The 141,824-nt window shown below is 38.3% G+C and overlaps 2 protein-coding genes across 2 annotated transcripts; both read right to left on the bottom strand.

The window, feature by feature from the left end:
- Nucleotides 1–20,247: 20,247 nt before the first annotated feature.
- LOC306860819 (leucine-rich repeat-containing G-protein coupled receptor 6-like) lies at nt 20,248–110,148 on the bottom strand. The gene is made up of 18 exons (XM_079402762.1): nt 109,739–110,148; nt 68,803–68,874; nt 47,073–47,144; nt 45,113–45,184; nt 41,260–41,475; nt 40,343–40,414; nt 35,993–36,061; nt 35,216–35,287; nt 31,298–31,369; nt 30,670–30,738; nt 29,932–30,003; nt 28,712–28,777; nt 28,387–28,458; nt 27,804–27,875; nt 26,988–27,113; nt 26,019–26,173; nt 24,072–24,152; nt 20,248–23,248 (listed from the first exon to the last, which is right to left on the bottom strand). The coding sequence occupies exons 1-18, from the start codon at nt 109,930–109,932 to the stop codon at nt 21,999–22,001; spliced, it is 2,874 nt and encodes a 957-aa protein (XP_079258888.1). The 5' UTR covers nt 109,933–110,148; the 3' UTR covers nt 20,248–21,998.
- Nucleotides 110,149–132,347: 22,199 nt separating this feature from the next.
- Nucleotides 132,348–134,586, bottom strand: LOC306860536 (ubiquitin-conjugating enzyme E2 T). The gene is made up of 7 exons (XM_079402265.1): nt 134,263–134,586; nt 133,959–134,076; nt 133,803–133,872; nt 133,572–133,677; nt 133,268–133,366; nt 132,737–132,820; nt 132,348–132,590 (listed from the first exon to the last, which is right to left on the bottom strand). Exons 1-7 carry the CDS (start codon nt 134,347–134,349, stop codon nt 132,471–132,473), a joined length of 684 nt encoding a protein of 227 aa, XP_079258391.1. The 5' UTR covers nt 134,350–134,586; the 3' UTR covers nt 132,348–132,470.
- Between the last annotated feature and the right edge of the window lie 7,238 nt (nt 134,587–141,824).

The raw sequence follows: 141,824 nt of genomic DNA, 5'->3' as shown, positions 1-141,824 counted from the left end.
GTCAAAAATAAAACAATTTCAAGGCCACAGTGAATTTAAAGTCCAGGAATAACTGAAGGACATGAATATGAGATTTATTGCAAATAGAAGTTAATAAGAGAGCAGAAAATAATAACACTGAATAAAATGGCTAGCTAAAATGGTAGAAATAAATGCAATGGTTTTATTCAATGATTTCAGTCAGATATTATTTATCATAACAATCTAAATCAATTAATTTTTATCAACATTTATATGGAATGTAACTTTTTACAGTGTTTAAAATTAATGTTGAAATGAATGTTACAAATATAAACATAATTATCTATGACCTTAAATATCTGATCACCATATCACAAACCAAGTTGCAGATGCAGAAATATGACACTTAATTTCCTTCTGAAAAATGTTTTAATGAATAAAACACATTTAAAAAAAATATATTTCTGGCCCCCCTTTGACTTTTTATTGTATGGACAAAAACAAACAATATACCTTCTCAGAAGAAAGATATGATGTGAAAGGGATTAAATGATAACATGATTGGTGTAAATAAATTAAGAAGTACAAGCAAAGATCAGCGTATGACTGTCTTTTACAAAAGTACACTAAACTTAAAAATCATTACTGTCACTTTTCAAAAAACACTATGTAGGCAGTGTATACGCTAATTTGAAAACGCATCTTGTTCTGACAGTTTTGGCCTTCCATAAGATGGTGTTGTGTCCAGTAAAAACAAAGATTTTTGAAAATGCTTGTTTAAGTTTGAAAACAGTTTTTGCGTTGAAGTGTGGATCGTGAAAACAGATGTATTTGAAAATGATGAAGCATGCTTCGTCATATTGTACGTAAGTTTATACCAGTATTGTGTCTTTTTCACTTTGACACTGTTGCTAAAGATGTGTTACTTTATACATTTTTCATTTCACAGCCCTGCACAGATGACAGAAAATTAATTTACAATTACTGTCCTGCGCCAAAACATGAGAGACCAAACATGAGCACGACGTGTGAATGTTGAGATATTTTGCTAAATAAAAGGATCTTGCCAAAAGAAAAGTGTAAGATCTTTATTACGTCTCTTCTATCTGTATCATCTCAGTGAGTTTTAATGAGGTTTTACACATACACAGTAAGGTTTCTCAGTGTGAATGAGAAACTTCTGGAAAACACTTGAAAATAGTGTGTTTTCAAATGTATCCGCACTTACATTTCTCTTCAAATAAAACAATAGATCATCATGCGAGAGGGCATACATCTAAGAAAATCCCTTGTTTATAGACATTTCACTTCAGTGAGGTAAAAGGTCATCCTCATTCTAACTGGCATCTGCTATGCCAACGAAGGGGAAATTTCTGTGCTGTTTTTTATTAAATCACAGACAATAGAATGACAAGGTCTTGAACTGTTAGTCGTGAGAAGTGATTAGCAATGAAATCGCAGGCTAGAGCGACAGCTGGGAAAATACATCTGGCTCTCTGGCTTTGCCTTGTCAGATAAAGTCCACCATCTGGAATATGGCGGTTTTTATGAACTAGCTCACCGCTCAGTTGAGCCTAACCTCCACTGAGTTATCAAACTGTCCCAAGCGAGTGTTTACTCTGTAAACAGGCATCTGAAATCCCTTTGCAACATTCGTCCTGTGAGAATCCCACAACCATTCACTCGTTTGTGGACATTTGTTCTGAATTAGTTTTTGTGTACAGGACACATGCAGGCCCAGAATGATATCTGACATAATGTGAACCCTTAATAGGAATTTACTGTGTGAATTTTCCAGATTTTCCCTGCCAGAAAGTTCAGTTTCATTTTTTGTTATCCGAAGTGACGTTGATTATTCAGACTTGAAGACTCTGAAACAAGCTGTCATCAGAAGCATAGCCTCTGGTTATAAGCAATGCTTGGATTGCATCATTTACGCATAATTGTTTTAATGTCTTTGCCAAGTTTTTGCTTTGTTTTAAATCCTAGTAACCGCTGAGGTGTGAAACTGGATTTTTGGAATGTCGAAGTATTGAATTGAACATTACAAACAGATGCCTTTTTAACCCTTGCCGCCTTCTTAACGACGAGCCAAGAAAAACAAGACATAAACAATAATACCAACAATGACGCAACTGGTTCTACAAGGGAGAGCTGTAAACCAGACGAGCTCGTTTGGAAAACCCCTGGCTCAAAGAATATCTGGCAGTTGTGTTTTCTTGCACCTGCTGCTGATTAGTGATGTTAAGAGACAAAAGAGAGAGATAGTTGCAGGTGTAGTTTTCAGAGACACGAGAGTGCAGATTCTTATCATATTAATATTTCACTTTATTCCTACTACATGCATAATTAATAAAGGCAAATGAGACAGGCTTCATACTGATAATAGTCAACAACAAGGAGGGTCCCAGCTTAACAGGTAACGTTCTCAGAACCCTGGCCAATGTTCCGTCAAGGTTCTCTCAAATTTACAAACTATCATTAATAGAATCTTCGTTGTGAACGTTAATATGGTTCTCAAAAAGTTAGCACAAAAACATTATACATACATCTATCATGGAACATTTTTATGAAATATTTCAGTTGGAAATCTCACTTATTTTTTAAACATGACACTAAAAATGCTGGGTTGTTTCAACCCAACTTTGGGTCAAATATGGACTAACCCAGCTTTTGGGTTAAAAAATGTATGTAAAAATTTAACCCACGATCATGTGGAACATTCCCTGTTTTCTCAAACATTCACATAACTAACAAAAAGCAAGAAAAACTTTACATTTTGAATGTTCAGAGAACACACGATTCATGAAATAATTTAAAATGTTCTCTCAATTATCAACACAATCTCAAAACTACACACCAACAAACCTCAAACCCATCCATCCATCTTCTTCCGCTTATCCGGGGCCGGGTCGCGGGGGCAGCAGTCTAAGCAGAGATGCCCAGACTTCCCTCTCCCTAGACACTTCCTCCAGCTCTTCCGGGGGGACACAGAGGCGTTCCCAGGCCAGCCGGGAGACATAGTCTCTCCAGCATGTCCTAGGTCTTCCCCGGGGTCTCCTCCCAGTGGGACGCGCCCGGAACACCTTCCTCAAACCTCAAACGTCCAGGTTGAAATCAAATATTTTTAATCAAAAACATACAGTGCATTCAGAAAGTATTAAGACCCCCTTCCCTTTTTTCAATTTTGTTATGTTACAGCTGTCAGGATCATGGACTGTTTTTATTGTGTTTTTGCTCCCCATGTGTTCCTTGACCCAGTATCTCCCTCGTGTTAATTGTTCATTTGATTCCAGGTGTCTCTCCTTAGTTCCTTGATTGTCCTGTCTTTAAAAGCCCCAGTCCATTCAATTAGTTTATTGGTCCTCGAGTGTCTTCCCTGCAACCCTGTTGGATATGTAAGACTTTAGTTTTGTGAATTCTCCGTGTTTCCTCATCTCCTCACTCATGGCTTCCTTGACTCCTTGTGACAGTGAGTTCACACCAGAGGCGACTTGCGCGATTAAATCGTGCTATTCGCGCGTAGTTGGACGCTTAAACAGTTTGAGTTTACTCGCTTCATTCGCTCGTGAAATTCACTTCACAACAGACACGAATTAGCGTCATGGGAGGAAATTCTGCCAGGAGGCTCCAGTCTCGTTGCGAAATGGCGACATGGATTTTGTTGAAAGAGTAGTTGCACTTTATGTGCTATGGAAAACTGGACGCGTGTATTTCAGCCGAGAATGTAGTTGTTTAAAACTCAAATCTGCAGTTTATTTATAAAAACAGCGCCTATTTGAAAATGTGCTTCGCCGATTTCGGAGCTGTGAGCTCCAGGCGATCACCGGGCGCTCGTGCTCATGTATCTCGAAGAGAGGAGCATAACCTCGGCTAGTCCTTCTGACATTTGCTGCTGGCTCTGATGTCTCTGCAGTGGATAAACATAAAATATAATTTGTTTTGGGTAAATCTAACAGGTAATCTTTGGTCTATGGTACAGCTCCGGGTATCCACATACAGCCACAATGATTTTGTCCTCTATTGTGGTTTCAGATTTTTGCCTCCGCTGGTAATCATGTCACTACTAGAGCAAGCTCCTGATTGGTTAGCGCGGTGCGAATATCCGCCAAAATTCAGATTTTTCAACTTGCGTGATTCACGCGAATCACTCGTTATGCGCGTCATTCGCGCCGCCTCATTTGCACGGATCGCGCCACAGGATGTCTATTCGCGTCTTTGCATTTACTTAACATGTAAATCACTCGCGCATAGCGCTTCTTTCGTGTCTGGTGTGAACGCACCATGAGTCTACTCGCTTCATTCGCGCTGAAATTCACTTCACAACAGACGTGAATTCGCGTCATGGGAGGAGCTTCTGCCAGGCGGCTCCAGTCTCATTGGGAAATGGCGACATGGATTTTGTTGAGAGGGTAGTTGCACTTTATGTGCTATGGAAACACTGGACGCATGTATTTCAGCCGAGAATGTAGTTGTTTAAAACTCAAATCTGCGGTTTATTTATAAAAGCAGCGCCTATTTGAAAATGTGCTTCGCCGATTTCGGAGCTGTGAGCTCCAGGCGATCACCGGGCGCTCGTGCTCATGTATCCCGAAGAGAGGAGCATAACCTCAGCTAGTCCTTCTGACATTTGCTGCTGGCTCTGATGTCTCTGTAGTGGATAAACATAAGATATAATTCGTTTTGGGTAAATCCTAACAGGTAATCTTTGGTCTATCGTATAGCTCCGGGTATCCACATGCAGGACGTTGATTTTGTCCTCTATTGTTGTTTAGGATTTCTGCCTCCGCTCCTAATCACGTCACTACTAGAGCAAGCTCCTGATTGGTTAACGCGGCTCGAACATCCAAAGTTCAGATTTTTTCAACTTTGTTATGCGCATCAAACGCCCGAAACACTCAATTCGCGCGGATCGTGCCGCAGGATGTCTATAGGCATTGACTTAACATGTAAATCACTCGCGCTTAACGCTTCATTCGCGCCTGGTGTGCACAGAATATTGTCAACACTGTTCTGTTACTTCTGAATAAAACAGCTTAAAAACGGAAAGGTTCTAGCATATATTTCTTAACTAAAACCCACAGCTTCACTGTGAAGATAAAATTAATTCACACACGCAGTCACACTCTCACTAATGCATTCATATAAATGTAATCTTTACTGTGCTATTATCTGTATGTGATTTAGAATGGGTCGTTATATTTCTCACAGATTTCTGCTCAAAGACAAAAAACTGATAAAAATTAGCTGTTATAGGAGCAATAGCCATGTGGGCAGAGCTGTGTCATATGCCATAGGTGTGCACAAGGTGTTTGAGTCTCAGCTCCAGGTTCAGGCTTATTTGTTCATTGATGACATCATCAGCGACTAGTCGACTTCGACTCGACTTTCATCACATAAATGTCGACTTTAAAAATTGTGTAGTTTTTCAACCCCTAGTCTTCACCGAGGAAAGGATTTAGTTTGGCCACACCGCCATAAAGCCCAGATCGTTGGAGTGTTGCAGTGATGTTTGTATTTCTGTAGGTTTCCCCCATCTGCATATACGATCATGGAGCTCAACTAGAGTGACCATCAGATTCTTGCTCACCAGTCTAGACAAGACCCTTCTCCATAAATTGCTCAGTTTGGCTGGGCGACCAGCTCTTGGAAGAGTCCTGGTTGTGCTAAACTTCTTCCATTTGAGAATTATGGAAGCCACTGTGCTCTTGGGAACCTTCAGTGCAGCAGAATTTTTTTTTTTTGTAGCCTTCCCCAGATCTGTAGCTTGATACAATCCTGTCTCTGAAATCTGCATTCAGTTCCTTTGACCTCATGGCTTGATTTTCGCTCTGATAGGTGTTGCCTTTCCAAATCATGTCCAATCAATTCAATTTTACCAAAGGTGAAGTCCAATCAAGGTGTAGCAACACCTCAGCAATGATGAAGACAAATGGGAGGCACCTGAGCTAAATTTCAAGTTTTGTTGCAAAGTGTCAGAAAGGAAAAATCAAAACAGAGTGGGGGAGTGGAGGGTGGGGGGAGCCAAGTGGAAGCCAGGAGCAGGAGGAGCCAGATGTTGGTCAAGAGACCAGGGCAGCCCCAGGGCGGAGTCGTGGGAGGGAGGAGCCATGGTGGAGAAGGCCTTGACGACACCCTGGGGATGACTGACGGAGACAGAGCCGATGGAAGAGGAGCCCAGGATGGAGATGGAGAATTGCAGAGCCATGGTGACACCGAGGATCCAGAGGGCCAAGGCGGACCTGTCGACTCAGGCGACCGAGGCGGGGATCCGGAAGACCGCGTTGGAGCCAGAGCGACAGAGGACCAAGGTGGAGCCGGAGGGAAGAGTCTGACAGAGCCAGAGGGACGGAGTGATGAGGCAAAGTCAGAGGAGTGGAGTCCCGAGGCAGTGGATGGTCGACAACTGACCAAGGCAGAGCCGGAGGGACGAGGGAGCCTGGTGGAGCCATTTGGAGGACAGGCCAAGGTGGAGATGAGGGAACTAGGTGCCAAGGCGGAGCCGTTGGATCGAAGGACCGAGGTGGAGTCCAGGACTCAGAGGCTGGAGGTGGAGACAGGGGATCCTCACGCCTAGGCAGAGCTGGAGATTAGACCAGGTGCGTGAGCCAACAACACCATATATTGCCGTGGGTTCTGTCACGGGTTGGTGATATACAAATGCACAGTGACGATGGAGATCAACAGAAAAGTCTTTTAATTAGATAAATCCAGGAGACAAGGCAAGTAAACCAACTTAACAAAGACGAAAACAGACCACTAAGGTAGAACTGAGGGTTTATAAACATGAACCAAACAAAGGGAGCTAAAGGGATAATTAACAAGACACCAGATGAACAATATAACTAATTAAACAGACTGGGGAAAACTAGGTCACCGGGGAAACACAGAGACAAAAACCACATACATGTAACATACTATACTATACATACTATATTGCCAAAAGTATTGGGTCACCCCCTCTAATGAACAGGTTTGACTACTTTAGTAATTTCCATGAGTATAAATCTTAATGTTTAAGCATATAATGATATTCTAGGGAATCTGTGTGCTTCTAATTTTATTGCAACAGTTTGGACAGGGCCTTTTTCTAGTCCATCATTACAGTGCCTCTGTGTATAAGGCAAGGTTAAAAAAAATAACATTCAGTCAGTGTGGAAGAAATTGACAGGTCTGCATAAAGCAAAGTCCTAATCTCCGCTGAACACCTCTGGTGTTACTTTAAATGCAAACCTTGAACCGAAAACTCATCACACACCAATGATTTGTACATACACTATAAGGATAAAAGTATTGGGACACCCCCTTCTTTAGAACAGAAGTCACTTCCAAAACTGTGGCAACAAAGATGGAAGCATAATTCATGTATTTAAAAACTGTATTTCCATCTCTGTTGCCACAGTTTTGAAAGTGTCTAAAATGACAGTACCCTTATGTACAAGTCATTGGTGTTTGGTGATGAGTTTTTGGCTCAAGTTCTGCATTTAAAGTAACACGAGGTGTTCAGCAGAGATTAGGACTTTGCTTTATGCAGACCTTTCAAGTTCTTCCACACTGACTGAATCAATCATTTCTTTTTTTAACCTTGCCTTATACACAGAGGCACTGTAATGATGGACTAGAAAAGGGCCCTGTCCAAACTGTGGTTATAAAATTAAAAACACACAATTCCCTAGAATAAATATCATTATATGCTTAAACATTAAGATTTGTACTCATGGAAATAAATGACTAAAGTAGTCAAACTTGTTCATTAGAGGGGGTGACCCAATACTTTTGGCTATATATATATATATATAAGTAATATTTTGTAGTAGTTTATTTTGTAATTTTTTTTTTTTTGTAGAATTGTATATAACTGTATACAATTTCTAATTTATTTATAACTGTTTGCCAGTTCCCTGAATGAATCACCATCTCTATATATCTTAGTTTGTTTGTAACAAAGAATAAATAATTCTTGAATAAAATCATTACCCTCTGAATGAATGGACAATCGGTCAATCAGTCAGTTGATTTAGGTATAGGCAAAGTTATGTGTCGTTTACTGTTGTTTTAAGTGTTTTTAGATGTGGTGGTAGTGTTCTTGTTGGATAGAGAACTGCTTTCAGAATGCAACTGACCTTGACCGGAATAAGGAAAGTGTTTTCTAAAAAATAACTGCAATCTTCTATTAATAGTTAGACTAGTCTAACCAACTGGGAATGGACTAATGATGTAATGTGTCATCATTAGGGAATGGTTTTATTTTTGTTAACGATTTAAGATACACACTATTTACTACAGTATTGTTGAAAATGTACAATAGTTTGAAATAAAATGTAGATTATACTACATTAGGAATTATATTATAGTGCATTATATTGAAATAAATACATTACATTAATGAGATGTATTGTGTTATTGGCAACTACCCAATTTGTAACAATTGAAAGCAATTACAATTTGAAATCGTAATTTTTAGGGTTTATATATTTTGTTGTATTTTTTTCTTCTTATTTTGCTTTTAATGTTTAAGCTCAATGTTTGTAACAAGTAAATACATGTTTACTGTTGTGAAGCTAAAGGAGAGTAATTTTTATTTTAATAATTTTTGATAATTTAATTTTATTAAACTTTTTTTTTTTTTTTTTATTGTTATCGTGTTACATTTATTTCTAACATAGCTTTTTTTGAAGTGTATTTGAGCTAGATAAATATATATTTTGTCTTGTTTTTCATAAGTGGTGTCTGTTTGACTGTAGTTGTGTACTCCAGCATGCAAATATATCCTTTATCTCTCTGATATACAAACAGGTCTTCATGGATCTGTACTGTATGTTGTGTACGTCTGGTGGTGGCATTTCACAGCTCTTAGCTGCTCGGAAATCTTAAGGGTAATTGAATCATTGTCAGCACAGTGCAGGTGTACTTAACAGTTTATAAAGAATCCCCAACCGAATTCACACATAGCAAACTTTAAGCAAATTAGCTACATGCAGATAGAGGTTTGCTGGGAATTTCCCCTAAAGGCCCATAGGCATGATGTTATGGACAGTTTCAAGCACTGAACAAATAGAGCCGTGTATAAACAAACCCAAATTTGGGGGACTGAGTATGAATTCGCAAAACTGTGGACTTGTTTATATTTATCTAAAAAATGGATTATTGATTTAGAAACATCAGTTTCTGTGTCTGTCAAAATATCACAAAGAAAAGGTTACTGACGATTGTACTTCCACCTCAATCAATCTACAAAACCTGCAAATTATACTTTCCCTCCTGGTAAATGCATTAAATAAAGTTATACACATGATCCTTCAGGAATCATTTGAATATGCTGATAATATAACTATATTATGTTTCATTAAAAACAATTGTGCTGCTTAATATTTCGTGGAAACATACTTTTTTCAGATGAATAGAAAGTTCAAATGAACAGAATTTGTTGGAAATATATATTTTTTTTAATATTATGAATGTTTACTCTTGCTTTTGAACAGTTCAGCACATCACTATTTAAATTTCATAATCTTATATTATAAAATAAAATAATCAGTCAATATATGAAAGCCTAAAACTGAATAAAGCCTAAACTAAATGGGTGGTTTGCAGTAAGTGTATGATTCATTTGAAAGCAGCTGTATAGTCAAATGCTTATCAATAATTGCGTATAACCATAACTGCTGATTAATCACAATCTGCACACGCAGAAAAACAGTTTCACGAATGTCTACAATAAAGCTGGGAAAACCCTTCCCTTCCAATGCCCAATTCATCTGAGTGCTATTGATTCTTGCAGCATTATGGCACTTGTGCTGATCTATGACACTTAAAAGACAATAACTCCACTGTACTGACAACTCACCTGTCATAAAAGTTGATGATATGAGACAAATTAGTGCAATTGTGGATATAATTTGAAACCCCATCTTTTCCTTAATGTTTGACCACTGCAAACTATGAGGTTACAGTGTAGTGTGATACATTGCATTCCTTATCCAAAAATGATTTAGGACTAGGAATGTTGGTGATCAAACACGAAGCCCTACGGATCCAGTACGGATCCCATGGGACACAACTTTCCCAGCCCGTACCCAAAGGCAATAAACCTCTCTAGACAAACAAAGCCCATTTTATCTGTAGCTCGGTGGAACATACATACGATATGAGAAAAGAAAGATAAGATATGAGAGAAGACCTTCCAGCGTCTCATGCAGGACGAGCTTGAAACCACAGATATATATAAAAAGACCCACGGTACGAGGTGTGAAGAAACACACACACACAGATACGGGCTTTGTTATGAAACTGTACTGTAGTCCCTCTGGTTATACATACTCTCATTCTCCATCTGCTGTTAGCAATCATTTGTTCATTATTTGTCAACCTAGTGATGAACAGGAGCAAACCCCTTCTAGGAGAGTAAAGACATATTGGCAATAATACAGTATTTCCCATGAATTGCTCATTTATGTAGTTTCTTTCAAGATCTTTAAAACATGTTAAAAAAAAAAAAAACAGGCGGTTTTCAATGTTTTAACTAATAGATCGTCTCACCTCAAAATCAAACCATTGTAGGGTCCAATCTTTGAGCCTTGTTAAATACAGAACCTAAGGGGTCAAAGTTATATGCTGATGCAAAAAGCATATTTCTCAACTGGCGGCCACTAAAAGTAGCCATGTATTCTGACTTTTGAAAGCAACATATATTCTACTAGTGAGTTGTGACATGTGTTAAGTAGATCTACCCTTGAGATGAATGGGAATAATAATGAGTACCCTTCTTCAGGAATTACACACATGACTGAGACCGACATGCTATCAAGTCCTTCAAACTATAGTATTTTACTCTGCCACAAGAGGGAGCAACATGTGAAAGACACAAATAATATGGCTTCTAACCTTTTTTTATTATTCACAATATCAGAATGAAACAAACAAACACCAGAACAAGAACACAAGAGCATAAAGACACATGAACATATGGGGGATAAAACAACAAATTAAAAGTAATAAATAAAAACAACAAATTAAATAAATTAAATAACTAAATAAATTGTATACAGTCATACACAGTTATACAAATATTTTACAACCACAAAAGTTATAACTTGTTTATTTTTTCTTTTATAATATTGGATGTTCTTAAGGCTTTTTGATAAGAGAAGATTATTTGAGGTGATGAGTAAAGCAAGAGTAAATCAGAGGAGAAAACTTTACTATTAGGTTTAAAGTTAAGGCATCGCGCTTTGTGAATGTGGAATCTTCCCATCATACAAATAAAATCCAGGGTGGCTTCTAACCTGACCTGGTGAAGACTGAAAGACGTCCATGATAAATTGACCTTCATCTTGCTTTCTTCCTTCACTGAAACAAAATGATTTGATAGGATGTGAGAAAGTAGGCTAGTATTCACAGTCTAAGTCACCATTCACTTTTCACCATTCATCTGTTTTTCAGCTGTCACAAAAGGTTGGCGTTTCCCCGAAAAACTTCACATTTTGCAAGCCAACACAATACCTATGATGGAAATAATATGAAGTGGTAGGAAAAACTTTATTAAAGTTTATCAAAATAAAAAAAAGTTACCACGAAATTCAGACCCCCCCATTTTGATGTTGTTTAAAACCTGGGACTCTCTTTTCGAGAACATATTTTTGTACTTTATACTATAGAAGTTAGGGCTGTGAATCTTTGGGTAGACAGCGAATCGATTCGATTCACGATTCATAGGTTTTCGATTCAAGAATGATTTTCGCAAATTCAGAATGATTCGATTCAAGACGATTCACAATTAAATTCGATTTGGTTCGGTTAACGATTTAATTCTGCATTCTTTAAGTGCAGTCACAGGATTATTTAAATGCTTCTCCTAAATTCTTTAAATGCTTAGTCAGGGAGCAAATTACACAGCAGCTTTTATGGAGTTGGAGAGAAAAAAAACACTTTTGTCCATTGTTAGATGCGATACTATGGCATGACATGGCATATGTAGAAATTTATGTAAGCCAAGATTTAAAAAAAGAGCGTTAAAAGTATTATTTATAGGCTAACATTCTGTCACACCAGGGACGTAGCCATAATTTCAGAAGTGACAGAAATGTCAAATACAATAATTTTATGTATTTTTTTTTTTACAAGAAATAATTTTCTTATCTCTTTCTTTGAATTTGCTATGATAAATCAAATACACTGCTGGACAATAAATCATTTGTAATCTATTTTTTTTTTTTTTCATATTTTATGATTGCTTTATATACTACAAACAATAGTTGAAAATATATAATTTAGTACAGTACAGAAACTATAAAGTATGTCAATTAGCACTGCATCATTCATAAACTGTTAATTGTGTTTATTGTCTTAACGTTTCATCAGATCATTCTGCTTTTTATTCAGCTTATAGCTGCAGATGCCTTTGTCCATATTAGGCATTTCCTGGCACCTCTGAAGTTCTATGAGCGCGAGATCACTTCTCTTTCAGTATGAAAACTTCTTTGTCTCATTTTCATATATAAAATGCTATAGTATTTAAAGGGGTCATCGGATACAAAATTCACTTTTCAAGTTGTTTGAACATAAATGTGTGTGTACACATCCATCCTATAATGATAAAAATCCACCCAGTGTGTTTTTTTTAATCCCCTTTCTCAAATCAAGCTATTCTGAGATTCCTGTCAGAATGATTTAGTTCTGTACAGACCCCTCCCACAATAGTTGATTGACAAGCTGTCTTACCTTAGACCCGCCCTGAGTGAGCTGTGAGCTGTCTGCCTCCGGTGCAAGGGACGACAAGATGTCTCTGATTAAGCGATTGAAGTGTTTAGTTGTTGGATGTAATAATGAATATAGCAGTCGTCAGTTACTCCCGACATCTGAGCCGCTGAAGATACGGAGGATTAACGTTACTTTCGCTTTGAAGTGAATTCGCCGATCCCCGATCTACATAAATGCATCTATGTTCGTCTGAATCATTTGTGATCCAGCTTTATCTACAGAGAAGTGAGTTTAAGGGTTTTTATGAATCTTTGCAAATCGCCTTTCCTAATAATGTGCTAGTTAGCCAGTTTCGCGGCTGAAGTTTAGTATGCTCCATAGAAATATATACCTAGATTCCTCATTATGGACTGTTTCTATGGGCCGCGATTTGTAAGCCATCTGCAATTTTTGGAACGGTCTGCGAATCTTTGAGCACATTGACTGTGTCCGTCTACAACAGCAAGTTATACGCTTGTATATCTTTGAATATTCATTGATTATTATGGTGAATGTGAGATGGCTGACGCGTCAATGTATGTGGAGCGGTCGAATAGGGAATGTACACACATCTATGGTCTGCGAGAGGGGCAGAGTCAGCAGAGTGCACTAGGATTTAAAGAAACATGGACTAGATCAGCGTGCTGAAAAAAGAGCTGATTTTGACAGGTTTAAAAAGGTGTTTTTTACACTACCATTGAGATTTTTTTAACCAAAGTATGTTATAGACTTTTCATTAAGACCCTAAATAATCATATCAACTTGGGCATCCGATCACCCCTTTAACTTTTCCTCTCCATTGGCAAATGATGATTCTGAAAGAAAACGCGCCCGATGTCTGTTTGCCATACCAATGAACGCTAGTTTCATGCATCTGATTAACAGATAAAGCTCGTGCTCTTATTTCAAGGTTGTTGTTAATGCTGTGGTTATTTTAACAGTTTCCTTCGTACATTCGGTTCAATGGCATTGCTAAAACACATTTATCATTAAATGGAACTGTGCGTATACTTTAGACACTTACATATTTCTTCTGTCCATAAATGCGCAGCCTTCGACTGCTCAGGTATACGGTATGACAGAGAGACATTGAAAAAATACAGAAAAGTAAAACTACTTTACTTTAGCAGTACTGGCCACAAGTAGGCTACTGAGGAGAGAGCACACATCGGCTGCTCAAAAAATGTGTCCGTTAGATGAACGGAGCTCGAGCTTAATACTGTCAGGCGGTAAATAGTGGAGCGCATGAAGGAGAAATGTGAGGGCATGATCAAAGCTCCGTCTCCATTAATCCATGCAATTTAACGATTCACGATTGAAAAATCCATGTTTCAAGATCAATGCATATGCATCTTCAGGGGTTGTAATCACAGCTCTGACTGAAATTCTGTGACGTCAAGACTGTAATGTGACTGGTTATTAAGACACGGGTGATCCAAGTTGATCCAAACAAAAAAAAAGTCGATTTAATACTTATTTAAAGGGACCATTTGAGAGCAGAATGTAAAATTATGGTAGATTTTATAAATGGTAAACGATGTTACAGGTATTTGAGGTAGGTAAATCAATTCAGTGGGGGCTTTTAGAATATATTACTGTATTTGTTATTATAACTGTAAATCAACGGATTGACGCCGCCTACGTTTTTACGCAGTTTTTTTTATTTTTACATGGTCCCTTATTGTGGCAAAGGCAAGTGCACAATTTAGGCATTATACTGCTACTATAATAAGTGTTGCCTGTTTTTGACTAGATGTTTATGTTAAATATACTTGTATTTTAGTTATATAATCATAAACATATGTGTGCTATTGCTATCTGTTGTAAGTCTGTCGCTCCCAGTTAGCACGGCCAGAAGAGAGTGTATATCGAAACTAAATCATGCTAAAGCCTTTAACCCTCAACCTAATTCAGCATAAAATTAAAAGGTACCTGTACTGTATGACTTCACACTGAATTAAAACATAGTAGGCTATCTGGACCTTGCCTTGCTTCATAGTCCAACATTTGCCAAGTAGGTACACAGTTATTAATTTTACTCCTATTTTCCTGTATTGAATAGAAATTTACGTATTAAATATAAGTTTAGCCGAAGAACTGACAGAAATTTCTAAGTCTTCTTTGAATTGATTGGACTAGAAACTGGAGTTTTGTTTATAAAGTATTTTTTTGGTTTAGGTCAATCAATAGTTTGGTGTTGCTTACTTTGGAATGTTCTTAAATAAAATTGGTTTTGTTGTGTGCATAGAAATGCTGTCTAACAAAGTGGGCAAACAGCTGGGTCACCCCACATATTCTTTAACTGGATGGCTGGTGTCCAAGTTCTTTAAATGGCACAATCAGATTTTGGAGGAGAATGCAGTGAGATTGTGCAACATACAACCCAATGACAAGGTGCTGGAGCTCGGTCACGGGCCGGGCTTCGGTCTGCAAGCGGCAGTGCAGCTCCTCACGGGTCCGGAGGGAAAACTGCTCGGGGTGGATTACTCTCAATACATGCATGAGATGGCCAGAAAGCGCATGAAGGAGCAGATCTCAAGAGGAAAGGCTGTGCTGTATTACAGTGATTTGGTGGCCATGCCGATAGAGGAAAACACGGTTGACAAGGTGTTTCACTGCAACTGTTATTACTTCTGGCCGGATCTGAAAGCAGGATCGAGAGCGATTCACAGAGTGATGAAACCAGGTGAGATCGCGAGAACTTGAGTGATTCAATAACGTTTTTAAATCAATATAAAGAAACATTTAAAAGAATACAGTGCCTCATTTACATTTTGCACACTTCACTATATCTCAACAAATGAAATATGTGCTCTCATTATTTTCATCTGAACATAAACATTTGTGAAATTATTCAATCTGAATAGTTCTGAGTTTAAATGGCGGGTGATTTGCGGGCAGTTCATTTTTATTTGTAAATACATGTTTAGTTTTTCATATTTGTTACATATTTTAAGTGAAAGTTCAAACATAGTAGGCTGTGAGTGCATGATTTTATTTATATTGTGCGGTATTAAATAAGCAGATGTTTCGATTTTCTTTTTCTCTTGATAATAATGGAGGATGTATCGCTATCCTGTAGCCTACATACTCATAACTCTTCTAAATATGTTAACATTTAGTAGTAAATTCACATTGTTCTTAAGAGAGGCATATTTGCCCATCTTAACCTAAATGTATCACAAAATAAACATGCAGGCTGCAGCATTTTATGAGTAAACGTATCTGTGGGTGGGATAGATGTGATCAGTTGTCTCAAATGCAGTCATGTAGAAATTAATTAATTGGATGGAATAAAGATGTTATAACATAAGTATAGAAACCTTTTTTGATAAGCTAATGTATGACTAATCCACATTTTATGTGATATAGTATGTGATCATTGCTTTTTTCCCCTTTGAAAATAAGTCTTTTAAAGAATCCTCATCACATTAATTAAAGAATTAAAGAAAACTCATCACATTTCAAGCTATTTTTGCCACTGCTGTGAAATAAAGTCCTGTGTAATGTAATATGATATGCCCTTCCACACTTGTTATGATTGAATCTGAATTAAAGATAAATACAACAAGAGTAAAATTGCCAATGACTGACATTATACACTATAGCCCCTTTTCCACCGCAGGAACTTTACCCAGGAACTAGGGACTTTGGGCCGGTACTCGGTGTGTTTCCACCGCAGGAACCAGGATCTAAATAAAGTTTCAAGTACAAATTTGCCCCTCGGAAAGTACCTGCTCTTGAGGTAGTACTTTTTCAAAGGTCCAGTACTTTCGGGGACGGGACTTGGGCGCTGAGCATTCTGATTGGTTGAGTTCACACAGCACTGTATTTCAACCACCATATTCGCATAATTTAAAAAAAATAAAATATTACTGTTATTGTGTCATGAAATGTAGTTTTAAAAGTATTTCAGGCGAGAATATAGTTGTTTAAAACTCAAATATGCGGTTTATTTATAAAAACAGCGCATATAGGAAATTTAAACCACAAAAAAAAAAAAATTCAGGGGACATTCTGGGGACCTTTTATTGTTAGCTGGGAAGAAAGCGCTCTGTGCTCCCTATAATAATTATAAAACTGTCATTAATTTCAGTTTATCGAGATAAAACTTAAGATCTAGACTGCACAATGAATCTCTTATTTACATCATGTTACACTTATAATGAGAGACTCCTGGGGCCTGTTTCATAAAACAAGTTTACCAAATAAACCAGGCTTATTTCAAAAGTATACGAACCCGTGTACTTTGAATGGGGATTGATAGGGAGGGCAGATGACAGACCCGCGGCGACGTCACTGTCGAAACCAATGATAGGTGGCGACGTGACGGCGGCGTATGTAAGAAATTTAGCAAAAATATACATGTACTAAGTACGTCTGAACTAGGTACGTCGCCTTACAAGACGCCTGATATGTACGTCGCTTCAAATTAACTTTAAAGTTTGCAATAGTAGATGTATTTGTTATAGGCTATTGCTTTTACTTATTTCCTAACAAGTCTTAATAGTGAATAATAATTATAAGTTTATTTCATTTTAGATAACGTTTCTTTTTGGCTGTTACATTGGTGTAGTAGCGCAAACAACGTTAATTCTTACTATTAAAGGTGTTCTTTTTTTACTAGGACGCTGTAGTCAACATTAAATGACGTGGAGCGCACATTATTCAAAGGAAATATACTTCGGCTGTATAACATTTTGAACTTCATGAAACTATAACATGTTGTAATAAAAAAAAATGAAAGGTTCCTTACAACAGTCTCAGATGTTATATATTATTGAAGCCTTTGAGTTCATAAATATGCTATCATGTCAGTATATACAACCCTTCACTTGTGAATAGCAGATGATAAGTGAGTATTAGAAGGAAGGACTCTAAGGCCCGGTTAGACCAGGGGTGCCCAAACTTGGTCCTGGAGAGGGCCGGTGTGTCCTGCAGAGTTTAGCTCCAACTTGCCTCAACACACCTGCCGGGCAGTTTCTAGCATGCCTAGCAAGAGCTTGATTAGCTGCTTCAGGGGTGTCTTATTGGGGTTGTAGCTAAACTCTGCAGGACACCGGCCCTCCAGGACCAATTTTGGGCACCCCTGGGTAAAACCAAGCCAGGATTAGACCATAGTTCAATTAGGACATTTAAGTAATTTTTATAAATGTGCCTTAGAGAAAAACAGTATGGTGTGCATTGAGATAATTCAAATACACTGATATATTTTAAGATCCGTCAGAGCAAGATTATTTAAATTGAAACAGCTCAGACTTACATTTTAGTCTGGGACTAGTCTTAAGCCTTGTCTGTGAAACCATGGGAATATTGGCTAAAATGTCTAAACTAAATTTTTGACTGGGTTTATGAATAAATCTTTGACTGGGTTTGGACAGTACTTCCTTTTTAGTCTAACCAAAGAATGATGCTGGTATTGTGTCATCAGGTGTGTTAAATAAGGGAGACATGCAAAATGTGCATAACGGGGTCCCCATAACCAAAATATTCTATGAATTTTATTCTTAATATTTTTAGCTAGTATTGTGATAACCCAAAACTTCAAATAAGTTGTTTAGTGATGATGAATTTAAAATATTACAGACAACTTCTCACAACATACAATAACAAAAAGCAATGCCAATTTATCATCATTTATCATTATTGTACTTTATTCCTGAAAATGAGCAAGCAGTACAAACAGTGGCTTGAAATGATGACAATTACAAAAATAGGCAACAAGACTAAAAATAAATAAACATTGCACTGGAAAAGAGACACAATAAAGTGGAAAAATATGCGCTGTATTCTAAATGTTAATGGTTTCAGAAGTTTTCAAAATTTTAGTGAAATAATCCATTGTGTTTATCCTATAGGCCAAAAGTCATATTTTTAAAGGACATGGAAAAGTTTTGCGTCTCCATACATTTTTATGTTCTAAAGAATAAATAAATAATAAAAAACATGTTTGGAACAACAAAGATCCCTGTTCCTTTAACACTTTGGTACTGTTCATTTTCAATTAATAAAAAAGGTAAATTCAGGGTTTCCGCCAGGTCTTGACCAGATCTTGTGCCACGCGAAATTACAACGTGTGGATATTTCTTGTCGAGGTGAAAATGTGTCTCGCGATATCAGCATAGTTTGTAGCTAAACATTTGACAAAGCTTGCATTATTTAATTCTGAATTGTACCGTTATCTGTTTGTTTCCAATAACGTGCATTGTGTTTAACTTTTACGTGGAGCATCTCTCTGCCACTCTGCGTATGCTAAGAGTTATATGATAAATTAATTATAAAGTTCATCTGTGGACGAAAGGTGCGCTGTTGAAAACATTTATAACAAATATTGTAACGCCAACACAAAATATTACATCAATATATTTCTAAATACGCAACCTGTCGCAATCACTGGGCTGCTACATACGTACTTAGGTTTGTACAGATGTATATTTATTTATGTATTTTAACAGTGTTGTTCAATGAAATCATATGATTACTCACTTTTGATGTTTTATTTAATGGTCTTCTTTGCCACCTCTGTAGTACAAATTTATTTCTTAAATACTGATTTAATTTGATTGGTAACTTATTCTTAATCTACTTCGTATTCTGTTGTTTTAATTAGAAATGTTAAAAAGCTTATATATACAGGTGCATCTCAATAAATTAGAATGTCATGGAAAAGTTCATTTATTTCAGTAATTCAACTCAAATTGTGTATTAAATAAATTCAATGCACACAGACTGAAGTAGTTTAAGTCTTTGGTTCTTTTAATTGTGATGATTTAGGCTCACATTTAACAAAAACCCACCAAATCTCAACAAATTAGAATACTTCATAAGACCAATAAAAAATAAACATTTTAGTGAATTGTTGTCCTTCTGGAACGTATGCTCATTTACTGTATATGTACTCAATACTTGGTAGGGGCTCCTAACTCTGATTGTATTGGTCTGAAAGAAGAAAGTCATATACATCTAGGATGGCTTGAGGGTGAGTAAATCATGGGGGAATTTTAATTTTGGGGTGAACTTAAGTGTCCTGTTATTGCTTTAACTTTACTCTTAAAATTAAGTGTCTGACATACTTTCCAGTCCTCAGATTTTAAACACAACAAACCAATATGTAGAGAGGAGAGAAGGCCAAGAAATGGACGGCTGACCATGGAATCCAGAAGAACAAGGTACAATGCATTCTTTTCATGACTGCCTGTTTAGCAATGGCTGTCTAGCAAAGTCCAGCAATACATACACTGTCGTCACACACATCACACACCGGGGGGAGCCAGTGCCCTTCTATTCTCAGTTTCACTTCTCTCTTGTGTTTGAAGAGTGTTGTGGACACAGATGAAAAGATAGTTCTTAAGAATAAAAATATGAAAACAAGAGAGGCACTGGAGGCACTTCACAGCAACCCAAGAAAATCTTACAACATTTAAATGATATTGATCTCATTTTATACAGTTTATTTATTGTTGATGAAAATGTAGACGTACCTTTGAATATTTATACATTCATATCTCCCTGAATTGTTCAGTAGTCTTCAAGACATACATTTATGAAACTAATAACTTTATTAAATCATTCTTTATCACATGTATACAGAAATATGAAAATATTTACATCCAGAATAGTGTCTGTTGTACAAAGATCTTAAAATTTCAATATAAAAATTACATTTTAATATACATTTAATAGAAAAAGAATAGAAATCAATAAGGATGAAAAGGTATAGCATGCTAGATCAGAGGTAGTTATATTTTACAATACAATAGCTAGCTTTATTACAATCTAATCAAATCGCACGTAGTTCTTTTTAATCTTCAGTTTATAGCATCAACATGTGCGATATATTTCATGTTTTGCTCTACCTTAATCATGTGGACTTGACAATGAAAAAAACTAAAAACTGACATTGTGAATCTCAAACATAGGCTATGCAAGTACATGAATGCAAATGCGTCTAGCTGTGCGAGCTTGAATTTAATGCAGTGTTTAATTTTGTATTGTGTTGCATTACAAATTATTACAAAAACATGTTTTAAATTTGATTTAGTGTGTTTTAATTTTTTATATATATTGCATTCTCAGTTAGTCAGGTGGATTATGGTAAGCATTAGCATAATGTCTTGTATAGTGCATTTTTGCTTCTGTCATGGTGGAGCAACAGTTATTAATTAGTTAAAATTAGCTGTCAACATGTTTATAGCCAACTACCTGAATTAACGGCACAAACACTTGAAGATATCTCTGTGACCCTTCAAAGTTTTGCATGCTGAATATATACATATACATACATGCATGAACAGCTTGCAGAGCATTGACCAAGCTTTCTATGTACTTGCAGAGAGTATGTTTATGGCAATATGTTTTAGCACCTGTTGGCATGATATTTTGTTGTTGTTGTTTTACAAGACACTAAATATTATTTGACAATATACATAGATATTTACCTCCTCATACATTTCCTTTTTTTTTTTTTTTTTGCGCAAGTAAGCAAGTGATGACTTGCAAATAATTAACACGACTTTGATATATACACACTTGGAAATGAATGCATAAACGTTTGTGTAAATAAGAATTGAGCTTTTTCGTAGAGACATTTTTTCACATTGAAATATTTAGATGCATAACTCCTTGTACATCAGCAAACATCCCTGTGATATTTTCTAATTAAAGGAATGTTCCAGGTTCAAAACAATGAAATGTAGTGCTCATGAGATGTGAGACCACTGCTGAATGTGCACTCATTTCTGGTTATTGATTACCAACGTAAATTATGCCATTAGATTTGTCTTTGTGTTTTGTAGACACATTGTGAATTTGAATTGTTATGCAGGTGCAGTACTTCACCTCGTAGACTTACATTGTATGTACATAACGCATGATTTATTAATTGTTTTGCTTGTTTAAAAAGAGGGTTGAGTCAAAAAATAAATTATTTTCAGTGAAAATTAACAATATTCCATGCATGGAGATGATATTAAACCCAGAACACTCATTTGAACCTAATTACACAAACAAGTTACAAAATAAATAAATGTGGATTTGTTTTTTTAAACATTTTAAGATGGTTGCTTAAATTACTTAATGGCCCACAGGATTATGTCACAAAATGTGTTTAGGCTTTTCTTTCCTTTTTATTTTCCCTTTAAGAATGCCATGTAGCAGTTGGGACAGGATGGTTATACATAGTCCCAAAATACAGTTCATTGTTCATTAGCTCTGAAGGTTTTAGGGGTCAGTTCATGACGTGGCCTCACGACTTCTCATGCTCAAAAGGTCCTTAAAAACTTTAGAGTTTAGGAGAAGACTTAAGAATGAGTTGAGAGATGCGTGGAGTGGTAGACTCCAGAGAAGGAGGTTCCATTATGAGTGTCCAGTCCACTGCTCCTAAGGTGCTCCTGCTCTTTGACAATGAGTCCTGGTGTTGACCTGACCAGGTTCTCTGCGACGTTATCCCTCTCTGTTGAGGGTTCCATCTGCATCTGGCATGGGATGAGAGGCACTGAGGGTGGGCAAGAAAACCTGGTGACTGTCTCTGGGTTTGGTGCTGATGAACTCTCGAATGCTGCATCTGCTTCAGCAGCAAAGGACACCAAGGCTTGAGTGGAGTCATATGAGCTTTTCTCCGTGTCAACAGAGACAAAGGAATCCAGGTTGCGGTCATGATGGAGGTGAGCTCTGCTCAAAAGCAGACGTGCATCTTCACGGAAGTGCGGATTGAAGAGAAGGTAGAGCAAGGGATTGATGCATGCAGGAAGAGGCAGAAGCACCAGGACGACTGATTTGACAACTTCCTCGCTCACAGGAAAGAGTCCCAGAAAGGAGGAGAAGGTGAGGAAGGCCACGGGGCAATAGAGCAGGCAGTTGGTGAAGATGAGCCAGGCTACATGCTTGATCATGGCACAATCCCAAATACTATCGAAATCACCCTTCATCAGGTCCCAGTACAGTTTGATGTAAGTTCCGGTGATCACCAGGAAACACAGGGAGTTCATCATTATCAGAGCAACCATGAAACCCAATGTGGAAGGTTCGCCATCCGGCAGTGGTGATGGCATGCAGAGCGGAGTTGCCCTGTACTCTCCGACTCCAATTAGCGGTAAAGCGGCGACTGTCAACGAAAGTGCAAAGCACACCACTGCGGCGGCTCGCACGCTTCCCAGAGAGGGTGACTTTCCATAGGCTCGAGCACACGACACGGACACGCTACACTGCACTGCAGCCAAGGTCAGGAAGAGTATGGAGCCCTCAGAGGCTAGAACTGAAAGAAAGCCTGTTGTTTGGCATCCTGCTCCCATTTCCCATTGAGCGCCGTGCAGGGCGAACTCTCCAAATGTCCGGGCATCAACCAGTGCCAGGGTGCCAGTGCACAGGCCCGTAAGCAGGTTGGCGCCACTGATGGTGCCAATGATGAACTTAACAGGGGAGAGATAGCTGGGGGATGCAAAGACTGTCATGAGGAGAAGGCTGTTTCCCATCAGCGAGACGAAAGAGATGAGCCACATGCCAAGCCGTACCACCCAACTGTCAAACAGGTTATCGCACGGTTTAAATGGACCTGAAGGGGTGAAATGATAAATTAGAATTTAAGCAGAATGAAAACATCACCTTGAAGCCTATTCACACCAAGACTGAATTTCCATACGGATCCTATGCACAACAAAATGTTACACAAAATTCTGTGTAAACCATTTTTTTAATAGTTTTAACAAATTTAGAATTTTTACAAATTAATTACACATCAAATTGTTATACTTTTTTCGTGAGACCTAATGCATCTTTATCAGCATCTTTGCACCACGTCAGAAAACTTGTACTGCAAGAGTCTGCCATTTGTTTTATTGCTTATTTATGAATATTTGTTTTAAATATAATTAAAAAAATTTTTTTTTTTTTTTCAGAAAATGGCAGAAATTCGGGATAGTAAATGGTCTTGGTGCAATAAATTGTTTACGCCTCATTTTCCTTGCGATAAAATAAAATATTTTGTTCTCTTTGTGTTTTTCAATACAAAAAAATGACACTTTAGTTAGTCCTATTAAAATGCAAAAAGAACAGTGACCCATCAAAAAATCTAACCAGAGGAACTGTTGTATAAGTATTAGGTCATAGCTGAAACCAGCTTTCATTCTTTGTTAATTATTTATTTATTTTTTTAATCTGTGTTTCTGGAAACTGCAACACTTAATCAAATAAAGCTAGGCTTAAGTGTCGGTGGGGATTTGGAGAAGCATGCAAAGTTTTGGTGTAAAAAACTATTTGCAAATATGTCTTTCTTTAAAATGCTTGTTGTTCAGTTTGTACTTGATGTGAACAGGCCTTTATAGTCTTGATGGCAAACGTTTAAGCTTGAGTTCAGATCTGCTGCTGGATGAATTTACCTGGGATGGGGGTACACTGTATGCTGGTTTGTAGTTTGGACTCTTCAATAGCTAACTGGAATTCCTCTAAGTCAAGGTCATCTGCAAGTGAACACATGAAAAGCATGAGGCACCTTAGGTTTGTGCATGTACGCCAGTATGATGAAACTCAGTGTTCTTCAAGATGGCATGATGCACTCAGTCTGGCAGAAGATAAATCACCATGTTATGGACATCTAGTCTGCTGGAACGGATTAATTTATCTAAGGGCTTTAGCGCCACTCAACACCGTACACATCTCAGTTGCAACTTTCCATTTCTCCTTCAGCTTGCAATCAATCATCAAGCTTTGTTCACGTTCTGGGTTTGTTATTTTCCGATAACCCAAATGGTATGTTTTGGACCTTGAATTGTTAATGTTTATCTAATGTCCCATGGAGTGTAATTACAGAGAGCTCCTTTCAAGTCTGAAACCTGATCAGATCGCATCAAGGAATGCATGGAGAAAAGACACATTTTATTTCATCTGTCAAATACCTGCGGTTACTGTAAGGCCCTGACATGTTTCTACTGTGCTAATTAAAGATGAAGAGACTGGCAGATAGAACAGAGCAGATAAAAATAGACACACATACACACACTCTGTGGAAAACTGCTACAAGTGGTGCTTTTATGTTCCTTTCATATGAGGAACATGTTTGTGTAGGGCCAGTGTTTTCATTTTTGGCTACAGGGGCTCTGATAAAAGGTTTACTGTACAAACTTGAGTGACTTGCTACAAAACAGTATTGCAGTTTGGAAACTTGTCCCGATAATTTCAACCTAACCAACTGGTTTCTTCTAGCTGTTTGCATGTCTGTTCACATGGTAAAAAAAACATCTCAAGAAGTCTACCTGTTCTGTTCAGTGCAATAGTATTTACATAGGGATTCTCAAATTCTGGCCCAATTTCATGCAGAGTTTTGCTTCAACTCTAATCAAAATGAAATCATAGCTCTTGCTTTGATTGTCAAACACTGATCATTCTGCGCAGCACCGGTTTAAGTCGAACACTCCTAAGCTCTTTAGGATAACATAAAATTGATAGGCAAGTGAGTTTGGTCAAGGTTGGCGCTAAACTATGTAGGAAAGTGGACCTCGAGGGTCAGGACTGAGAAACCCTTATTTACATGGTACTCCAAGTCACACCATCAGTCCAGTGTTTAGATAAGCGGTGTCCAAACTGGAGGGCCGGTGTCCAACTTGCCTAAACAAACCTGCCTGGAAGTTTCTAGTATGCCTAGTAAGACTATGATTAGGTGGTTCAGGTGTTTATTTGGGCTTGGAGCTAAACTCTATAGAAGAGTGGCCCGCCAGGAGTAGGACTGGACTGGACTCCCCTGGTTTAGATCATTAGCTGCTTTTCCACTGTCGGGCCAGTGCTTTTGGTTCCCCAAAGCAGGTCCTGGAGTACCACACAAACTCTGCACGTTTTATGTGAAACACACCTGATTCAACTCATCAGCTAGTTAGTAGAGACTTCAACCCTGAAATGGTTGTGCCAGATGAGCGAGACATGCCAAATATGTACTGTTGGGGGTACTCAGAGCCTACAGTGTTTGGGGTACTCGGGGGGCCAGAGAAGAACTAGCCTCCAACGGAGCCTTGTTTCTCCCAAGGTTTTTTTTTCTCCATTTCAGTTACTGATGGAGTTTTGGTTCCCTGCCACTGTTGCCCTTGGCTTGCTTAGTTGGGGACACTTAATTTCTGGCAATATAATACAGTGTGGAAGAAAGTAACAATAAATAATGTGCAGGTGACCAAACTTTTGGCAGGTAACAGTACTCCAAAGAATACCTTGCTATTACTTTGGTAAGTTAATTGCAATTGTAATATGAAAAATGATAAAGCAACCTTTTTCTTTACAGTTACAAAATTGTATAATGTTTCCAGATCTGTAGGATGGCCTAGTGAAGTTGTAGGACTTACAGTTGTTGTCGGTGTGAATGGGGAACAGGGACAGAGCTTTCTTCTGGAGATCTTCCTCTTCACTGCCCATCTGTCCTTCCCACTGGGTGGCTGCTTTGTAGCTGTTGCAGGCTCCAAAAACGCAGCATTGATAAGCATATGGCATCTCAATGACCCTGTTTCAACAATAGTGACACCATATATAAAATGTTGTTTATATCGGCTGTTTCTTCAGTTGTGCCAAAAGGAGTTTGAACATTAAAAATAAGTGTATATTGCATCAGTTTGAGGAAATATGAAAACTATAAAAGATCCCATTTCAGAGGAAGAAATCAGAGAAAGAATGATTCATCAATCTGCAAATGATGCATGAAGTAAACTAGCAATACATCTAACCACAAGGACTATTTTATATGTGTTTGGGTCACAGTTGACACCGTGATTCTCTTTCATTTGCTTTTGCTTAATCAGTTGCTTTTGGGAAACGGTAATACTTGAAATCTCCCATTTTTCGAGGTGCTAATCAAAGCACGCAAGTACTTAAGATAGTCCTTAAAAGTTTTGGAGTGTCTCCAAAGCTTTTAGCAGTTGATGAATCGGGACCGATTATTTACAACAGCCTCTCTATATTGCGAATATTGAGGTATCTTGAAATAATCTTTCCACTTGTCATATGACTTGCTTTGAGCCAGATATTCTAGGAAACTTAACAAACAGAAACCGTTTATTCGTACCAATGAACAGAATGTTCCTTGAGCAACATATTATCTTGAAACTGTCAATTCTATAAACAGTTGAATGTTTCTCTGAAAACAAAGCAAAACCTTAATTTGTTTTTGAGCTATTCAAGGCATTTGTGTTGTGGGAATTAATAACCACATACGCTTGTGAACTTTCTTTGATGGTTTAACATGAAAGTGTTTTAATCTGTTGTTGTGCGGGATGGCGGAGTTGATTGATTTTTGGGGTTATTGGTTACCACAAATGTACCTTATGTTGGGGAGGTCTTCTTCTCTGAAGGAACGCGAGAGTGCCATGTTTCCTTTCAGTTTAAGATGAGTGAGACTTGTTAGCCCAGTGAGCGGGAGACTGCTCAATCGGTTCCCAGTGAGATCTCTGGATGGAGGTAAAAGATCAGCAAGTGTAAAAAAAAACTTGCAGATGGAGCTACAATTGAAGTATCTACTTAAGCCGGCAGGGATTGTAGGATTAAAATTATTTACTGTTGTAATCAACAGCATGCCATAGATGCTGTAGATGGAGCTGTACTTGTATTGAGCCCAGAGCTGTCAACAAATACTACTGGTTTTGACTTCTTTACCAGTGATTTGACTTTTCTGTGGATGTTGTTTGCTAGTGATTTTTCACAAGGAAAACTAGAGGTTTATAACTGTTGCAGTATCTACTCGGGGTATGACGCTCTACTCATTCACCGCTGCACACATTTATCAGCCACACTCTGTCACTTTTTATCAGTCTTCCTCATTCATTCATCACATTCTTCACCTAATGCTGCTTGCATTTAATCGCCTGTGACTGACGACGCACGTCTTCACCGCTGTGCTGAGCTTTTAACCGTGATTACAACCACAGTCTTTTCACTTTAAGCCAATGATGACAGAAACTCCAAAGTGTGCATCATGGAATCTCTTTGTTTGTGTTAATGGGATGGTTGTGCCAAGTCACAGTCTAATAACAGTTTTTGTACGACTACACAGACATCTAGATTCTGAGGTGTGTAATCTTCATCTTCAGTGCTAAATCCAATGATATGCACTGCCACTGATTTGCATAAATTATACTTACAGTTTAATAAGTGACTGAAGAGAGGAAAAGGCATCAGGGTGGATGGTGTTGATCCTGTTCCAGCTTAGATCCCTGTAATGAGAAATCATTTACTCACCTGTGCATCTGTCATTTCTTATTTTCTCAGAAAAACATAAATGTTTTTGCTCATAGATCTTGACATTTTATTATTCTCAAGATCTGATATCTAAAAACAGTCTTGCGCTCAAAATTCTTTTAACAATAATCATTATTTAAAATTTTAGCATGTGATTTTCTACCTATTGGTTGTGCAAGATGTTTACGGTTAATTTTTGTAGAATGTCTTGGCCTCCAGGGGGAAGTATTGGTGAGTCGATACTTCTTTTTTCTTTTCTTTTTTTTTTTTTTTTCCTATGCTTCAATTTAAAACTGTGTGCATGCCCTTGCCACAATATCAATATTCCCCAAAGTTCTATATATACAGTAGAAATTGTTCACTCAAATTGTTCTGCTAATAATTTGTATTGAAAATGTGTATTAAATTAGAAAAAATACAAAATAGAGGCTTTTTTCAATGTAACACTTACAGCCAGCAGAAGATGAGCGTGTGTACAGTACTCACAGTGAACGCAGAGAGCTGAGCTGTTGGAATGTGTTCATCTCAATCTGTTTGATCAGATTGTGCTGCAGGCCTCTGCCGAGTCAAAACAAAAGAACTGGTTTTACTGCATCACACACACACTATGGCAGACATCATGAACACACTTGAAAGCTTCCCAAATATGGACATTGATGGATTGCTACAGTAATGACTGTCATTTGTCAAGTACTATGTGGGTTATTTAGGGCTCTTAGAGTTATCATAGATATGTTAGTGATATTACTCTATTCCCGTTTCACTAGAGAGAGAGAGAGAGAGAGAGAGAGAGAGAGATGTCCCAACTCACATCTCCTGAAGAGAGGCACAGTGGTAGAAACTCGGCAGCTCTTCGATGACATTGTGCGACAGCTCCCTGAAACAAAACACATAAAGACTGTATTATGCATGCCAGGCCAAGGCCAGTAGTTGGCCATATCACTTTTTTTTTTTTTAAAGAAACACTATTTGTCTGCATACATACCTATAGACTGAACATGTAATACACATGCACAAAAAGTCACAGTTTTCACAAATTCATGTTTTTATAGTTTACGTGGAGACAATAGCAATAGGGTAAATTTCAAAAACTTGCAATGCATTGTCAGGCCCCCAAAACAACGTTATCGTGTAAATGAACTGCCAAAATCTTCTCATTCTTAGTAGAAACGTTTTTTTGTGTGAGAAAAACCCTTAGAATAATTGTTCTGTGCCAAGTGTACTTTTTTTTTTTTCACACAACAATCATTATTTTAGCAGTTCTGACACTTTGTAATACAAAAAGTACAGACTTACACTATAAGCCTCAATGATAATGCTAAGCATTTCCAATTAAGTCCCAATTGAGTCCTTTATAGAGCTATCTAATTGAATGTATAATGACCAGCTTCTTTAGTTCAAGTTAGCATGATCTCTTGACGGTTACAATTCTCCCATTTTTCTACAAATGCACCATCTCTCCCTTATACTGTTTCTGAATAAACATGTAAACATTGCTTAATGTTATGTATTGAAGTGTATATGCAAGAAGAAACCCTGGAGGGAGAAGAAGCAAATATATAGAGAGAATGGCATGTTAAGCAGCTACTTTGCCCAGAGGTCTAATTCTTCATTTGGACAGTTACATAACGTTTCACTCTTCCTGCAGGGGTTTCTCTAACTGAACTTGCCCACCTTTAAGTGTTTGCTCTTATCCATCTTAAACAATGATTAAAGCAAAGCAAAATATAAAAAAATGCTTGATCTAAAAATGATTTTTAAACTTTTAAATTGTTTGCATAAGCATGGCTCAACTGATGAAAATGATCACATTGCTCTCTTTGTAAAGTTGGCAAAATATCTGCCTGCTGATGTGTTTTGAAGTTCATGTTAAAAGAGGCTTTTAGGAACTCCTTGAAAGTTTGGCTTCATCAAATCCCTCAGGATGAATTTGAACTCGCTTTGCCAGCTCGGATCTTTAGGAATCATTTAGATATGCGCTTCCGAATGTGTTTGTGTGTTGCAGGTGCGTATTTGTGTTTGGAAACTCACAGCACTCTTAATTTAGGCAGCAGGTGGCAGAGATCATATGGCAGGCCGGTCAGTCCAGCTCGGGTCAGCGTACTGGGAGAAATCAAAGAGAAGAGTTTGCACTGAATGTGTGCGTGCGCCAAACAGGAGACAAAAAACAGAATGTGCATGCACTGCAAAAGATTAAGAAAAATTAAGAAATTTTGCTAATGTGAATAGAGTATTGAAGATTCTCAAAATACATCTCATTTTAAGGATATCCAGACATATTTTTTTTATTGGAAATAAGACAAATCTTATTAAAACTGATACAAAATTTCAATGCTTTCAGACCTGTAGGTAAATACAAGGCGCAATGTAGTTTTTTTTTCTCAAAAAATGTAGCAAAGATGTAATGATTTCCCTTAAAATTGTTCAACTCAACAATGACGTGAGATTGGTGCACAACCAAAACCCGTTTGAAAAGCCTTCTCCTTTAACTCTAATGAAAGGTTTAACTCCCCTTTAGGATCAGTAATTATATACAGGGCTTTTTATTAACTGATCATTCACTAATAAACTTAAGTGTTCGGTTCAGTATGCCTTTGCCCTGCATCATTTTTGACCTTGTACGAAACTCTCTGACATGGTGAGTTCAGTAAAAGCATCTCTATTTTGTCAACGGTTATTCCTTTGTCCTCATCGGTGGGAAGAACTTCTGGAAGTCTCTTAACTGAAACTGATCCTGCGTGAAATGGGGACATTTGATCTCAGACTCACAGAACTTGCAGGCTGGTGGTTCCTTTCAAATCTGGAAACTCTCGGATCTCAGTGGCCCCGTTCAAAGAGCTAAAACGAGATTAGATAACTCATTAGTGAGGATCGTTCTGCTAATGAAGATGTCATCCAGCAAAACCACAGGGATGTCTACTGTTACCGTACCCACTTAGCTCTCCATCATCTAGAGGCAATATTATTCCACTTTATTCCATCATTTGTATTACACTCACAAGTACAACACTACCCAAAATCAACAACAGAAGACTTCATATCACAATAATGAAGGCTGAATAAACTCTCACAGCATTCTTATGCACTGTCTGTGTAACTGGAGAGAGATAAATTACTTTATTAGTTTTTTGAAAAGCTAAATCTCATATTTTGGCATTTATGAGGTTATAATTGAATCGTGCTGTTTTTGGAGACAAATTACTAGTTTAATGTTTACTTATAAGAGACGTGATGGCAAGAGGTGAGCAAGATTACAGTATTCATCAAAATGAAAGCAATGATGAAATGGAAATTATACACATTTGCCAACTGGTACTTTAAAGGTGCCTTATCGGAAGCCAAACTGCTCTGTTTAATCATGTGTATGCTATCATTTCACACATAGACTTGTACTTACAGCGTGTGTAACTTTGGCAAGAACTGAAATGCTGATCCGCCAACAAACTGAATGGGATTTTCGTAGAAATTACTGAATAGAGAAGAAAAATACATATTTTGTTAGAAACTGCATAGATCATTCTAAGTGAGTGCCTGCTCCATTTTACAAGAATATTTGCATTCTTTCAGGAAAGATTGTATTTAAGCGTTAATAAATGACAAATTAAATTCTAAATAATAAAACCCAATATGCTGTATGCTGAGAAATAACTATTTGTTGTACTGTACAGTAACAGGGTTGACAGTTTTACAATTCATTTAGCTACCGAGATTTTTTAGTGTAATATTGTTATTTCTTCAAACTATTTCAAACTAAAAAAAAATCAGTTTTTTGCTATTCAAAATCTTGGTAACAGGGCTGAAATGTAAAACCAACTAAAATTGGTAACAGGGTTGACATAAACAGATCACTTTTTTTCACCATATTTAAACAGAGGTAATATAGACAAAATAGAGTAAATTTTGCCTTTATCTCTCCTCTTTTTAATTAAAATAATTGTATGCCAACTCTGTTACTATCTGTCACGTTCCCTCTCGGGACACAAGGAGCGAGGAGACGTAGGAGTTCCAATAATCACATTTATTGGAGAGACACACACAATGAGACGAGGAGCTTGGGGAGAGACGAACATCAATGACGTTTATGACGATAAGACCGGACACAGGGGCTAGGAAACACAGGGCTTATAAACACAGGGAAATAAGGAACAGGTGTGGACTAATCAAACACAGGGCTAGAGACTAATTAAACTAATGAAGACAAACGAGGACAGGAACAGGAAGGCCAAATATGGGCACGGGAGGAGGGGAAACACAAGACAAGGACTGACATTACGCCCCCCTCCGGAAGGCGTGTCCTCACGCCTAACACCATCCAATGGGGAGGGGGGGTGGGCGCTCTGGAGGCCTCCAGGGCGGTGCCCGTTCCAGGGGCCATGGCGGGTCAGGGGACTCGGGAAGCCATGGCGGGTCAGGGGACTCGGGAGGCCAGGGCGGGTCAGGGGACTCGGGAGGCCAGGGCGGGTCAGGGGACTCGGGAGGCCAGGGCGGGTCAGGGGACTCGCGAGGCCAGGGCGGGTCAGGGGACTCGGGAAGCCACGGCCTATTTTTTTCGGGTCGTGTGGCCTTGGCCCTTGGCCCGGCCACACAGGCTGTGACCCTCTTACCCCCCCCCAAAATTTTCTTGGGGAAGCTCCCCCCTGGGAGCCACAGAGGAGCGGACTCTGTCGGGCGCTCTTGCAGCGCGGACTCTGTCGGGCGCTCTTGCAGCGCGGACCCTGTCGGGCGCTCTTGCAGCGCGGACCCTGTCGGGCGCTCTTGCAGCGCGGACCCTGTCGGGCGCTCTTGCAGCGCGGACCCTGTCGGGCGCTCTTGCAGCGCGGACTCTGTCGGGCGCTCTTGCAGCGCGGGGCTGGACGGAACCAGCGGGAACTCAGGAGGGCACGTGCGTGGAGCCGGCACGGGAGGGCACGTGCATGGAGCCGGCACGGGAGGGCACGTGCGTGGAGCCGGCACTGGAGGGCACGTGCGTGGAGCCGGCACTGGAGGGCACGTGCGTGGAGCCCGCACTGGAGGGCACGTGCGTGGAGCCCGCACTGGAGGGCACGTGCGTGGAGCCGGCACTGGAGGGCGCTCGGGAAGCGCGGACACTTGGGGGCGCTCGGGAGGCGCGGGGCTGGATGGAACCAGCGGAGACGAAGGAGAGCCGGACGGAACCAGCGGGAACTCAGGAGGGCTGGACGGAACCAGCGGGAACTCAGGAGGGCTGGACGGCACCAGCGGGAACTCAGGAGGGCTGGACGGCACCAGCGGGAACTCAGGAGGGCTGGACGGCACCAGCGGGAACTCAGGAGGGCTGGACGGCACCAGCGGGAACTCAGGAGGGCTGGACGGCACCAGCGGGAACTCAGGAGGGCTGGACGGAACCAGCGGGAACTCAGGAGGGCTGGACGGAACCAGCGGGAACTCAGGAGGGCGCTCTTGAAGCGCGGGGTTGCGGGGGTGCTCTGGGCTGAGGACAGCAGCAGTGCTGGGAAGAGTTGGGTGGCCGGAACATTTGGCAGGGTATGTGGAGGGTCCTGGCGAGCGGTGAGCTGGTGAGGCCGGGTTGTTCTCGGGTTGGGTTGGACGAAGATCGGTTTGACATTCTTCGACTTCGAAATCAATGCCATGTACATTGAGGACATAATTTATCAGCCCGATAAGGGAAAAACTGGACGTGGGGATATCGCAGCTGATGACATCTTTGTCCAACCCAAACCGAAAACACACACCGAGCGAGGCGTCAATCCAGCTCACCTCGTTGGAAAGCTCAAGAAACTCCTCAACATACTCTACCAACTCCCGACCATCCTGCCGCAGACACCAAAGCCTGTCTTCAGCCATAGTGTTGTTGTGGGTCCGGTCTTCTGTCACGTTCCCTCTCGGGACACAAGGAGCGAGGAGACGTAGGAGTTCCAATAATCACATTTATTGGAGAGACACACACAATGAGACGAGGAGCTTGGGGAGAGACGAACATCAATGACGTTTATGACGATAAGACCGGACACAGGGGCTAGGAAACACAGGGCTTATAAACACAGGGAAATAAGGAACAGGTGTGGACTAATCAAACACAGGGCTAGGGACTAATTAAACTAATGAAGACAAACGAGGACAGGAACAGGAAGGCCAAATATGGGCACGGGAGGAGGGGAAACACAAGACAAGGACTGACACTATCATAACTATCACATATTTATTTATTTTTTTTAAATACGATTTTGTTCATTAGATTGAATGACGTCTTTCGGATGAGTCGTTAAACCGAGGTACTGACTCTCTGTGGTCATTAAAAATCCCATGACACTCATCGTAAAGAGTAGGGGTGTAACCCTGGTGTCCTGGCCAAATTCCCGCCACTGGCCCTTGTCAATCATGGCCTCCTAATAATCCCTATCTACTTGATTGGCTTCATTACTCTCTTCTCTCCACCTGTATCTGGTGTGTGGTGAGCGCACTGGTGCCGTAGTACTGTGGCTGCCGTCGCATCATCCAAGTGGATGCTGCACACTGGTGGTGGTTGAGGAGAGACCCCGCCCCCCCCCCCCCCCCCCCCCACACACATGATTGTAAAGTGCTTTGGGTGTACAGCAATACACAATAAAGCTCTATATAAATGCATAATTCATTCATTCATCTTTTGACATACGTTTATGTCCATTTTTTTCCAATAAAAAAATTTATTTTCTTTATTTTCTAACATATTTTCTAATAGGTGTAGAGTGTGAAAAATGTTATTTTATTATTATTTTAATTCTATGGAATAGTACATTACTTTAATAATAGGTAGTTATGTTGGTAACATGATTGACATGTGAACTGGAAACATTAAAAAAAAACATTAAAAAAAAGGTTTAAAAATATTTTAAACACATTGCCAATGAAAATCTAATAATAAAGACAAACATAGACAAAATAAAACTAATTTTGCTTTCTCTCTTTCTATTGTTAAAAATATCCAATGCCAGCCTTTTTACAATCATAATTTTTGCTAAAAAATTTAAAATTCAATACATAAAATTACACCCTTTACATATGTCCATTTTGTTGAATACAACTTAATACATTTGCTACTACAGGGAGAACAAATACATTTTTAAATAAAACTGCATTTTGTTGATGTGTTATTTACACATACCATTTGCACATATTTAAACTTGTAAAAGAGGGCAAAAAAGGCACCCGTTTGTAAAACGACCCAAATATTTGTCACACATTTCCTGGTCCATTGGCTGAGATAAACTGACTTTTATAATGTCTTTCTATCACACAGTGAGGCATGTTTAGTCAACAGAGGAGCTCTTTACTGTCGTTGCTGAGACAAGATACTCACATGGTCTGCAGAAGTGGGTTCCCCACAAATGCTCTCTCAGGAATGGCCTTAATGTTGTTGTTGTGGAAACCCCTGTAAGACGCATGGAGAGTGAGAATATGACCATCTGCACACTTGAACACAATCCCCTATGGGATGAGGAAATCTAGCGATCAAGACCAGCTTTGCGGAGTGCTTTTGCTAACTGCATCTGTTCCGTATAGCCTATAAATTGTAGCGCTGACGTGCTATTCGGAGCGGCCGCACATTCAACTACTGCAACAGCTTATAATTCATCATCATCTGCCGTCACTATGAATATAATTTATGGCACACGCGTTGCCAGCAAATTGTAATCCGAAAATTCTAAACAGTCTAAAATAATTACGCGTGTTAAATAAACAAGGCTATAAGGTCCTTTCTGGGTGCCGAAAATGAATTCATCACCTTGGACAATCGAGCCCAGTTGCATTTTATCTCAAATTCCTCCATAAGCACACATGTGAGCCATTTGGTTGAGTCAATTCACATTTGCCCATGTAAACATCCTTTGTATCTTACAGAAACACCTGTCAGGAGGTGGTCCCGCAGGCAAAAAAACACTTTAGGATACTTGAGAAGGAAGGACTTAAGAGCTCATCTCCAAGCATCTGCTTTTTTTCAGGAGACTTGTGCTTGAGAACCACATTCTAGGGACTAAGCGGGATTTACAAGGAGCACGAGGCCAGGCCAAGCGGTCCACTTTAAAGGAAGCACACTGACGCATGTATGCCGGGTAAGTTAGTTTTGGTTACTTACAGTTCCTGAAGCTTGGCGAGTGTGCGAATGGCCACGGGGAACTCTTGAAGGTCATTGAAGTTCAATTCCCTAGAGAAAGGAGACCAACCATGAGAGCAGAAGAACTTTGTGAAACACAAGCTAAGAGAAAAAGATCTTGTATGTGCAAATGTTTAGGACTTAATAAGTACAGCTATGTCTAAGTTGTGTCTTGCATAAGACCACCTTTCGAGCAACAATTAGCGGTCTCGTCACATATTAGCCCAACTGTTTTGACGTTTTTATTTGATCTTTTATCCTACGTGTCTGTAACATAAGCAAATACTTAAGAACTGTGGTTCCAATCAGTCAAAATCCCTCCCTGTGACCTTGCGGGTTTTCCGTGTTGGCCGCTCCTTGGAGACCAAGACAGCTGTTCTAAGCTAATCGGACATGTCGTGACCTCTCCTCTGCATACATTATTTTTGTTGTATGCATTTCATTAGCCTTCTAGGAAACCTGCGTCCAAAAACCGTGCTTGAACCAAAACACGGGCGGTTGCTAAGGGCGAGCGGCCTTTACACGCAGGTGCAAGAACAATGTGTTTATGGCCATAGTTTGCATGTTGTTTTTCTTGGATCTCAGCGTTCCTTTTCATCTCCGATTCTTTTGGAGTTTTTCAGAGAATAATTATTGGGAAAATCCTATAATTGAACAGGAGACGTTTTTTTTTTTTCCACAAACCCTCCTTTTTGCCCAGTAAAGACAACTGGGTGGCATTAATAGGTGCATTTTGGCCCTGTATCCCCTTGTGAAGGCCCAAGACTTAGTCATATCGTCCGCTCCCCACAGTTACAATACCCAATGCTCAATATGTCTCTTCATACCCATAATTATATGTCGTATCCCTTAATGTGAAGTGTACGTTTTCAAAACTGTCCAAATGTTTATATATTTTAGGTTTTTTAAAAGGAAAAAAAAGTGCGTTTGAAGTAAGCTTGGTGAATAGGGGTGGACCCGCGTTGGCCGCCATCCAGAATGGGCGAAGCACTTGCTTGATTCCAGTGTGTGGGTGTACATGTGTGTGTCTATATGTACGTGAGTGTGTCTGTGTTGCACAAGAGTGTTAAAGCGAACTTGGCCTAAATTTGAGGTGAAAAGAAAAAAAACTATTTAAGGAGATTCTTGATATGAGACTCTTGACAAATTTGTTTAAAGCTGAAGTATTTCTGCACCATTAGCATCACAAACGAAATTGCAAAAATAACACATTTTCAAACACAAAGATAGATACACCCCCAAACTCATGGCATTGGTTGAACCATTGTTGGCGGGCTGGTTTGGATGCATCTCAAGAGGTATCAACCTATGAATGCTTACTTGTAAATGCTAAAAATGAAGATACCAAAAGGGGGTTTTCACAGTGATGCTTTAGAAAAAACATTTTTAGTGCCCCAAATAACATTTCTTTAAAAGAACGAAAGTTTTATAGTGTGATATACACTTAAATAATTCAAAGAACCTTTTTCCACTATGAAAAATCTCTTGTGGAATGGAAAAGTTCCATGGATGGTGAAGGTTCTTCCTGGAACCGTCAATGCCAATAAAGAAACTTTAATTTTAAAAGCAGCACTTTTAATCAACATGAGCCATTTAGATTATATGAATGTGAATCAACATCTCTTTATTCATTAGTTCACTCACTTCTAGTGAGTCATGTAAGTGTTTAAGTAATTTTCTTCAAACACTGCATGGAAATCCACTTGCGCTTGCGGCCTATAAAATGGGCTGCATATGGAGAGACTGGGAACACGCTGCTGTGGGTGAGCCGTGCCGCGTGGTTCTGCCATGTCTACATCCTGGTTTTGTTTAGAACATCCGTCAGTCTTGTTTGGAGACATTACTTTGATATAGCAGAGAAGAGGAATGCCTTTCATTTCCTGGGAAGACCTCATTGTTTAGAACGGGAGCTGTCAGTTACCTCGATTTACAATTCGTCAAACCACGCAGAAGTTTGTTTGAAAGCTAAATCATCAGGCATCATAACAAAACAACACTGTGGTGGCCACTTTGTCTGATGATTGTGAATGCGTTTTCTGAGATAATTACAGTGATGGGGATTACAGTAGCATCAATAAAAAGATGAACATTGTCCCACGAAAAGATGTCTGAGACCTCCTAAAGAAGGCAAACATGTTTCCATCTGTTGTTTCAAGAAACTCAACACTTCCCAAACACACATGTGCAACTGAACTGAGACAGCTGGCATGATTTCTTCCAGTGTGTCATGTTACATATAAGAATATTTGCCTCAGGAAGATTAGTTTCCTGCTTAGCCATTATTATAACGGTAATTAAAATGTAATTCAATATGCAACATGACTACATATTACAGTTTCTGGGAGATTTTTTAATCGTGTGGAATTTTTAATTGTAATGCATACATGCTTACTACTTAAATGTTTTTCAAATTGTTTTTTCACATATATATATATATATATAATAGTATATTAAGATATATTAGTCCAGCTTCATCTAGTTTTATTTAATTACATTATATGCTATTATATTCAGTATATAATTCTGTTTTAACAAAATAAGAAACCTGCGTATGCACATCCTGATTGAGAATCACTTCCTATCGTATCATAACTAATTTTCCTATCACTCAAGCCTTGTATCATTTTTGTCATTTTCAAGAGCTTAAATATTTTCTCCTTGAAACAAATCTCCTTCCAAAAGCCAAATTTAGCGAGCCACAGAATCGCCACGGGAGAGTTTCAGTGCACGGTTTCTCAGTGATTGCTTTCAAATGAAGTGTTTCAGTTCAGTGTGTGTAATTCTCAAGACTGAAATCTTTCTCGTAAAGACGTCATCTCTAGCACTTCAGCAGGCTGTTAAAAAGCAGGTGTGAACCTCTCGTTATCCTGGAGACCACTGTGACTTCAGCATATGCTTATTATTTTAAAGCCAAACTTTCATAGCATGGTCTATGTAATGTCTTTCATACATTACATTACAAATATGCATTGGCTCTGGTTCGTAAGCCCCTTTCAAAATTTCTCATGAATTTTAATAGCATTTCTAGTGTATTTATTGAGCCTATTTAACATTTGATCTTAATCTACCATGTCTAGTAATATATAAATTACTGTATATAGCCTGAATTCCAGCAGAAAACGTGTACTCTTGTTTAGCTATGATATGAAAATTGTAGCCAGTAGCCATAAAATCATGATGTTCTTAACTGTATTTTTAGTAGTATATTAATTTGTTCATACTCATTAATATTATAATAGGTAAATTGCATTCAGGTTAATGTAAAATTATATAAAATATATAAAATACACCAGTCTAATATATATTAGAGGTCAACCACCTCTAACATGGGTCATGCTACTGACATTGTACAAAAAAAATAAAAATAAATATATATATAATTTTATATAATTTTAATTTAGTGATAGAATGCATAATAACACATAAGTATTCAGACAAGAAAATACTGTCTTGAAATCAGATTGCTACATTATGGAGATTAAATCCCATTACATTTCCCACTCAATTTAATGATCCTATGTTGAATATATGAAGCTAAAGGACAAATGGAAACATTATATATATATATATATATAAAAGGACGGGAAACAGGAAACGAGACTATAAACAAAACAAACTAAACTTAGAAAACACAGAATGGCTCGGTAAGGCAGCTAACACTAGGGGAGTGATAAACGCAATGCAATACTCGGCAGAGAGGAAGAGGAAGTCCATGGTTTATGTAGGGTGTGTGATCAGTGCAATCAGCTGTGTGTCGTCAGTGCAATGGATGATGGGAATTGTAGTCTGAGGTGGCGTGTAACAGTTAGTGTGGTGCAAGATTCCATGTGGTGAGCGAGTGACCTCTGGTGGTGAGTTAACGGAAGTTAATAGACCAGATTCATGACATCAATGTATAGTGTCCACACTGCTTACACATATACTTTTGTATGGAACACTGAAGAAATCACCCAACACTGAAGTCATTGTCAGGACATTATTGTTGTTTCTATCACAGATAATGAAAGACTGCCATACATTCATTCTTTAATGTTAATGAGAGGTAAGAGTGTTTTTTAGAAAACAAGGTACTGCAATTAACGTGCGTATCTCAACAGCAGAAGTATTGTGTAAAGAATGATTTGTTTATAGTGAATACAAAGCTGAACCACTGAGCATAAGTAGAGTCAGGCGAGTTTGCTAGTAATTTTGATTTATATTTATAGGCACAGCCCCTTCCATAATGATTCCAAGAGGATGCCAAAATCAAATAACAGATCAGGGTTTGTTTGCATTAAAAACAGGAAATGCTTTCATGTTTTTAATCTTTCATGAAGGGACGATCTTACTTACAGAGTCTCGAGGCTGTGCAGTCCCTCAAAGCAGTTCTGTCCGAGGGTCCGGATCATGTTGTTATGAAGATGCCTAAACATGAAAACATTCATTAGGATTATAGTAAACATCAAAACATACTCCAGGAATGACACCTGCTTGGCTGTGTACATTGCTTCAAATGAATGTAAACCGGTGGCGGATGAGATGTAAAATTAATCCACACTATCATTTCACTGCTTTGTGATTGAAAGAGTTTAAGATTCTTGTGGTGTCCTGTCAAACCAAGACATGTGTTCCAACTTCCTCTTATTTCATGGCTTCCCTTCCTTATACTGACACAAGCTCTATAGTTACTGTGATTTAGTCAAATAGATCAAGGGTTAGAGTAAAACATTTAAAGTTGGGGTTTGGGGTTTTAAAGGGTTAGTTCACCCAAAAATGAAAATTCTGTCATTAATTACTCACCCTCATGTCACTTGTCGTTGTACTCTTGTGAATGTGCGGTGGAGACTGACACGGAAGAGAAGAAATTGTTAAAAAACAAAAGTTATGTTTGTTTTCTTTGCGCACAAAAAGTATTCTCGTAGCTTCATAAAATTGTGGTTGAACCACTAACGATGTCCTTACTACCTTTCTGGGCCTTGAATGTGTAAGTTGGGTTGCTGTCTAGTAAGGATCGCAAAGCTCTCGGATTTCATAAAAAATATCTTAATTTCTGTTCCGAAGAACGAAGGCCTTACGGGTTTGGAATGACATGAGGGTGAGTAATTAATGACAGAATTTTTAGTTTTGGGTGATATTTCTCTTTAAGAACATTCCTACATTTCTCATCTGATTGAAGGGACTAGATATATGTTGAGGTTAACTATTAAACAAGTTGATCCAGGAAAACATCCTACTTGGTTTATTCATGTTGTGTGGAAGTAGATACGTACAGCACAACCAGGTTGGAAAGATTCCTGAAGGCATAGTCTGGGATGTGGGTGATACGGTTTAGGGCAAGGGTCATAGCCTGGAGCGAAGAGAGGTCATTGAGGGCGCTTACTGGGATCTCTGTCAGGGCATTGTCATCAAGCCACAAGTGCCGCAGGGACCGCATACCCGAGAGGGTCCTTGCTGGCAACTCCATAATCAGGTTGGCATCCAGACGCCTGTTTTTATTAGAATAAACAGAAGCAGATGTCTATTCCCGTACACAGTTTATGTATGGAGCAGAAAATTAGCAGATAATACAGTCAGTTATGTTTAACCAGGTCGCCAGGTGTCAAATTAGCAGGAGATATTTGTGAAAAATGAGCAATTACAGGACTGGCAGTATATTTCCATGTAGATGAATCACTAAAGGAAGTTTCTGAACCTGTGTCAACTAGACACTGTACATTACCTACCCTTTATAAAATATACTTGTTTTCTTCCACTAGCTTTTTTAATATTGAGGCCTGACCTGGCATGACTCCAGCCCCACAATGTTTGTGACCCAGTCAACAGCAACACTCCTTGTCCGTGCAGTGTCCTGTCACGGAATCCACCTCTTTCATTTCATTCATCCAACTGCCACGCCTTCCAGAGAGGTACATAAATAAGATGAACAAAGGAGCCACCAATTGTGGCTAAACAGAAAGAGATACCATGCTGTGGTCTGCGGTCACAACATTTCTGCTTTGACGATATCATAATTAAAGCATAATTTTGTTGCCTCTTTGTTTCTATCTTTTGTTCTTCTGGTGTAAGGATTGGCACGACCACCTGAGTAATTTAGTTTTCCCCCCAAGCGATTTATGTGCAAGTGTTTTATGGAGCTATCTTTAGTTACTCTAGCATGGACTTGTTTAATGAGAGTTGTGGCACGGTCACCGCTCTGAATGTTTGATGAAACATCGGAAGCCCACAGGTGGAGTGCTATGCTTTGTGGGTTTTTTAAGTTTTTCAATTTAAAGCATTCAGAGAAAGGGTGCTAAATCACAAGTGGCTTCCAGAGGATACAAAGAAAAGTTGTGCAATCACAAACCAGGCGTACAAGGGCTGCCGAGGCAAAGATTCCACTCTCGATCCAACCACATGAAGGCGTTTCAAAAATTGGTCATTCCTCTTTAATTTTGTTTGCGCCCATATGGTGTAATAAAGCACCGACTGATAATTTGATGGCTTTGCAGCATGGTGAGTTGATTTGGTTAAAGCCACCAAAGGAATTTTTGCTCCACATTGACTGGAATGCTTTAAGATGCTATTGAACAGTTTTTCTCTCAGATTTTTTGGAAATTAAACAAAGAAACTGAGCTAAAGATAAAAGCTGTGAAAAAACAAAAAAAAACAAAAAGCATCAGAGGTTGCTGGAAATAATTGAAAGTGCAGACGTTTGGATTCTTTCACAAATAGAAATTCTCTCCCCCGACCCCATTTCTTTGCAAGGCTGTTGTTCACGGGCCTTGACATCTCCACAACCAAGATGAATGTCCTTCCTATGTCAACAAGTTAAGACTTTGATCTAATGAATGTTTCCCCCTGGATTTAGTGGATGGGGCCGGTGTTGAACCTCAGCGATCAGCAAGACGTGATGTATGATAGCAGCAGAGCACGTGGAGTTAGCCGCAAGCACTTCCTCTGCATTTTTTCCCCTATGACCTTTCACACACATTCATTTTACACTGGCCTCTCCTCACCTCCCCTCTGGCCTTCTCAACCCTCCAGTTCTTCAGCTGAGGGTAATGCACGATGAGCATCAATCGAAGAAGAACTTGTACCCAAAGTACAATGCCATTTGGCTTTAAAAACGCCCTGTATTTTCAGACTGCATTTCCCATGCTGTGCAACCCTGCTAGGTAAACACCAACATCTTGCTGATGACGTCTCAATCATCTGGCTTGATAGGCTTAAGATTTGAAATTGAATGTGTGAACATTACTTACATAGTCTCTTGTGTGAAATCTAATTGGTAGGCATCATATTATCAAAAGGTATTACGTTGCCTCTGATTTAAGGAAGGTGAGTCTTGTTGCTCAGCTTTTACTGGATCTTTATCAGATCTTGCTTTCATAGATTAAATCCTGGATGGATGGTCTTGACATCAAAGGATGCTCTGTGCTGAGTGCAGCAAGTATAGCCTACAGTCCTAAACTCTAAAGAAACAAAGATGAGTTTCATCACCAATCCTCTGTCCTGCCCCAAATCATCTTCCCTCTGTCTACATCGGGCGCCAGTGGACTTCAAACCTTATAGCCCCCCCAGTGGTTAACCGATCCCCATCTTATCATTACCCTAAATTACATGTTTATTGAGAACTAAATGCCTTTCTACTCTTGTGGGAACTCAGGATAGAGCACCTAGCTAAATCACTGCATATTCTTTGTTATGGGGGATTGAAAGTGAGCGTAAATTGTCTGGACGAATGCCAGAGTATCTGCCTTACTACAGTGAGGGCCTGGACACAGTCTATGCACGTCTGGAGCCTCTTCTAGAACCAGGCACGTCTTCCATGTGGGAAAAAAAAACTCTGTTGGTGGCAAAGGAATTAAATTTGTACGCCATGACTCTAATGAAAACATCCTCGCAAAGGTAGAGGGAAATGAGCGCATGGATATTTACATGGAATTATTCATTTGGAAAAAGTGGGTGTACGGCTCCGGGATGATGACTGGCATTGGGAATAATTGAAAGGAGTCGAGGGGTGGATGTAAGTGGAGCAGATGGACAAGGCCAGACAAAATACGAGACAATATTTAGATTCTGACCTTTTCATGGGGAACCAGTTAGGAAGGGGGCGTGAATCCGATTAGGAGGGAAACTTTGGACATAAGGGAAGAGGGAAGAATAACTGATGGAAAATTGGGCTCTTCACAGCTCATTGAATCTCCCAGCGCTCACTCAGGAGCCAGTGCACAGTGTCTGGCGGTTTCCTCATGGGTTCCAGATGCGCCAACAGCCCTGTAAAGGTTCCTCTTTTTCACCGTTCTGATATTAAATGTGACGTATCATATTTGTCTCTCTTGTGAGTTAGCATTTAGCTAATAGCGCTTAGGGAAAAAGTACAAACACAGAACCACTGAATTAATTTTCAAACTGTATTAATTTTGAAAAACTGAATTGCACAGACCATACAAGAACTACTATGCATTTTGTTACTCGTTGGTGGTTCTTTATTTATTGGCTCTCCTCTGCAAAGAGCTGTATGGCTTTTTTTTTTGATCGAGAATCCAACAAAAAGAAGAAAATCTGCTAAAAAAATATATACTTGTCTCACCATTATACAGCCAAAGAACACCTGTTTTACCACTACCATGTGTGTCCTAAATTGCAAACTTGATCCTCCCTGGTGGGGAGTTCTTGAATGAAGGGTCTAATGGTCCTAATAGGCATATAAATAACTGGGCTTTCCAAGTGCCAAGAGTTAACTCATGACTAGATTGCACTGTAGACCAAATAACTACTGCTAGAGACCTTATCTGATAGAGGGGTACTAAATCGTTTATTGTGTTCTGTGCTTATGATGTAATATTTGATTCACAATTCTTGATAATGTAAATGTTCCTGGACAAACTGTTCCACTTCCATATATTTTGTTGTACAATGGGAGCATATTCTAAGCAGAATAACATTTCACATGAGACCAATCTTTGAATCAAGTGAATCCATTTTATTCCAGCTGTTAAGCTTGAAGCTGTGGTCACAACCAGGAGGTCTGCGCTTGGCATGTCAGCCTATATAATGTTGCTTTAATATACACCATTGTTTCATGTAAATCTCTAACAGCACCAAGTTTGCTTTTGATCACTTGAACTATGTGATACTTACAGAGAGAGCAAATTGGGTAATTCCCAAGGGTCTTCACTGGGCAATCTCTCTAACTGGTTATTCTGCAACATCCTGCAAAGAGACCGTAAACGAAAATTAGAAAGATGATAAATTCTGCTCTGGTGGATATGAATTATTTTAAAACACTAAATGTGATTGCAAAAAAATAATATCACAAATAATACCAGTAGTGGCAATGGGTGGCCTTCTCTTTGTATTAACGAAATGTATATATATATATATATATAATATATATATATATATATATATATATACACAAGTCACTACTAGTCAATTCCATATGTGTTTCCTGGGTGGTATATTTGAGCATTAACACTTGTCAAAAAACAGACTAAAAAGGCTTTTCTTTTAAATATAGCATGTCAGTATGGCTCCAGGGCACAAGAGTTGTCCAGCTTACTGCTGACGAGGTTACCTGTCGCTGACATCAATCAGTCAGGAGATATGATTTCAGGTACTATGTGGTGCACTTTTCAGTGGACAAAACCAGAACATGGGAGGGGCAGAGAGACTGAACAAGACGAAACAGAGTGAGTGGGAGAAACTGCTTGGGTGGGCCACTGAGGTCATGCTCACAGGACTCGTCGAATAAAAGAACGAAAGAAACAGGAAGTGGTAGAACAATGACACTGAGCTCTCTGAACAAAGCAAATTATTCCAACGCGAGAGCTCACGGCCACAGACGTTGAGCTTTAATTACAAGGCAGACAGTTTATCATGTCCAATCAAATGAAACTCCTGACATTTGACCACGCAGCAGAGAATTGCTGGTGGTTGAAGGAATAAATACGCCTATTGTGGGCAGGATGCCCTTATCAAGGAAATCAGGGTGCCACCATAGCCATTGTGAATCTAGACTTAAAATGTCCAGCAGTCTTTATGACGTTTTGAACAAGCCTCTATTATTTTGTCATTCAAATGCCACAAATTACGTATTCATCCCCCCATCAGTTTTGTCATATTTTCACTAACAGATGTTTTTGATGTGATATTTTTGTAATGTTTATCATGTTGTTTTGGTTTATGTGATCCCACATTTAAATGTGATTCCAACTGGCTCATTGAAAACAACATTAGTTTAAATGTCAGGAGGTCAGGTACTCGTGCCTCAGACAAGTTCGGTTGTTGAATAAGTTGTTGTGTAAAACATAATAGGGCACAGAAAGCAAACAGAGAAAATTTGTAACTATTGTTATACCCAACCCAATCTCTTTTTGTCTACATTGTCCACTGAAATAAGATATCTGACAATTACAATTATGCTGTTTTCAATACAAGGGAAAGGATATTAAATATTAAACTCAACTAAATTAAATTCATGTTCTCAGTAACGTACTAAAATGTAAATCTAGAAACAGTTAAAGTAAACAGTTTTAACAAGGTACAATTACAGAAAATGTATGGGCACATGATAAAGATATGAATAAGAGTGTTGTTTTCTTACTTTATGGGTCAGTCAAATTATTTGATGTGGTAGGGCAATTTTGTGGTGTTCAATTTAAAAAAAAAAAAAAAAATCACTGGATTGTTGAATGACAGTACAGAGCAAATGTACTGTAGCTTCCAGGATGGCATGGAAAGGTGCACTTAATCCTGTGTGGAAATTTTGAGATGCATGTTGGCGTGAATGAAATTGTTCCATGCCTGGTCTTTGTCTGTCCTATTCAATTCCATCATCTGGGTTTAAGTCAGTCAATCAAATTAAAATCTGTCAATAAACCATCAACAAACACCCATGCATAAAGAACAGCTCAGTGACCATTCACCGCAAAGCAAAACCTGAATCATCACCTGTCAGAAGTTCTGTTTCTAATTTCGCAGTGTGTGACACTGCAACAAAAGTCTTTTTTTTCAGAATGATTCACCCTGAATGTTATTTTCCACAGAAGCATTAACTGAAACAAAAACGCTCTCACTCTTTCTGTCTTTCGTTACTTACAGGACTTTGAGGTTGTACAGGCCTTGGAGCACGGGGCCAGGGATGTGTCTCAGGTGGTTGCCCGAGAGTCTCCTGTGGAAGTACAAAAGAAGTGGTTTGGTTCATTTGCAGTCCAACACATTGATGACTTTAACAGAGAGAAGAGAATCTGGTGAATTCATAAAGACAAGTATGCATGTGTGTGCACTCAAGAGCTCATGGTGAAAACAAAAGTGAGAGATCTCCTTGGAAGGAAGACCCACAGCAGCTGGGGTTCAGATCTCTCTGGCCGCTGGTCTTTACCGCTCATGTACAGAATTCTCTCTTTTGTATGGTCTCAAAACACGTCAACACATTTTGAAAGCAGAGCCAAGATATGAATGCGCTCTAAGCTCCTTTTGCCTCCTGTGGCAACAAACATGTCATAGTACAAGTGAATTTATACACAATGGCCAAAGATAAAATGGTTAGAGTTGCTACTGAAGTGGAAAATGTACTATAAGGTATGTTGTCAGACAGAGGTGGAAAGAGTACAAAAATATTTTACTCAAGTAAAAGTACCATTACCTTAATGAAATTTTACTTAAGTACAAGTAAAAATACCAGTCTAAAAATCTACTCAAGTCAAAGTAAAAAGTAGCTCATTTAAAATTCCTTTTAAACAGTGGGAGGGACGCAACAATGGGATAGGCCAAGGGTGTCACACTCAGTTCCTGGAGGGCCACAGCCCTACAACAGTATAGATATAGCCCTAATTAAACACATCTGATCCAGCTATAGCAACCAGGGTTATATCTAGACTAATCTAATCATTTATGTGTGTTGGAGCAGCATTGGAACTAAACTCGGCAGGGCTGCAGCTCTCCAGGAACTGAGTTTGACACCACTGGGATAGGCCTATAAATCTCAAATTAGATAATTAAATTCCTTTAATTAAAGGAATCAGTTATTAAAATAATAAGACATTTGGGCTGTTCCCAGGCAAATTAAATCAGTATCAACAAAATTCATCTTTGCAATGCAGAGGAAACACAGAAGCTTTACCTGAAGTGGCATTTAGATGTATTTACACACTGTTTAATGCAGGACATGAATGCATTTAACCTGCAGTTACAAATGCAGAAATAATGTTTTGATATATAAGACATACAATTTTGAATACTCATATTTGAAATTATATATAAAAAAAAAAAAGATACTTTAAATGTGAAATTAAAACCGCCAGTAGTTGTCACCATAAGGGAGTCATTTCGACTGAACCGAATCATTTAGACAGTTGATTCATTCAGGAACGAAGCACGGTCATGTTGCTCAGTGCTCTGGCTGTGTTTGATATTATTTTTGTTGTCGAAATAGAGCAAAAACAGGCAATATGGTGTCTAAAACGCAAGTCTCTTAATTAAATTCTTGTTTATTGAACTGTCATGCTGATTTTTGGAGAAAAACGGCACTCTTCGTGTGATATTGGTTTACTGTATGAAATTATATAAATATAGGTTTTCTGCACCTATAACTTCAATTGTGTGATCATTTTAAATGCATTTTAACAGACCGAATCACGCAGTGAAAGAATGCACTCTAAATGTGCGCGCACTAGTCTAATCTACTAGATACTTCACACACGGTAGGAGTGTTTTGTTTGGTTTTTGGCTAAATACTGATAATGTCAAATCGCACATCGTTAAAACAACAATTACGATATTGTCACAGACGATATATATCGCACACCCTGCACCACTGTCTTTTTGGAAAATTTGTGCAAAACCTTTAGCTAAACTGCCAAAGCTTCATTTTAACCACCAATGCAATGATGCAGGTTTTTAACCTTACCTCTACATGCTTGCGAAGGGTTGATGTCGAGATTTTATAAGCTGCTAGTTTGGTCTCCCTAAGCAAACAACTTACACTGCATAATAGAGCATAAACATGGCCAGGGGTTGACTTCATTTCATTCGAGTTCAACTTCAGCCGAATACGACGGGGTTTGGTTTTCAGCTGGGTCTGCACCACTAACGCCTGTCTTGTCCGTCTGCATCTTTCTTGTGATTTTAGCACCAGTTTGTTCTCCTGCCCATTATTTACTGCAGTAGTTTCCAGGGAGCGATTTTTTTATTTTTTTTATTTTACTCAGTAATTAATGTGTTTTAAAATGTAGCGAAGTACAATACTTCAAACAAAAGTAAAAGTAAAATTACAGATTTTAAAAATTACTTTAAAAAGTAGAAGTACACAAAAAAGCTACTCATTTACAGTAACGTGAGTAAATGTAATTTGTTACTTTCCACCTCTGTTGTCAGAGTATTGTTTGAGGGCCTCACGGTACAATCAGTGCTCGGATTATGGGATTATATTGTTTTCAAACAAGAATATAATGTAGTCAGAAAGTACAATGTCACCTGATGCCAAGCAGACAGTCTTAAACAGAAATTATGTTCCGCTGAGGTATCCAGCAGCCATATCATCCTGCAGCCCAAGACCGGGTGCCTACTGAAGCTAAACAGGGTTGAGCCTGGTCAGTACCTGGTCAGAGACCTCCTGGGAAAAACTAGGTTGCTGCTGGAAGAGGTGTTAGTTAGCCCAGCAGGGGGTGCTCACCCTGTGGTCTGTGTGGGTTGTAACGCCCCAGTATAGTGATGGGGACACTATACTGTAAAAAGCACCGTCCTTCGGATGAGATGTTAAACCGAGGTCCTGACTTTCTGTGTTCAGTAAAAATCCCAGGATGTCTTTCGAAAAAGAGTAGGGTGTTATCCCGGCATCCTGACCAAATTTGCCCTCTGACCATCATGGCCTCCTAATCATGGCCCCCCCAAACACTGATTGGCTGCATCACTCTGTCTCCTCTCCACCAATAAGCTGGTGTGTGGTGGGCGTTCTAGCACACTATGGCTGCCGTCGCATCATCCAAGTGGATGCTGCACACTGGTGGTGGTTGAGGAGATTTCCCCCTTGTATGTAAATCACTTTGAGTGCCTAGAAAAGTGTAACAAATTATTATTATTAATCATACCCACATGATGCGTTCAATGCCAAAAGTGGCCTATAGGTGCCAAAATCCAGTTTGAGTAATTTCAACAAATCATCCTTTAAGGTATCTACCAAAATTTCAATTGAACCCTTAGAAAATTGCTGTATAATGCACACACAGCAACAGCCAAGCAGAGCATCATGGCTGATAGTTACCTCTGAAAGTACTCAAGACATAGGAAAGATGTTCCCGGAGAGAGTGAGAGCAAATATCAACCAGCTGTAGGCTCACCCATCCAGTCTAATCAATTTGTTTATCAAACAAATCACTTAATAAGCGTTTGTGTTTTTTCCTGGGTGGCAGAGTTTGAGGAAAGTCTGTCGAAGCCTCACAAGGAGTCATGACAGGCTAAACAGGACCACCCATACCTCCAGACTTCTTTGCAACAAAGCTGCTCCATCCTGCCGGGGTAGCCTCAATCTCCTCATGTACTCCAAATGGTCCTTTTTGTGTGACAAGATGAAAGTTTTGAGAATTGCTGCCAATGTTTAGCATGTAAATCAGCTTAGCTAATGTGATGGGTGCGACAGCTCTGGCAAAGCAGCAACCGTGTTGTATACAGGCACATTAAGGGCCACACGAGCCCAGAAAACAGAATGACAAAACCCAGAATTGGGTCTATGTCAAGGTCTGATAGATCACACTCCCTTATGCACTCACACACACTGCCGTCTTCCGCCATCGAGCCATTAAGTCTCTGAGGTTTTTAATGGCTATCACTTCATGTTGTGCCAGACCACACTCCCATCCGACTCTATTTCTGGTAAGACCGTGTGCCGCCACTCTTTCACAAACATTTGTTTTGTACAGGGAAAGAGACAGAGGGGAATAAAGCAGGGGGATGGGGAGGGCAAAAATAAAAGTGTAAAATTTGGAGGCTGCGAAGCTTAGCGGTTCACCCCGTGTAAATAGGCCAGTGACGGTTTCACATGCGTGTCGGATGAGGTTTCAGGCATGTACCACAGCAAGCTGTTCTGCTGAAAGCTCGTGCCAGCCCTGCGGTCAACTTTTATCCCTCGTTATAATTCAGTCATGTATCTAAACACTGGAGCTTTCTGCTTTAGGTATTCTCTCACATTACAGACAAACATGGCTTTAATGCTAATTTTCTTAAGCCACTTTTGTCAACATGTTGTAAATTCTTCTGAGAAATGATGAGTGTATTGTTAGGAACATTAGGAATGTTTGTAAAGTCTTCAAAATTGAATCTGGCCATGGGAACAAAATGAGATTTCTTTAATATCTCAATGCAATTACAATTTGATGCATGTATACACAGAAATACAAATCCAGTAGGATTTCATCACTCAATAGAAAGTATGCACAAATTGGAATTTCATATGAAGTGTTTCTCGCTAGAGCAGTGGTTTCTGACCCTTCTCCTGGAGGGCCATTGTCATGCAGATTTTAGCTCCATCACACCCGTCTGGAAATTTCTCAACAGGACAATTGCTCGCCATGAGCACAACTGGACACCCCTGCACTAGATATTTTAATGCAGACTTCTGTTTGACATCGGCCCATGCTTCATTTGGTTGGTGTGCAAATGGTCTTCTGAACAGTGGTGCGCTCTAGCAAATTGCAGCCCATAGTTACTTGGAAAATTGGTCTGGTTTGAGTCATGTGAATTGGTATTATTTGCAGTCAATAAGAACCCAATCCATGATAAATTGAATCTGTGAGCCTGTGTTGCAGAAGTAGCCAGACCTGCTCCCGGAGGTCTACCTTACTGTTACAACACACCTGCCCTATATCATCAAGTAATCTTGAACACCTTTATTACATTCAGGTGTGTTTTTTTTAGGGTTGGAGCTGAACTCTACTATAGCCCACCAGGAGCAGGGTTGGCTACCAATGCTCTGTTAATAACCTAGTCATGTTTTAGGAGTAACATTTTAGTATTCTGTGCAGCTTGTCTCAGAATAAATTGCCTTTGGAGAATAAAACATCGGCATCATCTTGTCCTGAGTCGTTAACTGAAGTGCTCACAGTGGTAGTCTCTTTAATGATTTGGGCAGATGCTGGGGATCTACTACTACACCAGCGGTGTCCAACGTTGGTCCCAGAGAGCCACAGTCCAGCAGAGTTCAGCTGCAACCAAACACACCTGAACAAGCTAATCAAGGTCAAAGGGTTACTAGAATGCTACAGGCAGGTGAGTTTTTATCAAGGTTGGAGCAGGACTGTGGCTCTCCAGGGGTCCGTTCTTCGTATCTCGCTTAATACATCTGAGATGATTTGAAAGATGCCAGATCTTCTAATCGTGACAAAACTACATAAATGTATATAGATTTAAATAGATAAATGAGATGTAAATAGATAAATGAAATGTGCACTGTTTTTAATTTATTTGTATTTTTTTTACATGATTCCCAATTATTTATATTTATGATTTCTAGTATTTGTACAGACTTTACATTTTTATTTCAATGTTTTAATTAGCAATTAATTAAATTTTATCTTTGAAGCAGATTTCCTATGTGACAGCATCAATTAAAGTTTCTTACAGATCAAATTGTCTACATCTCCTGCGCTCATATCTGTCACCACTCAAATTAATGCACGACTCATTATAAAGTAATTATTTCATCACTAATAAATCTTTCAATGAGTATAATGAGTATAGATACTGGCTGTGTCTATAGTATAGAATACACAACATTATTTTCAAATTAATTTTTTAATTATTATTATTTTAAATTAATGTCCCTGGACCAGTAGGGTACTCTAGTAATAAAGTAGCGGTGGCTGGGGAAAATATTAAGTACCAATTCTGCTTAAAAAGATGCAATCCTGTTTACATGAAATAAACCTGCTCCTGAGCAGGTTTAAGTTTACGGACCTGTTGCTGTGACAGCAAGTCCGACATGAGCTTCGAAGAACCAAATGATCCAAGATCAAGCAAAATCGTCAACAATCAAATCCAGCTAACTGAGTTTGTCCTCGGGGTTCCCCCCACACATCAGGATTTCTGATCGTAAATATTCAACATGCTGAATATTTATGATTCGCGATCGGGGTGCATCCAACGTTCTTCCGAGTAGATTCAGTCACTCTTAACACACCTCACATCACAGGAAATCTGATAAGATAATCTTTAGAACCACCAAGATAATCGGGACATTACCTAGGATTGTCGGAAGGGGATGAATCGGCCCAAAATCAGCCGGATCATCTTGTGGTGTGTACCCAGCATAAGAGACACTGCATTAAACAGAACCTCTTTGAACCCTTCCCTAATAACCTGTGCCAGACTTACTAGTCTTTGCTAGTCCAAAATTTTCCAAACGGCCCTCAACACTCCACTCCCCTACAAAGGATCATTGAATAGTCAGATTAAGGAAGGTGTGAATGAGAAAAATATGCTATTGGTGGCAACCATTTCAAAAGCTTCAATACATTTTGGAGTTTAGCTCTGAAGTGATCTTCAAACCAAATGGTGTAAAACAGTTTTTCAAAACAGAATTAATGCATTTTGTTGGATGCAAGTTACACAAGGCGTATTTACTTGCTGTAGTGTGGGATCTCCAACATCTGTCTAAATCAGACCAAACAATAAAAGTCTGCATCAAATGAAGTGTGAGCTGAGCTTTTTCATACTGCAACTTTACCACAGATGTTTGTTGAAATTAAGTGTCAGGATACATTTGGTTGTCAAAAAACGCAATCACAACCTACTAACAGCTTGTTGCAGTTCCAGTCCGTTTTTAGCATCAATTGCGACCTCATAAAGCAGCAACCACATGTTTATGGGGAGTAGTTTACGAGATCGGCTGCGTTGCAGATAGTGTGTGTAAAAAGGTGAAGGCTGGCCGTTGTCATTAGACCACCGAAAGCTGTGTTGACAACAAGCAGCACAAGTCAGAGGCAAAAAAACGTTGGGATGGTTGGTTAGTGTTAGGCCCCCTGCAGCACATCTGTCTTCTGTTAGATGCCTCATTGGGGGCCAAAATACCGTAAAACTTTAATCATACTCGTCTTTTTTAAATGTTGGTTTGTTCGTGGAGAGGTAATAACAGTTGAGTTTCAGAGAAGATTTGTTAGCAGAGAAAGAAAAATAAGGCCTTGATGGGACTCATACTGGTTCAACTCTTAATGTATTCTCATTGACTCTCATCTCATGGATGTATCAATGAGGAATTTGATTTATAAAGTGTTTTCCTCATCCACATGGAATCTATTCCAGCAAAATAAAAAGGGCCAAAAATCTTTTCAGATTGAAACACCTGTCATTCTAGAAATATAAATCCCATGCATAGCTGTTTATTAGCTGAAGTGCAAAACGGAATAAATGGTTGTTTTCAAACAGGTTTCCCAAATGCTCTCCCTGTCTGCTATTGGTTGGAAAAACTAATAGCGCTGCTTCAAAACACACACTATTAAACAATGCTGCTATGTTGGGCTGGTGAGGATGTTTCACTTTTAAATGGTATTTTAATACAAAAAAAAGCACACATTTCAGCTTTAAACGTTTTGGCAAATGTCATGATGACTGCAGCTAGTTAGTTTACCATATTCTACGACGTTGAAATCCATTCTGCTGATTTACCCACACAACCAGCGCATAAAAACATCAGCAGATTCCTTCTAGCCCTGCAAATCCATAATCAAACTGTATTACAGATTGTACTAACACGTTGCAGTAAACCTTTTTTTCTCCTTTTTTTGGAATAAAGCCTATATGATAAATTACTTTCATAGAGATAAATGCACACTGTGCCCTTGAGATAGCTTTAAAAGAGCTCACTTTCATTTTCTACCTGTTAAATTCTTTATTTTTGCAATTACCACAAGCACACTGCAAAACAATGGCAAATATAAACCTGCACAAACAGTGATTACTTGAACAAACTGCTTAAACCACATATGTATTGCATTATTGAATCTGAAGAATTCTCTGACTGGTGAAAATATCATTGGCTTTAAAACCCTAAGAACCGGGTCATATTATTTGCAATACAGTTTCCTGTGATATTAATTTCACAGCACGATGGAAAACGTTTCTATAGCTAAATCATTTTTGATTGGATCCTGGCCTGAGGAGGATCTGCAAATGGAAAAATGTACACGTTGTGACTGCACTTCCTCTGGCTTTCAAATCCGAACTCTCGCCAGATCCCTGAAAGTGACCTTGTCTTCTCAAATATGTATTCATCATCACTATAAACTGACCTGTGTGGAAATAGACTGCGCACAGCCCCTTTTGATTCTCTTATAAAAAATTGGATTGATTTTATGGCATTTACACAGATCTTTATCACAGTGCTCACGGTCTGTCCCATGTGGGCACTTGTGTGAAAAGACAGATTAAAAAAAAAAATCCTATAATATGTCTTTGCTGTCATACATCTCTGATAAGACTAACCAAAAATGTACATTTCAGAAAAAACAGATAAGATTTAAGACTGATTCCCCGTACCAAAATTGTCCTAACTTTGATTTCACAAGCCAGTGTTGTGGAAGCTACTTTGAAAAGTAATTTAAGATTGGCTACACTACAAACTAATATTATTGACTAGTAACTTACTAAAATTGACTAAAATACTTAAAATGCTAGTGCGTGATATTTTACATTTAGATGAGTTTACTACAATTTTACAATGTGGAAAATGATAATACAGAATGTGCTGGTATGTCTATTAGTATGACTTTTGGCTATTAGTGATTGAACACTGTAAGCATATGCATTTAGTTTTCATTTCAAAAAGCTATGGAGCTGTCATGTTATGTTATATATTCACATATAAGCTGTATCTAATAATAAAAAGAATCCGTGAGGAGATCAAAAAACATTCAGTCTAATCTGACATGACGTGTCAGAGATATCCAGACAGTTGAAGTCACGGTACAATGAAAATCACCTCGAATAAATGCAGTATGTTACCATGTTTTGGTTACTAAAGAATCAAAATGAGGGTTGCTGTGAAAGGCATTGATTGAATGCATTTCGACATCCAATCTTTCCAGGCGGCATTATCTTTGGTAAAGAAAAGATGAGAGAAGAGAAGAGAAAGGAGAGGAGGTTATCTGCAAACACATAGGTAGGGTGTGGGTTTTTACGTAGGTGCTAATCTAAGTGTGTTTATCTGCATCTGACATTGTGACTGTAATATCAGCCTTCTGTCTGATGAAAGACATCTGCACAGAGCACTCGATTTGCTGATATATTGTTCTGACAATATCTACAGAAGAAAGGAGATTACATCTGAAGTAAAACACATGCAAATGTGTCTTTGGGACATTCTTTAAAGAGGAACATCACTTAAGCTTGAATTTTAAGGTTTTTTTGTGTGAAAATCACATTTTATTTTTTCATATATTAGTCATATTTTATGTAGCTGTATCTCCTGCAATAACAAGATTAAGTTTCTATATCTGGGATTGTAACTTTCAATACAGTATATAAAAGACATGCATTAGGTCTTAAAGTGATTGCAGCAGACTAACATAGTTGGATAGAAGCCCATTTCCACCACAGAATAAAATATAAGGTTAAATGTACATTTATTTATTTATTTTTTATATCACAATTTCTCGCAATTCCGAGTGAATATATTGCAATTTCAAATTAGGATCTCACAATTCTGACTTTCCCCTCCAATGTTTTATATTTTAAGTGTTTTTCTCTGAATTTTGATTTTACAATACATCTCTTTTAAGGGGAGTTTAATTTTGTGCTTGTCAAACAAATTTATTTCCTATTATTTGGAAGAATTCTTTACTCATTTCACAGTCATATTCATGCCTTTTTGAATAAAGTATACGATTTAGAGGACATTCCTAGTCATTATTTTGTTGAGAAATACTACCTCTTCTACTTTCTCTGTCATTTTCCTTTATGGGTGGCTTAAGTTTCTGACCATCCAATAGACATCAATGACATGCAAACATGGACGATCCTGTGTCAAGCATCTGGCATCATAGACGTTTTGCAGCTTGGAGTTTTGAAAGTTATGGTATGTTTTCATAGAACAAGCCTTTTTATCTCAAAACATCAAGGGAAATTTGATTGCTTATGATACGACCCCTTTAAGGTTGACAGGCGTGTGACTTCAGAGGCAAGCTTTGCAAATAGTGCATGACATAAAGCTACCCTTGGCTTACAGCTAGACCACGCAAAATGAAAGTAAGATTTTTATCTCACAGCAAGTCAGATTTCTATACTCTTTCAGTGATTTTGGTTACATCACAAATTAATTAAAGCCTGACAAACTCAAAGAAGAGTCCTTTTGATCTGCCTGATCCAGTGAAACTCTTTTAAAAAAATTTGTGCAGCCATATTTTTCAGATGTACAGTCAATGTCATGTGTGTACTGAAAATGAGGCCACGTCATCACGGTATAGTAGAAGGCGCCAGGTACAGGAGAGAATCCATAACAGTCTGATATTAAGCTCAGTCATTAAAACTGATGGAAGCTTTTGTTCTGAAGACTGTAAGCTTCTCTGTCCTCCAGTCTGCAGTCACTGCAGTTATCCTTCATTAATTACAGGATATAAGACAAACCCAGAACTCTAAAGATGGTTTATTCATGCTTCACTTGCGAGTGTTAAATGAATGCTTAATGACAGGGATTAAAGATCAATGAAAGATTAAAAAAGACGGGAATTAAAAGAGAGGAGAGGGGAGTGGTGCGCCCCAGGATATCATCTGTAAAAGCAGGTGGGTGGCAACATCCAATCTAGTTATTTATTTAGCTTGAACTGCGCAGTGACCATAGAGATGCATTTAAACACTCCTCAATATTGTTAGTAACCAACCTCAGGGTAGGGATCTTATTAAAGATAATGTGTTTCTTTCCATTATTGTGTCAGAGACATAACAGTAATACTAAAGGTGTGTTCAAATGTCTGGCTGATATTGTACATATTTCTCCACGTTCCTTTAGTTCAAATATTGGTGCAAGATGCAAGCAATGCCAGTTTTGTGGTTTTAAATCAACTGTAATCAATGAATTAATAAAAAAGCGTGTATCTACCTACACTGCTGCAAAACCCCCCAAATCACACTTTTACATATAGTTCACAACAGTTTCCAGCTGAAATTAACACTAAAGGCAGTAAAACAACATTAACGTTTATTTTGTTCACACAAATTATTATTGCAGGGGAATATTTATGATTACTAAAGACTTTTTTGCGTAGTTCTGTCCACAATGCTATGTTATGACCTCAAAACATGTTTGCAATACTAATACATTTTGACATTTTTAATCACATACTCAGCTCCATTATATGGCTTTTCTGATGTAGTAAACTTGCTCAATAGCGCACCTGGTACAGCACTGCACTGCACACTTTGAAAGTGTCAAAAAACACTTGCAAGAAGCAATTTAATATCATTTTGCAGAAATGTTGCCACAGGTTCGTTTTTCCATTTGAGCCTGAGTTGCAAAATTCATGTACAATGAATGCATTGCAAGTCACTTAGAGTAAGCATCTTCAAACTGTGCTGGCTCAAGTAATAAGTTCCTGGCGCCTTTCTATAGAGCCATTATGTGAAATTTAAAGAAACAAGTTCCACCGGCTCTGCTTATGGTGGCCATAAACAACGATTCTTCATAAATAGATTAAAATTAAGGAAAACATTGAATTAAATGCTACAGAGATGCACAGAAGAAACAAGTGGAATCCTGGGAATCTTGGGTGTAAGATATCTAAATACAGTAGTGTCAGTGCTGGCGCTGCGCCGAGCTCTGCCACAGCATGTTTCATTCTGCGTGTCTGCTAGGTGTGTTTTTAAAGGACCTATTTATATTCACAAGAAGTTTTCGTTTGATGTGTGTAATGAGATCTACCATTCACTTTAAAGGATTTCTGAAGTTATACTTTCCAGCTAATAGCAGGACTTTGATTTATTTTGTGGCAGCTTGCTGTTTATCTTACTGCCGTGTAAAGCAGACACTGTGTCATGTTCATGCGTTTTGTGCAAGGTGTTATTTTAACTGCATGTCATCGGCCTTCATGCTGAATATATATGATTGCGCGTCTGTATTTGCTCATCTGCTCGGCAGAAGCTTCCTCTGATGTGAAGACAGCTTATTTCTCTGTGTGTGATTCTCTGTTTTCATACTGTAAGTGTGTGTGCAGTGTACAGCTCATCTCTGTGATCACTTCACATTGATCTGACGACCATCACATTGAACAAGACATGTTACAAATTACTACACTGAGTCCGTGCATGTGTTCGTGTGTGTGTGTGTGTTGGGGGCTGTGTTTGATGGATATAGCAACACGGGCTGTGTAATTTGCTCCATATGAGTGGGGCTGCCGGTTGGGTTCTGGTTTATTATGGCAGGACAGAGCGGGGGAAAGCATCCAGCACTCTGCGGTAGGTGACTCAAGTGCTGTCACCTGCACTGACAGGCGTCAATCAAAATGATTCACCATCACCTCCTTCTGGTCACGTGACCATGTCCTTAAAGAGAAAGTAGGGATTTTGTTCGCCCACAAGGCCAATTTGTAAAAATGTGTAATGTAAACAGCTTTTATGAAGATTACAATTTTGGTTTGTAGATTTTGACAGATTTATAGACTTTTCTAACAAAGCTGTATTTGGAATTGCTATTTTTGCCAATGTAGATTAAAGCACAGCATGTAAACATCAAATTTAGAGCTTGGGAATAATGTTAAAAATATAATACCTGTGTGCATTTCTTTCTTCTGCAGAGCACAAAAGGAGATATTTTGAAGAATGTGGGTAACCAAAGAGTTTTGTCATCTATTGACTTCCACAGAAGAAAATCAATCATACAGGTATCGAATGAAATGAAGGTGAGTAAATGATGACACAATGGTTTTTTGGGGTGAACTATCCCTTTAAAATCAAATCTACCGTCCTCTCCACACATACCAGAGTTCTGAAAAAGATTTATCCGTCTCAAACTGTTTCTCGTTACCTAGATTTTCACTGCAGCTGAAATGTAAACACAATTTTTTATGAGAAAATACACAAATTACATGTATAAACATACACCAAACAGATGTGAATTCCAAACATTGTCAAGACGTGATTTGTGTGTTTTTGCTGTGGTTTGTGTTTAGTAAATTTGCTGAGGACCCCTCTGTATTTCTTGGACAATTAAGATACACCGTCATTTACCTCCCCTTGTATAGTAAACTATGATGTACCAATGATTTCTCCACTCGAAGCACAGTTGTACTACTGTTTGTATCCTCACGAAGGTTGTTCCGTCACTAATGAAGCCAAGTTTAGGCTTTTCTGTTTATTGCTGTTCCACATGAAAATCACCAAAAATCAAAACAAAACTCTCAAGACTAATCCTGTCTTGCCTGTCTGTCTTTGTCTCTCTTTGTTTATCTATCCATCTATATATCCATCCATCCAGCCATCCGTTTTGTCTGTCTGTCTGTCTGTCTGTCTGTCTAGCTATTTCGTCTCTTTCTGTCCCTCTATTTTATTTCTGTTTTCATCTGTGTGTCTTTGTCCTTATGTCTATTTATCTATTCTTTTCACCCGTCTCTGTTTTTATTTATCTCTATCTGTCTGTCTGTGTCCATGTATTAGTGTTTTCATTCATGCTTCATTGTTATTCTGTCCTCAAAAGGGTCAAAACACCATTAAAGTCCTCTCCATGGCAGTCACGTCCTCACTGGAAGCTGCACAAAGCAACAAGTATGTCTCATAAAATGTTACGACATGAAAGTGGACAGTAGAGACCAACAAAACCTTTTGCACTCCTCCAAGGCTGAAGCCTGCCAGAGACATGAGCTCTATATTTTGTTTTTTTGGCTTCTTGTCATAAAATCGGAGATGGGGTCCAAAGCAGGGTTGAGTCTGTTGAGGGGGTTACATTAAAATTGCAGCTGGTCTTTTTCCTCATATGATACCTTTCAAGGCTTTCATCTCCAAATTTGGCCCCAGAGAACTGAGGAGAGGTAGAGAGAAAGAGCAGTATTCATCACATTTTCGTTGATTTGCACAAGCATCTACAATGAAAACATCAGATGCTGAGGCTTAGTTGGGTACACGGTCAGAGTGGGCCGGCGAGAAAGGGGCTTAAGGGTCATTATGGCCTGGTGCTCTCCTGTCTTGTTTCATAATGTAAGTACTATGCTGGATTAGGCTCTGAGGGTCTCGCATCACCAGGGTGCTGTTCAAAGACAGGTGTTCACCTGTCCCGATATGCTTATGTCGAAGTGTTTTTTTATTCTTCGCTGAGGGGTAAAAAGAAGTCTGAAATACCTGCAGCGGTGAGAAAACAACAGTTAAGCAAGCATCGGATCATAGTGATGTGAATATGTTTGCACCAGATCTACAATCTCAAGATTAAGTCACGTCATGTTTATTTATAGCACTTTATACAATAGAGTGCTTTAAAGCAAGCAGCTTTGCAGTATTAAACATGAAATTCAATTAAAATTTTGACTTCAATTTCTACTATAAAGCATCTCGCCTCGACCTCGCCATCATCTGACCTCGACTGATTGAGCAGACGAAATAAACCTTCCGTATCAAAGAAGGCGTAGCCATAGAGCCACACCTACCTATTATATCATCGTCACGGACCAATGGTAGTTCAAAGGTGTTTAGCATCTGGAGCAAACTTTTCCAGGAAAGTTTAATCCAAATGAACTCCAAACGAACTTTGTTTTGGCTCGATTTTGATGATGTCACACCAGTTTGTTCTTCAATTTCACTACCAGTCTAAAGGCTGGACATACTTGAGTGAGTGAATGTTTCTTGTTGATTTGTGCTAAACCTACCAGGAAACATTTCCTGTCAGTATATCCAGTTAACCTTCACTTGAGAGAACGTGAGAGCTTCTTGCTCGCTACAAATCGCAATTAGTAAAGCAAACACCAGCAGTATTTCCAGTCAGCCGTAATGCCGTCAGAGCAGCTGATTAATGGCCTTCACATGAGGTATTAACCGTTTTCGAATGGGACAACAATGCACCCATTAAACCCCATCAGCAGTGACGGGTCCTGTCCTGTGAGATGGAGGTACCTTTAGCCCTCTAATGGCTCAGCATCAGCTTGCAATAATAAAGAAACAAAGCAATCTGGCCGTGGTTTGTTTGGTTGATGACGAAGGAGCCATGAATTGTGATTTCAGCTGAGAGCCATTACGGAAAAAGAGTGAAAGGTGGGAGAGGGGAGCTGGCCGTGGCCTTGTGTCTCACACAGGATGAGGAAGATTGGAAGACTTAAGAAAACAGGAGGATGGGTGTGAGACAGGAATTCCAGGTCTTTAGGATCGGAGTGCTCCCTTCTTAAAGGTGCTGATAGGTCACTTACTGCTCGAGTCTGGGAAAGAAGATTGTGCTTGAGTGCTACCAGCCTATGAAGTTTAGCTGGACTTCCAACTGGTTATGCGGGTCTGGTTTGATGGTCTTACAGGGGTTTTGGACACTTGTCAGCTATTCAGGCTGAGAAACCAGCTGAAAGACTTGCTAGACCATGCTGGGAGGCCAGTTTAGTCAGCAGTATTTTTGCATTTTTGACATCAGGGCAAATCATGGTTAGGTTTATGAGAAAAGTATGTAGCATTTCTTTAATCTAGGTTACCCTTAACAAGAAAGATACGTAAACAAATACTAAAAATACTGAAGGCCTGGAATCCGTGTCTCTCACCAATCCTCCTGTTTTCTTAAGCCCTCTGATCTTTGTGCTTTTTTTATACAAACTTGAAACAAAAATGATACATATTTAAATTTTCTTTGGTGTTGTCTGAAATATGAAACCAATATTAAAAGTCTAAAAAAAGTACATGGTCAGTTTCTTAACACACTTAAGTAACTGCATTTTGCACTTTGTAATAATTAAAAGTTAAATTTGAAGTTGTACTTTAAAGTACATTTTAAATCCTTGTTTTAATAACATTTTATGTTTTTACAAAATACACTTATTTTAATGTGTTGTATAGCATAGGTGTATGTGAAGTACTTGATTAATTGTACAATAATATATACTCTTTATAACATAATGTTAATTGTAATGTGTTGTTCAAGAATACATTTACAGGTATTATATTTAAAATGGTTTAAACTGCAACTTCATCATTTCAAATATGTAATTACAAATATATTTATATCCACTACATACATATTCCTATTGAAATTAGGTATATTTTACCATAAATGATTGTCAGTACATTCAAGCAGTACTTAAACCACATTTCAAAGACAATAGAAATATGAAATTACTTATAAAGTGTCAAAAAGCACTGTAAAGTTTAGCTAACTGTATTTAATACAAATTGAAACTAAAATACATATTCATTGAATTGCAATTAAGAAACAATTACATGTCCAATAAAATTACATTTTGGCCAAAGTTTAATGCAGCACTACATATTTTAGGGGAAAAAAAATCAATCCCACAATGCATTGCATAAATTATTTGATTTGAGATGCTGCACAGACAGATTTCAGTAATTACTGGTCATTATTGAAGAAAGCAGTTAAATCTAAAGAAATAATTGAACTGTTTATATATTTACAATGTTTTACCTGTTTTAGGCTTATTAGAGTAACGGCATTAGTCCAATTCTGTTGGATTTAACTGTGTGTGTGTGTGTTGAGTACAGCTGTTGAAATAATTTCTATTTAGTTTAGATTTGCTACAGTATGTAGACAGTGCAAACTAGATTTTGGATGCAAGTTCTTGTGTGAGCTCAGAAAACCATCAGCTCTGAAGAAGGTGAGGTAGAGCTGAAGTCAAAAGGTGGGGTTTAGGAAGTAGAAGGACATACTCGGCTCAGATTGTGTTTCATCTGTCCCAAAGGTGCACAACAAGACTTCCTCTTCCCCCTGCCACACTCACAGATGACCTTGCAGTTGATAGGACAGCAGCCAGAATCTGACAGCCGCAGGTCATGGGAGTAGTTTATGTAATGCTGAGGGACTTCGGTGGGTTATAGTGTTACAGAAGTGAACAAGCAGATATTGATGGCTCAGTCTCAGTTCTGATTGAAGTAGACACGCACCGCATAACTCAAACACAGGATGAGAGGGATAGCGCTTGGGTCGGGTCAAATCCGCTTCTCTGGACGATAAACATAAAGACTTGTCTGTGTTCTCTCATCTTATACATTTTATCACATCTGATTGTTCCAATTAATCATTCGCGTTTGCTTAAGGTGTAACAGAGACTAAAAGAAAAAGCGAAAACTCCCAAAAAGCCCGCCGCTGTCCCCGGGGCAAAGAACTTTACAGATGATCCTCAAAATTGTAATTTAGACTCGTGAAATTACTCTGCGCAAACTGCGGTGCCTAGGGGTGTAAACGAGTACCAGAAAGGGTGAAAACACACAAATTCATCATTCCCAGCAGTACTTCAAAGCATGAAATGTATCTCCCACTAATATCACTTTAATGTGTTTTCAGTCAAACAGTCTCAAGGAGTTTCTTGCTGTTCATAATGCAGTTATTGAATAGAAACAAAGAAGCCCATTATATTCCTTAAGAATAACTACAGTCAAAATAAAACCGATATGATTTTAAAGTGGTGTACAATGTTACTAGGGTTCCCGTCTGTAAGCCAAGCAGAGCTTGGGGCTGTCACGAATCTGGTTCGTGGTCTTTGGTCTGACTGCCACAAGAGGTCGCCTCTCCATCATATTGACTCTCACACCACGCATCACACTGGACTGCATTTCCCATCATCCACTGCACTGATGACACACACACACACAGCTGAATGCACTGATCACACAGCTGTCACCAATCACACGCTCACCTAAGAGCTATTACACACACTTGTCTAGCGCAGCGGTACTCAAGTTCAGAGGCCAAGCGGGCCATATTTAAACTACATACAATGTGAAGAGCCACAAATTACAATTTGCATCATCAGACTTTATTTAAGACAATATTTGCAGATTTAATGATTTAGAAATACAGTTTAGGCTATTACTTATCTAAGTCTTGCTTGTCCTCCGGCAGCGCGAGCGCAGATTTGAACGTTACATTGTGATTTAAGGCTTTAATAGACAAATGAATCATGTCATTTATGAACAGGACTGCGTGGGTGATTGAATCTGTTCACAATCTGCCTATTTATTTAAATATCCAACAGTATACGACAGTATAAGGTTACAATATATGGTTTAGCTGTGTTCTTTAGCTGTGTTCTTCAAGCCATCTCTGGTATTTTCATAATAATAAATTATATTTAAAATCCAATTATAATCGACATTACCGTATAGAATATATTATCTGCCTCGTTCTGTGAAAAAAACGCACATCAGCTCACAAAATGAAGTTATTTCAAACACTCGACTGATGTTGTAGAGTAAAATCATGTTGTCCTCTTGTTGGACAGCGCTTCTCTTTTAAGTCGTAGTTACAGCGCTTACAGAGATCGAGCAGCTTTTACTTCTGCAATTGTATAGGCTACATTTAATAAAAAACAAAATCTAACTGCCTAACATTATCAGCACAAACTGTAATAAAAATACATTAATCTTCAGCATGACGTGAGCCACAAAATGAATGCAGACGGGCCGCCTGTTGAGTACCCCTGGTCTAGCATTTAGCACTCTCCTAGTGTTAGCTGCTTTGCTGAGCCGAGTTTCTAGTTCTAGTTTAGTCTTGTCATTTTTATGTTGCCTTGTTACCTGATTCCTGCTCGTGTCCCTTGGATTAGCCCTTGTCTCGCCGCTCTGACTCTGTTTGTTCCTCGTCTTGCCAGTGCTATACCCGCTTGCTGTTGTTTGACCCTGCTTGTGTTTTGACTGTGTTCACTAATAAAAGCTTGCACTTGGATCCACTCGCCTCATGTCCCGTTGGCTCCGTTACAGGGGCATTAAAATCATATTTCAATATGACACTTTTTTCTCCTTCTCACATTCTTATGTAAACACTTTAGATATTGCTAGTTGTTATTATGCATTATGTGTACTGATGTGTGCATTCATCTAATATCTTAATTTCAGTTAATGAAGTGCAGAATTTTATTTTTTTCAGAGTTTTACTCATCATCTTAAGATATTGTGAAATATTAGGCTCTTCAATCCAATTATAAGTTAGGAGAGAATGGTATATTCAAGGTTTGTGCCAAAGCAATCATATATTAATAATATAAAATCCCATATCAATAATATATGTTGCATCAATATTTTAGATATTTGTATCAATATATTTTTAAATGCACTATTCAATTGTATTTATTTAAATATATTTCAATAATGTTTTATACTAATAAATTCATTTTGTACTCTTTTTTTTCTTGAATTTTTTAATGTATAAATTAAATTTATGTGTGAAAGTTGAACTAACAAACAATTAGAAAGTGTTATTTTAGTATCATTGAGATACTAAACAGCATCTTATAGTATAGTTCTATTATTAGTTTTTATATAAATTATATATTTTTTCATTAAATACACATGAATTTTCATTATTTTGTTGTGTTTTAGTCATTTTTAGTTTTTTGTTTACAGTGTGTGTATATGGTTTTTGTTTACATCTATTTAAGTTTTAATTATTTTAGTACATCTAGTAAATACATATTATATAGTAAGTTAATCTAGAGGAGAAATATTGCCTTGGAAATTAGTAGAAATACAATAAGTTTAAATATTTTAATTAAATTTACATTTATTTCAAGTAATTTCTTATCTTTTCTTTCTTTTCTTATTTCCCTTTTTTTCTTTCTTTTTTGTTTTGTTTTCTTTGTTTTAGTCTGAATTTTAAATATACCTCTGTTTAAATCGAGATAAAATCATGATACTGTATGTTGCATATTGTACTGAGTCGAGACGTATTGTGATTGTTAGTTGAACAGAGATTTCAGGACTAACAGAACGGCTTCAGGTTTGCTATTTTGTTGAAGCTTTGACATTTCCCCCACTTCGCCCTGCTGTTTGAAATGTAGCAACAGCACACCATTCCCAGGGAAACGAGGACTAATTCAGTGAAGTGGAATGAGGAATTGCCATTTGCTTTGACAGCCACGCCATAAATATTGACTCCTACAAAAATGCTACATTTCCTGCAGCCCTCCTGCCGTCTGCACGTCCCGCAACACTTTCTGACAACTCTGGCCATTCCCAAATCCCAATCCATCCTGTTTGTGTCAGTCAGGTGTCCGAGAGTCCCAGTTGCTCCACAGACCTGCTGCTGCTGCCGGCGGCACCATGTGTGAGCCGCCTCAACCGCCAGGTGCTTTTCATTTCAACCTTAACGCTCTCCAGAGACTCTCAGAGGGGTTACGCTAGGTCTCACCTGAGCTAATTGGTCCTTCAGGGGGAAAAGTGTGAGCAGACATGCTATTGCTTTAGCCTTCAACTTCTCGATTGATGGCTGACATGTAAAGGTCTAGACAGAGTGTGTACATGCTAGATGTTGGTATAAAATACGTTTGATCTTTTATGTGGCTCTGATGAAGCTGCAGGAAGTACTGCAACATCTCTGTACGTCTTTGAGCTTTGAACAAAACATTTGTGTCTTACACATGAATAAATCTGTTTCAGAAACATGACATAGGAAACTGAAAAATGTACATTTTCACCAAAAATACAAGATTGGTATAATAAAGACCTAATTTAAATGGGGTTATCTATTTTAGTTTTATTTTAAACATTTTATTTGATTTTCAATGTTTTATTAATAATATTATTATTATTTGCATTCATATTAACTCATCAATAACTACATGGGGATTTTTTTTTTTATTTATTATAATTTTTTTTATCTTGCTTGTCTTATTTTCTGGTAAAAAAAATAGAAAAATATTTGAAGCAAAACTGCAGAAAAAAAATATTTAAAAAGTTGAACAAAATATAGAAATTTTTAAGAAATAATGGGACAATAAATAAATAAATATTTTATTAATTTAATCCTCATTAAAATGAATAATTTTAACAAGTTTAGCTGTTTTTATTCAAATAAAATAAGAAAAAAATATTGAGTGATTTTTGCAGGATAAAATTAACCAGTGAACTGAAATGATTTAAAACCTAAAAGAAAAAAATCAATTTCAAGGTGGCTAATTCGTACGACCTCACTCGTACAAGCTCATACGATTTTTGCTTAATCGTACGTATTTTACGAGTTGCCAATTCGTATGAATTTGTACGAATGACCTACACCTAACCCCGCCCCTAAACCTACCCGTCACTGGGGTTTAGACAAATCGTCCAAAATTGTACGAATGAGAACGTACGAATTAGCCACCTCGTAAAATACGTACAAATTGCCATGAGATAGCATTGGTATATACACACACACACACACATATACATTGTTTGCCTTTGGTAATGTCGTAGTAAATATTAAAATTACCATTAATTAAGATTAATTAATAAATGTTTTACAAGTATGTTTTTTCATTGTTAGGTCATGTTAACTAATGTAGTTAACAAATCAAACCTTATTGTAAAATGTTACCCATTTTCCCTTATATTCAATTTCATGTTGATAAAAAAATATATGGTAATAAATTTAATAATAATAAAATTTTACTAAAAACAACTCAACTACGTCAGCTACCCAAATAACGCATGCTAAGGTCATTATCATCAGAGCTGATGATTTCATTTATTTGTTTATTCCTGATTTTATGGTACACTCCTATCTAGGTCTTGTATAACACATCTGGAATTACGTCAGTCTCCAACTTAACCTTCGCTGAACCACTTCACATAAATAACCACTCATCAACTGGATTTTTTGTATACACCGTTTTGTCACACCATAGAGGTGAACACAGCTGAAATACACGGCAGTACAGGTTTAAATGCCCTTCAAATGTACTTACAGTTCACTGAGAAAGTGCAGGTTGTGGAAAGCGTTGGGCTGAATCTCACTGATGTTGTTCATACTGAGATCCCTAAAAACAGAAGAAAAGAGAGAGAAACGGAGAGGTCAACGGCATTGACAATCACAGTCAGTGTCACATTTTCCTTCAGAAATCAAGAAACATACATTAAGAAACATTATCAGTGTTGAAAACAATTGTGCTACTTCATATTTTTGTGAAAACGTTTTTTTTTTTTCAGGATACTTTGATTAATAGAAACTTCAAAAGAACAGTATTTATTTGAAATACAAATATCTTTACTGTCACTTTTGATCTATTTATTTAATCTTTGCTTAGTTTTAGCATTATTTTAGTATATATTAAAGTATTAATTTGTTTAAAAATTGTACTAATCCCCAACTTTTGAAAGGCAATGTATGTCATATTATAAATGTATGTACATTTTTTAAAAATACAATGCATTGTATAAAAACCAAAGCATGAAATACATTACTATAACCATGAACTGCACAGATCCAGCAATATGTAAAATTAATCAAATTAGACAAAAATGGAAAATAAATAATTGTGTGTATGTGTAATTATGTGTTATGTGAATGATTTGTGAAAATATTTCCTTCTCGCATTTAAAAGTTCATAAGACTATGGTTATATAGTTTGTATTTTATTACTTAATTAGCATTGTTTTTCCCTGCTAACCAGACCAGAACTGTGACTCATTTTGGATCGTGGCCTAACAGTTGAAAACCACTGATTTGTTTAATTAAGGTCTACGTGTTACAGAGAAATATAGTGATATTTAGTTTATGAGTTTATGCTTGATTAGTTTGAGTTCATTGATTTACCATCACGGCTCCATGGTCACATATTTTACCTTTCCTGTAATAGCTGGAGCTTTAGACACACGCTCATGATCATTGATCAACATATCCTCATTTTCGACAGTACGATATTCATTAAGCTTTAAATGCAATCAAGATGAAAAACTGCACAATATTGATTATACTAGAGTAATTATGAGTAATCCAACACAGTAGATCTCACGTTTCAAATGAAAACTAATCGTTGGCTGGCTTCAAAAACACAGCAATAGTACGACCCTTGATTACGACATGTGAAATCTGGCCTTGTGTTTTTTATTATTTATATCATGGATGCCTCTCTCAATTTCCAGTTCAATTCATTAATGGAGTGCAGAGTTTATATGTGATTATTACATCAGCTGTGCCAATATCATCTAATCAATAGTGTTGATTATAAACCCTGCCTGATCTAGACAACACCTCCAGTCAGAGACCTGGACAATTTCTGAAAAATGAGCGGCTCTGGCTTTGACAGTTTCTTCTGAAGGCAGCCAAGGAACCTTTGAATGAAACATGTGGACTCTCATATCAAAGAAAACCAACACCTGCACATTTTACCATCCATCAGAGAGGAAGAGTGGAGAGAAAAAAATATATAAATAAATGAGGAAAAACTTTCCATACTGAATTATTCTTCGACAGATGTAATGTCCTCTCTGGTTTGTAGTAAATGTGTGTGTAGTTGTGTTCCAGATGTTTATCCCTTCAATCAAATCAAAACATCTTGATCATCTAATATTTTTCACTTCTAAAGTTGACCATCAAGATACAAACCCGATTCCAAAAAAGTTGGGACACTGTACAAATTACGAATAAAAAAGGAATGCAATAATTTACAAATCTCATAAACTTATATTTTATTCACAATAGAATATAGATAACATATCAAATGTTGAAAGTGAGACATTTTGAAATGTCATGCCAAATATTGGCTCATTTTGGATTTCATGAGAGCTACACATTCCAAAAACGTTGGGACAGGTAGCAATAAGAGGCCGGAAAATTTCAATGTACATATAAGGAACAGCTGGAGGACCAATTTGCAACTTATTAGGTCAATTGGCAACATGATTGGGTATAAAAAGAGCCTCTCAGAGTGGCAGTGTCTCTCAGAAGTCAAGATGGCAAGAGGATCACCAATTCGCCCAATGCTGCGGCGAAAAATAGTGGAGCAATATCAGAAAGGAGTTTCTCAGAGAAAAACTGCAAAGAGTTTGAAGTTATCATCATCTACAGTGGATAATATCATCCAAAGATTCAGAGAATCTGGAACAATCTCTGTGCGTAAGGGTCAAGGCCGGAAAACCATACTGGATGCTCGTGATCTTCGGGCCCTTAGACGGCACTGCATCACATACAGGAATGCTACTGTAATGGAAATCACAACATGGGCTCAGGAATACTTCCAGAAAACATTGTCGGTGAACACAATCCACCGTGCCATTCGCCGTTGCCGGCTAAAACTCTATAGGTCAAAAAAGAAGCCATATCTAAACATGATCCAGAAGCGCAGGCGTTTTCTCTGGGCCAAGGCTTATTTAAAATGGACTGTGGCAAAGTGGAAAACTGTTCTGTGGTCAGACGAATCCAAATTTGAAATTCTTTTTGGAAAATTGGGACGCCATGTCATCCGGACTAAAGAGGACAAGGACAACCCAAGTTGTTATCAGCGCTCAGTTCAGAAGCCTGCATCTCTGATGGTATGGGGTTGCATGAGTGCGTGTGGCATAGGCAGCTTACACATCTGGAAAGGCACCATCAATGCTGAAAGGTATATCCAAGTTCTAGAACAATATATGCTCCCATCCACACGTTGTCTCTTTCAGGGAAGACCTTGCATTTTCCAACATGACAATGCCAGACCACATACTGCATCAATTACAACATCATGGCTGCGTAGAAGGAGGATCCGGGTACTGAAATGGCCAGCCTGCAGTCCAGATCTTTCACCTATAGAAAACATTTGGCGCATCATTAAGAGGAAGATGCGACAAAGAAGACCTAAGACAGTTGAGCAACTAGAAGCCTGTATTAGACAAGAATGGGACAACATTCCTATTCCTAAACTTGAGCAATTTGTCTCCTCAGTCCCCAGACGTTTACAGTTATAAAAAGAAGAGGGAATGCCACACAGTGGTAAACATGGCCTTGTCCCAACTTTTTTGAGATGTGTTGATGCCATGAAATTTTAAATAAACTTATGTTTCCCTTAAAATGATACATTTTCTCAGTTTAAACATTTGATATGTCATCTATGTTGTATTCTGAATAACATATTGAAATTTGAAACTTCCACATCATTGCATTCTGTTTTTACTCACATTTTGTACAGTGTCCCAACTTTTTTGGAATCGGGTTTGTACATTTGGAGGTCAGGTACTGTATATATCTTTATTTTCACTCTCATATTTTACCCATCAGCCCTAGTGTGTTTTGAAGTCTTAAATGACCTTTGACCTGTGATGGTTGTCAAAGTTTAACTGATTAGCATAGTCTAATTAGCTTTGACCATGCTGATATTGTAGATATTGTAAACACACCAATATCAGCAGTGCTATCTGAGTATAATTTACAACCCGAATTACGGAAATGCTGGGATGTATTTAAATTTCAATAAAATTAAAACTAAAATATTTTCAAAATCACATGAGCCATTTTTTTTTTTTTTCACAATAGAACATAGAGAACATAAATGTTTAAATGGAAAAAATTTACACTTTTATCCATTAAATGAGCTCATTTAAAATTTGACGCCCGCTACAGGTCTCAAAAAAGTTGGCACGGGGGCAACACAGGACTGAAAAAGCAAGAACTTTTGAAAAGATTCAGCTGGGAGAACATCTAGCAACTAATTAAGCTAATTGACATCAGGTCTGTAACATAAAAGGGATGTCTTAGAGAGGCAGAGTCTCTCAGAAGTAAAGATGGGCAGATCCTCTCCAATCTGTGAAAGAGTGCGTAAAAAGATTGTGGAATATTTTAACAACGTCAAATTGCAAAGGCTTTGCCAATCTCATCATCTACAGTGCATAACATCATTAAGAGAAACTGTAGAAATCTCTGTGCGTAAGGGACAAGGCCGAAGACCTTTGTTGGATGCCCGTGGTCTTCGGGCCCTCAGACGACACTGCATCACTCATTTGCATGACTCTCTGCATATTTTTTAAATTGTCTTTGCCTATAATAATAATAATAAAGTACAGTGTTTTCTTTAAAATACAGAAAGAGATGATATCTTAACCCGCTGCGCTTAGTCAAACAAATACAGCATTGTCTTTTCTAGATTTTTACATTTCTAAATGTAGGCTACTAAACAAAATAAAATAAAAAAATCTATTAATGCTTTAAAGGCATTAAAGTATTTTTTTAAGATATTTAAAACAGCACAGTGAGGCGGTGGTCACGCTGAACGCAACGGAGCACTGTAACTTTTTACACGTTCCTTTAACTGCATTTTATTTTGATAATGAACTGGCTGCAATGTCGCAACAAATATGTGTCTTTGCCAGCGCGATATGGCCATACCAACGCTGGTTGGTTATACAGATGCAAGACATCATTCAAAACTGTCAAGCTATTGCAAAACAAATAAAACTGTAAAGCTTTTGAAAAATAAAGAAAACTACTTTCTGCCATCTCGTTTTCCTTTCCGAGAACGTTGGAATGCGTCACAATGAACCGTAGGCCTAACTCAGCATATTTCATTTTGTTAATTTGTCAATGATATTTAGTGTACAGGCATAAATATTCCTTTTTATGTAAGCCTACAGTTGAATCCATTTTACAATATCGTCGCATAAACTCTAACGCCGGTGTTCTGACGATTTGTGCTACCCTGTCAGATTTTGCTACCTCCCATTAAAACAGATGGTAGCAGAATTAATTTCCATTGCGACTAGAGTTCACAGCTGAGCGCGGGTGGGCATTTCACTCGCTGGATGTATCAGCATCACATTTGCATAGTTTATACTACTTGAATTCCTGATTGGTTGACAGCAAATTTCAAATATTAAATGGAACGATAAAATAACATTATTAACCGGTTAATGGACATTTACAATTTTCGATTCTGTTCGGAACTATAAAATTCTATTTAGTTTCTATTTCCGGTTCTGTTCCAGTCAAAATTTCCGGTTTTCGTTTTCGTTCCTTGAACCGGTTCAGAGCCCTGGTATATACTATTATAGTATTATGAATTAGCTTTTGTTATCAGTTTTAAATTTTTTAGTAACACTTAAGTGTAGTAACAATAAGGTTCTATTTGTTAACATTACTTACATTTACTTTATTTGTTAACATGTACTAACAATGAAACATTTAAGCATTAACTAATCTCAGTTCATGTAATTAATGTAATTTAAAATTGATTAAAATCAAAAGATGTATCTATTAGTTATTTGACCTATAAGTTAACACCAACAAACAATAAAGGTTTGTAATTTTTATTAACTAACATGAACAAATATTAATAAATACTGTAAAAAATATATTGTTCATTGTTCATAAATGTAAGTTAATGCATTAAATCTTCCCATAAAACTTATTTTCTTTGAGTTTTAACATATAACACATTGGTTGTTGTGTTTGTTTGAATCTTTATTTACTTGTTTGTTGGTTGGTTATTGTTCAGCACTTGTTCTATGTGCTTTCTAAATTACATAAACATAGTTTATAGTTTTAATTCATTTCTATTTCAGTTTTAGTCATAAAAAAAAAAAAAAAAAAAAAAAAGTGAAAGTGACGTGACATACGGCCAAGTATGGCGACCCATACTCAGGATTCGTGCTCTGCATTTATCCCATCCAAAGTGCACACACACACACACATCAGTGAACACACACACACCGTGAACACACACCCGGAGCAGTGCATACTTCTCTTAAAATTCTCACACTCAAACACTCAAACAGTGCTGTAGCGTTGGTCTAGAGCTCAGATGAATTGGGAATGGGCTAAAGTGGTTGAACTGCAAAGTCCGTGAACATCTGAACTTGAACATTTTTAGCAAGGTTTTCATTTAGGCAATGTCGAGTCGATATTGATGCAACCAAATTGCAACATTACTTCGTTTGTTGTCCCTGGAGGTCTGGAACAGCCAAAAGGGCAGCTTCTCATAACCGTAGACCACCAGGCTCGAGAAGATAAACTGAAAAGTCTGAAAATATTCGTCACAGAGACTTTGATACTTGGCTATTTATTTGTTTTGTCAGCGTGTCAACCATGACAAGGTGAAAAGCTAATTTGCTGTAGATGGGGCCTGGAAAACTTCACTCAGAAAAAGAAACAGATTGATTTGACCTGACCACCGCTGTTTTCCACTGACATGGTGGCATGGAATGCAGTCAACACAAACCTGTTAAACTGGAGGGAATATTTGGGTTTTGAACTACTCCCAATATCGCACACATGAGCTGGTATTTATGGTTTAATGAGCGCTTGCCATCGAGGTGTTGACGGCTAGCCAACAGCAGCTACAGAATATTGTATCTTTATCATAAAAAACAATTTATAGCTGTGTGAAACATGTCACCTAGCAAAAACATGCAAAATATCAGCATAATCTGTGCACTAAAATAAATATCAATAAAGCCAAGAATGATAACTATAAAGATAACAATAAAGAAATGATTGTAAAAATCATTCAACATTTAAAAGAGGCCACACTGAAAATATAACGATGATGGCACAGAGAAACAAAATCATTGCAATCACTTTCACAATGATTTTTTACAGGTGGTGTATGATAAAAAACACCAACAGCCAATTAGGGCAGGGCAATATTTAGAGTATTAACAATATTAAAGTGACAGAACATTGCTATCAAATATTGTTGATTGCCAAAATGGCACGTATAGGCAATTTCACTCCTCCTTTATATCTCACGAGTAGCACACAAAGTAACTTGTGATTATCAAAATGCTGATAGCAAGCACAGGTGCGGAAGGAGACATGGGAGTGGATGATGAACTGGTCCCCAGAAATCTTAAAAAGCAAATATACCGTTATCATCACAATTTTAGAGACAATATCAAGATGTCAAGAAGATACAGTATATCCAGATGTCACATTTTAGGTATATCGCATTTTAATTTGAATGAACAGTTGTTATTGCACCTGTTCATACCGATATGAATATTTCCGTGCCATCAATTCAACAGAATTTTGATGGTCAGTGTGTGTGTACATTTCTGAACAGGTTTTTCCACTTTTGATATCATTTTTTGTTATTAAATTAGTATTGTAGTAGGCCTAATTAAATATTTGTTTAATTATAACTCTATCTTGTTGTAGATCATTAAACTGCTATGCTTCCACAAAAGTCTGTCTAAAATCAAGAGGCTTTGCGCACAAATTCTGCCTTCAAAGTCATAAGTGCAGCCGCATTGCTCTGTGAAATTTCGTATTGAAATCCAGTCATTTCAATAGGAATCAGGAGTTTTACGTGAGGACAAAAACCTCCCCACGTAAGTTTCACTTGCGTTCAAATTGGTCACATGAATTCGAACTGAGAAGAGACAATGGGCCTTTATTTGCTGGTGAAATTTCACTGTAATTTCACTAATGTGACCTTAAAGCCCAAAGTATATATCATACAGATGAACACAGCCTTTTAAAGTATACTCTATTTGACAGCATGCACTAATGCAGGCAGTCGACACACGCACTCTAGAAAGTGTCATCTTTGTCCAGCATCTGCTCTACTTTTAAGCAGAAGTTATGACCGATAACAATGTCTTTGTACTCTTATAAACTCTTATCGCCTTTTTGTTGTTGTTCCGTCTCTTTAGTTTTGTTTTCTAATGTGAAACAGTGGCCCAGGCCAGTGTTGCCACCTTGTGGAAGAACCGATTAGTGGAAAACCAAGTCAATGCACGTGTGCAACCTGTACATACAAAATATGTGCGGTTACAAAAATCAAGTGGTGAGCATTTGGTTCTAGTGATGATATTTGCATCACTCGCACTGTACACGGACCCTCACATTACGTGTAAAAACCGAAGTATGCTTTGACGAGGCAACGAGCTGCCTTAACTTTCAGATGCAGCCTCCTGTCTTTGTGCTCTTGTAATTGATGTTAAGAAACAAAGTTGTGCTGAGCTTTTGTGTGTGTGTGTGTGTGTGTGTGTGTGTGCATTTCTACTTCTCTAAAAGCGCCACCTACTGTCAGAGAGTGGATGTGGATATTCATTCAGTCTGTCTGCCGTTTCTTACACATTGCTCTGACAGGACAAAGTATTGCAATTGCAATAATTATTTATTGCAATAATTACAATTAATGAAAACGACTATTGTTATTACTAAGTGTTTTCAGGCAATGCGGCACGTTTGTTCATAACAGTCCCGTCCCCCCTTCAGTACACCCTGCGGGCGATGGTATATATCGAGGCTGTGTCGCAATCTCACCCCCTCAGCGTTTGCACATGTAGGGGTTTTGATGCACGGCCATCAGAAAGATGATACTCGTAAACATCAACAAATGCAATGAAGACTTTACTAGTTTCAAACAGCTGCTGCCTCTCTCTGCTGGCTCTCCGCCTTCATCATACATTTACATGCTATTCTGTCTTTTGTCTTCAACTTCATTTTACAGCTGCGGTGGCATTTTCATTTGAACCATTTGTAAAATAAATAACTTATACGGTGAGGAAATGCATTGATCTATGACTACATAGCAAAAAATAAAATAAATGTTTTACAAGAAAATAGAATTTCAGTCCTTCTTCAAAATTTCACATTTAATTCAATGTGTTATTCAGTGTTGTATTTTCTTTGTAATTATTTGTGGAATTTTCTTGCATTACTAAAAATTTAAATCCATTTTTCTTTGTCTAGAAATAGAGTACATTGCAGTTTGAGTTTTTGCCGTCTAAAAGCGACTGACAGCACTGCAACTGTTGACTCCTTTATATATAGTGGATGATTAAGTGAAATAGGACCACCTGTGTCCCACTGCCATGTTTTCATGACTTTAACGCTCTGGACAGAGGTGAAGTGTAGGTTACAAAAGCATTTTAGCCCTCTAAGGACGTATGACATAAGAAAGACAGCATGTGTTGACTCTACCAGCATAGTCTGGCATTTACCCCGTAAATGTTTCAGATGTTTATCATTTACAAACAAATGATAGTCAGGACATACCAGCAGACATATCATATTTGTATAAAACAGTAATCGTTTCATGTAACATTATATGCATTTATAACAAAAAATGTTCTGCTAAATATAGGCTTATGCCATTACATATTGTGTCAATAATACATAAGGATGTCGAGATGATGAAAAATCTGTCTATTTCTTACCCCTTAAATAATAAAGAGGTTTATCATTTACAGAGAAATTATAGTTTGTACTAGCCAACATGTTTTTGTATGCTTTCAGGAAATAAGGAAACAAAGGTACAATAAAATAACTATAATTTAATAAAATATGCATTTATAATGTTTGTTTTTCTGATATATATATATATATATATATATATATATATATATATATATATATATATATATATATATATATATATATATATATATATATATATACAGTGTTGGGGAGTAGTTAACTACAAGTAGCGACGCTACTAACTTAACTACATTTTTCAGTAGCTTGGCAGTAGCTCAGTTGCTTTTTAAACAGTGTAGCTTTTCCAGTAGCTAACTACTTTTTGCAGCAAGTAGCGGTGTAGCGCGAGCAAAAGCTACATTGCGTTTTGTCGAGCCTGCGCGAATCAGCGCGAAGCAAGGATATTCTTCTTGTTAGATTACAAACTAATTTTTTGCCATTACCGCCACCTGTTGTTTAATCACGCATCTTGCGGCTAACAGTTCACTGACGTACAGAAGTGGGTTGACACACCCATATTATCCATGATGGAGCAAGACGTGGCGGCAGATTTGGAGGATGGAGAAACAACTAACGTTAATTACCCATGGCCTTATTTGTCCAAGTTCATGTCTCTCAAAGAAACAACAAGGAAAGGTTACACTTTTTGTGATATTTGAGTGTTGTGTGTAATAAAACCATAATTAAACAGAATTGTATTGCATTGTAATAAACACTAAATATTTTACTTAAAACATTCCTCAGACACTTATTCAGTTATTTATAATATACGTTGTTCAAAAAAATAAAAAGTAGTTTCAATGTAGCTAGCTAGTTACTTTTTGATAGTAACTTGTAGTGTAGCTAACTACTTTTCCAAAAGGGTAGCTTGACTGTAGTTTAACTACTTTAACTTACGAGTAGCTTGTAGCTTGTCAAACTACAGTTTCAGAGTAGCTTCCCCAACACTGTATATATATATATATATACTGAAGGCTTGGGATTTTGAATTTGCATCAATGATAAATAAGCATACCAAAGATTAATAAAAGAAATACTTTTTACATATCTTGAATGTTCCTAGTTCTTGGAAATGTAATTTTTCAACAACTACTTTGAACAACTTTTCAATATGTGAAAAAAAGACTAAGCATAAATGAGTTCGTTTTTAGTTTACATTACATATTTTACAATTTTTTATTTATTTATTTTTTTTTGCATTAAGTCTCACAAAAATGTCATAACCCCTTATTTGTTACACCTACTTACTGTAGGATGACGCATAATTACATGCAACAAACCGTAAACCAAACCCCAATCCAATAGTATTTTATTTGATTTTAGTTTTAGTTTTTTTTACTTAATGCCTAGTGTTTTTTTTATTTTTTATTTAAGAAGTTAATTCAAAGTATTCTGTTTAAAATACATTTTAAAGTTTTTTTAATTGAAAAAAAAAATAGAATAGAAATAGAATTTTAGAAAAAAATCCAGCTCTGAAGACATGACTAGACTGCTCTGCCAGTTGTGTCGAGGCACAGCAACAGATAGGAGACTATATAATAGCCATCTTTGAAGTGGCTCTAGAAGGCTCGCTCCTTCCCCCAAACCCTGGCACAGGTATGCTTTACTCTCGCCTGCCTCACGCCAGTTCATCGTCAAAAGCATGGCACGCTGTTCCCTTTGCAATAAAACTATTTACCGTACAGTTTGCCTAGAATCGGTGTGAGAAAATATCCTCTCCACTGCTGAAGCTGAAGTAAAAATTGAATCTTCAAAATCACAAGAGCGCTCAGCACTTTCCAGCTTCAAAAAACATTAAGGTGTGTCAGAAGTTGACAAATTTGATGATGATGAATTGGATGATGATGATGACTTCAATCCCTGAGTCAGACCTACCACATTAGTAAAAACCTTTGGGGCGAGTCCACTGCGAACAGCAAGGAAACTTCTGGGAACTTTATTTGACAAATGCAAAATTCCTGCCGAGGAGCATTAGAATATTTTTAAAGAAGAAAGGAAAGGGGAAAAGTGGGTGAGACAGATGCATAGATTAGGAGGCTGTTTGGGAGAAGTTGATACAGTCGCCATGGTGAGAAACCTCAAGCCCTTTTCGGGTGAAACAAAGTGTGGAGGTCGGAGCCATGCTTCAATTCATCATTCACTCCAAGTTGACGTAATGACAGACCCGGGGACCCAAAACAACAGTCTTAAACTTTGCTCAGGAATTGTTTCCTGTAACATTGCGAACAATTCCCACATCGCACACAAAGGACAGCAGCCCGATACACTTGTGCCGCTTTGTTTGATGATGCGAGTGTTACACGAGTGTTCATTAGAGATATTCTCTGTCTTTCTCAGCCTCTTGATGACAGGCAGCCATTTATCAGCACTACTGGAACAATCTGAGCTTTGTTGGCACGCTTCCTGTTTTTCGTCTCTCTTCCATGGACGCTCACTAACTCGCAAACACTTTCCAGTAGTAGGTCAGGGGCCAACGCTTCTCAAAGTGTCTTTACACCATCTTCAGATGAGACCACCCCGGAGAGGAAGGACTGATTGAAGTTAAAGCTTCACAATATAATGTGCGATAAGGCAAAACTCAGAGTTGCCCTTTAAAAGACAGAATGAGGATAGGGGTTCCTCTTTGTGCAATGGAACAGCAGGTCATAAAACTCCATGCCCGAGTGTACAATCACACCTCCTTTTTGACTCCTTTTACTTCATTCGCTTAACTTCAATGGTTATTTTAAGTATTTATTTACTTTTTTAATGTCTCCCACCTACTGACCAATATTTTTTGTTATTAGATTTTTATTGGATTATTTTATTACAATTTGTTTATTTTATTTTTATTATTTTATTTTATTTTTAACTTCTCTCACTTTAATGACCAATGGTTATTTTAAGTGTTTATTTGTTTTTTATTAGATTATTTTATCACATTTATGTCACACCTATTTTATGTTTATTAGCTTTTTTAGCTTCTTGATCAAGGCCTTTTTTAATGGAATTTTTGTTTTGTTTTTTCTCAACTTTTCAATGAGCAATGCTTATTTTATTTTATTACATTTATATCACTTTTTTTTATAGATTCTCTCACTTCATGATTTAATTATTGTATATTTTATGTATTTTAATTATTTATTTCATTTTCAATTTTAACTTAATTTAATGTGTACTAAATGTTAACAAAGCGTACTATTTTATTTTGAAATTATTTTATTAAAGTTCTTTTACTTCATGATCAATGATCATTTTATATACGTATTGTTTTTTTTAATCACATTTCTTTTTCTTTTTCTTTTTTAGTTCTCTCACTGCATGACCAAGGAGTTTAATTCATAACTTTGTTCATATTTATTTCATACCTTCTTTAACCTAATGGATTATGTTTAAAAAAAAATATATATATTTAATTTTATTTTAATCATGATACAAACTTACGTTCCCACAAATGCAACAGTGAGCACCCACATTTTCTCATTAACAATAACATATAAATACTCGTCTCGAAGTCTCTGATTGTAAGTATAAAATATAATATTGTAGTGTATTCAAATTTTTGCAATACAAACAATATAGTTTTGAGAGTGTAGGGAAACTTGAGTTCAGAGCCCAAATGATGTAACCTCTGCATTTGTGCCACTATCCACGCATTTATGAATTATTATTAGACACTATTTATGATACAAAATGGCATAGAATGGTGCAGAAACATGCACACATTCAATTACATAATTTGCAAAAGAGAGAAGGCGTATTGGTGAGAAATGTTATATTTCCTCTCTCTTTGCTCAACGGCTTCAATGAAGGATGTACAGAGGATGCAAATGATGTTTTTCCGGTGGTCCCTGACATCTCCAAACTGTTTTACCTCTTTCTCTTCCTGACTACTACATCTCCCCAGTATCTCTCTTTCTCTCTGTCGTTCTGCATTTTCTGCTCCATTCATACTCTCGTCCTCCTCCGGGCTGGCAGACCTAATCCTCCCCTTCGTCACCCTCCAACCTTAAAAGCTGACATGTTTGGGTAAACATTACACAGTCCTGTGAATCCTGAGCCACTGGTGGAAAGCCACAAGACAAACAGGCCATCCGCAGGTGCTGCCGTCCTCTTCAAAGCGCTGGATCCCATTCAACAGCTCTCTGTCATTAACTCTGCTGCTCTAGTCCCGCTGTTCTTCTGTTAAACCCAAAAGAGAAAAGTAGGCCCTCCAGACATATCCGTCTCTCTCTCACTTTCATTTCTCCTTATGCAGATTGTGGCTTTATCTTCTCTGGTACTTTCTTCTTCTTGCCAAACTCTTCTTAAATCATTTACTCACCCCATGTCAGGCCAAACTTGTATTATACTCTCTCTCCTCTCTATGTTGAACAAAAGTATTTTGAAGAAACTTCATGCAGCTATTTTCCATAAATTCCATGAGTTATACAGAGCCCTACATTACATAAATTAAAATGACGATGAATTCGTACAACATGGCCAGGACTGAACTAAAAAGTGGGATCAAATTAATAATGTGCCCACAAATGAATAAATCATGGAAATTAATTCATGTGCGTGGCTCTGAATTTCTGAATTACAAGAAAAAAAAACTAAAAGCATCATAAAAGTAATCCAAATCATTCGGTCTGATTGTGGATTAACAGTTCATAAACTCTAAAAAAGAAGTGTTCCAAAAGGAGTTTTCATAGCGATGCAATAGAACAATCATTCTGATTCCAAAAGTTCAGTTCTTAAAAGAACCTTTATTTTTAAGAGTGTAGAAAATAATTTGATTCTTGGGTTCAGTTCACTGACTCAGTGATCCAGTCAAAGTTGTTCTTGAGTAAAAGGATTAGTTCATTTCCAGATGAAACATTTCCTGATAATTTACCCAGCCCAATGTCATCCAAGATGTTCATGACTTTCTTTTTGCAGTCGAAAAGAAATTAAGTTTTTTGAGCTAAACATTCCAGGATTTTTCTCCATATAGTGAACTTCAATGGGGACCAACGGGTTAAAGGTCCAAATTGCAGTTTCAGTGCAGGGCTCTACAGAGAATCCCAGCCAAGGAATACGTGTTTTGTCTAGCGAAACTATTAGTCATTTTCAAAAAAAAAAAAAAAAAAGTACATTTATCAAATATTTATATATTTATTTATTTTCTTTTTTTAGAAAATGACAAATCGTTTCTGTAGATAAGACCCTTATTCCTGCATTGAAATCTGGACCTTTGAACCCGTTGGCTCCCATTGAAGTCAATTATATGGAGAAAAATTCTGGAATATTTCCCTCGAAACCCTTCATTTCTTTTCGACTAAAGAAAAACATGAACATCTTGGATGACATGGGGGTGAGTAAATGATCAGGATTTTTTTTATTGTGGAAGTGAACTAATCCGAGTAAGTCGACTGCAATACTTAATTTTCAGTTTGTTCATCACACAAAGCTGCTGCATGGCTTCGGGAGACTTTGAATATGGTGCTCAAGTTGTGTGAACTACCTTTTTATGGTACTTTTTTTCAATTGTGGAACTTAACAGATGGGGCAACTGTGAACAATTTAAAAGATATGCGTGAAGATTCTACAGAATCCTTCTTTTTCTCAAACAAATAACAGCATATGAGTTTGAACTGACATGAGGTTTAGTACATATTGATAGAATTTTCATTTTCGGCTGAACTATGCCTTTAAATCTTTTACATCCTTCGCCGCAAAAGTCACTGTGTTCCCAGGCAAGTCCTGACACGTGCTCCCATCAATATCAGCTAATAAATGCAGGAAAATGCTAGTGAGAACATGAATGATGTTGGGCGCTTGCTTAAATGGCTTTGATCATTTAAAAGGTGTATTTTGAAGCAGGTGCCAGAATGCATATGAACAGGAAACTCTTGAAAACAGAGTGTATGTCAATTATGTAATCGACTGAGGTGAACTCGACAATGAAAGGCATACGATACCCTGACCCGAACTGACGGAAAACAGAGAGAAATTTGGTGAAAAGAAAAGAACAACAATATTTGCCCTTCCTCTATTCTTGAAAAGGCCGTCTGGCTTAGCATTCTCCTCACACAGATTCACAATGACACAGGAAGGAGGAAACAATACTCACTTCCCCTCCTTCTGTTTTCCTAGAGACATGTTTTTCTTTTACATACTGTCAAGCTTCCTGAGCTCCATATTCTGTCTTTTGTTGCTCTGAGTGGCCTCCCATTCACTCACAGACAATGAACAAGAGGACACTCTTTCACCTGAGCGAAAAACACAAGGCGAGCACTAAAGAAAATAAAGAACAGGGAGGAAGAAAATGAGGACAGAAAGAATGAGGGAGGGAAAGCCACATTCTCATTGGACGTCCTTTATTTTCCGTATACCACAAATGCTTAATGGTTTAAAAAAAAAAAGCAGAGAGAGAGAGTCAGATGTCTGGGTGGCTAAATTGGATGTTTAGTCTGTGGATGCGTCATGGGAGCTGCGCTTTATACTTCTCTTTCCCTCGGGGCATTGCTAGGATATCATTTGATTTAACACATACACACACACACACACTGATAGAGCTCAGCATTCCTGTTCATCATTATTTTCATTGAAGCCTTGCTGCCTATTATGAGATCTAGATTGACGTTGCTCTTTTTTACGTCACCATCCTTTTTAAGTCCATCCGAGATGAATAACTGTTGGTCGTTTCGGAATAACTTTGTTGAATTTCCTCTAATGCCCTCATGAATAAGTTCGCAAAAAGCCGCCTTGGCTTTGTGGAGCTTTCAAAGAATTCGACTTTTTAGAGAATTATGCTTTTGTGTGCTTTTATATAGCACCAACAGCAAATTGAATTCAGAGAAATTCAAATGTGATACAAACACCAGCATCAGAGGGTAAGCCTACACAACATGCGCTTTAACACAGAAGGCCCTCTATATCCCAGAATTCCTTCTACCTCCCCACGGACACAGGCAGAACAGTCATTGTTCTGTTCCATCGGCCTCTTTTTGCATGTAGACAAAAGATGACGTCGTTTGGACTAGAGGCATGAATCAAAGGTCACACCATTGGACAATACTCACAGGAAGTGAACTAATAGTCCTACTTCCTCCATACAGACACAGAAATATTCATAAAATGTGTGTTCACGCTATATAATAAACAGCAGACTTTGACATGGCAGTGGCATTGGTTTGAAGCATCCAGCCACCAGTGGACAACATTATCATGTCAACTTGCATTTTTGCAGTTGCATTCTATTATTTTACAAGCAGTGTTAAGTCATGTGAGTTATGTAATCAGATTACTTTTTTCAAGTAACTAGTAAAGTAACACATCGCTTTCAAATTTACAAGAAAAATCTGTCACTACTTAAAAAAAAAAAAGAAGCTCAGGAGACAAAAAGTAATGTAATGCATTACTTTCTATTAAAAGTAACTAAGTAGTGCAATTAGTTACTTTTTTAATGGAGTAACAATATTACAATGCTTTACTTTTTAAAGTAAATTTACAGTTACTTTACAGTTTATTTATAACAGTTTCTTTATTATTTTTGAAGAAGAGTGATGTCCGATTTGTGAACAAGCTGGTTCTTTTCAATAAACCTGTTGAATTAGTTCACAAATCGCACTGAATGATTCAGTCGTGAATCAGACGGATCCAGTTGCAGCTGTTCATGAGTCAGCAACTCCCTGATTCAGTCAATATTGATGTATTTTATCTAAATATTTGTCACTGCATATTTACACAAATTTAGTTTTATTGTCATCTTTAATGTGCTATATGGTGTGTCATTTCACTTGTTTGCACACCTGAATTTTCAGTAACTTAGATTTAGGATAATTAAGTGTAATGTTTTGATGGTGTAAAATAAGTTTTCTTATCTGCCAATCAATGCATATGAAATATCTGACTAATGACTAGTCTGAGTAGTGCTGGATAGAATAAATAAATAATAAACATGCTTCATTGATCAGTATTTTTATTTTATATATACATATTTAAGTATGTAAATATCATGTACTTTTTTACTTAAGTAAAACTGAAAATGATTACTTTTGCTGGAGTAATATTTTATTAGGCCATCTGCAATAGTTTATTTGTGTAATTTATCCACCTCTGTTGAAGGTTGTTAAATGCAAAGGCATTTGAATCTTGTTGTTTAAGTGAAGGTTTGCAATTGTTCTGAAAATCTAATGGAAATACCTGGATTATAACAGAATTCCATCACTGATTCTTTCAAGAACTCTTAAAGATCATCATACCCACAAAACAAAGTCTTTGGAATCTGAGATGACAGTTTAAGCATCTCATCTGCTATTTAATGTGCGATTCTTGCTGATTTGTAATTTGGTAAGAAAGAACTTCTGTACTCTGACTGAAGCGCTTGCCAGTTGCGCTGTTGCCACATTGCGGCTCTCTGAAATGAGACAATGTGTGTGACACCTAAGCCTCCGCCAGTGCAGTGCCTATTTAAAGTGCCTGTGTCCTTCAAGCAATCTCCATATCGGTTTCTCTCCCTCATTTCCTTCGGTTTACAAGCGCATGGAAATGATGCTGTCTCATTTAAGAGCTCACCATAAAAATAAACTTTTTTTTTATCTGCAGAACACAAAATTCTGTTTTTTGTTTTGTTTTGTTCTAGACCAGTATAATTGAATGAAATAAAATTAAAAACTTGGATGAAAATCCACCATGAAAACATCATAAAAACAAACTACACATTAAGTCTTCTGAAGTCATGCCTATTATATTTGTCTGAGAACAGTCCAAATTGTTAAGTTATTTACTTAAAAAAAAAAAAAAAGGAAATCTCTCCTTGCTTTCTTGAGAGAAGTAGCAATGTCAGATTTGTGAATGAATCATACTTTTGTGAATCAATCATTCTTTTGATCTTTAATGCATTGGTGGATTTGATTCTGATTCACAAAACCAGTTGGAATGATTCATCCATGAATCAGACCTATTGAGTGAAAGATTTTAAGTGAATAATTAATTTCGGTCGGTTTGATTTCTATGATACTCATAGACATAATCAGATTGTTTACTACACAATTATCATAGGCAAAATAATTCACAATAACAGTGTTGCATGATATCAATAGAAATTTTCAAATGAATTAGTGAAATTAATCTTTAATTTGGTTTGTGGCCAATGAAGCACACTTAAACTACAAGTGTAGGGAGGCAGAGAGGGTTTGTGACCAAAAGTTTATAAAAACTTACAAATTAATTCACTGTTGTCTAACACTGATGTCTAATACCAGTCTTTCCATGCCTTTTTATGTCTTTTTTTTATCTAATTTTTTTTTTTTTAAACTCTCACACTCGCAAAGACCTATGCTTTTCGACTGTGGGTAGAATGTCTCGCTTTCGCCTGTAACCTCTGACCTTTTTTGACCTTTTCTCCTCTTTTTCCATTTTACGACAATGGCAATGTTAAGGTTAAACACTGCAATCTACTATGTTGGAGAGTCAACCGGTTAGTTACTGGTGCTGGGTTATTTACGACATTATCATATGAGTAGTATTAACATGATAATAATATTTCATTTTTAAAACATGAATTGTGACACCCCTAGTTATTCTAGAGGAAAGCATAGTCTTTCTGCTTATGTGTTCCAACAAAGAAAGTCGTACAGGTTTGGATTGACAAATGGGTGAGTAAATGATGACAGAATTCTCATTTTTGGCTGAACTTTCCCTTTAATGAAGACATTTTGAGTGTCTTATTCCCCTGCTCCATCCCAGGACCCCTGCACCCAACCCCTCCTAGTCTTCCACCAAAAACGCATTCCTCCACGTCTCCCGCCGCCTTTGTTGGCTCTGAGTGTCGCTGTGATCTCCCGCTTTTCTTCCCGCTCGCTGTTGTCTCGTCATCGCATTCTCCTTTTCTCTGCCGTGTAATCCTTCCTTCCATAGAGTGGCATTAGCACAGGGACTCTTATCGTCTTTGATGCTACTGCAGGGATTTGGGCAAGCATTAAGTGTCATTAACGCTGGGACTATTTATCACCTGCCTGCCAGCGGATCTGGCTGCTGCTGGAAGAGAGCTTTGAGCAGGCTTTACTCACCACTCTTGGCCACAGATCTGAGCCCTGGATGGGTGGGAGGGGAGTTCACGGAGAACTGGGCCTTTGCTGTATGTTGACTGCGGCCTGCCAAGTCATGTTAAGCATTCTGACAAAGTCGTCTATTGGGTTTGAGATGTACCGTACTCAGGCAAATGAGCATAGAGATTTGAGGAAATACTTTGAGAGCTAGGAAATGGTGTTACGATGTCTATATAACTATTAAAACCAGGCTTGATAATGAAAATTCAACCACAAATAAAAATGTGTTGCTAAATTGTCAGTGGATGTAAATTCTTGTTCGCTTTAAAGCAATAGCTCCTCCTGAAAATTATTTGAGTCAATATTTATTCACTCTCATCTCATATAATTAATGAATTATGTATATATTTAACTATATATATATATATATATATATATATATATATATATATATATATATATATATATAAAATTATATTGTTGTTATTATTAATGATAAGAAGAAGAAAATGATGTACAATGTAGTGAACTTTTATCATTTTAAGGGTATTTAAGCATTTTACAGACATGGTCATTATGAAATTTTTATGTATGGAAAAGAGCTGCATAAACATACTTCAAAAACTCTCCTGATGGTGTTAAATGACCATATAACTATTAAAACCATGCTGGATGATAAATTCAACCACAAATGAAAATGTTTGCTGAATTGTTTTTGTAAATATTTAGTTCTACACACACACACACACACACACATAGTCAGTATTTATTCTCTCTCATGTTGTCCAAACTCATGCTGTTTTTATTGATTAATTGATTGATTGACTGACTGAGAAATCTGGATGTGAAATTTTGCATGTGAATGTCAACACAAATACGATTTCAGTACTTGAGCAAAGAAGATGATCAGTGAATAACAGAAAAACAATTAATAAAATTAATATGATATATATTTTTTCCATAATACACAGTATATATGAAATTATTAATAATAAAATATATAAAATATATTATAATAAAGTAAATATATAAAAATATAAAATATATTATTCTTATTAATACTAACAAAAACTTTAAATGTCTTGAGTTGAGCTGCATGAGCATTTTTCAAAAAAATTAAAATAAAAATAAAATACAGGTTATGAGTTTTGGAACAACGCGGTGGTGAATAGATAATGATAAAATGTTAATTTCTGCATGAATGCTTTAAAGAGAAGACATTTTGAGATGCTTCATGTGATAACGTCCATATTGCATTCATATCAGGCCGCTTCTCATTGAAGGTTTTAAAGGAGTTCCTGTACACATCATCTTGTCAGCAACTCCAGCTCTCATCTTCCTGTTAATCCTTCTGTTCTAACGAGACTCACTTTGCCAAACATGATTGGTTTGAGGACAGTCTGCCCGGGTCTGGGACTGAACACAATGCCCCCTTTGTGGTGAGAGAGAATGGGGGTTGATGACAGGACAGGGGTCCGGCAGATTTCCATGGCGCAGGAGGAATCTCTGCAATGTGAGCGTGCACATCCTACCCTGTGGGAGTGATCGCTAAACCTTTGAGCGGTGCTACTAGAAAGAATCCGAGAGTCTCCAAATTGCATGAGAAAACTTGAGGAAACATCTTTTCTTTGCTCATATGCAAACTGACTTCAATAAATAGGCCTATTCTAAAGCAACTCCTACAAGTACAGACTGGACAAGTCCCACCATATCATCAGCTCACACTTCCTGCCCTCCCATCATCACCTTGTATCAACTCCACAATCTCAAACCGTGAGCGCAAACATTGACACTGACACCTTAGCTCTCTTTATTCCTTTGACAGGAACAGGAAATATCGCTGTGACTGAGCGATTACCCTCCACCCTTACTAAAGCTATTGTCGGTGTAATAACCCTGTCATCTAGCATCTGTCCCAGGGCAATGTACATCTTAAAGGTGGGGCGAATGAAACCTCATGCCTGCCACCTCTCTCCCCAGGAATATAACTGTACCTTTGTCTTCAGCGGAAGCTAAATTGTGTTTGTTCAGAACGCCACTGCATCTTTAGCTCCCGAGGGACTTTCATTAAGTAATTATTTCATCAAGTGTCATTCAGGATATAGAGTGTGCTTTAAGAAATGTGTAAGGTGCATAAGAAAAGTTTTTCATGTAGTGACATTTACATTTAATTCATTAACTTAAGTCAAACCACATGGCAACACAAGTTTACACTAACAAAGGTCATTTTATTTGTCAGATTGGATAAAAATAGTGGAATTTCTATGCCACTAGCAGCAACAAAGGCAAAAATAATAGGACTTTGGCTGCTGTTGGATGCAAACGATCAGTGAGATTTTCCGTTTTCACTTGAGGGAAGAGTTGTACATGAAGACATTATACATAGGTTCAAATGACAACTATGTACTGAAAACATAAAAGTTTTAAAAGGTTTTGTGTATAGACAATGAAGCTGTCAAAACGATCCCCATTCACATGGATTCGCAAAAACTACTAAAGAGACTGTATTAAGCATGCCAGGCCAGTAGTTGGCAATGCCACTTTGTAAAGACACTACGAGAACACATATTACGCTGTGCATGATATCACAGTTTTCACTAATTCACAATTTTGTAGTTTACACAGAGACAAAAATGGTAGTGTTTAAAAAACATTTACTTTGAAACCTGTTTTTAAAAGTTTGCGTTTTCAGTCCCTTAAAATGCATTATCATGTAAATGAACGGCCAAAATACATAAAAACTTTACACGTTTTTAGTTAAAAACTGTGTTGCGCAAAACACTACCAAAGTCGGACACTTTCTGCTTCCTAAAGTTCACAAAACACACATCATCTTTGTCACCTGTGAATACGGCCAATCGGGAAGCAAGCTGTCTCGTCATCAGAGCTTCTATAGACCCTTTTAGGGCCGATGTCACAACTACGTCCCAGCGCTAGCTGGAGGCAAAACAAAGCGAAAATTGGAGGTGGCCCATTCAAACCAGCGCAGATTCGGCTACATAAGGAGCTTAAAATATCATCTTGTTGTGATGTTGGGTGCCAGAATCAATGTTGTAGAGGCTCCAATTTGAAATATTAAGGCATAGGCCTAACTGATGCCACTGCCAGACAAAAAAACGATGAAAGCTGTGGTTAAACGAGATAAAACGTGCGGACTGGACAGAAACGATTGTCAAAAATGCTCGCAATAGCAGCGCACACTTCTCTTCAGGAAAGGTTAAATAAAGTATTGTCTTTTGTTGTTATAGGTGCGTCTAAAGATTTCTTATGTATCTCACTATGTTGTGCATAAAATAATGTCTGTGTGCATGTGTGTAAAATATCTAACTGACGATTTAAATGCTTAATCATATGTAATTGTATATACATTGTTGTGATTAATTGTGGCTTGGAATAATAATGTAGCTGTAAAAATAGTTGCCTGCTGAAATCGAAATATATATACATCTTCATGACTAAATAGACACTGTGAATTTGTCTTAACTATACATGTTAGATGTGAGTCACTCAACCGGAGTGAATACTGTCAGATCATCTATCCTTTGAGTAAAAGCGAGTGCGGGTCGGGCAATCTGGTTTCGTCCGTTAAAGTTGACCTTTTCAAATTACAATCCCGGTCTTGGACAGTGCACCGATACCGTACATATGCAGGTAAAATCGGAATGTCTCCAGTTAGTATTAAAAAACAAGCTAAACAGATTTCATAGCTACCGTTAGTGAAGCAGTCAGTGGAATCTTTCTGCCTCCACCTAAGCTCCGCCCACAGAAAAACGTCACCATGTTTACTAACAGAAAAAGGGTCTATTGAAGCTGTGCATGATGAGTCAGCCGGCTGCTCTCAAATTGCCATTGTGGTACTTTAATGGCATTCATTGGAAAAAAATTCTAACTAGCATGCACTGCTTTCAAGTCGAACCGATTGTTTTTTGCAACTAATTACTGTTTTCAAACAGGTTTTCCAAATGCTCCACCAATCTGTCATTGGTCAGCAAACAGATTGCCCCACCCCAAACATATGCTATTGGTTAAGCCAGGGATAGGCAACGTTGGTCCTGGATTGCCGTTGTCCTGCAGAGTTTAGCTCCAACCCTAATAAAACACACCTTAACCATCTAATTAAGGTCTTCAGAATTACTAGGGCTACAGGCAGGTGAGTTTTTTTTTCAAGGTTGACGCTAAACTCTGCAGGACTTCGGCACTCCAGGACTGATGTTGCCTATCCCTGGGGTAAGCTGTTGTTGTGGTAATTTCGTTAAATATTCAAACAAACAGCAGTGCTCTGATGTGCTCCACAATGCTACTGTGTTACACTGTTGAGAAATGAACTTACAAATGATTTACTTAAAGTTCTCTCTGCATATTAAGTGAGAGAATTTTAATATCTAAAAATTACACAAGTATCTTTTTAGTTAACAATTGCACCCAATGTGTGAAATGTTAGAAGAAGCCATTTAGCGCTCTACACAAAAGTTTCCTAGAACATGTCCAAAAATTAGACAATTAACAGGAAAACTTCTGTGTTATTGTCGCTATTGGCACATGATTGTTATTCTGTCTTCTTTTATTAATATACGTGGGTACTAAATGATTGTTTTGCCATGTGTAGAACAGTTACTTGCCTATTTAACTTGACAAAAGGAATGTGGACTGTTGAACTCAGTTGAGGGCAGAAAGAAGTTATTAATTTCTCCACTCCACTGTTGCTGTCAAAAACATGTTTTCCTATTCGCCTAAGAAACGCAGAAGAAGCCGTTGATGAACTGTGCATTCACCATAACGTCCTGGGATGAGGGCCATCCACTAATCCAGAGGTTATGAACCAACACTAATGTTGTCATTCCTAATTGAGTAATGAAAGTCATAGGCAGCACACAGACAGAGGCTGATTCTCTAGTTATTTTGGTGGCGTTCATAAAAGTTGTGTTGAGATAAATCATTGAGGATTGTTGTAATAGTGTTGCTGGGATGTTTTAAATTTGGATATATACACAACAGTTCAAAAGTTTCAATATATTTACTCCTATGATAGCAACGCCGAATTTCAAGCAGCCATTACTCCAGTCTTTAGTTGCACATGATCCTTCAGAAATCATTCTATAAATTCGATAAATGTCTTTACTGTCATTTTTAATCAAATATAATATTGTCTCAATTGATACTGTAATAGTATTACCAAAACAAGTTCTAATAGAGACTTTGTTGTCATATGAACTCTGCGGACTCCTCAATGTACTGGCCCTTAGTAATTACAGGCATCTATCTTTCACTCAGTGCTGTTCTCTAACAACATCGTCCTGGCCTGCAGCCAAACACACACTGAGCCGGCAGCAATGTGAGCAACATCAAACCGCACCCTGTCCTCCTCAACAGACTCCCTGTCAACATATTTCCTTTGATTCTTCAAAGAGAGAATTGGTGATACTCTGAATGTACCTGCTTCTCACCGCATATTAGCGCACTATGTAGATATTCAGTGCTTTAAGACTACGGGTTTACTTATACTTAAATAATAACAGTGGAATACAAAATTCAATATTCTGGATTCAATACAAGCTATATTGACAACATCTGTTTCATGCTTTGTGCAAAGTGCAACAGAAAATAAATTAAAAAATAAATTTAGAGTAATGCACTTAAAATGGACCCTATGGGACAAGGCATTGTACAGATATAAATGTTAAAAAATAAAAATTAAATTAAATCCAATCGTTATATGGTCATAATCTGAGTTTGAATCAAACTCAGGTTATAACCATATAAAGCCGATAAACACAACATTTTTATGCAATATGATGCTTAATTTTTGGAATCTGTTCATTTTGATCCAACAAGCAGTTGATACATTGGACTTGAATGTAACTTCTTTGATCAGCATCTTTATAATTTCTGAATTAAAATGAATTTTTATATTTCTTTTGAGTTGCATAATGTTACAGAATGTGTGGTTGTAGGTAAAGTAAATAGAAATTAGATGATGCATCAACTCACTTTTTCCTCTTTATTAACATGTAGACAGGACGATGAAACAAACCAAACAGAGTGCTTATAAAGGAACAGGACAAAGGAGTAAACGAGATAATTAATACAACACAGGTGATGAGAATGATTGTTTAACTGATAACTGGAAAATAGAACAGGAAAAAACAAATAAGGGCAAAAGGGAAACTAAACAGAAACCAAACCGTGACACATAATGTCAAAGATGTCGGAATGCAAATATCGTAAAATAATATCCTGATATGAAAAAAAACACAAAAGCTTTCAAAAGAGTTCTGCAAGTAGGATATAGTTTTATAGGCCAACACATGCATTACCATCACCCTGGTTCCCTCAACCAGGGGCATCACTAGACCCTTTTACTGGGACATGAACTCCAGTGAAATATTGCTTTGCCCCAGTAAAATAAAACTGATGTCTGACAATGGAGATTATGTATACTGAGATGAGAATTATTTTTTCTGATAATATTTCATAATATTTAAGCAGCCATGTTGTGTGTGTTTTGTATCTGCTGATAAACTGCTTTGCAAATCTGATCTGAAAAAGGTCTAAATTTGTCAGCATTTTAGTTTTATTTGTTCAGATCCTCGCAATTTATTCATGCACTTTTCAATGATTGCTCACACAAAAATAGTAACACAATACTCCTTTATAAAACAAAGAACACAAAGATATTTACATAAAAATCCACTGAAAACAAAACCTGCAAATGCCTTTTATAATTTATCAGCAATGAAGCACCTTGGTTCTGTACTGCAAAGCCAAATTATATATCTACAACAGCATCCAAAAAATATCAAAATATTAGAATACTTTTTTGAAGGCTGTTGATGTTTTATGTCCCCAGCAAGCATTGTAGCCATTTGTTAGCAAGTACCTATTTCAAGACAAGTAAAGGCTTTAAAATCATGGCTGGGGTATAACTGATGTATTTTATGTCATAGAATAAAACATGAATATATCTTGAATTTGCATTCACTCTACAGAGTTTAACATTTATTAACCCGGATGTACAGTAACATGCAAAATAACTTTAGCATTGCTTTTTATAAGTGCTTTTCATAGTTTTCATCAAAGGGCAGTGTAACAGGTTAGCCTTAGCATCTACATGTAAAGTTTTTATCTTCATGCATTGTGGATACTACAACCCGAATTCCGGAAATGTTGGGATGTTTTTTTTTTTAATAAATCACATGAGCCAATATTTTATTCCCAATAGAACATAACACATGTTTTATCCAGTAAATGAGCTCATTTCAAATTTGATGCCTGCTACAGATCTCAAAAAAGTTGGCACGGGGGCAACAAAGGGCTGAAAAAGCAAGACATTTTCAAAAGATTCAGCTGGGAGAACATCTAGCAACTAATTAAGTTAATTGACATCAGGTCTGTAACATGATTAGCTATAAAAGGGATGTCTTAGAGAGGCAGAGTCTCTCAGAAGTAAAGATGGGCAGAGGCTCTCCAATCTGTGAAAGATTGCGTAAATAGATTGTTGAATACTTTAAAAACAATGTTCCTCAACGTCAAATTGCAAAGGCTTTGCAAATCTCATCACCTACAGTGCATAACATCATCAAAAGATTCCGAGAAATTGGAGACATCTCTGTGCGTAAAGGAGAAGGCCGAAGACCTTTGTTGGATGCCCGTGGTCTTCGGGCCCTCAGACGACACTGCATCACTCATCGGCATGATTCTGTCATTGACATTACTAAATGGGCCCAGGAATACTTCCAGAAACCACTGACGTTAAACACAATCCGTCGTGCCATCTGCAGATGCCAACTAAAGCTCTATCATGCAAAAAGGAAGCCATATGTGAACAGGGTCCAGAAGTACCGTTGTGTCTTGTGGGTCAAGGCTCATTTAAAATGGAAAAAAAAGTGGAAAAGAGCTCTATGGTCAGACGAGTCCAAATTTGACATTCTTTTTAGAGCAACATATGCTCCCCTCCAGACAACATGTATTTCAGCAAGACAATGCAAAACCACATACTGCAGCTATTACAACAGCATGGCTTCATAGTAGAAGAGTCCGGGAGCTGAATTGGCCTGCCTGCAGTCCAGATCTTTCACCTATAGAGAACATTTGGCTCATCATTAAACGAAAAATACATTAAAGACAACTACAAACTCTTCAGCAGCTGGAAACCTATATCAGGCAAGAAAGAGACCAAATTCCAACACCAAAACTCCAGAAACGCATAACCTCAATGCCCAGACGTCTTCAAACTGTTTTGAGACCTGTAGCAGGCATCAAATTTGAAATGAGCTCATTTTGTGCAAAAAATTGTAAAAATGTATCAGTTCAATAATTTGTTATGTTATCTATGTTCTATTGTGAATATTGTGAATGTGATTTGAAATTCTTTTAGTTTTCATTTTATTAAAAAAAAAAAAAAAAACGTCCCAACATTTCGGGAATTCGGGTTGTACAGCGACGTGGAGAATCAGCCACAAGCCAACACCCGAACCAACACCCATTCCCTCCCCGGTAAGATGGGGGCAGGAGGCTCCAGGTCTGAGAGGAGTTTGAGAGGGAGCAGTCTGGAGCCAGCAGCCTGATGCTGGGGCTGATAGTGGGCTTGTCCCGTCGTCTGGCTTCAGCGTGGCTCCTCTCTCCTCAGCCGCCCGCCTCTGAACACAGTCCTGTTTACAGTGCTGCTTGACCTGGGTCAGCACCGATAACCATCGCTCCACTGACATAATGGGCAATCCGCATGGAAACCATTTTTGCTTTACGGAGAGGAATGCAATATGGAAGAGGCGAACCTAAGAGGAAGAGATTAAAGTTTGGAGGAAGTCTTTGAGAGAAGTCAGACTCTGTAGGGCCAAGACACACGTAAACGTTTCAGACTTTGATAGGAATGTATTCACAATTTCCAATAGTGCAGATTTGCTACGTCCTCAGGGACTATGATAGTAACAAAGACCAAATATTGCTCATCTAGATAATACCTGTATGTCAACAATTGTCTCATTTGTCTCTATACACCAAACATGTAACTGAGAAAACTATTTAATCTCCTAAACTATAAAAAAGCAATCTCTAAGTAATAAAAGTTCCTCTCTTAGGTGTATATATATATATATATATATATATATATATATATAAGCATAAAAATGGATTCAGCACATTAAATCATATACCATATAAATGAAGTGCCCGATAAGATTAACTTATAGGTTCTCATGGGTTTGGCTTCAGTTTATACGACCGCAACGATAAGAGTGTGAGACCAAGAGAACGAAGCAGAAAGCGCAATTGAGAAGGAGACAAAGGAGAAACAAATAGATCTAAATATAGACAGAAAGTGAGGGACCAAGATGCGGGCGGCAGAACAGAGTCGCTCCTGCTTGTGGTCTCACCCTCTGGTTATGAGTCTGGGTGGTCCACGCACACACACACAGGTCCTCAATTTTCCTCAGCTCTTAATTCGCTTGTCGTGGTTTTCTCCACAGGCCAGACTCTGGTTAGCCATCACCACTGCAATGCGTCACATAATGACATCAATTTGTGGTTGCGAAGGAAGAAAACGAGAAAAGAAGACAGAAAGACATGAGCGTCTTACTCTTTTTGTGGAAGACAGAGCCACAAATATCTGAGAGTGAAGGGATGAGTGAATCGAGTGGATGAGGAATGGAGAAAAACTATATGGAATGACAGACAGACCCCAGAACTGTCTCTGCGGCTTTGTGTGGCCATGCTTTTGCACATGACATCAAAATATATCCATGAGTTTGCATATCACGACTGATGAGTGGATTAAAAATCTGTCAAAACTGTCACAGAAAGTGATTTGAGTTAAAATTACAAACTGAGATGAGGCTGCTTGCCACACGATATATAGTTTTCCATAACTTAGAATCATTCTCTATTTTGTTAAGCCAAATCAGAACTAAAAAAAACTCAGAATAGGCTGATCCACATGTCATAATGTTCTGAAAAGACTAGAAATTTATATTTTGCATGTCTTTACACAGCAACACTGTGCACAAAAATTTGGCACCATAAAACTCCCTCGTCTGCTTAGTCTTTAAAACAGAGTTTCTCAACTCTGGCCCCTGTGATCCACTGTCCAGCTAGTAGTCATAGTAGACCTTGATTAGCTTCTTCAGGTTTATTTGGTAAGGTTAGAGCTAAACTCTGCAGGACAGTGGACGTCCTCTAGATTGTCACTTGGAATGGAAATGGGATATCAATGTCACTGTCTGAGATGCAGTATATCTTCATTAAAAACAATATTTCAAAGTATGTCAATGTACAATGAGATCACAAAAATATCAGATTCAAACCCAGGTTGTGTGCATGTCGCACCATGTGTACTATTCGTCAGGCTATGATTGACCTTTTTTCTGACCTCTTTCACGTAAAATAGGGGTGTCAAAACTTGGTCATGGAGAGCCACTGTCCTGCAGAGTTTAGCTCCAACTTACCTCAACACACCTGCCTGGACATTTCTAGTATGCCTAGTAAGACCTTGATTAGCTGGTTCAGGTAGGTTTAATAGGGGCTAACTCTGCTGGACAGTGGTCTTCCAGGAGCAGGATTGGACCCCTGAGGTTAAAATAGTGAGGACATGATGGAGACAAGAGGGAGGAACTGAAAATGTTGCAAGCCAGATTCAGTCCACATGAACACCATGGCTAGATATAGATACTTAATGGTAGGGTACAGCTTCAACACATGCAGTGTCCCAAAACGCTTATGGTCTAGCTGTCTCTTTGCCCCAAAGCAGACACATAGCAAATCTTTCTGGCCCAGCTCCGGGCCACACAATCACTTTTCCCTCGGCCCAAGTACCGCAAAGAATTACAGCCCTGAAGTGGCCCAGAACTGGATTAAAGACAAGGGTCACACATGGGTCATTACCGGCCTGAATCACAGCCAGTAATCACCCTTAACGGGCCCTGGACTGGGCCAAAACAGATTTTATTATTGGTACCAATTCTCAGCCTTAAGTAAACCAGAATCCCAAAATCTGAGCCACACCTGAGTCTTATATAGTCCAGACCCAATACAGAATATTAAAATTTGATATTATTGTATTGTGTATTACTACAATCGCCATTCATTTTGTGAAATGTTTTGGTAATGTACACACAAACTATGCCAATTAAACTGAATAGAAAATCAGCCTTAAAGTCCACAGGTCATGTAACTGTGCAATAAAAAACGTATTGCATTGAAAATGTTTTATTTTTATAAACAAATCAACCATTAAAGAGTGAGAGTATAAAGTATACAGTCTTTAAGAGAAACATTACAGAAATATGTAATCAATAATTTATTGCAGAAATGTCAAAGAGCAGTACCACAGTAGTCCAAATGACGATACATTGCAGTCGCAGTCCTCTCTGGCAGGATATAATAGTTTAGTGCGAGGAGCAGGGCGTAATTAAAGTTGTTAAACGCTGAAAACACTATCTTTCCACTCCGTGAGGGCCCATGTTTCTTATTCAAAACACGCATTACTGGAAACATGGCATGTCGCAAACTATGACGAAACCGGTGAGAGCCAATGAGCGTTTGATATCGCTGCTGCAAAACTTGTTGTAAAACTTCCTAATGGCAATTTTTTTAATTGTTACTTTAGCTACAGAGGGACATCGCTGATGAATGGTTTGAATTTGGATCTGTTCCTCACACAAGTCATCATATGGATACCGAGGATTTGAATAAAAATAAAATGCTTTTATGATAATTTTATTTAGTGCTTGTGGTTGACAGCATATTAATAAAACGATGTGCCCCATGGTAAACCAAATAAATATGGGCAAATAAATAAAATGGTCAAATGATCTCTCTCTCTCTCTAAGGATTCTAAAATTATTTGTACTGAGAATAATAATATAAAATATAATCAAATTATAATTAAGTGCAGTTCAATGCAGTTGCCTGATTTACTGATTTGCTTAATTTTGAAATGATAATGTTTCATTCTGTTTTGACTTGCCATTTCAAAGATTACATTTAAACAGTACTACACTTCATTAAAATTTCTGTAATCATTATATATTTTATTTATCGTGTTTTTCATGGGTCACATAATATGCTGTCAGGTCACTGCTTGATCTGGGCCACACTCCTCCCACCAACAATCGGCCCTCATATTGTTTGCCATAATCCAAGCCGTGCCATCATTGCCACACATGGCCCAGCTCTGGCTGAATGGGTACATGCCATTGCCAACAGGAGGCCAGCAGTGCCAGCTTGAGGCCACATTTGGGCCAAGACCGTTTGCTATGTGGGTCTTGCTGTTTAATTAATATCAAAGGTTGCATTGATCTATGTCTTGAACTTTACAATATTTGAAGCCTAGTTCTCCAAAAGTATGTTAATAAGTTTTAAAGTCATGTTTCAGATGTAGTAAAGACTTCATTTCAGTCTACAAGTGACTTTTGTGCTGCAAAGAGAGTTAAGTAAATTACACGTTTTCATTTTTATGATGCATTCAGCATGTTCTACTCGCCGTTCATCTGGAACGTCCGATAAATCATTATAGGGCCCAATCTGTAGTTTTGTTCAGTCTTTTACAAACAAAAAATATTTTTTGACACACACACGTTTACACTAAACCATGCTGACCTGCTTCTAGGAGAAGAGAGGTGGAGTTTGAATGTTAAGGAGTGAATTTAAACATGATGCAGATATAAAAGATGATCTAAAATACGGTCTGGGTACCTTCAACATTGTGGTTCGTAAAATAGTAAAAAAAATTTTTTTAAATGAAACAGTAATTTCATCTCATTTAAAATGTAATATGCAAACTCAACAGTTACTACCTTCATATATAGTAAAATAACCAATCAACCGCACTAGCACCAAAGGAAGCAAAAAAAAAAAAAAAAAAAAATCCAACGACTCTCTACATGTTAAGACTGTTTGCCACCTCCTGAAAACTTCACTCTCTAATCAAGTATCAAAGAGAATGTCTTTCAAAGCCTTTTCAAAGCAGGAGTGCGCTATTTAATGTGTTGCCTAGAGAGATGATTATTGCAATACATTTCCTGTAGTCCCCAGTGGCGAGCAGCTGAGACAGCTGCAGGTCGGGCGGAGAGAACGCCCTCTCCATCTATCCTTTTCACTGGCTGGAGCTCACCCTGTCCCTGGAGGTCCCAATCCCAACTCTGAAGATGTACGAGATGGTTTATCTGACTTCACAAGACACTGGCCATGGGAAATAGTGCTTACAGATAAAGACTGTTCAATAGGCAAATGACAAAGTTTTTCCATTGACATTTGCTTTGAGTTTTGAGTTGGGAAACCTAATATGCATGTCAAAGCCAATGGAACGCATTAAAAAAAAAAAAAAAAAAATCACATGGTGACCTCAACATCAGCTCTTACTCTTTTCATTTATTTTCATCAGATACTGTATGCTGGGCATCTCAATAAAGTTTCAAAGTCTCAAAGCAGAACAACTGTCCATATTCAAAGTGGCAAATCATCTGTAATGCCTTTTCGCTTATACCTTTGATGTTCGCCAGCAGTTTGGCGAGTAAGAACATGCAATGATTTTAGTCATAAAGGGTTGTATATTTACAGATGGCAAGGTTCTTGCCTGCAATAGAGTTTCTTAATGGTATTATTGAAAACTGATCATATTCGTTTATCAGCATTGGTCAGTTGGGAGAGGCTATGTTCAACTTGAGAGTACACTAGCACTCAATCTCGTTTAACTTCTCGGCACACATTCAAAAAGGCATTTTCCATCCTTCCGGGAAATAACTCCCGGAGTGGTAATTTTCAGTCTATTACACAATAATTGGCTTTGATTTTAATTATTCTCTCACAGTCGCTCTTAAAAAGCACACCATGTTTTCTTTGGCACAACTCTACACATCAAACAAAGTTGCGATTTTCAAAGATCTTGTTTACAAGGTTCCTGATGTGTAGATTCCTCACAGTTTAAGGGCACCACCTGCATTTCGGCATGTGCATGTGAGGTATGAGCGTAGTTGGCTGGTTTACGATGCAGTGGGCACTGAATGGATTTCTTTGGACTGCAGTTTTACTTCTTTCAGAGATGTGCATCTGCAAGTGATGCGACTCCGGCACGTCACGCATACTTCATGGCTCCCTTCTTAAGCAACCATTCTCTCATCTTTTCCTGCTAGACACAACGCCCAGAATAAACTAGCCATCCATCAGAAATGCCCTAACTTGAGTCCTCCACGAAAGACTAAGAAAGTGTCACTCCAATTTACCTTCCTAGATGATTTTAAAATGTTTGTCTGGTTATAGAATGTTTCCAGTTGCTGCACTAAAAACATATGACGAAAATCTTCCTCTGGTTATGACAGGGAAGCAGGTTATGAGATGTCCCTTTCCTAGTTTGGTGAGGAAACCTTCTCAAATAAGCCTGATACATAGATAGTAACCAGGATTCAGTGAGTAATCTTTCCTGATGCAAGGCACAGCCCTAAATAGTTCAGATAAGGAAACATTTCAGTTTAAAATTCCTGCTTTGAGCCTGCCTCAGTCTGGCCAGCGATCCTTCCTAGTCCACATATTGCAATCTTGAATGAGTTGTATATTCTCAATGCGGCAAATGTAAGCAAACTCATTAAAAAAACATTACGGGGGGACTGTGTAATGCTGTAAGCTGTATGCATGTAAAGTAATCTATTTGGAAACTCAGAAGGTTCAATTTGCACCTTCATTTGAGTAGACGGCTTCTCACATGTGTGGATCCCAAGCATCTCTGGATGAGCAGTTAACCATTCCCGCTTTTGTGCGACTGGGCTCCTTTACGTTAGGATCATGAATCTGAAATCTGAGCTTCTGTATAAACCATTTCCACTTAACGAACAGTATTCTGGGTCTCTTATTTACCAGCCATTGTCCTCCCTTAAGGTTTCCAGTGGTGTTTGAGAGGGTGAGAACATGGCACCTCAAAAGCACAGTTTATAGCTTCTGTCAGATCCAAAGAGCCGATGGTGAAATGCGGCTAAAGACTTAACCACAGGTTAAGAGACCCCCACACAGGTCTGTTATGGATTGTCAAGTTTGCCCAGGGGGTGATTTATGCACCTCTGCCATAGAAAAGGACAGAATCCACACTTAGCCACTGATTCAGTTGTTATTCCCTTACCCACAGGAAAATTGTTTTGCTCTTTGGTTGCTCTTTCATAGACCAGGAAAATTCTCACTTAGGTTCACTTAATCATCTTTGTCACAGATGTTTTTCTTAAAATTCCTCTGAAGACAAATGAGACCATTTTTACAGTCATTTGAATAATTTCATATTGAGATGTCTTACTTATGATGGCAGATCTTGGTATCTTATATGCCATGACAACAGTCTGAAACTCCTCTGAAACGTTATGTGCTTAGATACATTCCACATCCACATTAGACAAATTCCATTCCTTATGTCCTACAGACAAAAAAAAAAAAAAAAAAAAAGGAAAGAAGAAAGCCTTTATTTCAAAGATGGATCAGGAACCTAGGAAGGAAGTGGCCTTGAAGGAAAGTCTCCAATCAATAACAGTTGATGATGTGACCAAGTTCTACATATATACAATCCTACATAATATTTAGGGAGTCCCACACGGGGTTTGCTTCTCAGGTTGGGGTTTTCTACAGCATGCGGAGTAGAAGCATTCGGGTCTTCTCCTCCAGCTCTGGATCTATTTAAAGATGTTCTGGAGATGAGGCAGTCTGCGGTAGGTCCACTGGTTTATTTATCCTGCATGGGCTCTGACTATTTTCGGGCTGACTTCACAGGGCACTAATTGCTCTCGTTTCACTGTTAGGTAACGGGAAGAGAAGGAAATGAACAATCACTCCCATGTTTGTTTGAGGGTGAAGTTGAGTCTGCGACTCTCTGTATGTGTACTAGCTTGTACACAAATGGAGTTGTGTGTTAATGACAAGACATTCTGCTTGGAGAAAAAAAATGCACGGCCTGTTTTTTGTTTATTTGTTTTTCTTTCCATTCAGCCTTTTTATCCGGAATTTGAAATGAGGAACTGAGGAATTTATGAAATGTGTTGTTTTTTTTCCTCCACAAATTTCATAAGTTGTATAGAGAAGTTTAAAAAAAATAAAAACAAAATGAGGCAGTGAGAAAAAGCTTGTAGTCATGTATCCTGACTGTGATTTGGTTCTGCAAGTACACGCTCGGGTGTAAACATACCTCTGTCTGTCCTACAGCCTGGAGGGTATGTTGTACATCCTGACCCCTCTCACTCACTCACTACATTGCACATCAGTATGGTAGATTCCTATGTCTGTTTGAATTGTCCAATGCTCTGAAAAGATCAAACTCCCTCCCCGGTGCCTTGTCCATGACCTGTCCTTACACACAAACCAGGTAAACAGGCCACTGGGGGTACCGTGAGCTGAGATCTACGGTCAGAGTCTAAGCCGTCTTCCCACTTCAACCAGACATAATACATAACTTTCACCTTCTTCAGTCATGAACCCATGGTGAAATTTCACCCCCAGAAAATATGTACATCTCTGTAAACTGTGGATTTTGTCAGCTGGGGGTTTTTATTAAACTCACCATTCCAGATATCCCGTTGACATTTGGAGCTTCACTTGAAGAAAGTTTTTATTCTCTTTCTCTGAGGAACAGTCAGCGAGAATGCCAAATTTGTCCATGTGTTTCATATATTTGTTAAATTTCGAGTATTACTTCTTGGAGAGACTGGGTTTTGGTAATGGGCTGTTGATGAAGGGTATATACAGCAATATAAATCCACTGAAGCACCTCAGCTGTGATGTTATTCCTTAGCTTTTTGCTCTACGTGAATCCCACTGTGTTGCTTTGCAGTGGTACCATAAGAATCAAAGCTGTGAGTGATTGTCCGTGCAGTTTGTCTGCTAGCACCCCCTGAGGGATCAGCCTACAAACTTACCACATTATAAAGCTCAAAGCGTTCACCACTGCCAGGATGAAAAGACCATTATCACCCTGTTTCATTGAAGAGCTTAGGTGGTTAAACGCAGAGACCATTAGAGCCCTTGGAGCTGTTTAATGATGTATGTTGCCAGAGTTGAATTCACTAGGATTCAGAAGTGCATAAACAACCCTGAAGATCTGAGCCCTGATCCTGAGAAGGCCTTCTTCTAAACTTTTTGCTAATGTTTTTATCATTTTAATTGACAACATAGAGAGAGGACAAGAAATGATGCAACAAAGCAGCAGGAAAGAGATCGGGAAATTATGTAAGCCCTATTCAAACTTCTCTTCTCAGTATGAGCACCATGTAGCAACTCGTGTGTGTTAACTACTAGGTACTAGATGCTAGGTCAAATTAAACCATACATTTAACAACTGTTTTCTCAACAGCACTTAGTCACTATGAATTAAAAATTAAAAAATAAATAAACAAAAACTAGTCTTTTATCAAATAATATTTAGCTGCTGGAGTCAGTAGCCTCATGGGCAGCGCTTTTGGCGACCTGAATTTGAATCTTAAGTTCCTTTCCAAAAACACAAAAACAAAAAAAAAAACTCAACACCTATTTATTTATTTATTAATTACTGATTTGCATATTAAAGTGAAAAATATCTCAGATCCACTAGAAACGCAGTTCATGAAAAAACAATAAAAAAAAATCAAGTTTAAAAAAATTATAATAATTGCAAGACAAAACATAATTAAAATAGGGATGCTGGGTTGACATTTTAAATAATGCTCATTTAAGCACTGGTTGCTAGGCAACCATACATCCCATCATTAAAATGTCAGCAATGCAAAAATTGGCCACAGACACTTCCTGTAAATTCTCTACTGTCATTTTTTTCTCATTTTATATCTGTATTTATTCATAAATATTTTAGTAAAATGGGTTGCGAACAGCATTTTGTGTTGACTGAATTAAAAAAAAAATTGTTACATGGTTTTGTGACATAATTGATAAGTGTATATAAAATTAGTTCCAGCTGTTTGTAATATTTGTTACACAGTGATTTAGGTGTTAATTCTTCCTGTTTGTCCCTTAAAATATAAATCACTGGCCAAAAAGGCCTGCAAATAGATTTATGGCCCTCAAATCAGATAACACAACACACTTCAGAACTTGAAGGCATCTTTCACACACTCGCTCTGTTCTTGTGTTTGACTCTAAAAGGTTTCAAGGCCAAAGCACTGGAAGTTGAGGCAGGCCAGTAAGCAAAAACATGTGTCTGCAGCCCTCAGCTCGAGCTCAACATTAATTTGTGTTTGTGTAGAAAATTGCCCTGAGAGAGAAGAAAATATATGGCCCTTGGCTTCAGGGAATGGACTGGCAGCTTTGAGGTTTGAGGTTGATGTTGGTTGATGCTTGTACTCATCTTCAGCTGAGCTAACCTGATTCCAACTGGTTTCATTACAGCTCTAAAAGACATTGTCAGTGTTTTCTTTGAATTGAGGGTTTTATCTTTAGTTTCCTATAGTTACAATTATTTAAATATTGCCTTAAAGCACCCCTGTTTCCTAATATATAAGAACCAACTGTAATATATGTGATTGTAATATACTGTTACTAGATTAAATGTGCTGCTCAAAGATATGAACTTGAGTATTTATAACATTATTTTTTTATTTCAAAAACTAAATATTGTCAACTATGGCACATATTGTATAGTTGTAAAATGCCTTGTAATCTCCTGAAAGAACTAAAAGCTTCTATCTGCATCTGTACTGAAAGACAAACATTAATTTGACATTAAAAGAGGCTGAATCCTGAAAAATAAAAAATTGTCATCTTTTACTCAACCTCATGAATACAAAATAAGACAAAAAGTTTAAACAATTTCCGTTCATTCAATGAAAGTCAGTGGGGCCCAATATTGTTTTAGGCCCCATTGACTTTCATTGTATAGACAAACATTCTTTAAAATATCTTCTTTTGTTATCTGCAGAAGAAAAAAAGTCATACAGGGTTGAAAAGGAGGTTTGAAAGTCGTACAGGTTTGAGGTTGAGTAAATGAATTTTGAATGGATATCTGATGTGCTGCTTCTTCTCAAGGCAACAGCGCCATGACGTTTGTGTGAAGATTTAATTTCCAGGCTTTTTAGATCTTCCGTCTCTACGACTATAAATCAATCAGCAGTCAGTGTGTTTAGGAATGTGTACGCGAGTGTTATTCATCTTAGTGTACAAAACAGCAATCTCTAACTTTTCCTCATCTGATGTACCTAACGTCCACTCCTGTTGAAACCAACAGAAACAAACAAAAATCAGTGCAAAAACAGACTCTCTTGGTGACAGACTTTTTCCGCCCCTCGGGGCACCTGTTGTCCCATATGGGCGAACGCTGCAGAGCGAGACAGGACAGGCATTTAATACTGGCAGAATGTCCAGTGCTGCTGCCTGCTTTCTCAGTAGCACGTTCACACAGCTCCCACTTGTGCTTTACTTTTTGCTCTATCAATTATTTTATCTAAATTCAATGTTAAGCAAGACCCACCATGCATAAAATGGTGATGATAGTAGTATCTGCTTGTTATGTGCATAGAAATATAAAGCATAATAGAAGCAAAATATTAATTGAATCCATTTAGTACGGATGCTTTTGCAGAGATGAAAGAACATTTTGATTGTTTGTTTATTTATTTATTACTGATTTGCATATTAAAGTGTAAAAGATATCATATCCACTAGAAAAGCAGTTCATGAAAATTGCAAGGCAAAATAATTAAAATAGGGCTGCTGGGTTGATATTATTTTAAATAATGCTCATTTAAGCGCTGGTTGCTAGGCAACCATACATCTTATAATTGAAATGTAAGCAATGCAAAATCAAAATGCAACCATTGGCCACAGACACTTCATGCATTTAAAGTTTGGTGAGTTTTCAGTGCAGGGATTAGAAGTTATAGCAGTTCAAAGTGGAATAATAACAACAGGCCAGGGCATAAGCAATAGAAATCAGACCGGAAAGCAGTTGCATGTTCTGTACATGTCTTATGCAAACACTTTTTCTTGGTTTGACAAAGTTTGGCATAAAAAAAGACGACCGATGAATGAGCACTTTGAGTAAATGGCTTCAGTAGAACAGAGCTTTCTTGCAGAACGGTCACCGTCGTGCTTAAACACACACTTTGACATCTCAACAATGACATGCACATCAAAGCTCAGTCAATATTTACATCAATCTGCTCTCCTCCGGTGAAGAAAAAAAGTGTTAGACGAGGCATTGCATGTGAAAGACTGCTGGTCTTATTTGCACAGACTTATAATGAAACTTTAAAATCAATAACTTTATGAAAGTTTGTGAAATACATAGCAGAATCAGTTTGACCAATAGCATTGGCTGGAATATTCATTGAACACTAGATTGAGATTCTATTAAAGTTTTGTTAAAATCCTCATTATATTGATACAATTTGCTGCAGTGTTTAATAAAAGTAATAAATGGACTTTAAATATGAAGTCATGCGATATATTGCACAATGCAATAACAATCCCTATAACACTAGCAGAATAAAAAAGAGATACAATCTTATGCACTTGCAACTGTCTAGAGATGCTGCTCAAGACGTTTCAATATGTTTGAAAGGTTGTGGTACGTGTTTGCAATCCAGTTCCCAACCATGAGCTACACTTCCTCCGAAGCCTGAAACACAACTCTCTCCAGTTATTGATTCACGTGAGCTGCACAATGTTTTATGAGCGAACATTTGAGTCCTCCTTTGCGTCATCATTCACAATCAGGGGACATATGGCATGCCTTAGCGATTAGCATGGACTTAAACCCAACAGGCTTCCAAATGACATGGAGAAACCCAATAATGTATGGAGCGCCCCACTGCATCACTCTACGCACACGTTCCCATCAGATACCGCTGCACTGAGAACTGTCACAGGACACATGGGAAAAAAGAATCGTCTGTACGATTCGCTCGCGCTGAAAGTGTCCCATTTGGGTCAATGTAGTTTCACATATTTTATATTAGAGTCCTAACTGAAGGTACACATCAACACTGATCACTCAGGACAGATCACATGTATGTCATACATCCTAAATTGGATCAGAAATGAAAGGTCACAGGGGAAAATTATATATATCTTAATAATATAATGCATCTAATTTCATAATCATAATTAGGATAGCATAAATAATTTTAATAATAACGATCATTTAAAATATAAGCATTAAACCGAGGAAATAAACACGTCCCATATGGTTCTCGTTGACATGGTCATGCGCTCAATCACAAATCCATCAGTCACTTAGTAGAAACAGTCAAATCAGACAAATGCCAGGTAAAAGCCTGACTTGCACTCATCCTAATAAACCACAAACAAATTACTCAAGATAAAAGAAAACATGCCACAGACTACATTAAATACAGGTGCACTTGAGCATAAATATGATTTATGAAGACCTAAATGTGTTTTGTGCAACCGCTGAGAGCATGAAACCACAGATCCTTATGAAACCAAAATTGTCAGTCTATCTCTTGCTAATAACTTCGCTGTTTGTAGCTCATGATAATATCAACCAATTCTAATAGTCAATTGTGTTAACCTCTGAACAATCACTATTATTTGAGTGATACAAGTTCTGGGTCTTGAAACAAAACCAGTTGAGAAGCACTGATCTTAGAGCCTGTTATTAACCTAGAGCATTTCATATCTTCCAAACTCCTCATCCAGGCATAAAACAATAAACTTTCAGCATCCTTTTGAAGATATTTAATGTAATGAAACCAAACATCCTGCAAGAACTATTCACAACCCCTTACTCTCTCAGCAAAGTGGGTGATGAAAGCAGGAGGGCATACTCACAGGTAAGACGTCAAAGGACTTAGGTCGGTTGGCACACTGGATAGTCCTTGTTCGGAGCAGTCCACAAGCAGTAGGATTCCATCCTCCTCACACTGGCACACAGACGGGCACTGTTTCCCAGGCACAGTGGCACCCGGCAGCCCATGAGAATGGGCACACGAGACAGCATGCAGGATCAGTAACACCACCAACATGACAATGACTCCAACTCTTGTCTTTCTGTGGATGAGCTGTATATCTATCTGAAGTCTCACTCAGCTGTAGCTCTGTTTGTGTGGATGTGTCTGTCCGCTCTCTGAAATGTTATCCTGAGCCTCGTCTCTGTAGATTTATTCTGTCACTTCAAACTCCCATGGGTGAATGAGTCAGTCAGGGGCTTACACGGGTCTTCTCTCTCTCTCTCGCGTCTCATCTCACTTAGGAGACATTCACCTATTGTAGTGGAAGCTTGCAGTGCTCCTCTGATTGGCCCGGAGCTTTTGGAGGGCGGAGCCGGCCGGCACAGCACTCCTCCTACTTTCTCTTGCACGCTCTTTCTGCCTCAGGCAGCTGGAGTGGATGGTTGGAAGAAAGTAGGAGAGCCCAACTCTGAGAGGGGGGACTGTATGCTGTACGCAGAGATTTAATTTTCACTATGCCTTCCCATCATACCTTTAGAGCTAACACAATCCTCCTCTCACAATTACTTTTCTACAACTGCTGCAATCCAGACTTTCGTGGAAAATTCCCCTAAATCCTGCAATGCAAATTTAGCTGTCAAGCACCAACCGCTTCTCTTGCCGTTGCTCCATATAAATCATACGTGAATGTCGTTTTGCTCCATTTCTCTTGGAGCAACGCTACATGGTGTTTTATAACCTCAACAACAATAATTGAGTTAAGCTGTGGGCTCCCCTCAATACCATGCTCAGCCAAACAAACTACAGATTTACTACTTTGCTGTCCTAGCTTGTACAGCGGGGTGTCTCTTTACCGCAAGAGGCATGAATATACAGAGCGAGAGACATTCTCATGGCTTGTTCGGTGGGTCTCACTTTAGCTAGCGGGAGGTACAATGATTAATTGCACTGTTTCTTCAATTGGAAGAGTGGACAATGGAATTTTCCGGTTCGCTAGGTGATAAATACTATTTGTTTATGTCTCAAAGGATCATGGGAACTCCTGATCAATTGCCGTCAAGGGTCCTAACAGTGGCAACAGCTAAATTTTACCTAAACATTTCAGAAAAACACTATAGAGATGTACCACAACATACAAGCTTCCAGGAAATATCCAGGAGATTTCCAGAGGCTGTGGAAGTTTTCCTCCAAGATGTGACTCCAAATGTCTGTAAAACTCTTTAAGTACTTTCACTGTGGCTGTATTGTTGAGCACACGATGTTATACAATGTGAATTGTGAAAGGATGCAATATTTGTGTTAGTGATCATCATCTACTATTTTTGGCATTGGTTTCTGGATAAATTCCCATTATGGATCTTGCGTAGTATAGTGCCCAAAGCACTATCCTCTCTCTCGTTCTGCTTCGTTCTATTATTTTAGGCTTGTTTTTGTTATGTTCATTGGGGGTCTTGATTGTTAGCGTGACACATTTCCTTTTTTGAAACTGTGGCCAGTTTCTGAGAAATCTAATAACATTAGTTTCAGAGCTTCAGTTGTTTTGCATTAATCTTTGTCATCCCATCTGTTTCAAAATCTCTTTCTAGTAGTTGATGCTTTTTATGGTTTCAACATTGCAGTCCAGCATGAAGATCTCCAGCGCTGCTCATTCATCTGATTTAGAATCATTCACAATGGGCTCAAATGAATTCCATTAATTCATTAAAATTCCTCAGCTGAGCTCTTTTTCTGTGGAGCCTTTGTTGCATTCCCTCAAAAAAAAAAAAAAAACTGTAGTCATTGCTGCACATTATCTCTGCATTATCCACACACACACACACACACACACACCACCAAATCAGTCGACCTTTCACATACCAAACACCATCAGCTCAATTCTCATGCAAACACTCATTGCGGTAATTGCTTTGCCTGAGGACAGCCTCAATATAGATCCATAAACATGCAATACTCCCCTCTCTCTGTGGTTTAATTTATGTCAGTTCAGTTTCCAGTCATGTCATGCCAGAAGTGATGAAAGGTAAGAGATCCTGAATAAGAAAGATTAAATAAAACATGAGGATTGCCTGTACCCTGAAGAAAATTTGATTGCTTAAAGGATGCTCTGTCATAGCTCAGAAGACTTAACAGAGCTCTTATTTATGTATGTTTTCTCCCTAATATTTCTTTCAATAGAAGTAGAAATGAATAAGATATACAATGAACGTGAGTTCAGGTAATTTGGTCATGAGGAAGCTGATGTGAAATGTACGAGTTTTTATATTGAAACTTTTAAAAAAACTCAGTTTTGATTGCAAACTTGTGTGAGACTGATCTCTTCAGGTTTTTTTTTTTTCTTTTTGAAAGTATGATTTTTAAGTATGATTTTAAAGTTTCCATTTTCTCTATTTAATCTCAATTCTCTCTAGAATAAACAAGTGTAATATCAATACAATTATATTTGTTCTCTAATTTTTATTTGAGCTATATCTATAAAAATATGTTTCAAACTATTTTTTCCACTGCAACGATTTATAAATCAATATTTGTCTTGTTTTACAATACAAATATCTAAACAACACAAGAGACATGCAAATAATGGGAAAATATATCAGGACTAACATATCTTGCTTATATAGTATTATATTTTAAATTATATTAAAATGATCATTTATATATTTATCAATTACATTTTTAAGGATAGCATAAACCCCAATGCATTTTGTAAGATTTATGCTTAAACTATAAAAAAATGCATAAATAATAAAAAATGTAACTTTTTAAAGAGAATATTCAGTGCTACTAGTCAACTAATCTGCATTAATTAGATCTAAAAATGCAATCTTTAGATCATTATGCTGGAAAACTAGCTAAAGAACATACTGAGACAACATGTTTGCAGTGCTTTATGACTGTGAGAGTTGTGTTTTTCTGTACAGCATGAATGAAATCTGCTCTCACTCTTTCTCCTGAAGAGCAAAACAGAAAGAACAAGCAATTCTGAAAAGCTCAGAAGCTGAAAAGCAGGGATTTGTGAACAATGTGCCGGCAGTAAAGGAGAAGTTGAAAGTTAGATGTGCTGTCACCAAACACAGCTCTGCAAACAGTTCCCACCTCTGGGCACCTGCTCGCTGAGTCGGAGGCCAAAACAGGGTTGGGTTACCTATATGGCTAGAGCTACAGGGACCGCTGGAAGATTTGCCCCGTTCCCTGCCCCTGAAGATCAAAGGCCTACACTCCCCACTCAATCTCATATCCACACACACACACACACACACACATACACACTCTATCCAAGCAGTTACCTGGCTCTCACCTGTCTGAATCTGCCACAGGTTATTCGAGCTCCGTCAAGCACGGAAGTCCATTCAGCGGCTGCCTGATGAGAGGGAGAAACTGGAGACCTGGTTCTACCCACTTACCTAGGCTGGGAACAGACAATTACGGGTAAACGCAGTCATATCTGGCTGCTATGGCCACCTGCCTTAGTTCACTTGAGGGAACGTCTTAGAATAAAAGCAAACAGCTATCAAAACAACTCTCAGTTTCTATATTTTCTAAACCTAGACTTCAGTGATCAAAATGTTTTACGCATAGATAGCATTGTATAAAAGGGCTTTTAATTCAAGTCAAGTCACCTATATTTATAAAGTGCTTTTAACAATACAGATTGTGTCAAAGCACTTAACAGTATCAAATTGGAGGATGGAGTGTCAGTAATATATAAAAATAAGATTAAACACTCAATTTTCAGTTAAGGCATTTCATTATTGAGTTCAGAGATGTCATTGTCTAGATCAGTTTAGTTTAAATAGTATCTGCAAAATCAAATCGACAATCACTAGAAATTAAGTGTCCCCAACTGAACAAGCCAGAGGCGACAGTGGCAAGGAACCAAAACTCCCTCTGTGACAGAATGGAGAAAAAAAAAACCTTGGGAGAAACCAGGCTCGGTTGGGGGGCCAGTTCTCCTCTGGCAAGGAGATAATTGTTTATTTATTGTTTACTTATTGTTTTAATTAAAATGTTAAATGTATTTATTTCTATTTTATATTGTTGGATTTCTAACAATATATATATTATGTAGTTAGGTATTTTATTATATTTTTAGTTGAGGTCTTCACTGGGGATATGTCCCCGGGGCTCATCCAGGTGTCCCGGCCTCCGGCGCCGATCCACCATCTGATCCGGACACGGACTGACAAACAGAATAGAAACAGACAAATATTAGCGTAGATGCCATTCTTCTTACGATGTAACGAGTACATCATGTGTTATGGGGAGTGTTCCAGGTTCCGGTTGATCTAATTAATGCAGCCTAACAATCCTTTAATGGATTTGAATTATAGAAGCGTATTAGTGTGTTATGTGTAAACCAGGTTAAAGAAATATGTCTTTAATCTAGATTTAAACTGACAGAGTGTGTCTGCCTCCCGAACAGCGTTAGGTAGATTTGTCCAGAGTTTGGGCGTTAAATAGGAAAAGGATCTGCCGCCCGCAGTCTGCATTATCAAACGGCCAGAGTTTTGAGAACGCAGCGGCCGTGGAGGACTATAATGTGACAAGAGCTCGCTCAGGCACTGAGGAGCTAAGCCATTCAGGGCTTTATAAGTAGTTAACAATATTTTAAAATCTATACGATATTTGATAGGGAGCCAGTGCAGTGTTGACAGAACCGGGCTAATATGGTCATACTTCCTGGTTCTAGTAAGAACTCTTTTGGACATTTTGGACCAGCTGTAGTTTGTTGATCAAGCGTGCAGAACAATCACCCAATAAAGCATTACAATAGTCTAACCTTGAGGTCATAAACGCATGAATTAGCATTTCTGAATTTGACGTTGAGAGCATAGATTGCAATTTAGATATGTTTTTGAGATGGAAAAACGCAGTTTTACAGATGCTAGAAACATGGCTTTCAAATGAAAGATTGCTAACAGACAAACAGGCAAACAGCACACCTAGGTTCCTAACTGATGAAGAAGAAATGACAGAGCAGCCGTCAAGTATTAGATAGTGTTCTAGGTTATTACATGTGGGGTTTTTAGGTCCGATAATTAACACTTCTGTTTTTTCAGAATTTAGCAGTAAGAAATTACTGAAATTGTCATCCAGTTTTTTATATCGACTATGCATTCTGTTAGTTTCTCAATTTGGTGTGTTTCACCGGGGCGTGAAGAAATATAGAGCTGAGTATCATCAGCATAACCGTGAAAGCTAACACCATGTCTCCTGATAATATCTCCCAAGGGTAACATATAAAGCGTGAACAGTAACGGCCCTAGTACTGAGTCTTGAGGTACTCCGTACTGCACTTGTGATCGATATGATACCTCTTCATTCACTACTACGAATTGATGGCGGTCAGATAAGTACAATTTGAAGCATGCTAAGGCACTTCCACTAATGCCAACAAAGTGTTCTAGTTTATTCAAAAGAATGTTGTGGTCGATAGTGTCGAACGCAGCTCTAAAATCCAGTAGTACTAATAAAGAGATACAACCACGATCAGATGATAGAAGCAGGTCATTTGTAACTGTAATGAGAGCAGTCTCAGTACTATGATACGGTCTAAATCCTGACTGGAATTCCTCACAGATACCATTTTTCTCTAAGAAGGAATATAATTGTGAGGATACTACCTTTTCTAGTATCTTTGACAGAAAATGGATATTTGAGATCGGTCTGTAATTAACTAGATCTTTGGGGTCAAGTTATGTTTTTTTAATGAGAGGCTTAATTACAGCCAATTTGAAGGTTTTGGGGACATATCCTAATGACAGTGATGAATTAATAATAGCCAAAAGAGGATCTATGACTTCTGGAAGCAGCTCTTTTAGTAGTTTAGATAGAATAGGGTCTAACATACATGTTGTTGGTTTAGATGATTTGACAAATTTATACAATTCTTCCTCTCCTATAGTAGAGAATGAGTGGAATTGTTCCTCAGGGGATCTATAGTGCACTATCTGATGCGATGCTGTAGCTAACGGCTGCATGATTACAATTTTATCTCTGATAGTATCGATCTTGGAAGTAAAGTAGTTCATAAAGTCATTACTGCTGAGCTCTTGGGGAATGCCAAAACCTGTTGATGCTTTATTTTTCATTAATTTAGCCACTGTATTGAATAAATACCGGGGGTTGTGTTTGTTTTCTTCTAGAAGAGACGAAAAAGTAATCAGATCTAGCAGTTTTTAATGCTTTTCTGTAGGATAGGGTACTTTCCCGCCAAGCTATACAAAATACCTCTAGTTTTGTTTTCCTCCATCTGCGATCCATTTTCCAGGCTGCTCTCTTTAGGGTGCGAGTGTGCTCTTATACCACGGAGTCAGACTGTTTTCTTTGGTCTTCCTTAAGCGTAAAGGAGCAACTGTATCTAAAGTGCTAGAAAAGAGAGAGTCCATAGTTTTTGTTACATCATCAAGTTGTTCTGAGCTATTGGATATGCTGAGGAATTGAGATAAATCAGGAAGATTACTTACAAAGCAGTCTTTTGTGGTAGAAGTGATGATTCTACCATACTTGTAACAAGGAGTAGTAGTACAGTTTTAGCTATATGGAGTTTACACAAGACTAGATAATGATCTGTGATATCATTGCATTGCTGCAGAATTTCAACACCACTAACATCAATTCCATGTGACAGTATTAAATCTAGAGTATGATTTCGACAATGAGTAGGTCCTGAAACGTGTTGTCTAACCCCAATAGAGTTCAGAATGTCTATGAATGACCTAATGCACCTTTTTCATTATCGACATGGATATTAAAATCGCCAACAATTAAGACTGTGAACAGACACAGTCTCTATAGTGTGATATCTAGGTGAAAGAGTCTCTATGTGCTGAGAATTAACTGATTTCTGTGACGTGAGGCGGCTAGCAGACGGTCGGTTTAGCCAGTCTGTCTGCTTCCTGACCTGGGCCCCAGTTAGTCAAGTGCGAACTCGAAGATTATGTGCCATATTTCTAGAGAGAAGAGCAGCACCACCCCAGGAGGGATGAACACCATCTCTTTCAACAGGTCAGGTCTGCCCCAAAACTTGTCCAATTGTCTATAAAACCTATATTATTCTGCGGGCACCACTTAGACATCCAGCCATTGAATGACAACAGTCTGCTATGAATCTCAACGCCACGGTAAGCAGGGAGGGAGCCAGAGGATATTACAGTGTCTGACATCATACTTGCAAGTTCACACACCTCTTTAATATTATTTTTAGTGATCTCCGACTGGCGAAGTCAAACATCATTAGCGCCGACATGAATAACAATCTTACTGAATTTATGTTTAGCATTAGTCAGCACTTTTAAATTTGCCAAAATGTCAGGCGCTCTGGCTCCCGGTAAACAATGGACTATGGTGGCTGGTGTCTCTATTTTCATGTTCCGTACAATAGAATCGCCAATAACTAGAGCACTTTCATCAGGTTTCTCAGTGGGTACGTCACTGAGTAGGGAGAACCTGTTTGATCGGAACGGAAGAGTGGTGTTTTGACCCGCGACTAGGCCACCTCACTGTCACCCAGTTGCCCTGCTGCACAGGCTCTACCGGAACTGAACAATGTACACGACTTGCTGAGCTAGTCGCATCCAAAGCCGTATCTACAGCCCTCACATTCTTACTGTCCTCAACTAAAGTTTGGATGCGTGTCTCTAGTTCTAAAATCTTCTCTGTCAGCCTAACTATATCCCTGCATTTGTCACATGGTGTTGCTGGATGCTTTATGGCATTACAACTGTGTTCTCTGTTGTTGTTACAGAGTTCCCTATCGATACTTTCACTCAAACTGCGTCGCTAGATGCTATGTGGAAAACTCAGACTACTGAAGCCTTTTCAGTCATGCAGTGTAACTGCACACGGCCATTGGTTCGTGCAGTAAATCAAAAATGAAGTAATGGCCTATGGCAATGAACCCCGCCAGAGCCCACCAGAATGGGTGGGACCATCTGGCTTTATAAGTGGGAATTTCGCCATAGAATCTCAGATCTATTCTCCTTCGGCGAAGATCTTTCTTTGCTGATCTATGACCTCAAAGTAGCTCGCCATTGACATGTCTCGCTGCGGACAAAGAGCTGACTCGCCTGTGCTTCTCTGCTGATCCCGCCCAATTGCCGAGCCGCTTTCAGCATCCGACGCAGATTCCAGCTCATCCCCTGCCACCATCCGGCGAGCCTAAAATAGCAAATTTCTACTAAAAGAGCATTATGGCATTTTTTCAAATGCCGCGTTGCCATTGCAGCTTGTGCAGGACTTCTCATCCTAGCACAGTCAGAGGCCAAGCTAATATCCCACAGGTACTTCCATCTCAGCCACTTAAAGTCCCTGGGACTCAGGTCAACTTTGCCAAGAGCTCGCTGTCTCCCAGCCAACGGGCCTCGTTCCTGGGAGCAGTATTCGACTCAGTCCTTATGAGGGCAATAGTCGCTCCAGTGCTCTGGCCATACAACAGCTCGCGGCTTCCTTCAGAGTTGGAGCCTCTCACCCACTCAAGACATTTCAGAGGATGCTAGGCTTCATGGCCTCCGCGTCACCAATACTACAGCTGGGCCTGCTCCGCATGAGGCCCCTTCAGTACTAGCTGAAACCGCTAGTTCCGCCCCATGCGTGGCCTTTAAGAAAGGGGATTTAAAAAAAAAAAAAAACACTGGATTGGTTTTTATCATTATTGGATGTGTACACACACTTCCAACACACATTTTTGTTCAAACAACTTGTACAGTGAATTTTGCATCTGATGACCCCTATAAAATGGAAAGTTATCACTACCTATTGGCGTAAATATGCAGAAATGTGCAGAAAATATCCACCTTTATATCCACGATACCCACTGCAGACATTCAAACTCTCCACTGTATCCACCATAGTTTTAACGTAAGAACGCAGGCACGGTCATTTTCAAATTGGATGTATGAGGCTAAATTAGTTTATGCTGCACCTAAATATTATTTTATTGTATTAGCGTAATCAAAAAGGAGTTTATGCTGCACCTAAATATTATTTTATTGTATTATCGTAATCAAAAACACATTGGTTTGTTGTGCTGTAGTTGTACTGTTTATTGCAGCATTTTGTACTGCACTTCTTACTGTAGGCTTCCTAGCTGATAAGTCTGAATCGGAAGTCTCACACATTGACAGGAAATAGTTACATTCATGTTGAAAAATAAGTGGATAGCCAAAGTGGTTACTCTTATAGAAATGGCTCTAGCCCATCCTACATAGTAAGTTTATGAATTTCTTAGCATATTTTTCACCCGTTTTATATTCCACCAATGAAAAGAGAAACAAACAAGCTGCCTGATTTGAGGACTGTAAAATACAACACTAGAAAAAATGTATGGGGTTTTAGTTAAGGTTTTATTCTCAACACGTTTATATTTTTCTTTCTTAGTTTTGAAATGCCATAACCTCAAGACATTTACCTGTGAACCTGCACAAGAGTTCATGTCCCAGAATGTTTACCCCAAAGACAACAAGCAGAATTCATGTTGGCTTACTCATGAGAATCACATTGACAGTATAAAATACAGTCAGCTATTATACATGATAACACATTCACGAGTCAGAGCTTGCCAGGGAGAACAGAGGAAAGAAAAGGATCTTATTTTGGATTCTAATTTAAGTCTTGCCATTGGCAGTCCAATTATAGAAGCAAATGTAAGGAGGGGGCATGAATTAAATAGCAATAAATAATGATCATAAATTATTGATTTTCTCAAATTTGATTGCTTCAATTATTTCCAGGCAAAGACTTGTTGCATGTGTTACTTTGGTACAAGTCAGACGGGTTATAGTGTTAGAATCTAAACTCTTTAAATGACTCTGTATCACATTCAACGTGTGCAAGTAAATACTAGGAAATCAATTATTTCTAGATGTTTTTGCAGGGATATTTTGTACTTATCAACTGTGGTTCTAAGGCCTACTTTGTGATGTAAATCAAACTGACAAGATGGAGCCGCTGATGGTTGCTCTCCAGTGTTTGTACTGTTTTGTTTGTTTTTCCTGTGTTTTGTTTTTCAAATACGATCAGTTTTACCAGGGATGACCTGCTGAACATTCGGCAGAACACACCACAAAATCTTTTACCGTATTTCGATTTTTCGGACGTTTTGCTGGACATTGTAGTAGGCGGAGCCGTAGCTCTGGTCAAACGCTACAGGAGGCATAGGCGGGGGAAGAGAGCCGGCGCACTTGTGAAGCTCAGACAGCGTGGATTTTGAGTGCCGTTGCCTAGCATCCATCTGGCGAATCTCCGCTCTCTACCCAACAAAACGGACGAAATCCTTCTGCTCTCCCGGACAAACAAGGATTTTTCTAACTCTGCTGCTCTGTATTTCACGGAAACCTGGCTAAATGGCGACATACCGGACAGCGTACTACATCTGCCTAATTACCAGCTGATCAGAGCATATCGCGACGCAGAATTAACGGGGAAATCGTGCAGTGGCGGGACGTGCTTTTACATCAATGAGAGGTGGTGTACAGATGTAACTGTGTTAAAGATGTGCTGTTCAGATCTAGAAACGCTCTTCATTAACTGCAAGCCATTCTATTCGCCACGGGAGTTCTGCTCGTTCATTCTTGTGAGTGTCTACATTCCACCGCAAGTGCACGTGAGCACAGCTTTACAGAAACTCACTGATATGATCACAGAGAGTGAGCAACAACACCCGGACTCGGTTTTAATCATTCTCGGGGACTTTCATAAAGCAAATCTCTCCCGCAAACTGCCAAAATACAGACAGCACATCACATGTCCCACCAGAGACAGTAATATACTGGATCACTGTTACACAACAATAAAACACGCATATCACTCTGTTCCACGAGCAGCTTTAGGACTCTGATCACTGTTTGGTTCATCTTATTCCGTCCTACAGGCAGAAACTTAAATCTGCAAAGCCTGTATTAAGAACTGCTAAAAGATGGACTAATGAAACAGAGCGGGACTTACAAGCCTGTTTCTCTCTCACTGATTGGACTGTTTTTGAAGCGGCTGCCATCAATCTGGACGAGCTCACAGAGACTGTAACATCTTATATCAGTTTCTGTGAGGATATAGGATATATTCCTAACAGGACTCATCTAATCTACAACAATGACAAACCATGGTTCACTGCAAAACTCAGACAGCTCCATCAGGCCAAAGAAGATGGTTACAGAGAGGGGGATAAATTCTTGTATAAACAGGCCAAATACACACTGGAAAAGGAGATCAGAGTTGCAAAGAGGAATTATTCTGACAAGCTAAAGAAAAAATTATCTTCCAGTGATCCTGCTTCAGTGTGGAAAGGAATGAAGGATATCACCAGTTACAAGACACCATCCCCTAGCACTCTCGAGAATCAACACCTGGCAGACGATTTTATTGTCGTTTTGAAAAATCACCCCACACCCGCCCTGAACACCTCTCCACACAACCATTAACACCTCCAGCAACCCTCCTCTCCCCTACACCTACAATTCAAATCAGCGAAGATGATGTGTGCCAGGTTTTCAGGAAGAACAAAAGAAGGAAAGCACCAGGCCCAGATGGTGTGTCACCAGCCTGCCTAAAAATCTGTGCTGTCCAGCTGGCCCCCATCTTCACACAGATCTTCAACAGATTACTGGAGCTGTGCGAAGTCCCCTCATGCTTCAAACGCTCCACCATCATCCCCGTAGCAAAGAAACCCAAAATTACTGGACTTAATGACTACAGACCTGTGGCCATGAAATCATTTGAAAGACTGGTTTTGGCTTATCTGAAGGACATCACCGGACCCTTACTGGACCCCCTGCAGTTTGCCTACAGAGCAAACAGGTCTGTGGATGATGCAGTCAACATGGGACTGCACTTCACCATGCAGCAACTGGACAGACTAGGGACTTATGTGAGGATCCTGTTTGTGGACTTCAGCTCCGCTTTTAACACCATCATCACGGAAATCCTTCAGAATAAACTAACCCAGCTCTCCGTCCCCACCTCCGTCTGTCAGTGGATCACCAGCTTCCTGACAGAAAGACAGCAGTTAGTAAAGCTTGGTAAATTCACATCCAGCACTCATACCATCAGCACTGGAGCTCCTCAGGGCTGCGTACTCTCCCCACTGCTCTTCTCCCTCTACACCAACAACTGCACCTCTAAAGACCCCTCTGTCAAGCTCCTGAAGTTTGCAGATGACACCACACTGATCGGCCTCATCCAGGACGGTGACGAGTCTGCCTACAGACAGGAGGTTAAGCAGCAGGCTGTCTGGTGCAGTCTTAACAACCTGGAGCTTAACATGCTCAAAACTGGAGATGATTGTGGACTTCAGGAGAAACCCCCCTGCTCTCCCCCCACTCACCATAATGAACAGCACTGTGACTGCAGTGGAGTCATTCAGATTCCTGGGCACCACCATCTCCCAGGACCAAGTGGAATATTCACATAGACTCCATTGTCAGAAAGGCCCAGCAGAGGTTCTTTCTTCGCCAGCTGTGGAAGTTCAACCTGTCACAGGAGCTGCTGAAACAATTCTACTCCACCATCATTGAATCCATCCTCTGCACTTCAATAACTGTCTGGTTCAGCTCAGCTACCAAATCTGACCTCAGAAGACTACGGAGAGTAGTCCGGATTGCTGAGCGAATCATTGGTACAACCCTCCCCACTCTCCAAGAGCTGTACTTATCCAGAGTGAGCAAAAGGGCTGGTAAAATCACTCTGGACCCCTCACATCCAGCACACTCCCTCTTTGAACTGCTGCCGTCTGGTCAACGCTACAGATCTCTGAGCACCAGAATGGCCAGACACAGGAACAGTTTCTTCCCTCAGGCAATCCATCTCATGAACACTCAACAATAAACGTGGAACACACAACTATAATACATTATCCATTCACCACACTCACTGATTTTATTTTTATTTCTCATTTCTAATTTGCACATACTTGACCTGTACATACATAGTTGTCTATATTATATATTGTGTTTTTGCTGCTTTGTACATTGCCTATTTGTATATTATTATTTTATTATCTGTGTCCTGTCCTGTTGCTGTCTTTCTGTTGCACTGTGGAGCTTGTCACTACAACAAATTGCTTGTATGTGTAAACATACCTGGACACAAGGCTCATTCTGATTCTGATTCTGAAAAGCTGCAGTTGATAGAACGTGCACAGAAGCAAATAAGAGACAGCTAAGTAGGCTTGAGAGGAAGCTGAGCGCTTTTTAGAACATTTAGCTACCATGTATAGGCAGTATAAATCATGCCTGATATTGCATTGTTGGCTTTGAATTTGATGAAAAAATAAGTTTAACAAGTTGATACCGTACTCACAGCATAATTTAGTCATGTGGCAAAACTGTATCATTATTGCTGTTTGAAATTGTTATTGTTGCAAAGTGCATTCTATTTCACATTCTACACTTTTAAAAGTAAGGTTCTTTATTGGCATCGATGGTTCCATGAAAAAAACGTTATCGCCCGTGGAAATTTTTTAATGTACAAAAGCTTCTTTATAGTGGAAAAAGGTTCTTCAGATTATTATTTTTTGTTTGTTTGTTGTTGTTTTTTTCCACTAAGAAAAAAAGGGTTCTTTTGAGAATTGTTCACTGAAAGGTTCTTTGGGGAGCCAAAAATGCAGCTTCTATTGCATCGCTATCCCTTTCTGAACCTTTTGTAGAGACAAAATACTGTGAAATATACAGCAATATAGTATTCCATTCCGAAAACAGTCTTTATATGATAGGTATTCCTGTGATGGAAATTTAGCATACGGCAGTTATCAGTTCACAACAGCAGAGTAGAAAGAGAGGACTGAGATGAGATGGCATTTGTTAAGCTGTGTTTGCAATCATGCAGCAGATATGTACACCAACAGAGGGAGAGGGAGAGAGACAAAAACACAGGTACAGTAAGTGATGATTGTATCTGGCATGCAAGCTGCGATTACAGCTCAGGTGGAATGTTAACATTGCCCGATAATATTTTACTGTCTCCATTTGAGTTCAGCCAACCAGAACCAGAGAAAAATGATTGACCTGAAAAGCAGGTGTTTGTGTCCATAAAGGCGTGTGTGAGAAGGAGGGACCTCTTCATATTTGTCAACAACCACGAGACTAATCACGACATGAATTTATTTCTATTAAAATCTTGATTTTTAGGTTCCCAGCAGATAAAAACTCTGAGAATCATAATGTTTTTGTTTCTCTCTTTCTTTATCGTTCTCTTATTCAGTGATGACAAACCCAGTATACTTTGGTCCTTTAAATGCATTATTTCCATAAATGCTTCAAAATGTAACATAACATCACTGATGTGATGGTATTTTGTATATATAATGCTATAGTGAAAATGTGTTGGTACTGTAATATGACAGCTCTCGTGTTGTTTGTACAATCTCACATACATTGTTAAGCAATATCCTAGAGCATAAGGTTAACCATGACACTGAGGTACAATTTGAGCAGGGATTGCTGACGGTGGATTGCTGATCGATTGCTTCTGGTGCTGCTGAGAGGTTTGCGATTGTAGCTCCGTGTAGCTTTGCTTTTCTGTTGAATCTCTATCTTACTTTCACTCTCTGTTGTTTAAAGTGATAATATTGAACTTAATTCCCACCATATGTCTGGTATTATCTATCAAACTAATTTGATTGTTTGCTTTTTAAAACCGCGAGTGCAGCGCGTTAGCTTGTCACTCGCGGTTCCATTAGCGTTTCTATTCGCGCCTATTATTGTTTTCTTTTTTCTCGCTCCGTTTTTCACGAGTTCATCAAACAACAGTGGTAAGCGAATCATTCTTCAATCACGGTGAGTAATGGCTTCTTCTCCTGCTGTTTGCCACATGCACAGTTTATCTCTCTCTGTCAGCGATGAAGGATTCATGTGATAAATGCAGGGATATAGTTAGGCTGACAGAGAAGAATTCAGAATTAGAGACACGCATCCAAACTTTAGTTGAGGACAGTAAGAATGTGAGGGCTGTAGATACTGCTTTGGGAGCGACTAGCTCAGCAAGTCATGTACATTGTTCGGTTCCGGCATTAGAGCCCGTGCAGCAGGGCAGCTGGGTGACTGTGAGGTGGCCTAGTCGTGGGTCAAAACACCACTCTTCCTTTCCGATCAAACAGGTTCTCCCCACTCAGTGACGTACCACTGAGAAACCTGATGAAAGTGCTCTAGCTATTGGCGATTCTATTGTACGGAACATAAAAATAGAGACACCAGCCACTATAGTCAAATGTGTACCGGGAGCCAGATCGCCTGACATCTTGGCAAATTTAAAAGTGCTGGCTAATGCTAAACGTAAATTCAGTAAGATTGTTATTCATGTCGGCGCTAATGATGTTCGACTTCGCCAGTCGGAGATCACTAAATATAATGTTAAAGAGGTGTGTGAACTTGCAAGTACGATGTCAGACACTGTAATATGCTCTGGTCCGCTCCCTGCTTTCCGGGGTGATGAGATACATAGCAGACTGTCGTCACTCAATGGCTGGATGTCTTAAGTGGTGCCCGCAGAATAACATAGGTTTCATAGACAATTGGACGAGTTTTTGGAGCAGACCTGACCTGTTGAAAAGAGATGGTCTTCAGCCATCTTGGGGTGGTGCCGCTCTTCTCTCTAGAAATATGGCACATAGTCTTAGAGTTCGTACTTGACTAACTGGGGCCCAGGTCAGGAAGCAGACAGACTGGCTAAACAAACCGCCTGCTAGCCGCCTCACGTCACAGAAGTCACAGAGACTCTTTCACCTAGATATCACACTATAGACACTGTGTCTGTTCCCCGAACTAGAAAATACAGAAAACATCCAAACCAAAGTAAGAGTAACAATTTAATTGATGTTCAACAAATAAAAAAACAGATATAATACAGATAAACAAATGATAAAGATTGGCTTATTGAATATTAGATCCCTTTCTACAAAAGCTCTTTTTGTAAATGATATGATCACTGACCATAAACTAGATGTGCTTTGTTTGACAGAAACCTGGCTAAAACCAGATGACTACATTATTTTAAACAAGTCTACCCCCCAAGATTACAGTTACAAACATGAACCGCGTCCAAAAGGTAAAGGGGGAGGTGTTGCCACAATTTATAGCAATATTTTCAGTATTTCTCAGTGGTCGGGTTTCAAGTATAATTCGTTCGAAGTAATGGTGCTTCATATAACGTTATCCAAAGAAACAAGTGGTAATGATAAATCCCCTGCGATGTTTGTACTGGCTACTCTATACAGGCCACCAGGGCATCATAAAGACTTTATTAAAGAATTTGCTGATTTTCTATCTTAGGTAGTGCTGGCTGCAGATAAAGTCCTAATTGCTGGTGATTTTAATATCCATGTTGATAATGAAAGAGATGCGTTGGGATCAGCATTTATAGACATTCTAAACTCCAATGGTGTTAAACAACCTGTTTCAGGACCTACTCATTGTCGAAATCATACCCTAGATTTAATACTGTCATATGGAAATTGATGTCAGTGGCGTTGAAATATTGCAGCAGAGCAATGATATCTCAGATTATTATCTAGTTTTGTGTATATTCCATATAGCTAAAGCTGTAAAGCCAACTCCTTATTACAAATATGGTAGAACCATCACTTCTACCACAAAAGACTACTTTATAAATAATCTTCCTGACTTATCTCAATTCCCCAGCATATCCTATAGCTCAGAACAACTTTATGATGTAACAAACTATTGACTCTCACTTTTCTAGCACTTTAGATACGGTTGCTCCTTTTCGCTCAAGGAAGATTAAGGAAAAGAGTCCAACACCTTGGTATAATGAGCATACTCGGGCCCTAAAGAGTGCAGCCCGGAAAATGGATCGCAGCTGGAGAAAAACAAAATTACACGTATTTCGTATTGCTTGGTGGGAAAGAACCCTATCCTACAGAAAAGCATTAAAAACTGCTAGATCTGCTTACTTTACATCTCCTTTAGAAGAAAACAAAAACAACCCCAAGTATTTATTTAATACAGTGGCTAAATTAACCAAAAATGTAACATCAGTAGGTGCAGACATTACCCAGCAGGACAGTAATAATGACTTTATGAACTACTTTACTTTTTGAAACTATTAGAGATGAAATTGTAACCATGCAGCTGTCAGCCACAGTATCGCATCAGATTGCTCTCATTAGAGTTACAAACGACCTGCTTTTATCATCTGATCGTGGTTGTATCTCTCTATTAGTGCTACTGGATCTCAGCACCGTGTTTGACACTATCGACCACAACATTCTTTTAACCTGTTAACTGTCACCCGTCCCCTCAGCGGGACACCTAAATTTACTTCACTATTTTACAATTAAATCCTAATCTAATCAAACTATACAAACAATATATCATTGGAAAGGTCTAAGACTCCTAAATAGATATTTTTCCACCGTTTTTGTTAAAAAATTATGTAGGCAAATTAATAGATTAATTTATGACAAGAGTGCACCTGAAAAATCTACATCAACAGGAGTTCTGACATTTTTCCTAGTTGCCTTTTTCCCTATCACGCTTTAGAAATCATAAGAAATGATATAGTTGAAAACTTAAAATCTCAAAATTCATCCTTTGAAACCCATTTTAAAATCAGACATTGCATTATCATGGAAATGGTACATAAAAATCATGTTACAAAATGTTTTTCTTCATCCCGCTCCCGCCCGCGCCCGCCAAATTTCTGACCATTACCGCCCGCACCCGCAACGTGTGTGTTACACTCCCACCCGCACCCGCAAAACTCTGAGAATTTATTCCCGCACGATAATAGAGATGCATTGATTTTGAGTCTTCTCCCGTCCCGCAGGAAAAAAAAAAAAACGTATTGTATTGCTATTATTAAAGAGATTCATGTTTGTTTCTTTCCCTGACCTGCGTGTATTCTGACGCACTGGTAGGTAAGATGAATATAGCCTGGGCTATCGGGAACATCTAAAACGCTTAGGCTACCGCGCGTTTCTTTAGACTTCAAGTACTTTGATTTTGTTGACAATGACATCATGTCGCTAGGCTACCTCCCGATCCCGCAGTGTTTTTTTTTTAGCCGCCCATTGCCGCCCGCAGCAAAGTTCAAACCGCCCGCTCCCGCGGGACCCAACGCAAGTCCCGGCGGGTCCCAATCCCAATGCAGCCCTCTAGTATGGAGTACCTCAAGGCTCAGTACTTGGCCGCTTACTTTTGACGCTTTACATGTTACCATTGGGAGATATCATTAGGAAACATGGTGTTAGCTTTCACTGTTATGCTGATGATACTCAGCTCTATATTTCTTTTTTATATTTTCCATCTTAAAAATATATCTAAATTACGATCTATGCTCTCAATGTCAAATGCAGAAACATTAATTCATGCATTCATGACCTCGAGGCTAGATTATTGTAATGCTTTATTGGGTGGTTGCTCTGCACGTTTAATAAACAAACTCCAGCTGGTTCAAAATGCATCAGCTAGAGTTCTTACTAGAACCAGGAAGTATGAGCACATTAGCCCGGTTCTGTCAACACTGCACTAGCTCCCCATTAAACATCGTATACATTTTAAGATCTTGCTAATTACCTATAAAGCCCTGAATGGTTTGGGACCTCAGTATTTGAGTGAGCTCTTATCGCATTATAGTCCTTCACATACGCTGCCATTTGATAATACCTAGAATATCTAAATCAGCTACGGGCGTGAGATCGTTTTCCTATTTAGCGCCCAAACTCTGGAACAATCTACCTAACACTGTTCAGGAAGCAGACACACACACTGTCAGTTTAAATCTAGATTAAAGACCCATCTCTTTAATCTGGTTTACACATAATACACTATCGCATTTCTATAATTAAAATCTGTTAAAGGATTGTTAGGCTGCATTAATTGGGTCAATCAGAACCGGGAACACTTACCAAAACACCTGATGTACTTGTTACATTGTTAGAAGAATGGCATCTATGCTAATATTAGTCTGTTTCTTTCTTATTCCGAGGTCACCGTAGCCACCCAAATCCAGACTGTATCCAGATCAGATGGTGGATCAGCACCTAGAGATGATCTCTACAGCCAGGACACCTAGATGAGCCCCAGAGACTGATCCCCAGTGAAGACCCTGTCTCCCAAGACGGCCATCGGGACAAGACCACAGGAACCAGATGAGTCCTTTGCACAATCTGATTCGGGTTTATCCTAGATTTAAACTGCTGATTTTGTCTGGCCAGAGGAGAATGATCTAAATACAGTATCCCCATCTAAATACTGTAAAGCTGATATAAAGCCACCCAGATTTACATCAAGCCGATGTAAAGCTGCTTTGACACAATTTACATTGTTAAAAGCGCTATACAAATAATATTGACTTGACTTACAAACTCTGTCCTGCAGGGCCACTGTCCTGGAGATTTAAGCTCCAACTTGCCTCAACAAACCAGCCTGGAAGTTTAAAGTAAGACCTTGATTAACTGGTTTAGGTGTGTTTAACTGGGGTTGGAGCTAAACTCTACAGGACAGGAGTATGATTCAAGATGCTTCAAGAAACCTACTTGCAAAGCTACAGAACTGTTAAGTTTTAGGCACTTGTGTAAAAATGCTGTAAAGTGAGGATGCTGTCAAAAATAATGTCATAAATACATTTTCTTTATCAATTAACTTCTATTAACTAAATTAAATCAATATTTGGTGTGATCATCCTTTGCGTTTAAAGCAGCTTTTGCCCTAGGTGCACTTGCGCATAGTTTTTCAGGTAACTTTGCAGTTAGGTCTCTTGAAGCATCTTGTAGACGTTTCCACAATTCTTCTGGATTTAGTTGGTCTGTTTGTTCTGTTCCTCCATGTCATTCCAGACAGACTGGATGACGGTGAGATCAGATCTCTGTGTTGGGCATTGGCTGTAGTCAGACTCCTTATGCAAACAAAAATCTCACTGGATTATTACAATTAACGGCAAAATGATTATTTGGAAATGTAAACTGATATTTCCAACTGACACACTACAGCAAAAGTTAGAAATAACTGACTTAAAACCATTGAAAATGCTAGTGTTATAATAATTTTGGCCACCACTGTATGTATATACAGTGCCCTCCATAAATATCGGGACAGTACAGACAAAATTGCTTTGCTGTGTAGTCAAGTAAATATGTTTAAAAGTTGAATCTGAGACAAAAGTATAGAATATAAAATTTTATTATTGGGTGCTTCAACACATACACCTTTTACCAAATAAAAAGGACAACACTTTTAGTTTCACCCCATTATCTGATGTGAGCATACGTATTGGGACAGTAGAACTTAAGGCAGATGTAAAAGTTTAAAAACTAATATTTACTTGTGAATCCCTTGTATGCAATCAGAGCAGTGAGTCTGCGACCCATCACCAGACTCTTGGTCTCATCCTTTGAAATGCTTTTACAAGGCTTTAATGCAGCCATTTTTAGCGGTTGCTTGTTTGGGGGAGTTTCTGCCTTTACTCTCCTCTCCAGCTGGTGAAATTCATGTTCAATAGGATTTAAATCTGGAGATTGACTTGGACAATCTAAGACTTTCCATTTATTTGCTCTGATAAACTCCTTGACTGAACTGGCAGGGTGTTTTGGGTCATTGTCCTGATGCAATATGAAGCGCTCTCTGATGAGTCTGGTGGCATTTTCTTGAATATTGGTAGGCAAGACGCTTTTGTACTCTTCCGAATTCATTCTGCAGGAGTCATACATTCGTCATACATTAAGTCATCAATAAAGTTGAAAGGGCCTGTTCCAGAGACACTTTGTAGAGACATCTTGCTGTGTAGCATCTGTAATTCTGTGTCAAAGTCTCCAGACAGTAGATTGTCGGAGCATCACCCCAGCTTTCTGGAGGTTCACTCTTAAAAATAAAGGTGTTTCACGATGCCATAGAAGAACCTTTTTGTCTAAATGGTTCCATTAAAGAACCTTTAAAGAACCTTTGACTGAATGGTTCTTTTTGGAACAAAAAATGGTTCTTCTATGGCATCGCTGTGAAGAACCTTGTAAGCACCTTTATTTTTAAGAGTGTTGTTAGTAATTTTACAGACACCTATTTTTTAGGGTTCATTTTAGAGTTCTTTTTCACAGCTTTTATGTTTGTCTGTCATCAACTCCTACCATTGATTTCTACAAGGGGTGTAACAATTCACTCATTTTCTCGATGCATCGAATGTGCAACACTCAATCGCCGTTTGCAAATACCATATGCATGAATGGGAAGTGGGGTAAGCTGAATCCCACTCGTCTCAAAAAGTCAGTGAGTTCTCTTATAAAACGGCATTTTTCTTTTTTTTCTGGGGGGGGGGGGGGGGGGGGGGTTAAACTAAAATAGTTCAATCCAAAAGTATTCTTTAGTGTAAAACATGTTTAGCTGATCGATTCATTAAAAGATGAGCTGTTTCCTCTAAAAAGCTGTTTATTGCCTCTGGTCTCCTTTCCATTAGCTGTTGCACTTTTTTGCTAAAGGTTGGCTTGCCTTCTATTGGCTTTGCAGGTATCCTCATTACGACGGTGATATACTACAGTAAAGTCCACTCAGCTCCAAAGCAGCAAAAATGCACAAAACTACATAGTCTTAAAGCATGTCAGGCATTTTCAGACAATTCTGTAACAGGTGTTTAACAGTTTTGCCTAAATGTTTTATTGCAATGTAGTATGTAAGGGAGGGCTGAAGGGTGAAGGGCTTTATTTTGCAATAATAACTGACTGGATGTACATTATCTGCTTATTACATGGCTACTTGCCACAAAACTAAATAATTAGATGCTAAATATTGATTTGAGTTGAAATATTTGAACAAGCTTCCGTGAAGAAAGCAGTTGCTAGCAAGCGGCTAAGATATTGATTTAAGATGAAACTGTTTTAAAATCTTACAATCCATTACAGTGTACAAAACAATCGCGAGAAAGCAAGTCCGCGATACCAGGATGACACAATTAAATATTTGTACAGAGAACATTGATTTGAGTTTTTATATTTTATTAGCCAACCAAATGCGAAGCTTCCACGAAGAAGAAATGTTCCCAGCAAGCGAACAGCACCGGCTGCAGTTACCCGAATCAGCCTGTGTTATACGTTTTTACCGGTTGTTATTGACAAATAACATACCTCGGAATATGGTGACTGACCAATCAGAATCGAGTATTCCAGAGCAGTGTAATAGTAATATGAAGTTATTTCTTCTAGTTTTATCTTCGGACAGCTTATGCTTCGAGAGCACAGGCAGGAGAAAAAGAACAAATAACTGATCCTACAACCAACGTTACCACGATAAAGATCAACTCTTACACTATTAAAAAAACTACAACTAACGTAACACTTTTTTTTTTTTGTTAAACGGGTCACAATAAAAGCTTAAGTTTTACATGTTTACATTGTGTTAAATATAAGATCACAAGTCAACAAAGCATGATTGTGAGTGATTTGATATAAAGCTTGGTTGAGATCTTTCACAGATTGTAAAGTAAGCAGGTAAATGTGTACTAAGAAATGTTTTTAAATTGAAAGGCACTGTCTTGAAGACTAATGAACAACTCGGGGAGATGCAAATGTAGGGTAACATTACATTTATTTTATTACATTCATATAACCAACTGTAAACAAGAAAAAAAATACCACAGAAAATTATTTATATAAACTTAAAATCGGTAATTTGTCTAATATAAACCTACTGCATGCATACTTTCTTGGTGTGCTCTAAATTCTCCTGTGCAGTAAGTGCCTCTCTCTTGTGTGCTGTTTTCTTACTTTTATTCTCAGGAGTCTTTACTTCCGTCTCCGCACAACCCTTCAAACACGAGAGAAGAGAAACAGTGCCATCAGACTGAAGCAATGAAAGACCACTGGCTCCCCCCAGTGTCTGATGTGTGTAATGTCAGTGAATGAAATGGACAAATTTAAATAAATGACAGTTCTGAAAAGCACAGATCTTACCTTGTTCTTCTGTATTGCATGTTCAGCCGTCCATTTCTTTGCCTTTTCTAGATATAGTGGTTTGTTGTATTTAAATTCTGAGGACTGGAAAGTATACCAGGTATATTAATCTTCAAGAATAATGTGAGAGCAATAATTATGAATGCTTATTTCTGCCACTGAATGAAAACTTATAAAGGTAATTGAGACTTTATATCTTGAAATTCTGACTTTATTTCTTACAGTTGTGAGTTTATATTTTGCAATTGTGAGAAAAGTCAGAATTGTGAAATGTAAACTCGCAAAAAAAGAAATGTCAGAATTGTGAGATGATAAGTCACAATTACCTTTTTTTTTTTTTATTCTTCCATAATAAACAGTCAGAAGTGTGAAGGTGGCACAAAATATATATTTTTTTTGAACAAACAGCTAATGCCAAGCCCAATTTAAGACACTGGTTCAGACCATGTTATGCTGTGCTGTTCAAACAAACAGATTCCAGAATTTACACACTTGACCTTTAAAAACTGAGGGAACATATGTAAAACTTACTATATCAGCCATGAGTGGGTCATCGGGGTTCGGTTCGGCCATCAGTAACTGTATGGATGTGAGCACTGTAGAAATGTTGAGCGATGGCCTCCAAGCTCCCTTTGAAACAAAATGCATATCAACATGTGACAATCACAACATGTATGCATAAAAAATATCCATTATCAAAAGTTAATATGACCACAAGTGTCATACTTTAAAACAAACAAAATGATAACAATTATATTTAGAAAAATTAAAATTAAGCCTTTTGTTTATTGAATTAGATTTGGGTTCAGTTATTATTTTTTTTTCCAGTCTTTACCTTTGGTGGCAGTTTCAGAGCATCGAGACAAATTCGTCCTGCATTATCAATGTTGGGGTGATAGATGGGGGTCAGAAAACGCATCTTTGGAGGTTCAAACGGATACCTTCAAACATGAGAGAAGTGTTAAAAAAGTAGTTTTAACTTTTTGAGTGACCTATCCCTTTATGCATATCAAAAACCAGTTTATTAAAGGAGTAGGGTAATGTTGAGGTCATTTAGTAGTCTCGCCTCTCAGGTATGTTGATTTCCAGTGTGAACACGCCTCCTTCATATGGAGTGTTTGCACCTCCGACTATTTCTGTATCAAAACACAGGAGGGGATGCTGTCAATGTGTAATGTTTGATCGTGTGTCAGTATTAAATCTCATATGAGAGCAGACTGACGGGCTTGTAGTTCATCCACCCGTCCCTCGATCTGCCAGCAGGAGACTCCTGGAGGAGGCTCAGCACTGAGGAGCTGCAGCTCCCGCTTCAGACGACTCATTCTCTGCATAACGACTGCCTACATCAACACCACACAGTTATTAAGCGAACAATATTTCCAATACTTGTCACATTCACAATACGCATTAATAATGGCACGTTCCCCTTCACCAGCAGCAGCCGAGTGTAGACTGCAATGGAGTTATAAAGCAAAATAATTTAATCGACAATTGTATGAGGTATTTAGCTTGTTATCTTCACTTACTGATGTTGTTCTTACTGCCAAGTAAACTGGATAGTAAACACCGTCTGAATGACGTTCGTGGTTTTGATTCTGCCCGCTAATGTTCATTCGTCATTCATTGTGCGACTGACGCGCGGTTTTACCTCCTGGTGCATCATGGATATTGTAGTTTCTTACGTGTTCACGTGTCATGGTTTGATTATATATATATATATTTTTTTTTTTGCTTAGGTTGAATCAAACCTCACTTACAAATGTTTAGTCATCGATACGTAAAATGCTATTATTTTAATATTGTTGTATAGCTCTTGACTAAATGAGAGGATGGTATTTTAACCAAAAGACTGAAGTGTTTCCCCAGGACAAGTGTATTTTTCCTGAATATAAGACTGGGTAAAGTTGTTTTCAAGGTCGAAATTTTATACAGTTCATTAATTACAAAGGTTTATCCTTTTTTTACGGTTTGATATGCCAGCCTAAAACATTTTAAACACAGCACTGGTCCTTGAGAGGCAAAACAGGACACAAGTGAAATGTTATGTATTAAAGGAATTATGTTACGACACATTTACTTATATTTAGGTAGTCTACCATCTACTGTGCTTTTCTTTTTTAACCCATTTAATCCCAAATTTTTCTCAGACATGAAAATATCCAAATGACTTGTCATTAGTAACCCCTTGAAATTATACATATATCATTTTTATTTTATTTTTTTATGGAAAAGTGTCACAGTTGTGGGATAATGTGTATACTGAAGTTAAATTATTTCTGCAGTCATCAAAATGTTTCATCACATTCTATGGTCACTATTATACATAAAAAAAAAGAGTTATTATCCCACTGGTCACTATTGTTGCCATCAACATGTTTACTCATTCTATGCCCACACTCAGCAAACTGAATGATTGTGAATTCATATATTAATAATACTAAACAGCTTAACGATTATGTGTATCAAAAATCTGTCATATCTGTATGTTAACATTCATTACAAACCTTTTGTTTTGGAGCTCTGATGCAGCCATCATCTTCTCATGATGCAAACAGGAAGTAAACATGAGACAATTTGCACTAAACATGTGAAATTGCACATATTTAATTGAGACCCTTTATTTTTTCCATATATGCAGAAGATGCACTAAAACACCAGTCGGTAACATTTTTAATTCAATTCAATTAAATTCAATTCAAGTTTTTGTATAGCGCTTTTTACGATACAAATCGTTGCAAAGCAGCTCTACTGAAATTTAAGTTTCCACAATATATTTATAGATTGCAGAACCTTAATATATTTAACTTATGGCAAAATTTGGTAATTCTGTATGTTGTCTGAGCGTTGGCATCCTCTGAAGTCCTCTGAGGGGTTGGCATTATCTTTTCTCAGGTGTTCGGTCATCTCAGATCATTTAAGGGTTGGATCCAGACTGAAGCTTCTGTCATTCCTAGTTACCACAGGATGTTAATCCCGTGACAGAAACATAGAAACAAATAGAGACATAATTAGCGTAGCTGCTGTTCCATCTAAGCAAAAATGATTTGTTCAACCCAAGCTAAAGAATAATAATAATGTACATTTGATCAGATATAACTGCAGTACAAGATTATAAGATGCATTATGTGAATACTTGGCTAAAGAGATGTCTTTAATCTAGATTTAAACAGAGAGATTATGTCTGAACCCCGAAAGTTATCAGGAAGGCTATTCCAGAGTTTGGGAGCCAAATGTGAAAAAGCTCTACCTCCTTTAGTGAACTTTGCTATCCTAGGTACTACCAAAAGTCCAGAGATTTGCGACCTTGGGGAGCGGGTTGGATTGTAGCATGGTAGAAGGCAAGTTAGGTACGCAGGAGCTAAACCATTTAGGGCCTTATAGGCAAGTAATAATATTTTGTAAATGATACGGAACTGAATAGGTAGCCAGTGCAGAGACTGTAAAATTGGGGTAATATGATCATATTTTCTTGACCTGGTAAGAACTCTAGCCGCTGCATTTTGGACTATCTGTAGCTTGTTTATTGAAGATGCAGGACAACCACCTAGCAGTGCCTTACAATAGTCCAGTCTAGAGGTCATGAATGCATGAACTAGCTTTTCTGCATCAGAAACAGGTAGCATGTTTAGAAGCTTGGCAATGTTTCTAAGATGGAAGAGTGCTGTTTTTGTAACATGGGAAATATGATTTTCAAAGAACAAGTTGCTGTCTAATATAACACCCAGATTTTTGACTTAACAGTACATCCGTCTAGTTGCAAATTGTAATCCAAGAGATTCTGTGTACTGTTTTTGGATTGGATTGGATTGGATTGGATTCAATTTATTGTCATTGCACATGTAGGTACAAGGCAACGAAATGCAATAGAGAAGAAGAATACAGCACAACATGAGGAAAGAAAGGAGAAAAAAATAATCCTCACACTATGCTCCTGAACGGGAGTACAGTGTGAGAACAGATAAAAAAACCTCAGCATAGAGCACAGTCAATACAGGAACACACAACTTGCAGAGAGTAATCCAGTTCAGACGAACAGCCATCCGGTCTGCAGCCATTACAGCGCTAACACAGACCCGTTATCAGACTGACGGGAAGAAGCGGCAAAGGCGTTGGATGGGGGTAGTGGGAGGTGAATGAATATCTGTATGTATGAGCGTATGAGTGTGTGTATGTATAAATTCTTGTGCCTAGAGATCTGCCGCGCTGGCACTCCAAACAAGTTGTCTCAGTCCGCAGATTGTGGTGCGACACAGCAATTGCCATGGAAATGGCCGGAACCCAAACGCTCGACAATCACAAGGTGTTTGTTGAGGGGGGAGGGAAGAAAGAGCGTCTCCCTGCAGCATTCATCCGGGGAGTTAGATTCCAGAGCAACCTTGCGAAGCTGTTCTGTTGTTTTGGGAAGCCGAAAAGAGATAAGATTGTTTGGTCTTTGGGTGAACAGCTGCCTTCTAATTTCACAGCTATTCTCATTGTCCATTCTGATCTCCTTGTCCATCAATTTTCCTTTCCAAAGCCGAGAACTTAGCCGTGATCGAATCCATATTGCGGTTAATAGTCTCTGTCTCAGAGCCGACCGCTCTGCCAACTGCTTCAATCATGACGGGCAGCCTTGTGAGGTTTTGGACAGCTGTTCCCGTCTCCTGAATTCTCCGATAACTCAGGGCAACGCCTAATCCAAACAGCAGAAACCCAGTTATCATGGTTCCGAATAGGTAGATGTCTTCAATGTCCTCCACGGAAAGAGCCGCCAGACACACGACGCACCACCTCTGCCATGCGTCCATCGTGTAGCCAGCTGCAAAAGTCCCAGCAGGACACTTGGGTTCTCCCGATCCCAAACTTCTAGTCGAGAAGATGGTGTCAATTGCGTTAAGAGACCAGTTGATCAGATCCATAATTTCGGTTTTGTAGAATAGTGCAGAGAGAGTCTCTTGAGTGTTAGACAAGGACAAGACAAGCAAGCAGGGGAGATAAGGGTAGGGAGGGAAGAAAAATGCGACCGCCTTCGCTGAGAGCCAAACGAGAATTTTTTGGTCCAATAAGTAATATCTCTGTCTTATCTGAATTTAATAGGAGGAAATTATTGGTCATCCAGTCTTTTACAATTTTTACACAATCTATTAGCTTAGATAGTTTAGAAGTTTCATCTGGTCTTGTTGAGATATATAGTTGAGTATCATCAGCATAACAATGAAAACTAATCCCGTATTTTCTAATAATATTACCAAGAGGCAACATGTATATTGAAAATAGCAGAGGACCTAGGACAGATCCTTGTGGTACTCCATACTTTACTGGTGATAATTGTGATGACTCTCCTTTTAAATGAACAAAGTGGTAGCGATCGGACAAGGATCTAAACCATCTTAAAGCCTGCCCTTGAATACCAGTATAGTTTTGTAATCGATCTATGAGTATATCATGGTTTATAGTGTCGAACGCAGCACTAAGATCAAGTAATACTAGCAATGAGATGTAGCCTTGGTCTGAAGCAAGAAGTAAGTCATTTGTAATTTTAACAAGTGCAGTTTCTGTGCTATGGTGAGGCCTGAAACCTGACTAAAATTCTTCATAGAGATAATTTTTTTGCAAGAAGGAGCACAATTGAGCAGACACAACTTTTTCTAAAATTGTAGACATAAACAGAAGGTTTGAAATGGGTCTGTAATTTGCCAGTTCATTAGAATCTAGTTGTGGTTTCTTAATAAGAGGCTTAATAACCGCCAGCTTGAATGGTTTTGGGACGTGACCTAAAGATAACGATGAGTTAATAATATTGAGAAGCGTTTCTTCTGCTACAGGTAACAACTCTTTCAGTAGTTTAGTGGGTACATGATCTAATAAACACGTTGTTGGTTTAGATGCACTGATAAGTTTATTTAGCTCTTCCTGTCCTATAGTTGTAAAGCACTGCAGTTTTTCTTTGGGTGCGATGAATGAAGCTGAAATACAGGTCCTTCTCAAAAAATTAGCATATTGTGATAAAGTTCATTATTTTCTGTAATGTACTGATAAACATTAGACTTTCATATATTTTAGATTCATTACAACACAACTGAAGTAGTTCAAGCCTTTTATTGTTTTAATATTGATGATTTTGGCATACAGCTCATGAAAACCCAAAATTCCTATCTCAAAAAATTAGCATATCATGAAAAGGTTCTCTAAACGAGCTATTAACCTAATCATCTGAATCAACTAATTAACTCTAAACACCTGCAAAAGATTCCTGAGGCTTTTAAAAACTCCCAGCCTGGTTCATTACTCAAAACCGCAATCATGGGTAAGACTGCCGACCTGACTGCTGTCCAGAAGGCCATCATTGACACCCTCAAGCAAGAGGGTAAGACACAGAAAGAAATTTCTGAACGAATAGGCTGTTCCCAGAGTGCTGTATGGTACATGCTGTATGGTATGGTGCTGTATGGTACAGCCTTGCTGTATGGCTGTATGGGAAGTCGTGGCCTAATGGTTAGAGAGTCGGACTTGTAATCGAAAGGTTATGGGTTCGAGTCCCCGGCCGGCAGGGATTGTAGGTGGGGGGAGTGAATGTACAGCGCTCTCTCCACCCTCAATACCACGACTGAGGTGCCCTTGAGCAAGGCACCGAACCCCCAATTTCTCCCCGCCCGCTGCTCCGGGTGTGTGTTCACGGTGTGTGTGTGTGTGTGTGCATTTGTTCACTACTCACTGCTGTGTGTGTGCACTTGGATGGGTTAAACGCAGAGCACCAATTTCGAGTATGGGTCACCATACTTGACAATACGTCACGACTTTTTACTTTTTTGTATCAAGGCACCTCAGTGGGAAGTCTGTGGGAAGGAAAAAGTGTGGCAGAAAACGCAGCACAACGAGAAGAGGTGACCGGACCCTGAGGAAGATTGTGGAGAAGGACCAATTCCAGACCTTGGGGGACCTGCGGAAGCAGTGGACTGAGTCTGGAGTAGAAACATCCAGAGCCACCGTGTACAGGCGTGTGCAGGAAATGGGCTACAGGTGCCGCATTCCCCAGGTCAAGCCACTTTTGAACCAGAAACAGCGGCAGAAGCGCCTGACCTGGGCTACAGAGAAGCAGCACTGGACTGTTGCTCAGTGGTCCAAAGTACTTTTTTCGGATGAAAGCAAATTTTGCATGTCATTCGGAAATCAAGGTGCCAGAGTCTGGAGGAAGACTGGGGAGAGGGAAATGCCAAAATGCCTGAAGTCCAGTGTCAAGTACCCACAGTCAGTGATGCTGGTGTTGGTCCACTGTGTTTTATCAAGGGCAGGGTCAATGCAGCTAGCTATCAGGAGATTTTGGAGCACTTCATGCTTCCATCTGCTGAAAAGCTTTATGGAGATGAAGATTTCATTTTTCAGCACGACCTGGCACCTGCTCACAGTGCCAAAACCACTGGTAAATGGTTTACTGACCATGGTATTACTGTGCTCAATTGGCCTGCCAACTCTCCTGACCTGAACCCCATAGAGAATCTGTGGGATATTGTGAAGAGAAAGTTGAGAGATGCAAGACCTAACACTCTGGATGAGCTTAAGGCCGCTATCGAAGCATCCTGGGCCTCCATAACACCTCAGCAGTGCCACAGGCTGATTGCCTCCATGCCACGCCGCATTGAAGCAGTCATTTCTGCAAAAGGATTCCTGACCAAGTATTGAGTGCATAACTGAACATAATTATTTGAAGGTTGACTTTTTTTGTATTAAAAACACTTTTCTTTTATTGGTCGGATGAAATATGCTAATTATTTGAGATAGGAATTTTGGGTTTTCATGAGCTGTATGCCAAAATCATCAATATTAAAACAATAAAAGGCTTGAACTACTTCAGTTGTGTTGTAATGAATCTAAAATATATGAAAGTCTAATGTTTATCAGTACATTACAGAAAATAATGAACTTTATCACAATATGCTAATTTTTTGAGAAGGACCTGTACTAGACGCAGTAGAATCTACATTTGATATTGTATTTCTGATGTTATCTATTTTATCAGTAAATAAATTCATAAAGTCATTACTATTAAACTATTAAACTAATCGGCGGTGTCTGTTTATTTGTTAATCTAACATTTTTAGAGCTTTATAAATGAAAACCTTTACGGTCACTATTGTGACCAGTGGGATTAAATGGGTTTTAATATGGGTCATCACCATTGGATTCAAAAACAATGTGTGTCAAACTATAAAAAAAAGCACTCATAAAAGTCTGGACTTGTCTAAAATGAGACCTTCAGGAAAAATGCTGCCTTGCAGGACATAGTTTCTTTAAATTAAAGATAATACTGTAATTTGAGAATGATTATGGATTTCTATAGGGACAATAGCCTGTTTGCCTCATAGGCCCATATAGACAACATTCCCTGCAGTGTGTTAAGTGAACTGCTGTTCACGGCAATGTTCAAACACTTTTCTTTGTGCTCAAGATTTCTAGGTATGCGCCTACACCAAGGGCGTAGTTTTGGTTTGAACATTGGGGGATGGTTGAAGTGGACCCTGCGGGTCATTCTCCCTCTTAAGGTTTATTTATTTGTTTGTTTGCTTAAATGTTTATTTTTGTAAAATGGTATTTTGTGCTATCCACCACACCTGCAAAGTTGGTTGATAGTGTAACTGCAATAAAGTAATAGGCTAGTTAATTACTTGTTTACATAGGATAGCCTATATAATGTATTTTAAATTATTTAGACATTTAGGCTATAGTTTGACAGAATGTTCTAATTCAACACACCATGGGAAGTCAATCTAACTTAACATTTTCTTATAATGATATTGTTTATTCCTAACTCCTTAACAGTTTATCAGGCTCTTAATTATTTAATCTGTGCCATCATTGGAATATCTGAAGGCCAGGTTTTTTCATCACTCATCATTAGAACCCATTGGCTCTCGATTCTGACTTGTACTTGCTCTTATGAAAAAGTACCATAGTTCTTAACTGTAGCATATGTTATAATAAGGCTAGCCGATTAATCATTAGCAGGCCAATAATTACGTTTTTATTAATCTATATTGCATTTGTTATGAGAAACAACAGAAACAATAGCTACAACATGCCAGTTGTAATATAAATCTTAAGGGAAAAAAAG

This window comes from Barbus barbus (assembly GCF_936440315.1).
Source record: "Barbus barbus genome assembly, chromosome: 41".
Classification (NCBI taxonomy): domain Eukaryota; kingdom Metazoa; phylum Chordata; class Actinopteri; order Cypriniformes; family Cyprinidae; genus Barbus; species Barbus barbus.
This window is presented reverse-complemented; position numbering and strand designations above follow the sequence as displayed.

Bases quoted from the DNA above. Each gene is read 5' to 3' on its own strand.
- LOC306860536 (XM_079402265.1), bottom strand. From the start codon at position 134,349: ATGAACATTAGCGGGCAGAATCAAAACCACGAACGTCATTCAGACGGT. The intron at 133,367-133,571 runs GTAAAGACTGGA...TTTGTTTCAAAG, and splicing joins CTCTGAAACTGCCACCAAAG to GGAGCTTGGAGGCCATCGCT. The intron at 132,591-132,736 runs GTAAGATCTGTG...TCGTGTTTGAAG, and splicing joins ATGCAATACAGAAGAACAAG to GGTTGTGCGGAGACGGAAGT.
- LOC306860819 (XM_079402762.1), bottom strand. From the start codon at position 109,932: ATGTTGGTGGTGTTACTGATCCTGCATGCTGTCTCGTGTGCCCATTCT. The intron at 68,875-109,738 runs GTGAGTATGCCC...TTCTGTTTTTAG, and splicing joins AGTCCTTTGACGTCTTACCT to GGATCTCAGTATGAACAACA. The intron at 41,476-45,112 runs GTAAGTATCACA...TAATAAAAACAG, and splicing joins TTACCCAATTTGCTCTCTCT to GCGTCTGGATGCCAACCTGA.